Genomic DNA, 144,179 nt, shown 5'->3' on the forward strand with positions numbered 1-144,179 from the left:
TATAAACATGTATAGGACCCACAACCTAGGATCCACAATACGAAAAAAAAACACGAGATATTTGTTTTTCATTGGCATGTAACAGAAGTTCAAAAACATGTTATAAACATGTTACAAAATACCAAATACTAATATAAGTCAGCAATGTCATGTCCAAGATTTAAGATGATTATAAACCCAAGCTAAGATGAGGGAAAAAAAAGACAATGAAAAAACTATAGTGTAATCTGGAATGAGAAGACAAAACTTTACATATGTGAGTGCTTGCTCCCTTGTTATTACTAGTTTTTGTATAAAATCTTGAAAACTAGACCTGTGCTTTATAGTACCCAGAAAAAAATGAAATTTATGTTAATGAAAAGTCTCAGTGGTCCACAAATAGCCATTATATATGCTCTTTAAGTAAATTGTATAAATAAAGCAAGCATTTGTTGAAACCAAACTTTTAATACAGTAAAAGACCTGGACCAGGAAGATGGCTGAGCTGGTAAAGATGTCTGCTGTAAACCTTATACATCATGTGAAAAGGTCAAAAACAATACCTGTAAAGTTTTCTTTAAGCTCTACATGCATAACTTGGCTCATGCCTATTAATTTATAAGAAATGTCAAAGTCTTTAAAAGTATTTTAAAAGACAACACATTATCATCGTTTATGAAAGGATATTTGTCATATGCATTCCATTGCATATGTACCTGTGTGGGGGTACACACGGATATATCTGAAAGACAACCTTGACTATCACCTCTCAGCAGGTGTTCACCTTATCCTTTTAAACATAGATTTCATTGGCCTGGGGAATCATTAAGAAGTCCCTGCTGGCTGCTTAATGTGCTCTAGGGATTTCCTTGTCTCTGCTTCTGCAGTGCTGAGATTACTGGCACCTGCAGCCATGTCCGCATTCCTTTTAGGTGGCTTCTGAGATCCTGATGTTTTCAAAGCCAGCACTTTACTGATTGACTGAGCAGTTACTCCAGACTCCCAATCCCATTTTCTTTTTTGAGATAACCTATCCATAGACCAGGCTGGACCAAACACTACGTAGCTGAAGATAACCTTGAATTTCTTATCCTCCTCCCTCAACTTCTTGAGTGATGGGAGGACAGACATTTACCACCCGCGTTTGGTTTATTTCATGTTGAGGTATGAGCTCATGCTTGACAGGTAAGCACTTTACCAACTGAGTTTAAATCTTGAGCCCAACAGTTTGAGTTTGTCCTTTCATTCTTTTCTGCTTACTCACAGAGGTGAACTTTTAAATTTTGACAGTGTACAGCGCAACAGTTTTGTCTTCTGTGCTTCATGCTTTTGGTATTTTGCCAAACACTGCTCACCAATCCCAGGCTGCCTGGACCATTTTTTTTTCTTCTAGAGGATTTACAATTCGAAGTTTACATGCACCCCTGCAACTGCTTGTGATTCTAATTTTTGATGTTCTTACTATCAATAGTTTAAAAGTCCTATCCCCTTCTGATCATATATTTGAATAAGTCGGCTCACTGCCCTTTATTTTTACATAGGCAAGAAAAATAAAAAACATGAGTCTGCATCTACATGCAAAACCCCTCAGCCAAATGCCAGGCACTCCCTTTATAAAGAAATCCAAACTCTATCTCTTTTCATTTCTGATATCTTTCATGGCTACCCAGCTCTGGTAGCCTGCTGTGTTTTGACCCAAAAGCCTTCATTATGTAAGTAATAAAACTTTTCATACCTTCATGATATGTGTGTGTTGTCATCAATCCAGACATCCAAGTCAAATTTTGCTTGGCATCCATCCTCGTTTTTATAATAATTGCTGCTGTGAAAGAGATGTCTGGAAATGACCATCACCCTGGGTGCCTTTCTTCTATTGCTTTGGCTTGCTAATAGACCAGCTACCTGCTGGCCAGCCTGCGCCCTGAGCTCTGGTCTGCTGGCCAGCCTGCGCTTTGAGTGGATGCCTGCTGTATTGCTGGCTCATAGATCTGTGCTTCTTGGGATGCAGTTTCTTGTTCTACCAAGCCTCTGTGGTGGAGTTAGATGACCTCGGTCAGAATTTTGTTTAATTGGCCTTTCAGGACAGCAGCATAAGGATTACAGGGCCTTCTTGAAGTGACCCACAGTCATGGGTCTGAATTCACATTTGTGTATCTTAAATGAAACGACTTGTCTTGGTCCCAGTATCAGCTCAGGCCAAGTACCTCACCTTGTATATAGTAGTTATAGATCCTTGTCACATACTGGCCCTTGTTCAATACAGTTCTCAACAGAACAGTCCTATGTGGCCTCATTAACTGGTACTTGTTTTGAAATAAAACCAGCTACTCTTTGAAGACCAGTCATTATAGGAAGTCTTCAGTTATCAAGACCAGCATTCTGAAAAGCACACTGCTCCCTCACTGTGGTTCCAGATGCCTTGTCTTGCTGCTGCCTATGGTGTGGTTTGCAACAAAGGCTCTCATCATAAGGCATGGGAAAGAACTCCATGACACTGTTTCTATGGCAGAATTGATGGTTCATCCAAGTATGGTATACAACCAGGATTCTGAAGTCTATAAAGTAATCAGTTCTATGAAGAAAAATTTTCAGACTCTCCTGAGATATCAAAACCTAACCATACATGAAGGAGGGAGGAAGGGTCAGGGGAAGAAAAGTAAAGAAACAGAAGGGTAAAAAGAAGAGAAGAGGAAAGGAAAGGGGAAGCAAAATCAAAAGAGAATATCAAATTTAATTTTCTTACCAAGAAAGGTATGATACTGAATTATCTAGGTTTCCCAGGGTTATGCCTAGATAATAAACATTAGGGATCAATTTTGCTCAGGTTGGGGGAGGATAGTCACAGAGAAAAACACAGGTAAACTGATCATTTTTCATTTTATGTTTAGATTTGTCAAAAACTGAGCCTTAATAGGAGAATAAAATGAAATTTGCTGCTACAAATTATAAAGTGGGGGTCATACAGTTACCTAATGTTGACATTTGCTGATCTTGTCTGTAGGACCTGGGATCCGAGGAGCTGAAAGAATGGAGAATCCTGTAGTCTAAGGCTGTAGACAAGCTTACTCCAGTTTTAGTGTACTTTTATACTCAAATGTATAAAAGAAAGCAATAATCTAAGGAAGGGTGTTTGAGTTCAAAAACACATGATAAAAAACAAACATGTACATAAATGCCAGTAAGCACATACATAACATTAATAGAACAGACCCTCCCAAAACTTTCTCAGGGCAGAGCAAATTGAAACACAGTTGCCTGGAACCTAGATTTTATCTGGAAAAGCAAGAAAGCAAGGCAGCAGGCCATATCCAGATTCAGAGTACATACATCAGATTGGGCTCTATAGCTATGGTCTGACATCTACCAAGAATAAACTTGTCCTATAAATTGAATGTAAATGTTTGTTCCAGGAGACTTGAAATTAAATCCCATCCAAGAACAATCCAAGAAACAAAATGTACTTGAAGTAGAGGCCCTCTGCCTTCTATCCTGGAGCCTCCCTCATAAGGTCCACAAGGCATTGTTCACCATGTATCATTCTTTCTACCATGTTCCAACAGCTAAGAAACAGCATCATGGTAAAGCCAGACTCGTGTGGTTGCCTGTAAACTGATGTGTCAGGTCTTTTGACTTTAGACATTGAATTGTTATCTGAATTGTTATCTGTGTCTCTTGGCAATGGTGTTTTGACTTTGCCTTCTCCAAAGTGAACGACTACTCATTATGCTTAATGTCAGCTGCTTAAGGAGACGGTTGGGGGGCAGGGTGGAGGATGGCCAAGTTGTTGACATGCTAATGAGAACCCCATAACAAGAATCCTAACTGTTCCATATAATCTGCATTTTAGGACAGAATATTCCAAACATGACTTCCCAACAGTGTTAAAAATAATCTCCATTTTAAATCTGGTATGGTAGCAAACAAACATTGCAAAAAGAAAGTTTAAGGTTGAGGTTTTTGTTTTTTATGTTTTCTTTAAAATATTATTTTGCTGTTGGAATGAAATGGAGCTTGGACTATTTTGAAAGAAAGAAAAGAAAACTCACTCTAAAATCCTGTGAATGTAATAGAGGCTTTCTTCAGTTATCATGATGTAAGAAAAATAGATTACAATTGAAAAATAGCTTTCATCTCCTTAGAGCCCTCTGAGACTTTCATTATTTGTATTTCTCTTTTGGTAATGCAATTATGAGGTTTGACCTTCCACTTAGAGATGAGAAAATCCAATCACGAGTTTATATTCCTTCATATTTCTAGGAGTCTGAGTACTGCCCGAAGAAGGGAAAGATACAGTAGAGCTCAAACTTAGGGAATTTCATCCTTTTTTTTCTATTCTTTTTCTTTAATCGCAAAGCTTGAACATTGAGACCTTGTCTCCTACTCAAAATACTGCTTTTGGGACAAACAGATCAGCATGTTTTGTGCTCATAATCATCAATCAGAGTGGGCTTTTATCCTGAAGCAAAGACTCCAAAGTCTCCAGACATCAAGATAGTGGCATTAATCACTTATAGATGTTGGGTTTGCTGTGGGCTGACACCACATACCAGAAGCATTATTCTCTCCGTGTGGTGGCTCAAAGCAACTCCTTAGTGCCAGTACAGGCAGTGATGACAGCCACCATGGCAGGAGAGCAGTGTGAGTCTTATTCTAACCATGACACCCATCTGCCCCCAAATGACAGCCTTTTCACTCCTGTTTTTAAACAAATCTAGTACCCTACCCAGGTTATATAAAATGTCAAGGTCATGCTTATCATATCGTTTAAAATACACAAGGAAGGGGCAATACATGAATTTTGATTAAAATATGCTATGATAGACAGAGGTAACTTGCCCAAACCTACTATTTATCCTGAAAAGATAAAAGCATGTTTCCTTGGTTCCATGCTTGCACTCCATAGCAGTGAGGCATTTGATTTCTCTATGCACTTCTGTTAGCATATCTGACATATGGACAATAGGGGTTGGTATCATATCATGGGTAGAGGGCCTTCTAGCTGTTGATTCAAAAGGGAAATTGGGATACTGGACTGAGTTTTCATGCACATCTCAACAGTCTTCTCCTTAAAGGACTAATGAAAATCAAATCCTCGGCATGTTCCTGTCTTAGAGAAATAGAACAAAGCCCTTCTCAAAGTCTGAGCCTCTGTCTCCTGCTCCCGACACCATGATAACAGCTCTTTCCTCCTGTGCCTTGCTCTTCTGAATGGGACTGTCCTCTCTAACTGTGAGCCAACATAAGTCATCTCTTCCTTAAGTAGCTTGTACTACATACTGCTGTCAGTTCCAAAAATCATAGCAACAGAGCGGTTACCTTTTTTTTTTCACCACCAGTTAAGTGTTTTGTTTTAGGGACTAATAAAATATGCCCCCAAAGGGGTACCCAATGTAGAGTTAGAGATTTTAAAAAAAGAAAAAAAAGAAACAGTACCTGCTGTGATAATGATTTTAGCTCTGAGCTTACTCTGATAATCTACATGTATTTATCTGGCTTTATGTCCCCAACAGGATGACATGATTGTTTGCTTATATTGTAAAATTTGGGGTCAGAACAGGCCATACAGATATCTGAGTTTGGACTCTTACTATATTTCTGGGCACTAAAACTGTTCAGTTGAGTGAATTATAACTAGGTTTAAAATGTTTTTGTCAACATGACTGGTTGATCTAAAGATAACTGAAACATTTCAACTTTTCCTCTCATGATAGAATAGCCAATGGATTTTTAAAAAGGGTGTTATTTTATTTATGAGTACATGCCTGTCTTGGGCAGTAGAGAAGGTTCTGATTGTGTGAGCCTGAGTGAATTTGTGTCATTGATAAGGGTATGGCTATGATCATGCCAAGGAACACAGGCTCAGACCTAAGAGAAAATGGCAAAGGCTTCCTTACTCCTCCTAAAGTGAAGCTCAGAGAAATGGTAAAATCTTCCTCTTGGGTCCAAGGTTGAATTTTGATGATGTGTGCAGAAAATCTACATCATAGATTTTTTTTCCTTCCTTCCATCTTCCTAGACTACTTCTGAGCCTCCCTCTCTCTATCCTCCCTTTCATCACCAAATGTTTATTGCCTGAAGACTGCCCCCCTACAGAGTCCCTACAATATTAGCTATTCCTGCCTCGTTAAGAGGGCTGAATACCATGAATACCCTGCCTTGTTATTCAGCTATATGCAGCAACACATAATAACTGTCTGTTCAACTCTACATAATAACCATGTAGAGTTTCTGGGGTATTGTGACTCCTCCAAGAGAAACCAATAAATCCAATCCCAAATTTTTTCTATGTTAGTTATTTTTTATGTTCTCACCACTCTAGTCAGATCACATACTTGGGCACAGTACAAGGGCTCAGCTTCAGTATATGTCTTTGAGTGATATGTCACATGTGTGCAGATGCCCACACAGGGAAGAAGGCAGCATTGGATCCTTGGAGTTGAAGGTAAAGGAGAGGGTAAAGTGCTCACATAGATGCTACGACTAAAAGATGGGTCTCCTCACAGAGCACAACTCTCAACCAATGAACCATTTTGCTAGTCCCTCTCAAAGGATTTTTAAAATATGTTTAATACACTTTTAATGGATGTTTTTTAGAGAAAAGCTAACTATGGAATTTAAAATTTTTGTTTAGTTACAAATACTTACATTCATTTGTTCATTCATTGATACATGAATTATTAATTAATTCATTATTGTATGGTACTGGGGACTGAGCCCAGGTCCTTGTGCATGGTGGTAGCTAGAACAAGTACTTTACTATACAGCTATAAGCCCACTCACTTTATAATTGAAAAATAATTTCAAGGATGGTATTTGAAAAACGAGTGGAGCAGAGACTGAAGAAGAGCCCATCCAGAGACTGCCCCACCTAGGGATCCATTCTATCTGTAGACACCAAACCCAGACATTATTGCCAATGCCATGAAGTGCTTGCTGACACTAGTCTGGTATAGCTATCCCACGAGAGGTTGTGCCAGATCCTGACCAATACAGATGCAGCTGCTTGCAGTCAACCATCGGACTGAGCACAGGGACCCCAATGGAGGAGTTGGAGAAAGGAGTGGGAGACGATGGGTTTGCAACCCTGTAGGAAGAACAACATCAGCCAACCAGATACCCCAAAGCTCCCAGGGACTAAACCACCAACCAAAGAGTACACATGGAGGGACCCATGGCTCTAGCTGCACATGTAGCACAGGATTGCCTATCTGGCATTAATGGGAGATTAGGCCCTTGGTCCTGTGGAGGTCCTATGGCCCAGGGTAGAGGAAATGCAAGGGCACTGAGGTGGGAGTAGGTGGGTGGGTGGGGGAGCACCCTTATAGATGCAGTGGAGGGGGAAGGTATAGGGGGGTTGTGGAGGGAAAACTTGGAAGGGTGATAACATTTGAAATGTAAATAAAATAATCAATAAAAAATGAAAACAGGAAGAAAGAACGAAAGAAAGAGAGAGAGAGAGAGAAAGAAAGAAAGAAAGGAAGAAAGAAAGAAAGAGAGAGAGAGAGAGAGAAAGAAAGAAAGAAAGAAAGAAAGAAAGAAAGAAAGAAAGAAAGAAAGAAAGAAAGAAAATATGCAACCATGCACACAATTGTATCAATGGGAAGAATTAAAAGTCCCATTTGTTTTTCCACAAAATCTTTGCTTTTTTGATTATTTAGTATTGGAAAATAAAATGGACACTACCATTGCTATAATTAATACAGCCATGACTACAGTCATCTCAACCACACTAGCAGTGGAAAGTGCCTATTGCTGAGCTCTGAGGACACTTGGCACTCCAGGTGATAACATTTAAATGGTATTATTTTGTTTAAGCTGCATTCTCTTTATTATATAGAGCAATGTTCCTCAGCCTTCCTAATGGTGATGACACTTTAATATGGTTCCTTATGTTGACTCCCTACCATAAAATTATTTTTTGCTACTTCATAAGTGTAATTTTGTGACTGTTATGAATCACAATATAAATATCTGATATGCAGGACATATGATATGTGATCCCCAAAAAGGTGGACACCTACAGGTGGAGAACCATTGGTATAGAGGCACTGAATTAGAGAGATTGAGTTACCTGCCTTGTTCCACAGGAAATTACCAATGAATTTAGAATCACAGTCCTAAATTTGTATATTAGAAATTCAAAACCACTGTTTAGCAAACCTCAAACTGATGCCAGACACATGGGTTTTCTTCTCTGACTTTATTGCAATTATTTAAATAGTCACATGGGACTGAAAAAAAAATAATTGTTTGGTTGAAGTGACTGGTACAGTGGGACTTGTATAAATGAGTTAAAGGTATCGCCTTGCATTTGAGCAATTGGAAGGATAAGCAGACACCCTGTATCACTGCAGATGATCATTATTTAAAGGAAAGGGTAACATCAGACTCATTTGCAGGTTATTTCAGGATCTTTTATGGCTCATTAGCTTTTTCTCTTCCCTTTCATTTTGGTTTGACATCTCTGTGAGCATTTGTTCACAATTAATCAAGCCATCCAATGCAAGGTCACGGATCATGCCTGGGTTGACACAACCCTACCAGCCCTACCACTGAAACAGCCTAGTACTCTCGTCCTGCTGACAAATGGACATATCTCCCCGACAAAAGGAGAATGTTTTTGCTTCAGTATTCTGCACAGAGGCTTTCTCTGCTGGAGCATGACATGCCAGCAGAGGCATGGAACTTATTACCCATCCTCAGTCAGAGGACAGGTGGCTCAATTCCATTCTCTCAATTCCACAGTCTCTTGAACTTTCTATAACTGGCTGTTTAGCAGGGGTAGATGCCACTGCTGATCACCCACTACAGCAGCTATATGCACCTTGCTTCTATCACTCAGGCCCTACCATGATAGTAGACTGCATGATGGTGAATTTCAGCCTCTATACTGAGACTTTGTTTTCAGCAAAATGAGTTTGTCTACTTCTGTGCACTCTGGCCTGAAGTGGCTAGCTTGTAACACTCTGAGCAGGGCTATAGGTCACTGTGAGCTGTGCTATGGTAGATTCATTCAGCTTATGTTGTACAAACCAAGGGAGAAGAAGGTAGGAAATTTCTTCATACCTTTTCTTAATGCTTGCCTATAGGATTGCTATATATTGCCTGCTGTGGTCACTAACATAGTTGTCTACCCTTCACTGGCTGTCCACCTGTTTCTGTATTATTGCTCTATTCCTAGTGGAGCTCCATACATCCTTCATATTAAGTAACTTTTCTAGAATCTCTGTTTCAGGGACTGCACTGGGGAAACCTTGTAATTTAGAATAAATATCCCCATGATGCACCAACAAGGTAGGGGGCATTGAGACCCTAAACATGAAGCAACAATCGAAAGAAACTACCTAAAAAGACTGCTTAGGGCAAAGAGAGTTAAGGGTAAAGACAGGGCAAAAGTGAGAAGTGATTAGTTACTGTAGTGAGTCAGGCTTTCCACGAAGGGAGGTGGGGACTGAATAAAACACAGCCGTTTCTCAGAGCTTGCTGTCCCTGTGTCTCAGCTCCCAAGTCTAATTCAGTCCTCACACTGCTGAGGAGTCAATTATGTAATGTGATGACAAAGGGTCACAAGAGGAGACATCCTGGAAAAAGGAAGTTTGAAAGATGGCAGTGAATGTGATAGGCCATCCTCACTGACAACTTTACCTCTTTTATCATCATTCAAGAGAGTGATGAAATTCCTACATGGGTGTGCCTATGAAGGGGTTTCTGGAGAAACCAGAAAGAAGAAATATGAAAGAAGAAAAAGCCAGAGCGCTGCCATCATTCTTTGCTGTCTACTGGTTCATGAAAGCTTGAGTTTCTCTGCTCTACTGTGCCTTCCCCAAGAGGATGGGATGACCCCCCTGAAACCATGACTCAAAGGTCTCCTTCCACTCTCACATTGTCAAGGTGACACATTTTTGTTGCAGCAATGATGAAAGGTAACAAACAGAAACCTTAAAATGTTTTATTATCCTCGATAGTCACTAGAGTTACCTTATTTGGTAACCAAATTTACACATTTCAGTAGAGAAGCTGTTGTTCTTATCAACTACATGGAAACCATAAAATGTATCTTCCCAAGATGCTTTAAAATGAGATTAAACCCTAAGTTGTGCTGAGATGAGAGAACTGGGAGATGAGTTAGACCTTGCTCACTGGGAGACTGGTTGCTCTGGAGGTACCCAGACTGCAGCCTACCCATTTGGTGATGAAAATTGGCATTGCATACACATCTCACTCATTATAGGTCACGTATGTGGGGTGGATTCTGATGGTGTTCCACTTAGAATCTCACACACCATGAAAATTTAATGTCAGTTATAGACACCAATGACCATGTTCATTAATATCTGTATTGAGAGACTTCAAACAAGGTATTGCTATATGGTATCAGTCAACCAATACTAACAATCTCTACACTTTAATTAAGCCATGAGCTCACAATGCCATAAAAACTGACTCCTGAATATTTTATCCTAACATTCAATGCCATCCTGTCATTTTTCCAACCTCCTGTTTTGCCACTATAGGACTACTGGGGATTGAATTAGGGCCTCTTTCATGCTGAGCAAATACTCCATGCCCCTGGTATGTCTCTAGACCTCTTTTTAGGTATTATATGGGTAAGCCTCCTGTTTCAGCTGCTTTCACAGCTAGAATCACACACAGATTCCATTGTCCTTTACAGAACCACTGTTTTCTATAACTCAAGTGGATGTAGAACTCACAAGACAATTCAAAGATATCTGAAACTACAGAGAACTGGTTGAGCCTTGGCTCTGTATCACAATTGATATATCCAATGGTTTTCTCTCCCTTCAGCCTCTCCATCTCTTTGCAGCTTGGCTCTATGACCTCAGTATGTGTGGTATGTCTTATGAAACTCTCTCTCTCTCTCTCTCTCTCTCTCTCTCTCAAACACACACACACACACACACACACACACACACACACACACACACACACACACACACACACACACACACACACACACACACACACACATAAGCTCACACTGAGTCCCTCTTACTAGATAGAAGTGCCGGAGTTTAGACTCTGTTTAGCATTTCCATGTTTCCACATTTCTCAGAGCACTGTAATATAGTACTCTGCATATAGTTCTGTAAACATCAATATGAGGGAGATACAAGGTCTGATACTAGCTTAAACTGTTCCCTGGGATTCTAACTAGAGGACTCCTAGTTCTGTCTTCTGACAGCTTCTCAGATATGTAATTAAGTTTTCTGCATTGCAGTAGAAGGAAACTAATCTCAGATCCTCACAGGCTCACACATTCCAGCTCACAGTGTAGACAGTGCTGGCATTTTCTGCTTTGTAACCTATAATGAAGTCATCATCTAATGAATAGTGCAGCCCTGTGACTGCCTGGAAATATAGCCAGCACATGGAGCAGGTCTAATTATACGGACCCTTACTTTTATTTTCCCAGTGACTATGAACAATAATTGATATTTATGTGAAAAAATCAATGCCATCTATAATTCTTTCACTTTAAGCATATTGCAGAAGGTGTCAGGGGCTCCTAGACAAGATGTCAGGGAGCAAGGTTTATAGTTCTTTGAATATTTAAGATATCTATTTCTCTACTTCTCTCTTTCTCTATTTCTTTCTTTCTTTTTTTCTTTCTTTCTTTCTTTCTTTCTTTCTTTCTTTCTTTCTTTCTTTCTTCCTTTCTTGTTTTTATTTTTTTTTCACAAAAGTCCATCTTGACTTCTTATCTACAGTCCAACAGTAGGTGCTGTGTACTTCTTGCTAAAGGCAAACCAAACCATACCACACCAAAACAAAACAGCATTTTTAGCTTCTATGTATAAATGAGGCCAAGCAGTGTTTGACTTTCTACGACTAGATCATTCCATCTAACACTACACCCCCATCTTTATCTGGGATGCTGCAAATAGCATGATTTCCTTCCTTTGAAAGACAGTCTACAGTACATTATGTGTGTTTATCAAGTTTTATACCATTTTTTTCTTCTTCTGTGCATGGGCTATTAAAGTGAATATCATCCCTTGAATATTGTGGATAGTGATGCATTGAACAAAGATGGAAAGGAATCTCCTATACATAATAATTTAATATCCTGAGGTCTTCATCTGCTAAGGAATAGCTAAGTAGTTATATATTGAGTTTTTGCTGTGTATGTTTGCCTCTCATGACTGCACTAATTTACATTTTTACCTGTAGAAGTTTCCTTTCTTGTATGTCCTTGCTGACATTTTTATTTCAGTCTTTCAATACTACTCATTCTAAAAGCTGTGTGGTAATGTTATATCCTAGCTTTTAAAAATATTCTTCTCTCATACATTATATGCCAAACTTCTTCTCCTCTCCATCCTCTTTCTCCCCCCCCCCCCCAGATTCACTCTTCTGTTTCCCTTCAGAAAAGAGCAGGCCTTCTAGCAATATCAACCAAGTATGGCAGGCATAACATGGTGCAATAAGACTAGGCACATCCACTCATCTTAAGGCAGGATGAAACAAACCAGTAGGAGGAAAGGGTTGTAAAAGCAGGCAAAAGAGACTGAGATGGCACCTGCTCCCACTGTTAGGTATCATATAAGAATACAAAGCTATACAACCATAACATATGCATAGAGGACCTAGGTCAGACGCATACAGGCTCCCTTTTTATTCATTGGTTTAGTCTCAGTGAGCCCCTGTGAGTCCTGGTTAGTTGATATTGTGAGATGTTTTCCTGTTGAGTCCTTGACTCATCTTTTCTCTCCCTGTTCAACAGGAGTCCACAAGCTCTGGCTAACATTTGGCTGTGGGTCTCTTCATCACTTTTAATCAGTTGCTGCATGAGGCCTCTCTGAGGATGATTATGCTAGGCTCTGGTCTCTAAGTATAGTAGAATATCATTAGGAGTCATTTTATTGACTATTAAGTTTTATTTATTTGTTTTTATTTCATTTTATTTATTTATTTTTCTAGTTGTGTTTTGTTCTATTCTAGGTTTCTAAACTAGTCAGCATCCAGTCTCTGGCTATCCAGACTGTATCAGATGTGGGATCCCCTTTCATGGCATGGGTTTCAAGTTGGATCAGTCTTTGTTTGGTCACTCCCCCAAGTAGCGCTCTTATATACAAACAACAAAAGTGCTGAGAAAGAAATCATGGGAATGGGCTGTGGAGATAGTTCAGAGGTTAACTGCTTTTTCAGAGGTCCTGAGTTCAATTCCCAGCCACCACATGGTGGCTCACAACCATCTGTAATGGGATCCAATGCCCTCTTCTTCTGGTGTGTCTGACATCTACAGGGTACTTACATAAATAAAATAAATCTTTTTTTTTTTTTTTTTTTAAGAAAGAAATCCTGGGGAAAAGAGCCTTCATGAAAGCCACAAAATAATATAAAATATCTTGTGGTAACTCTAACAAAGCAAGTGTATGATAAAAAATCTTCAAGTCTTTGAATAAAGAAATGGGAGAAGATATCAGAAGATGGAAAGGTCTGCCATGATTATGAATAGGTAGGATTAACAAAGTGAAAATTAGGATTTTACCCAAAACTAGCTACATATGTAGTGTAATCCCCATCAAAATTCTTTACAGGCCTTGAAAGAAGAGTATTAACTTCATATGAAAAACAAAAACAAACAAACAAACAAACAAACAAACAAACAAAAAACCAAGCTAGGTAAAACAATCCTGAACAATGAAAGAACTTTTGGAGGTATCACCATCCCTGATTCCAAGCTGTACTATAGAGATGTAGTAATAAAAACCCAATTGCAGTTTTAATTTGTATTTCCCTGGGATTAGTAAAGCTGATCAATTTTCCTTTTTCTTTTGGTTATTTGTAAGTTGATTATTTACAAGACATTCCTACTAGAGTGTTGTGCCCATTGTTAACCAGTCTGCCAAATATGTTACTATAGTGTTGGGTCCGTTTTTTTTTACATATTTGTGCTATTAACCTCATTATATGTAGGACTGACCTATTTTTCTGCTAGCCCAGGGGGATGACTCTTGACTCTGCCCATTGCATCATTTTCTGTGCTGAGAATTTTCAGTACTATGACATGCTGTTTAGTCTATTATTATTTTGTTGTCTATACTTTTGCAGTCAGATCCAGATGCGGTGGCATTGATCAGTGTCATAGATATTTCCAGGTGCTTCCTTGCTTCAGTTTCACACACTGAGGCCATTTGTGTTTATTTTCATCCATTTCCTTAGGGTTTCTACTACTGGCTGACCTGGATCATTTGGCTCTCTCCTTTTTTTGGGATCTTGATCTTTACAGTTATTTGTTGTTCATGAATTTGAAGAAGGGACTTATTCAAGTTCTCCAAGTTGTCTTTGTCTAGACAACTTTTCATTCCAATATCTACTGAGGAGGAGATTTGGGGAAGGCTCTTGTGTATGCTGCACAAGTTGACTCGGTGTTGGAGATTTGGAGGTAGATAGTCTGGTTTCCTCTTAAGTAGATGATTGGGCTTGGGATGAGAGTCTGAAGAGTGGACCTATCTAATGAGAAGGGTCTAACGATTGGAAGGTAGTAGCAATAGGTCATAGGTCTAGAAGTTATTTCTAGAAGGATATTTACACAATCAGAGATGGCCTGCAGCCTGGATGCACAGGGCTGAACTGGCACCGAGATGATCATTGAGCCTGAGAATGAAGGGATTGGCCAGGCAGTGAGGAGGCATGATACAGGTTGCTTGCCTGACTCTGGTCTCCATAGCATGAAGGACAGCTGGTCCATACTGATTATTCTAAGGCATTTGCATCGAAACTTGATCTGTCATGCTGGTCAAATGTTATAGCAGGCCTGGGGCTTGAGCCAACTGGAGTTTGGGATTATGGGCACTGACTTCGAACCAGCTACTGGGGCATTTTCCCATCTACTAAAACGTAATGAACTATAAAAAGATATACAGGAAACTTAAATATGTGTCATTAAGTGAAGTATATCCATCTAAAAAAACCCTACATGCTACATGATTCAATCTCTTAGCATTTTGGAAACGAAATGGAAAGATTCAAGCTGTCAAAAGATTGGTGGTTTCCAGAGAGTAGGGCAGTGTGGAATAAGTAGAACATTGGAGAACTGGAAGACAGCAGGATTCTTCTACATGGTAAATACTTATAATTGTATACTTGTGGAAGTGCACAGAACACTAGCAGTGGTCCCTAATGGAACTCTGACCTTTGCATAGTAATGATGTGTCAGCATGTAGCTTTATTGCTTGTAACAATGTGCCTGCTAGTGTTACACAGCTGTAGAGAATTAGTCTATACAAGGTATGGGAGGAAACTCCATACTTCCTCTTAGTGTAAGAACCTAATTATTTTTGCCATTCATGATTCTTACTTCAATAAAAATAAGTTATTTGTAACAGTTTCTAATTGCAAATTTGTCTGATAAAGTTTATAAAAAATAAATTATTTGGGAAAATATCACTTTAAATTAAATTAACCTTAACACATAGCAGGTTGATTTCTTTTGTTATGACTATTCTGTGTTTAAACTGTCACTCAGCAGATTTGAAAGGCTGGGAACAGTAAGACATGAAGAAAGAAAGTTCAGCTTCTCTGAGTAATAAAAAAAAAGCATCCATATTTAAATCACTGCCATTATTAACATTTTGAAGGTTACTTAGCAAGTTTATAAAAAATGTCTTCTGCTTAAAATTTTAATTGTAAATTCTCAACTTGGTTTTCATTTATCTAAGAGCTTTTATGTGAGATGATAGACTATAAATGTTATGCTAAATCGACCCCTCCATGCACTAGATCTGGTAGCTCAGTGGGAGAACCTGTGCTTAGCATGCTGCAAGCATTGGATCCAATCTCCAATGTTCTAAGTAAAACACTGAATGAAGACTTTACGTATTCACATACTGCTTTATGCTCTAGTTTTTCCAGACAGTCCTATATAAGATATGTTTTTTATTAAAGAAAAGGAATTAAATAAAGTTATGAACAAATGATTTCCAGGAACCAATATTTCTATTTCTAGACACCTACAGGATTAAATAATGGAAAGCTTCGCAATAAAATTACAATACAAATTCTGTCTTAAAATTTCCATGTGAATGTTAACCTTTAGAGTTTATTATATACATACTGCACAGATTATATTTAGAGATATGTAGGAGGTACTTGGTATATGTGGGAGGGTTTAGAGAAAGTAAAGGAGAAAATGAAATTATATTAGAATCTCAAAAACCAAAAAGAGGTTATTCTAACAGCATTTCCCAGAGACAGTAGAGCTGATGTACATATGACCACACAGAGGCTGTTACAGCAGGCACAAGACCTGCACAAGCTCAAATCAGATAAAATCCCAGTATGGAAGATAGATAGAAACAAATTCCCGTTCATATCTAGCAAGCTATTTGCAATTGATACCTGCTGGGAAATAGAAAATCAATTTTCTCCATTGAAGCATCACTTGTCACGCCAATCACACTCTACAGCAGGTCTCAAACCCAGGAACAGTTGGCCCACACATAACAGACTCCATTTTGAGATGCTCTATCTGTTTTGTTTTGCTTGTTTGCTTTGAATATGTGCCTTTTGTTTTTGTTTTTTAGGTTGTCTGAGAGTAGGGGTTGGAGGAGTAAGAGACAGAACATGAAACTGGGTGGGTAGAGAGATGGGAACATCCAGGGCGTGTTAGGACAGAGGAAAGACTGATCACAATATACCGTATGTAAGAAGAGTATATTCAGTTTGTGGCAGATAGCTTTAAAGTATTTATAGCCACATGCTACTTAACTCATGATAATATATGCAATATATGTCTAAATAGCTATTGTTCAGTGGTCAGCCCTGAAAACACACATACCAGGAACATTATACAGACTGAGCAGTTCATATTTAGAAATATGTATGTTTACACATACATGCGCATAATAGCAACTAATGAGAAAAGAGACCATAAACTTGAAAGAGAAAATGCAGGGGTTTATAAGTGGGTATGGAGGGAGAAAAGGGAAGGGAGAAATTATATATTATAATGTCAAAAATAAAAGAAAAAATTGAAAATATTTAACAAAGAAAATCTTATGCAGGTGCTTCATTAATGTTTGTTTTCTTCTATTATCCAGGTTTTATGAGAAAATAACTCATAATCATGTATTTAAAAGACAGAAAAATGCATTCCAAGAAAAAAGATAACTTTTAGAAAGGAATACTTGAAAACTCACTGCTTGAGCAAACACGTGCTACTTTCATATGTCTACACTGAAAAGGGATACTCCCCATTATCTATCATCTGCTGAGAAGTTACCTGCACTGCTGATCATGGAGACAGATGTGTTTTACAATAATTTTCTATACCAAAATCTCCTTCTTGCTTTACTGTGCTGGCAGACACAAGCCAATGGCTGGAAAGGTAAAAGTGTTTACTCCGTTAGGAGAGAGGGGAAAGTTAGATATCAGTCTGAAGGTACTTGAAAGCCCAAGAGACAGCGTTTTGAAGGCTGAGTCCAAGTATGAAAAAAAGTCCCTGTGTAGAGGAGTCTAAAAGAAAGTGGAAATGCCAGAACTTGGCAGAAAGGTAAGAAAGCAAAACATAAAGTCTCAGATACTGCAGAGGAGTTGGCCCCAATTTCCTCTCAAATTGCTGAATTGTATCGTGTCTGTAGCTCTGGGTGACGCACTTACTGAGTGTTAAGGGAAGAGCTAATGAAGTTACGGGAACACTGGCAATTATTTTTGAAAAGTCTTCTAGGATTGGGAAGGCAATAAGTTGTAGAGGTGCAATTTTATTTTAAGGCTCCATATTTTTTTCTGATATTCAGAAAGCACTGGAGCATACCCCATGTACTCACTGACCAGGTAATCCAACTACAAACAAAATGTCTCCCTTCATATTGGCCTGAAGGTAAAAAAAATAATTCTGACAGTCAGCAATCAAAATCAGTAGAGAACTAGGGACTGGGGCATTTGTGTGCAAGCTAAGAATCAAGTAGTACTAGGACAGGCGAAAGGGAATGTGGGCTATTGTGAAGAGGGTATTGAACTCTTAGAATAAAGATAATCAACTGCTTTGAAATGATTGAGGGGTTTCCTATTCACATTTGCCTAGAGAGGAATATTGCTTCATGACTAAAAGACTGGTAAGATATTCAAGACAAATCAAACATAATAAGCTAGGCAGATGGCTCAGTCAGTAAACTGCTAACCATGTAAGCAGAGAAACCAGCACTTTTAGAACAACTAAAAAGGTAGCTATGGTGGCATAGTGTTAGACTGATAAAGTGACAGGAACAAGCTGGGAGCCACTAGTCTAGCAGAATCAGCTCTATATGTGCGTGCACGCGCACACACACACACACACACACACACACACACATACACACACACACATACACACACACACACACACACACATACACACACACACACACACACACACACACACACACACACACACACACCACATGATAAATGGAAGAAAAGGAACACATGATGAATAAGATGCTGTCACTTCATGTATGGAGAAAACCTCGGAGCGCCTGCAAAGATTTCAGCACGAGGTCTGTTTGGTTGTGCTATGTCCTATCTTCTTCAATGATCCAAGGATGAGTAGAAAATAACATCTGCAGATGCCACATGAAAGGGGCGCTGAAAACATCAATCAGGAGCTGGAAAAAATAATCATTACTGTCAGGGAACCAGGAATTAAAAGATGTGCAGGACATTACAAATGAGGTCTGAGTAGGAGACTATAAGCTGATAACACTAAAAGAGAATGCACTGAAGCACAGGAGGAAGCTACGGTTAGAAATGTAGAGAAGCGTTCGGAGGGTTAGTGTAAAGTGTCTGTGCCTCCAAGGATGCTCCACAGGAGCTGTCACTACATCTGTCACAAGTTCACATCTGGGGAGGTCATAGGCCTTAGCAGGGCACTCTTGGTAATATTTTAAAGTGCAATAGTCATGCTGTAAGCCTGCCCTCTTACCTCCTATGCTTATACTCATGAACTCGTGCTCTTCATAACCTTGGTCACAGGAGCTTCCTTTCCAGTGGATAGGGGTTGAATCTTAGCGCTAGTTGAGGAGCTATCCGAGGTTGGTGATTGTTAAGGGACAGGGAGTCACTTTTCTTTGGGGATGTGGTTGCTTGTCGGTTGTCCATGCCACAGTTAAAGACTCCACACAATCATATATGATCAGTGCTAATTTAGGGGGATATTAATAATATGGCTTGGTGGATCTCAAGGGCAGTTAGAGGGAGGGAGTAAAGAGTAATGAGACCATAATTCACTATTTTCACATATGAAAACTTAAAAAACATAAATATTAATGTAAAACAAGATTTAAAATATAAATTCCAGTTAGCTCAATGAGAAAAACACAAAGCAAGCAAGCAAACAAACAAAACAACAACAAAACCAACCAAAACCCAAAACAAAACAAAACAAAGAAATAACTTACTGTATCTCTAGTCCTAGGGTATCATACGCCTTCTTTTGGCCTCTGCTGACACTATATATATATAGTGTAATACATACACTCAAGCAAACACTTATACACAATAAAAATAAGTCTATCTTTATAAAAAGTTCAAGAAATAGAAAGATTAAGAGAAAACATCTTTGTGTACAGCCAAGCATACTGAAATTTAGTAATATTTAATTCTTCCCTACACTGGATGGATGGATTAATGTGTAAATAGCTGCCTCTGCAAGCAATAGAACCTGAGTTTGAATCAACAGTACTGAGGTGAAAGTCGGGGATGCCTACATGTGCCTATCACCATAGCACGGTGGGAATGAGATAGAAGGAGCTCACTGGCAAGCAAGTCTAGTAAAAATAGTGAACCAGGATTTCAGTGAGACCCTATCTCTAGAGAAATAGGCGTACAGTGTTAGATGGGGACACTCGGTGTTCTCTTTTGGCCTCCACATATCTGCCTCCCACCCACATATGCACACCCATACACACCATATACACACAAACAAAAACCAAACCAAACCTAAGAATTACTTATTCCAGAAAATATTTAAGGGTGAGCTTGGTACAGCAAAGATAAAAACTGTGTACAAAATTTGTTTCCGAAAATGATAACAACAAGTTCTTCTATGCTATTAAGATCAACACACAATGACTAAGTAGTGGATTCAGTAATTAAGATCACTTGCTGATCTTTCAGTGGAATCAGGTCTAATCCCCAGCCATATTGAGAACAACTGAATGTAACTCTAGTTTCAGGGTATCTGATGTTATCTTTTGGCCTCTGCTGGTGCCAGACATATATGTAGTACAATACATACATTCAGGCAAATTCTTGTACACAATAAAAATAAGCAAATCTTTATAAAATGATCAATTGATAATTATCAAATAACTAGAATAATCAGTCTAATAATTGATTAACTGAGGATGTCATTATGTGAAAAAGAATATTCTAGTTGTGTAGCCCAACCAAACATTATGACACATTTCCTAACCTCTTGAGGTTAAATATCTAATCTAGTCTTAGAAAAGAGAGCAGAGGTAGGAACAAATAGAAATTAATGCATCTTGTCTTAAAATGACTAGCGACTGAATCCACAGTTTATATAGATGGATATGAAAGATCAGTAACTCTATGGACTCATAAGTAAATATGCAATACATGTGTAAATTACCCAGAGTTAGGATTTAAAGAGAACGAGATAATTCCATGTGCTAATAAAATGTGTTTGGTGAATAAGTCAGAAATGTAATAAAAAATAAATGATCCATTATGCATAACTTTATTCCCAACTTAATAAACACACTGTCTTTTGAAGTGAAAGACCCTTTTGTATTAGCAGTTTCTAAATACGATCAAGAGTACCTTGCAAATAACCATTATATGAAATTTGTTTAAAGGGAATAAACAAAGAGAAGTAGCCAAACACCTGCTCCTTAATTATATTTCTGGGCGGGTAGGAGCACAGAGGTCCTGTCTTCCCCAAAAGAAACATGTATATCTCCATTCTACAAGGTCATCATTCTTCCTCAGCAAGTGTAGCTGGGAATTACAGAGACAAAAATCACTGGCTAAAATTCTGCCACATTGCAAACTATTGCTTCAAAAAGGACATTTTCTGTTTTATTAGTAAATTCTACTTCTATCTTGTGTTCCTGGAAACAGTTGTTTAGTTGGAGAGAGTCTGCTTTTATTGACTTTATCTCTGAGTATATGCAAGTCAGGGTGCTTTCAAGCATTCCCTAGTGGTCATGGGCAACATTCCATTTCTTCTGCCCATTCAGGCATGGAGTGAATTTTGTATGTGCCAGTGTTCCTGGATTTTATGTCATTATAGTGAAGCACTTTGGAGAAACAAGAGTGTAGAGAGCTAAATCCAGTACATTATGTAGTTTTAAAAGTCAGAATGGTTAAGCACTTGATTTTCTTAATGCAAGTACAGTTCCCATTTCCTTTTGACCATTTTCTTTTCACCTTCTTACATCATCCAAATTTTGTCATAGCTTATCTGATATTATTAACTATGCTTCTGAGGCACTGGTTTGAAGGCTCCTTGTATCCTGTCTCCGTTTGATACTGTCTTTCCAGATTAATAGGGAATCTGCATCCTCATCTGCAGCACATACATTTTCAGTACATTCTCCTTCATTTAGTTTGGGTCCCAAGTTCCAGATTATGGTCAACACCTCTCCCTTACTGGATGCTTTGATAAGAGACTTCTGGGTTTTCCTTCACCTTAAAGTTTGTTATCATTGCACAACAGTTCAATGTGCAGTCAACATCAGATTTACGCTTCAATAGCTTCTTTTGTCCACCTTTCTGTGATAGCCAAGGCTGAACTTATAAATGTGGTTATTTCTCTTATTACTCAGCAGAGACACAATGATTGTGTCTACCACCACCTCCTTCTCCTCCTCTTCCTCCTCCTCCTCCTCCTTCTTTCTTCTTCTTCTTCTTCTTCTTCTTCTTCTTCTTCTTCTTCTTCTTCTTCTTCTTCTTCTTCTTCTTCTCCTTCTCCTTCTCCTCCTCCTCCTCCTCCTCATTCTCTCTCTCTCTCTCTCTCTCTCTCTCTCTCTCACACACACACACACACACACACAAGTTTTAAAAAGCAGAACAATACATATTTTCTTCTTTGAAAAGACAATCTGCTTATCAAAGAAAGAATTGTTAAAACACACAGTTCTGATCACCAGGAATAAAATAAAGTAGCATATTATACTCTACTTAATGTTTTCCTTCTTTGTTAGAGGCAAAGAAAACACTACAAAAAAACTTGCTATATTTTGAAAAGAAAATATGAGAGCCCATCTAGAAATTTAGTACTTCTTTAGCAAGCATTCTGAGAGTGGATTCTGTATTTATGAATGTCTGTGCCAGGGACTTTGTGATTTTTTATTAAATCTAGAAAAATTCTGAAATAAGGAGAGGGCATTTTGAAGAATTATGGTTGTGTTTATACACTGGTGCTTTCTAGAAGTAAAATGAGACTTAATGGGAAATGTAAATTCTGTTTAAAGATGACAATACATGCTGAGATCTTCCCAAAGTTGTGTACCACATCCTAGATAGGAACTAATGCTAGTATGAGCATGGAGAACTTGTATTCTCTCATTGCCATGGATTCATCTCAACATCTACACGTTACACCCTGATAACTGACATGAGCACGTTGGTGTTCTGATTAACATCTCCCAGTAGTTGCTCATCCTCTGTAGCTCACATGGCTTAGGATGCCACACACTCTTCTGTCCTCAACACTTTTCATGATTAGTTTAACACAGTTACTACATACTGACATACCAAAGGGAGGCTAGGTTGGGCAGCCTTTATGTATGTTATTTCTTGATTAAGCTTTGTTTTCTAGCATGTTATTTTGTCTTCTTGGACATCTTTTAATTTTTATTTATCATCCTAGCTCATTTAAACATCAGTTCTACTCAAAACTGACCCTAGCCTCATTTGACCTAAGTTGTTCTCATAAATGGTCTTGGAAAATTATATTGTTATTGTATATTTAAATGTTTGGGTTCTTCATTTCTTAGGAAACTTCATAGGATTGGAAATATTTTTCAATGATTTTTTTTGTTTGTTTGTTTGGTTTTTTTACCTAGCATCATTCGATAGAAGAATCTATTGAAAAAATAAACTCAGACTTAATTGAGAACTTATTAATGGGTAAGATGGTAAAACAGGCCAAAAAACAAAACAAAACAACCCCTGAAAAACCAAATACCTCATAAAAATTCTTCTAATTCAGCTTTCCAATTTTCTAGAAGTAAAATGAGACTTAATGGGAAATTACGAGGGGATGATACTATTTAAATACCCAAGTTCACTCAACTGGGGATAAGAAGAACCCAAATTCAACCCTACGAGGGTATGATACTATTTAAATACCCAAGTTCACTCAACTGGGGATAAGAAGAACCCAAATTCAAACAGATTTATGTGTCCAAAATGTGGACCTTTTGTATACAGAATATAGTTGTTTTACATCCTGACTGAAGGGCTCTCATTATAGCTCTACAACATAACCAATCTAGCATGAAACATATGTCAAACTAATTCAGTTTAGGACCTTTAAAAGTGCCCTTCTCCTTTAAAGCAGTTATTTGCCTTGTCAGATAGTAAACGCCTCATCCTTGGAAGAGTTTAAACAATGAATGAGTATTCCCTCTCTACTTGTTCTTGGGATACTTAGGTGTTTGTCACAGAGACAGAGAGTTGACCTCAAAGGACTCTAAGAGTCCATGATAATAATTGTGGGACACTTAAAGGGCAATTGAATGGCTGTTCAACGCAGAGTTGAAGCAGACTTTGAGCTGACCTGCAATTTTAGTACTTATCAAGCAATCTTCAGTGGCTGTAAATCCTACATAGTAGCCTGGAATCATGGACCGCCTTTCCACTTAGCTTTACCGACATCCAAACTTAATTGGACCCTAAATGTTTTCCCTGTGGAGCTCTTATCTCCCAAACCAACTGCTTAATCTATTTTGGCAGATATGGGATTCATAGTTCTTTGGGGAACTATAAAATACATTTTTTTTCTCAAGTCAGCCTTCTCCAGTGGGACAGGCAAGTGAAAGACTTTATGTTTTATTCTAAAAATGTCCTCTTCAATAGTTATTATGTTATTATGAAATACATTCTAATGTGTCTTGGAGTATTAATATCATGATGTTTAAACACTGGAAATATTTTCATCAAGTTAACTAAATCAGCAACGAGATCATTCATGGCATTCATGGTTATTAAGAACTATATAACACAATCTTAAGCTATCAAAAACTTTAAATTTAATATTAAAAAGAAGGTAAGGCTGCAACCATGTGGACAAATTCTAAAAAAGAAATTCCCTTCTATTTTATTTCTCACCAACATTCATTAGCTGAAAAGAGATACTTGGATGGCTGAGTACTCCTGTTCATCATGACTAATTTCACTGTGCTTATCTTATCATATTTATGCTTTGACTGTGTGCATTTACAAAGGATACGTTACTTTTGTTCTTTTTGAGAAATATATTGTCCTTCAAAAATATCCTTTTCGAGGGCTGGTGAGATGGCTCAGTGGGTAAGAGCACCCGACTGCTCTTCCGAAGGTCCGAAGTTCAAATCCCAGCAACCAGACGGTGGCTCACAACCACCCGTAATGAGATCTGATGCCCTCTTCTGGTGTGTCTGAAGACAGCTACAGTGTACTTACATATAATAAATAAATAAATCTTTAAAAAAAATATCCTTTTCTCTAGGTATTTAAATGTGTATGAAGATTATCATTTATAGTTGAGTATATTTCTCTTTGGGGAAGAACACACACACGCATGTGCACACACACACACACACACACACACAAATATTAAAAAAGCACAAGTAGCAAGAATTGAAAGGAACAAAGATTTAACATTAAGCTAACTTAATATAATGTACAATTGGTAATAATTGTTGATAGATAGATTAAAGTTGCATCTGTTGGAGATCAATCCATACTTTCATAAGTTGCCCACATTTAGAATAAAGGCTGTCCTGTAAGAGTATAACATAAATTTATACCACTGAATAAAACATAGGAAACATTTGAAAAATTGAGTGGTCAACTGAGTTTCCAGAATAATATTTGTTCTTCTTAGTAGTGGCTTTTTTTTTGTTTGTTTGTTTGTTTTGTTTTTTGTATTTCATACTCAGGAGATACTTAACTAATGAAAACTAGCTAGAAATGTGGAGAGTAGAAAAAGTCAGCTGAAAGTTATATTGTAAGCATCCTCCTTTGGAAAGATCTGCTTTCAAAGAGAAGAGAAGAATTAAATGGGACCAAAGTGTGAGATTTTCTACAAGCTCCTCTTCAATTTGTGCTTTTATTTTCCCAGAAGTTGGTACATGAGGGGTTGTTGGTACATGAGGGGTTGTTGGTACATGAGGGGTTGTTGGTACATGAGGGGTTGTTGGTACATGAGGGGTTGTTGGTACATGAGGGGTTGTTGGTACATGAGGAATTGTTGGTACATGAGGGGTTGTTGGTACATGAGGGGTTGTTGGTACATGAGGGATTGTTGGTACATGAGGGATTGTTGGTACATGAGGGTACTGTGTTAAGTAGCAAACAAAGAATCTGATAAAATGAAAATATAGAGAAAAAAATCAGGAAGATGAGTGTTGAAAATTTAAGACAGAAAACAAACAACAAAAACAAAACAAAACTTAAAATGTGGAAACCACGGAGAGGTCATAATAAAATACAGTCAGGAAGCAGAAAGCAATGAATTCTGGTGCTCAGTGCCATCTCCCTTTTATCCACAACCAGACCCAGGCAACAGAAGAGTAGCATTCAGGTTCAGGATGGATATTCCCTCTTCAATTCATTCCCTCTGGATGGGCCATTCTTGGACATGCCTAGTCAAATGTTTGCTAGGTGATTCCATATCCAGTCAGGCTGATGCTCAACAATTAGGGATTATGGAACTACATTTTATTAAGTCTCTAACATGCAATTTAATTTTGGATAAGGAAAAGAAAAGATAATCTCAGTGAAACACCTTCATAGATAAATATGAACAAAGGAAACCAGGATATTTTGTTCATTTCATTTTTGAAATTGTATGTAATTATACAACTGTTTAAACAGTTCATTATTTAAATAATTTTGCACATGTATGCTTTGATCATTATGCCATGCACAGTTTCATTTTCTGGAATAATTTCTGCCATACTCAAAAGAGAAAAGTCGCATAATTTAAAGGTGATATATCTCCTTAATTGAGAACACTCCCATAAAGCTGAAAGTCATATCTTCCAGCACTATTTATTACTTCGGTATATTTGTTGCATGCCACACAGATGCCAAATGTTTGTTGAATCAGTACTAGTATCTTTAAAGTCACTTAAGTATGGCTATTAGTTTATTGCTCATAGAACAGCCGAGGATAGCTTTTAAATATTTAAGTAAAACAGTGGCCATGATTGTCAGACCTATGGTATGGTCACAAATGTCCATATATTCACTCTCACACTACAAAAGAATACAGTATAAAGAATTAGCAATTACAGAATCAAGCATATATAATATAGGTCATTTTTTATGAGTTTAGTATCTGATATTTTTCCAAATATTATTCTTTGTTTCTCCCAAGGCATTCATTTCTAAGATGTTTCTGTGTCTTGCCAAGACTTTTTAAAATTAGATTTACTTCATTAAGCCAGGATGTTATTCATGACCCAGGTCACTATTGCTCCTGTGCCCTTCCCAGAGATGATAAAGTTCAAATTTCATGAAATGGCTTCACATACAACCTGCAGTTGTATTTGTAACTCATGGTAGCCAACATTCTGCTTTTTTTTCCTGTTTCATGTATATGGGATATAATTTCCATTCACGTCTATAAAACACAACATCAACAGGAAGAATGAATATGGCTAGAGAGAATATCTAAGTAAGAACAGCCTTAATTATCTCTTATAAAATGAGATTTTCTTCCCCCCATTGTTACCAGCCATGGTGACACCAGAAAAGAACTGTGTGTCTATGTTCTCCTTTCTGGCATTTTCTAATAGCTTATAGATTTTTAAATGATCACAATATATTTAAATTAAAATTTGTTCTTAAATACTCACACACAAAAACCAAAGATTTTTTTTCTGTTGGCTGAAAGCCAGGATGTCACTAGCTTGTATTAAGGCTAACTTTCATTTTCAACATTAGCAGATTTTCCCTAGTTTATGAAACTTAGTCTGGGACACATCTGTAGGATTTTCATCAAAGAAATTTAACTAAGAAGAAACAAACAAAAAGAAGGCAAAACAACAAAAAACAAACAAAACCCTATGAATATGGATAATAGCATCCCATATACTGAGGTCTTTAGCTACACACAAAGGCGAAAGGATACTAAGCATCTCTTTCATCATCTTCTGACTATGGATACAATGTTACCAGCATTCCCATGCTCCCACCACTATACTTTCTGCAGAAGAATAAACTGGGCCCTCAAGCAGTGAACTAAATTAACTTTCTTCCTAGACTTGTTCTTGTCAAGTAGTTTGCTGTAATGATGTTGAAAGTATCTAAAATAGATGACATCTTAAAGAAAATATAAACACACAACATCCTGTAGAATAAAATGAAAAGAAAGCAGAAACATAGCATTATATAATTACTGGAATTTAATTCTATTATTACATTTCATGAATGTCTTTAATTCTTTAGCCAGTTTTCAAAGAAAGCTAAAGACAAACAGTGTCAAGGGCAAGTCCCATGAAATGTATTTTATAAAGCAACTTGGAATAGTTGTGAGAGGCTCTGGTAGAGTAAGAATACATTTTCATATTATATATATGTATATATGTATAATTTATATATACATAAAATCACATATTATATAATCATCTAACATATTAATAAATATGCATTTCTTTGTTATTTAATTTTCCATTGAATATTAAATAGTCATAAAATAATATAAATGTTAACAAAATATCAAATATTCAGTTAAAATGTGTTATGTATTATACATTAAAATGTAATATTTGATATATGTAATATATGAAAGTATATATGTATATGCATATAAAAACCCAAATCCCTCTACACAAGTCATATACAAGCTACACAATGTCTCAATTACTGCTGCTTACTTTACTTGCCTCTCAGCTATTCACAGTATTTAATCCAGCTAGGTCTTGGATTTTTAAAGATGTGGTTTGAGTTTTTCATAATGCAAACATAAATCAATCCTATTGTATCCCATATGTATGTGTAATTATTATTCATCTATCAAAAGAGGCAGGGATGTAAGTCTGGACACTGGTTGTTTACATGTCAACGTGTTTTGCTGCACAATAGTCAGTAAGTTACAATGTAAGGGGACAGAATGATGAATTGGCTCTCCAGTGAGTAGGATGACATTTCTGAGGTAGAGCTGATAGGAATGGCTGCTGAGTGTGTAGGAAGAAGGCAGACTTGTCAAAGTTGTAGGCATATCCTTGAGGTTAGGCACCAGGGTGAATGGTGATTTCACATAGGAAGGCTCTATCTTCCCTCAAAAGTAGAGCAAGAGCTCCAAGCCTTCCTGGGGCTAGGCAGTTTTTACCTGGTTCTCCTGTTACAAAAGTTAGCCACAGTTGAGTCACTTTAATAAGAGGAAACTTTGTAAAATGCTGAGAATCCCTGTCTGGATGGTTCTCATCCAAGAACTAGAAATCACTTTTCAGAGATGAACTAATTTTAATTCCCCAAGTCACTGTGTTTCCTGACTTTGCCCAGAATGTACATAGCGAAAATAAAGTTAAAACATAAAATTAGCTTAAAACCTCTAAACCAAAGCATTAACTAAAGTAAATCAGCCACCTGAAAACCTAGATTACATAATTACTAAATTATCTAAGATATTATACAGGTTGTAGTTTGATATGGTAGTACATACCTGCAATTCTAGTGCTTAAAGTAGGGTAGAGGCAAGAGGATCCGAAATTCAATGCCATCTCTGCTGCTACATTGTAAGTTCTAGGCCAGCAAGAGCTACACGATACCCTCTCTCTCTCTCTTTTTATGGCCATGGTGTTAGGATACAGACTAATTAAACTCTAGTTTGTGGACTAAATACTAAATTTCATTAACATTAGCCTGCTATTATGTCAGCTTATATTAGCCCTGAACTCTTTCTCACTGGTTACAACATCCTTAGTTCATGCATTAGGAAGATGGTGACATGATACCTGTGTCTACATTGAGAACTCAAATTGATAATTCTGAGTGATACGGGATTTTTTTGTAAGCCATAATATATCAATCTTTTTTTTATTTTTCCATGAGATAAAACCTTCAGCTAGAAATGGAAAATAACTGTACCTATCTTTCTATACATACATTTACAAAAAGGAATTTTCTTTTCATGTTGATTTGAGTTGTCTTGTGAAAATTAATACAAATTAATACACTGGGAGCCAATGGTTCTGCTTTGTTTTGTTTGTTTGTTTTTGTTTGTTTGTTTTGTTTTTACATCAGAAACTCTCTAGCTTAGTCTTATTTTAGAGTTTTTCCTTTACCATTGCTATGTTCTTAAAGACTAGATTGTTTAAAATCAGTGCTGTGGTTGGTATGTTCACCAGAACTCATCTGTTAGAAGCTTGATGTCAGTGTAGCAGTGTTGGCATGTGGAACCTACTGGGAGGTGTTAGATCAAAGTACTTGGGGTTTTTTTGAATTGGTTAATGTTAGTATGACAGAAACAGGTAAATCTCACAGTCGGTTGTTGTAAAATCAGTTTGTTCTTCATTGTCTCTTTCCTCTATGTCCATGTGACACTGCAATGTAGCAAGAAAGACCTTGTCAGACAGCACAGCGGTGTCCTTGGATTTCCTACCCTTCATTTCTGTAGGCTGAATAAACTTGCTTTTTTTAGACATCATTCATTCTGTGTCAGTCTGTTATAGTAACAGAAAATAGACAAAGACCATCAAGCAAGCAAGGAAGGAGTTTCCTGTCGAGGAAGACTGACATCTGACATAAATCAGAGTGCAAACTGTCAACTTCAGTGTTTTTTCCTATGTGGTACCTCTTAGAGAAAGTGTACTGCTGTAGAAGACAATAACCATATTATTATGGATTTGCAATGCCATAAAATCATATCTGGAAATGTCTTCATGCCAACATTGGTTAGTTCCTATCATGTGTGAAAATTTGAAGTACATTAAGCAAATAGACACACGAATGCAGCACTAGCCAATCAATCCACACGAGCTAAATGTCTCATACTACCCAAGAGCAACACAACTCAAAGGATAAGTATTATCTTGGATAGCTTCTTCTGAAATTCTCCAGTAATCTAATAAATTAGTTCATTTAATAATTACACCCCTTCAGCTCTTATACAAAGTCAGGCCACACCTGTTAACATGATAATATACTGTGTTGGCTTTTGATTCAATTTGAATCTCATATAAAATATATTTTTAGTAATTTCAGATTTATATTAAAATGGGTACTAATGTTGAGGTATTTCAATAATTCTAGACATTTCCTTAAGGAAATGAATAAAAATCTAGCATTTTTTTTATAATAGACTCATTTTTTGTTTTTTAACTTAACAGGGTCAGTCCCCTCCAAGGGGATCTATTCTCATTGAAATCCAAATAAAAGGCACAGCATGATGCCACTCACAAGCAATATAACCAAATGTTACAGGTCAGAAAAGAATCTCTGCTGTAGAGTAAGTGAAGACAGAAAATAACCTTTTTACCCCCCTGTTTTGAGCTGTTTGGAAGTACCAAGGAGTGGGCTCTGACATCATTGTTCTGATTATCCCTCAATTCAGGATGTATCCCAGGCTGGACTTCAATTCATGATCCACCTGCCTTGAGTGCTGAGATGACATTTCTTAAATATATTTATTCAAATGTTTTCACATATATATAAAAAATAGTATCTCTTTTATTACAATAAATCTAAAACACAACCCCATTTATTATAAAGTCTTATGCAATGATACTTTAGGAGTCTACTAAAATCAAATACTGACCAACTGTTATTATGGACACAGGGTTAGAGATGAGATGGATAAGCAAATTACTATCCATGTCCTTTCTACTTATGGAAGAAAAAATAAATTTAAATATGGAAATTAACTTTCTTTATAGTTATTTAAAATGACTACACATATAAAGAAGTCAAACAAACACCAAACATGCTATGGCCATTGCTGGCATTCTGGTATATAAATGACCAACACATGGCTCAGAAACATGCAATTTCCAGGTAATTCACACGTATTAGTGGTGTTCACAGGCAGAAGGCCTTATCTGATGATCACTACACTGTGTTATATGAGAACCATGCAGACAGTCTTATGTGAATTAGCATAGATAAACTTAGAATGACATATATGTCAATTTAGATTAATAAAATAATACAATATCAAAATCATGTATATAATACTTTCCCAAGTTCCTGATACATTGAATTTTGTCTCTGGGATGACGAGTGTTTGCATAGCTAGTATATAGTTGTGAATCATGGTTATGTGTGGACATGAACTCATGGAAAAATATTTCCTATTTTTTTCCTGGCCCCTACTTTTAAAGCTATTGTAATTATATAACAGGAAAAAACTATCAACTTTGTTCTAAAAAAAAAATGAGCAAATCCAAAAAAAATTCACATCTGTATCCTGGAAATTAATGAAACAGACAGTATGTATGTATGTATGTATGCATGTAGAAAGGTTTTATACATGGAAATGAGGACCAGAGAAAGGTAAGAAGAGAAAACTGTCAACTGTGCTTGAAACAAGCCATATCTGAAGGAAAGAAATGTTAGTGTAGATGACTACCTTTCAAAAATGAAAGCAGTGAGACTTTACAGTTCTATAATGCTTGACTCTTCTGACTCCGTAGTGCTGCAAATCACATGGTGGTTGACAGAGTCTCAGCACAATGGTAGGAAGTGAATGAGTGTTTTCTGTTCACTCTGACATTTCCTTCCCTTACTGCTAAAAAAAAATCTTCCTAAACTATGGAGCTATCCACGTAATGTACCTACTACTAGAAGACACTCAGCAATCCTTCTCATTCACCAGAAGAAACTAATTAACAGACAACAGGCTGATTTTATGGCAATCACAGGTTATTTTATTCTCTATGTAGTTATGTCCCCTTGCATCAGCCAATTCTGATTCCTTTCGTTTCCCTACAGGCACCCAGAGGTAATCAGACTCATTGAATTTGTTCAATCGCAATGTACCATCATGTACTCTTCCATTTGTGTTCCCCATTGGCATATATTGGCCATTTCCCATTACCCATTGAAAAACTCTTCATTTATAAGAGTCAACTAAAAATCTCCAACAAACTATCTTTCAATCTTAATAGCAATAATTGCAATGCATGCCTTGTATAAATACTTGTATGGTATTGTTCTTCTGAATTGCACATAAAATACATCATATAAGCTGATAATTTAGCTGTTCAGCTCTTTGTGGAAATAGATTTTCATATTCTCAAAATGTGAGGTGTTTACATTGAAGTGAATTATTTAAAAAAAAAAACATACTTTTATAAAGCGTGTAAGGTAACTAACTAAGTCCGTAAAGTTGAAATAGTAAGTTCCAATGGTCTGATGATAAAGGCATAGACTAAGATCCATGGGGTTATCCAATAAACAAATATGTTGTTAATAAATTGAAATTAACAAATAAAAGATGTTCTTTCTCTACAGCCCCTCCTTGATATCGGTTTTTGTTTTCCTGCTTCACCATCTCCACATATAAACAATCTTCTGGAAACTGAATTCAGATCCGGTGTCGTCAGAGAACTTTATATGGTATCCACTGCTCAATATCTTCAAAGGGACAAGCATGGAAGATTGAATATATACAACCCGAATTTGAGGATTTTGGGGAATCCTAAAGGAAAAATTCACAGTGCTCTAGAGATGTCCATCTGCTCAGCAGTGAGCTCACTTGACCTCTGTGACTTAGTTGTCACTACTCAGTGGGGCCCTCATGTCCCACAGTAAGTAGAGAGAACATAAGACTGCTTTCCTGCATAAAACAACAACAGCAGAAATACTTTGCCTTCATGAATCTTGTTAGTGTAGTCAGAGGAAGCAGGGGACCAAAGGACCCATTTGTTTCTTCTCCATGCTATGCTACATCCTCGTATTTTTTGTTTTTAGCTGTGTCTTGTATTGTTAAAATTAATGAGTTTCAGAGTATATGTCTAAGAACTACAAATATTTAAAAGACTTGGATAAAATTTCCTAGGGACCATGAAGTCCTTTGTTTTGTTTTTGTTTTTGTTTTTGTCTTGTTTTGTTTGCTTCTTTTTTTTTAAATGAGATGGAGTGTCTACATAAAAAATTTCTAAAAATTAAAATTGAAGGTTGAGAGGCCAAATCTACTTCATCTTCAAACTGACCTTCATGTTAAAAGAAATAGAGCCTGAAAACTTGACCTGCAGCTGAACCCACGCTGCACCAATTTCCAGGAAGAACCAAATAGTTTATCTCTGGTCCATACCTGAGTTACTCCCTAGCTACTCCCCAACAACAGCCAATCAAGATTAGTCTGGGAGTTCCAAATATGCTTTCAGATCAGTTGTGATTGTTAATGATTTTGCTTCAGAGCAACCACCTGTCAGTTTACAATAAGCATTCAGTTAAATGCTTGCAAGGCTGGAACCCACTTACTTGCTCGCCATTTCCTATAAGCCTTGTCCCGCTGAGGGCTTGGGTTTTCACCCTCCTGTCCTGCTATGTCAGTGTTGGTGGTGAGTCCAAGCTCATGCTCGATTAAAGTTACCCTAGTGTGACTGCATCACAATTGACTCCTTGATGGTCTTTGGGGTTCAGGAATGCTTCCTGAATGGGCACAACAAAGACAATATAGTCTACATGGTTTATAGAATACTTTCAAAACACTAAAATCCTTTTTAAAATTTTTTTCAAAATTCCCTCCCTAATGAAAAAAGGTGACAATATTATTCCACATAAAGTCAATACAAACATTCATTTTAAAGAGAATGTTAATATAGTGCTTAGAAAGATCATTAGTTTTGATTGGTTTTACATTATCCATGAGAGTTAGGCATCATCTTCTAGGAGGAGATGACAGTAATTGAGCAACACAGTCACGTGTGCTCTCTATAATACGATGAAATCACTGTACAATTTTAAAATTATCAGTACATGTAGCTTAGTGAAACCCTTCAGCACCTTACATACTGTGGGTGTCTAAGCACCAGGCCAAACAGCCTCCTTTTTCTAGCTTGGTTTGTTGCTGTAAAATTTAGTTGAAGGGTGTTCACTGAGCACACTAACATTCTTCATATAAAGTACACACTTATTGTTTACTCAGTATCTGGTAAAAAAGTACATCCTGAAAAACCATGATATGTAAATTGTTCTTTTCTTGAAATCAAGCCTTTTCAGTCACCTTGGAAATATGTGAAATGCAAAACCAAATTCCATATTCAGGAATGATTTTGTCGAAACAAATAATATTCCCTGAAGCTATGCTGGTTTGGGAGGGTGGGGGAATGACTTCTTCTAAAAGGGAAGATTGCAATGACTTTGCTCCTAAGGGGAAAAGAGAAAACAAAAAGCATACAGATAAGGTGTTCTTATTTATAATACGTAATGGGACATGTTGGTAGACACAGTATCTTTCTGATGACTTATCCTGCTGATCTTTGCATGAAAGAGTTTATTTTCATAATTACAACAGATGGAAAACAATAAAATTATACTTTAGGCTAATGCACTCTCACCCTTATTATACATTTTTTGTATGTGTCTCCCCTGAAGCTATTTTATAACAATATAAAAACTGCAGAAATATGGTACCACAAAAGCTCGACCAGATTTCCTAATTATCTGTCATGATTCAAGAGTGCAGTAAGAAGTCAGCTCTCCTGGGAGAGGGGTAGAAGAATATGAGAAAACTTTAAAAATAGTCTATGATGTCTCCCTGTGACGCTCAGTAAGAAACCTGTCTATTTTCGTGACTTTACCCTAATAAGCCTTCACATGTGTGTGCAAATGTCTGTATGTATATGTGTAGACTGTATGTGTATGTGTGTGTATCTGGCCTGATATATGTGTGTATATGTATGTGTGTATATGTATATATGTGTATGTGTGTATATGTATATATGTGTGTGTGTGTGTATATATATGGGGGAGGTTTGTGTATGTATTAATCTCAGCTACAGATTTGTTTACATAAGACTTTTTAGCATATGTTGTCATGAAAAATGTCCTCTTTTGTTTAGTTTATAATCTGTATTAATCTGTATTCTATTGTTACAGTCCCACTTATGGGCACCACTTATTGTATTGAGGGAAAAGTATGTGAGCAGTTGGGATACATATACAGACACGTACATATGTGTCCTCGTCACATTCATTCACTCTACATATTTCCAGGTTCATTTCTATATAATGGATAAAATGCTCACTAATGAAATGTGGACAACAGTGATGTCTGCCTGTTTGGATGCCTCTCATGTGTTATTTCGCTCTACTTATCTGTAGATATTAATGGTAACCACCAGGCATATTACAGAAGCAACTCTTCAAAAATTATAGTTTTCACCTGATAGTTTCTGAATGATTGTAGACCAGAGAATCCATTCATTCAACACCTATCAATGATTTACCATCACTTGAATAGGAAGAAATCGACCTGATTAATTCACTGTACTCCAAGTGCATCTGAGTTCTATCATCTCTTTGTTCATTTCACTGAAAGGATCCATCTCATGGGGTTTTCAGGGTCTTTGTGTTGCTAAGTCTGCCAATTGATTTTTGACTATTCGAAGTCAGATAAAACTCTCGGAAAGGCAAAGTTGCATGGAGAACAATAGAAAGTCAACTGACTGTTTTCTCTTAACTTTGCTTGTTAGGACCTTGTTGGAAGCTGGGTGTTTTGAGCATTGTAGATATTCTGTGCCTCAATCAACAATCAATTCCATAGTGAGAGTACTAAGCTTGCTTAGTATCTTCAAGTGACTACCTTGGTCAAAATAGTATTCATGTGACCTATGTGTCTTGAGTACCCGCGTGATAGTTGGTAAAATCATTTGGTAAATACTCATTTCAGCCAACAAAGTGGTGTCTTGCTGCTTGGAACAAAAAAGAAGCTAATCAGAAACAAAATTTGTTCTTTGAATAAAAACAAGTTTCTTTTACAGACTATGTTAATTGTGTTAAATTTTCTTACTGTAGACAAAAATCTTCAGTTTTATAAAAAACTTGGGGGTTCCTACAAATACTGGATATGGTGATATTGGATTTCTGAATGTATTGAAGCTGATAGTGTGTTTATTTTAAATATGTTGTATGTTTTACAGCAATATTATAGTCACAGAAAAAAATCCAGTAAATTGCAGATTTCTACATTTTCCTAAATTCTCGGGCCCCTTGTGTTACCTGTGACATCCTGTATACATTTGCATGGTACATGTTATAATTAATTAATTCATATTAATGCATTATTATTATGTAAAGTCCATAGTTGACATTGTTATAGTTTATTATTATATAATTTCATTTTTACAAGTTGTGTTAAGTGAGAAATGATCTGTACTACATATGACAAGGAACAGTTTCATAGCCCCAATAGCTTCTTTGCTCCATTATTCATCTACCCAATGGACCAGTGACCATAACACAGATGTTTCTTCACATATTCTAGAGAGTCCTACAGTTGGGAATGTATAACTTGTGTCATTTTCTGTTTGCCTGTTTTCAATAAGCACTATGCATTTATCATTCCCAGATATATATTTAGGGCAAAAAGACCATTTCTTATCACTGTAAAATTCCACTGTATTCCTTTACTCTAGTCGTTCATGTATTGAGAGATACATTGATTGCTTTCAAATTCTGCCCGTTGTCAAGGGAACTTGGACAAAGCTTCTTGTACAGAGTTGTCCCTGGTCTTACGTTTTCAATTCACTCCAAGACATACCTGGGAGAACAGCTGCTGAATCACACAGTTAGCCTTGAAACACCATGATAAATGGCCAGCTTGTCATACAGAGCAGCTCTTCCTTTTGGCTTTGCCACTAAGTGTGAATGAGCGTTCCCAACACTTCCCATTCTCACCTGCATTCAGAGTTGTCTGTGTTTGGAGTCTCTACTATTCTTATGAATGTGCATTGGTACTCTATGTTTTATTCACAGCCTCCCATGACTTATGCAATTGAATATGCACCCATATGTATCTTTCAAATGCATCTCCTCAATAAAATATTCTGCCCAGCTTAAAGTGCACTGTTCTCTGACTGTCCACTTTTAAGAGCACATTATATATTTTGAAACCTCTTTTACTAATGTTTTGTACTCTTCTGTGACTTAACTTTTATTCTTTTAAGGACATTTTTCATATAGTATATAGTCTTAATATTATGGAACTTCAACTCTTCCTTTTGTTCTCTTTCAAAGGATTTGCTTTTGGTATAGGATATAAAAACCCATTGTCAAATCTGAGGTCCTCTAGATTTTTCTCCTATAATTGGGACTTTATTAATAACATAAAAACCTTTGTCACCTTTGAAATGTTAAAAGGAAGTAGATCTAGGCACTCAGGGTTTGCATTCTAATGTCATGTAATTTTTTATTAGATATTTTCTTTATTTACATTTCAAATGCTATCCCTAAAGTTTCCTATACACCACTCCTGCCCTGCTCCCCTACTCACCCACTCCCACTTCTTGGTCCTGATATTTTCCTGTACTGGGAAATATAAAGTTGCAATACCAAGAGGCCTCTCTTCCCAATAATGGTCGACTAGGCTATCTTCTGCTACATATGCTTCTAGAGATACGAGCTCTGGAGATACTAGTTAGTTCATATTGTTGTTCCACCTATAGGGTTGCAGACCCCTTCAGCTCCTTGAACGCTTTCTCTAGCTTCTCCATTGGGGGCCCTGTGTTCCATCTTATAGACACTGTAAGCATCCACTTCTGTATCTGCCAGGCAGTGGCATAGCCTCACATGAGACAGCTATATCAGTGTCCTTTCAGCAAAATCGTGCTGGCATTTGCAATAGTGTCTGGGTCTGATTATGGAATGGATCCCTGGGTGGGGCAGTCTCTGCATGGTCCATCCTTTCATGTTAGCTCCAAGCTTTGTTTCTAACTCCTTTGATGGGTATTTTATCCCCAATTCTAAGGAGGACTGAAGTATCCACATGTTGGTCTTCCGTCTTCATGATTTTCTTGTGTTTTGCAAATTGTATCTTGGGTATTCTAAGTTTCTGGGCTAATATCCAGCTATCAGTGAGTGCATATCTAATGGCTTCTTTTGTGATTGGGTTACCTCACTAAGGATGATATCCTCCAGATACATCTATTTGCCTAGGAATTTCATAAACTCATTCTTTTTAATAGCTGAGTAATACTCCATTGTGTAAATGTACAACATTTTCTGTATCTATTCCTCTGTTGAGGGAGATCTGGGTTCTTTCCAGCTTCTGGCTATTATAAATAAGGATGCTATGAATATAGTAGAGCAGGTGTTCTTATTACCAGTTGGAACATCTTCTGGGTATAAGCCCAGGAGAGGTATTGCTGGATCTTCCAGTAGTACTATGGCCAATTTTTTGACGAACTGCCAGACTGACTTCAAGAGTGGTTGTACAAGCTTGTAATCACACCAGCAATAAAGCAGTGTTCCTCTTTCTCCACATCCTCGCCAGTGTCTGTTGTCACCTGAATTTTTGATCTTAGCCATTCTGACTGGTGTGAGGTGGAATCTCAAGGTTGTTTTGATTTGCATTTCCGTGATGATTAAGGATGTTGAACATTTTTTCAGGTACTTCTCAGCCATGTGGTATTCCTCAGTTGAGAATTCTGTTTAGCTCTGTACCCCATTTTTTAATGGAGTTATTTGAATTTCTGGAGTCCAGCTTCTTGAGCTCTTTGTATATATTTGAAATTAGTCCCCTATCAGATTTAGGATTAGTAAAAATCCTTTTCCAATCTGTTGGTTGCCTTTTTGTCTTATTGACAGTGTCTTTTGCCTTACAGAAGCTTTGCAATTTTATGAGGTCCCATTTGTCATTTCTCCATCTTACAGCACAAGCCATTTCTGTTCTGTTTAGGAGGTTTTCCCCTGTGCCTTTATCTTCAAGGCTTTTCCCCACTTTCTCCTCTATTAATTTCAGTGTCTCTGGTTCTATTTGGAGGTCTTTGATCCACTTAGACTTGAGCTTTGTACAAGGAGATAAGAATGGATCAATTCATTCTTCTTCTTTTTTTCTTTTTTCTTTTCTTTTCCTTCTTTTCTTTTTTCTTTTTTCTTATTTATTTATTTATTATTTTATTTTTATTAAATATTTTTCTTTATATACATTTCAAATGCTATCCCGAAAGAACTCCCAAGATACAATTTGCAAAACACAAGAAAATCAAGAAGAGGGAAGACCAATGGGTGGATACTTCATTCCTCCTTAGAATAGGGAACAAAATACCCATGAAAGGAGTTGCAGAGACAAATTTTGGAGATAAGATGAAAGGACTATCCAGAGACTGCCTCACTCAGTACTACATCCCATAATCAGCCACCAAACACAGACACTATTGCATATGCCAGAAAGATTTTGCTGTACGGATTTTGCTATCGCTGTCTTGTATGAGGCTATGCCAGTGCCTGGCAAATACAGAAGTGGATGCTCACAGTCATCTATAAGATGGAACACAGGGTCCCCAATAGAGAAGCTAGAGAAAGCGTTCAAGGAGTTGAAGTGTTCTGCAACCCTTTAGGTGGAACAACGATATGAACTAACCAGTACCCTCAGAGCTCTTGTCTCTAGCTGCATATGTAGCAGAAGATGGCTTAGTAGGCCATCACTGGGAAGAGAGGCCCCTTGGTATTGCAAACTTTATATTTCCCAGTACAGGAGAACATCAGGGCCAAGAAGTGGGAGTGGGTAGGTAGGGGAGCAGGATGTGGGAGGGTATAGGGAACTTTTGGGATAGCATTTGAAAATCACATTCTTCTACATGATATCTACCAGTTGTGCCAGCACCATTTTTTGAAAATGCTTCCTTTTTTCCACTGGATGGTTTTAGCTCTCTTATCAAAGATAAAGTGACCATAGGTGTGTGGATTCATTTCTGGGTCTTCAGTTCTATTCCATTGATCTTCCTGTTTGACATTGTACCAGTCAGTACCATGCAGTATTTATCACAATTGCTCTGTAGTACAGCTTAATGTCAGGCATGGTGATTCCACCAGAGGTTCTTTTATTGTTGAGAATAGTTTTTGCTATCCTAGGTTTTTTGTTATTCCTGATGAATTTGCAAATTGCCCTTTCTAATTTGTTGAAGAATTAAATTGGAATTTTGATGGGAATTGCATTGAATCTTTCTTCAGAGACCTGAAGTTCTTGTCATACAGATCTTTCACTTCGTTAGTTATAGTCACACCAAGGTATTTTATATTTTTTGTGACTATTGTGAAGGGTGTTGCTTCCCTAATTTCTTTCTCAGTCTGTTTATCCTTTATGTAGAGACAGGCCATTGGTTTGTTGAGTTATTTTTATATCCAGCTACTGCACTGAAGAAGTTTATCAGGTTTACGAGTTCTCTGGTTGAATATTTATGGTCACACACACACATATATATTTATATATATACATATACACACTATCATATCATCTGCAAATAGTGATATTTTGACTTCTTCCTTTCCTATTTGTATCCCCTTGATCTCCTTTTGTTGTCAAATTGCGCTGGCTAGGACTTCAAGTACTATATTGTATAGGTAGGGAGAAAGTGGGCAGCCTTTTCTAGTCCCTGATTTTAGTGGTATTGCTTCAAGTTTCTCTCCATTTAGTTTGATGTTGGCTACTGGTTTGCTTTTTATTGTTTTTAATATGTTTAGGTTTGGGCCTTGAATTCCTGATCTTTCTAAGACTTTTATCACAAAGGGGTGTTGGATTTTTGTCAAATGCTTTCTCAGCATCTAACAAGATGATCATATGGTTTTTGTGTTTGAGTTTATTTATATAGTGGATTGTGTTGACGGATTTCCTTATATTAAACCATCCCTACATCCTTGGGATGAAGCCTACTTGGTCATGATGGATGATTGTTTTGATATGTTTTTTGCTGGAAACTATACCTTGAGAAAGTAAACCTTTCACAGCTTCCCACCCTAATAAGCCAAATGGCCTTGTGCTAAGGAGCTGGTCATTACCTCCTCTTCCCTATCCCTTCCTGGCACCAGAGATCCTAAAAGCTGAATTATAGTCCCTTCTTCCTTATCTCTTCCTGACTCCCAAGACTTCTAAGGACACGAGTTATGTGCTGAGCCCAGCCTGACACCCAAGGCTGTTAAGGAGGAATCTACATTCTGGAGATAAGACTCAGAGTGCCTCCTACCTGCAGTCTGAATTCGGCCTTCATGTGCCCCAGATGCCCATTTCTTTGTTAATTCCCCCTCAGCCCCTTCCTATTTCCTCTTGCTGTGTGCTTTTAACTTGGCATTTCAGCCTAATAAACTGAGACCTTGACAACTCTTTGCTTGGTCTCCCTTCTCTTTCTCGTTCATTTCTCTTCAGGTTTGCAGTCCCCCTCGAACCCAAGAATAACTGGGTCCTGCTGGACGGGACAGTTATTGGGTTTGCTTTGAGAGGATTTTATTGAGTATTTTTGCATCAATTTTCAAAAGGGAAATTGGTCTGAAGTTCTCTTTCTTTGTTGGATCTTTGCGTGGTTTAGGTATCAGAGTAATATTGGCTTCATAGAATGAATTGGGTAGATCACCTTCTGTTTCTATTTTGTGGAATAGTTTGAAGAGAGTTGGAATTAGGTCTTCTTTGAAGGTCTGATAGAACTCTGCAGTAAACCCATCTGGTCCTGGGCTCCTTTTGGTTTGGGAGACTATTGGTGATTGCTTCTATTTCTTTAGGGGAAATGGGATTGTTTAGATCATTAATCTGATCCTTGTTTAAGTTTTGTACCTGGGATCTGTCTACGAAGTTGTCCATTTCATCCAGGTTTTCTAGTTTTGTTGAGTATATCCTTTTGTAGTAGGATCTGATGATGTTTTGGGTTTCCTCACGTTCTGTTGTTATGTCTCCTTTTTCATTTTTGATTTTGTTAATTAGGATACTGTTCTTGTGCCCTCTAGTTAGTCTGGCTAAGGGTTTATCTATCTTGTTGATTTTCTCAAAGAACCAACTCCTGGTTTGGTTGATTCTTTGAATAGTTGTTTTTGTTTCCACTTAGTTGTTTTCAGCCCCGAGTATAATTATTTCCTGCCTTCTACTCCTCTTTGGTGAATTTGCTTCCTTTAGTTCTAGAGCTTCTAGATGTGCTGTCAGGCTGCTAGTGTATGGTTTTTCTAGTTTGTTTTTTGGAGGCAATCAGGGCTATGAGTTTTCCTCTTAGGACTGCCTTCATTGTGTCCCATAAGTTTGGGTATGTTGTGGCTTCATTTTCATTAAATTGTAAAAAGTCTTTAATTTCTTTCTTTATTTCATCCTTGACCAAGGAATCACTGAGTAAAGTGTTGTTGTTTCCACCTGAATGTTGGCTTTCTATTATTTATGTTGTTTTTGAAAATCAGCGTTAGTCCATGGTGATCAGATAGGATGCATGGGATAATTTCAATATTTTTGTATCTGTGGAGGTCTGTTTTGTGACCACTTATATGGTCATTTTGGAGGAGATACCATGTGTTGCTGAGAAGAAGGTATATCCTTTTGTTTTAGGATAAAATGTTCTGTAGATATCTATTATATCCATTTGTTTCATAACTTCTGTTAGTGTCCATGTATCTCTGTGTAGTTTCTGTTTCAAGGATATGTCCATTGGTGAGAGTGGTGTGTTAAAGTCTCCCACCATTATTGTGTGAGGTGCAATGTGTGCTTTGAGCTTTACTAAATTTCTTTAATGATTGTGGCTGCCCTTGTATTTGGAGCACAGATATTCAGAATTGAGAGTCCATCTTAGTAGATTTTATCTCTGATGAGTATGAAGAGCCCCTGCTTGTCTTTTTTTTTTTTTTTTATAACTTTGGGTTGAAAGTCAATTTTATTCAATCTTAGAATGGCTACTCCAGCTTCTTTCTTTGGACCAAATGCTTGGAAAATTGTTTTCCAGCCTTTCACTCTGAGGTAGTGTCTGTCTTTTTCCCTGAGTTGGGTTTCCTTTGAGCAGCAAAATGTTGGATCCTATTTGTGTAGCCAGTCTATTAGTCTATATCTTTTTATTTGGGAATTGAGTCCTTGATGTTAAGAGAAATTAATGAGAAGTAATTGTTGCTTCCTGTTATTTTTCTTGTTAAAATTGGGATTCTATTCTTGCAGCTGTTTTCTTTTTGGTTAGTTGAAGGATTACTTTCTTGCTTTTTCTAGGGTACAGTTTCCGTCATTGTGTTGTTGTTTTCCCTTTATTATTCTTTGAAGGTTTGGATTAGTGGAAAGATATTGTGTGGATTTGGTTTTATCATGGAATTCATTATTTTCTCCTTCTATGGTAATTGAGAGTTTTGCTGGGTATAGTAGCCTGGGCTGACATTTGTGTTCACTTAGGGTCTGCATAACATCTGTCCAGGATTTCTGGCTTTCATAGTCTCTGGTGAGAAGTCTGGTGTAATTCTAATAGGCCTGCCTTTATATTTTACTTGACCTTTTCCCCTTACTGCTTTTAATATTCTGTCTTTATTTAGTGATTTGTTGTTCTGATTATTATGTGTCTGGAGGAATTTCTTTTCTGGTCCAGTCTATTTGGAGTTCTGTAGACTTCTTTTATGTTCATCTCTTTCTTTAGGATTGGGAAGTTTTCTCCTATAATTTTGTTGAAGATATTTGCTGGCCCTTTAAGTTGAAAATCTTCATTCTCATCTACTATTATCCATATGTTTCTTCTTCTCATGCTATCTTGGATTTCCTGGATTTTTTGAGTTAGGATCTTTTTGCATTTTGCATTTTCTTTGATTGTTATACCCATGTTCTCTATGGAATCTCCTGCACCTGAGATTTTCTCTTCCATCTCTTGTATTCTGTTGGTGATGCTTTCATATATGTTTCCTGATTTCTTTTCTAGGGTTTCTATCTCCAGAGTTGTCTCTCTTTGGGTTTTCTTTATTGTTTCTACTTCCCTTTTTAGGTCTTGGATGGTTTTGTTCAATTCCATCACCTGCTTGGTTGTGTTTTCCTGTAGCTCTTTAAGGGATTTTTGTGTTTCCTCTTTAAGGGCTTCTACTTCTTTAGAACTGTTCTCCTGTATTTCTTTAAATGAGTTAGTAATGCCTTTCTTGATGTCCTCTACCAGCATCATGATATATGATTTTAAATCCGAGTCTTGCATTCCGGGTGTGTTTTGGTATCCAGGACTGGCTGAAGTAGGAGTGCTAGGTTCTGATGATAGTGAGTGGTCTTGGTTTCTGTTAGTAAGATTCTTACATTTGCCTTTTGCCATCTGGTAATCTCTGGAGTTAGTTGTTATAGTCGTCTCTGGTTGGAGCTTGTTCCTCCTGCGATTCTGTTAGCCTCTGTCAGCAGTCCTGGGAATCCAGCTCTCTCCTGAGTCTCAGTGTTCAGAGTACTCTCTGTAGGCAAGTTCTCCTCTTGCAGGGAAGGTGCACACAGGTCTGGTGTCCAGTCCTGCCTCCTGGCTGAAGATGAAGGCCAAAACAGGACCTGTCCCAGAAGATATGTTGCCTCTGCAGTCTGCAAGCTCACCTGTACAGACTGGTCTCTGAGGGATGAGGGACACAAGATGGCTCTCTCACCTGCTCTGGTGGTCAGAGTACCCCCAGGCGGGAACCTCACCTCTGGCGGGGAATGTGCCCGGATGTCTGGAGCCTGAAATGGGGTCTATTCCAGAAGCTGTGTTGCTTCTGCAGTCCTTTAGCTCACCCTTCTCAGTCTGCGAGCTGACCTGCACAGAATGTTCTCTGAGGAACCCGGGACCCAAGATGGCTCCCTCACCTGCTCAGGCAGTCAGAGCCCTCTGGGCCGGCACCTCTCCTCTGGTGGGAAAGGTGCCTGGATGTCTGGAGTCCAAAACAGAGTCTGTCCCAGAAGCTGTGTCACTTCTGCAGTCTGCTAGCTCACCCTTCTCAGTCTGTGAGCTGCTGTCATGTCATTTTGATTGGTTCATTCCACTTCTGACTTTCACAGTATTTCCCTGTTTTGAGGCATCTTGATGTGTTTGTTGCATGTTGTGATAGTGAATTGAAAGTCCCATTGTTTACATTGTTTACATCTAGGAAGATGCATGAAGAGGAGTTATACATTCTCAAAAGAAGCTCTTCTGCCACAGAATTATAGCTACAGCCATTCTGACTCTACCAGGCCATAGCCATTATACTAGCTAGATATTGAAAGCTTCTCTTAAGAAGTTAGAATATATTCCCCCTGAACCAGTGATTGAAATCTGCAATTCTACAATGGATAAACCACTGACATCTTCCCCTAAGGAATAGTTTAAGAACCATTAGTGAAAGGCAATGATTGGCATGGTACATCTCCTCTCCAATGTGCCTAAAGAGATGAAGCAGATCCAAGTAGAGATGGAACCCCATTTCTAGCTTCAAAGTGGATCATTTAAAAGAAAGAGGCAGATACCAGGATGGGTCAAACTTCTATTCTTGGGTAGTTTAGACTTATCTTTTAAAATAATGACCTTATAATAAGCATGCGAGTTTAGGTTTTCAAAGTAACATTCTAAAATCCAACTTACATTATACTGAAGTGCTACTGTGGCCCATGGTCCTCTCAGTTGTGCTATCAGTATTTGTATGAAGTACAAGAAAATTAAATCAGCTTGATTTTAACCCATTTTAAAAATCTTTGGGGAAATTAATAAATAGCATTAAGTCTACTTCCAATTAACAACTGATGTTTTCAAAATAAAATCCTATGTACAGATACATAATACAATAAGCAGTTAGGAAAATTAAATTGTAAATATATAGGAAACTACTGTTAATATATTCCTTGATCATTTATGCCTCACCAATGAAGGAACACATTCCAGTTTTATTTTTGTTCATTTTTAAAAAAAATACAACTAATCTGACTTTGTTTTCTATGTTTCCAAATTCAATAATTTTTCATTCTATCAGTAGCTACTATATAGGGCAAAATTTCAGAAATGTATTTTTCTCCTAAATATTTGCAATTCATGAAGGGAGCTGACAAGATGGCTCAGCAAGTTAAGGCACTTGCCATCAAGCTGACAACCTGAGTCCAGTAGGAACTTACAAGGTAGAAGGAAGGAACTGCCTCCTGTAAGTTGTCCTCTGACCTGCAGATGTACCATGGCATAGGCATGCCCACATATGTATGTTCTTAAATAGATATATGTCAACCAAAGTAAATAGACACGTAGATAGATAGATAGATAGATAGATAGATAGATAGATAGATAGATAGATGGATGGATGGATGGATGGATGGATGGATAGATGGATGGATGGATAGATGAACAGACAGACAGATAGATGAGAGAAGAGACAGGAAAATTGCAGGTGTTTGCTGGCTGAGAGCTTTCCCAATGAATGCAAGCTCCAGATTCAGTGAGAGACCTTTCCTTCAGAGGAATAATAATAGTGATAGAAAAGGATGTCTAACACCCTCTTCTGAAATTTTTTTATTTACAGACAAGTATGTAAACATATGTGGATACACCACACACACACACACACACACACACACACACACACACACACACACACATTTATTATTCTACACGTTAATTTCTTGTCTGTCACTAAATCTGCTACCCCCCCCCCCTTTGAAACAGGGTTTCACTGTGCAGCCCTGACTGTCCTGGAATTCACTCTGTAGACCAAGCTGTCCTCGAACACAGAAATCCTCCTTCCTCTGCCTCCCAAGTGCTAAGATGAAAAACATGCGCCACCACTGACCAGCTAAACCACCACCTCCTCCTCCTCCTCCTCCTCCTCCTCCTCCTCCTCCTTCTTCTTCTTCTTCTTCCCACCCCACCCAATCTCCATGTGGATGTCCCTATCGCCCACCCCACCCGATCTCTAAACTCCCTGGGGACTCTAGTCTCTTGAGGGTTAGGTGCTTCATCTCTGATTGAACACAGACCCTGAAGTCCTCTACTGTATGTGTGTTGGGAGCCTCATATCAGCTGGTGTATGCTGTCTGTTCGGTGGTCCAGTGTTTAAGAGATCTCGGGGGTCCAGATTAATTGAGACTGCTGGTTCTCCTACAGAGTTGCCCTCCTCCTCACTTTCTTTCAGCCTTCCCTAATTCAACAACAGGGGTCAGCTGCTTCTGTCCATTGGTTGGGTGAAATAACTGCATCTGACTCTTTCAGCTGCTTGTTGGGTCTTTTAGAGGACAGTCATGATAGATCCCTGTTTGTGAGCATTCCATAGCCTCAGCAATAGTGTCAGGCCTTGGGACCTCCCAAGGTCTGGGCTGGATCCCACTTTGGGCCTGTCACTGGACCTTCTTTTTCTCAGGATCCTCTCTCCATTTCCATCTCTGTAATTCTTTCAGACAGAAACAATTATGGGTCAGGTGTGACTATGGGATGGCAACCCCATCCCTTACTTGATATCCTGTCTTCCTGCTGGAGGTGGGCTCTATAAGTTCCCTCTCCCTACTGTTGGGCATGTCATCAAAGGTCCCTCTCTGTGAGTCCTGGGAGTCTTTCACCTCCAGGTCTCTGGTGCATTCTGGAGGGTCTCCCCAACCTCCTATTTCCTGAGGTTTCCTGTTTATATTATTTTTGGTGGTCCTCAAGGCTTAAGTCCTTTTCCCTCATCCAAAACCAGATCAGGTTCCCCTCTACCTCCCACTATCCTCCCCCCAATTGTTCCACATTCCCTCCCTCCTCCCCTCCCTCCCTCCCTCCCTCTTTCCCTCTCCATTTGTGATTGCTTTCATCTCTCTGCCAAGTGGGACTGAGGAATCCTCACTTGGGCACTTCAGCTTGTTGAGCCTTTTGAATACTGTGGACTGTATCTTGTGTATTCTGTATGGGTTTTTTCTTTTTTCTTGTTTTCCATTTTCCTTTTTTCTTTTGGCTAATATCCACTTATTAGTGAGTACATACCATGCATGTCCTTTTGGGTCTGAGTTACCTCACCCAGGATGGTATTTTCTAGCTCCATCCATTTCCTTGAAAAAGTCAGGGTGTCCTTGTCCTTAATAGCTAAGAATATTCCATTGTATAAATGAACCACATTTTCTGTATCTATTCTTCTGTCCTGGGACATCTAGGTTGTTTCCAGCTTCTGACTATCACAAATAAGGCCTCTATGAACATAGTGGAACAGGTGCCCCTATGGCATGGTAGGACATCTTTTGGGTATATTCTCAAGAGTGGTATAATTGGGTCTTCAGGTAGATCTATTTCCAATTTTCTGAGGAACCTCCAGATTGATTTCCAGAGTGGTTGTACCAGTTTGCAATCTGACCAGAAATGGAGGAGTGTTTCTCTTTGTCTACATCTCCATTAACATGTGCTGTCATCTGAGTTTTTGATCTTAGCAATTCTGAGTGGTGTAATGTGGAATCTCAGGGTCATTTTGATTTGCATTTCTCTGATCACTAAGGACTTTGGACATTTCTTTAGGTGTTTCTCAGCCATTCCAGATTCCTCAGTTGGCGAATTCTCTGTTTAGTTCTATACCCCATTTTTGATTGGGTTGTCTTTTTTGTTGTTGTTGTTGTCTTTTTTTTGTGTGTGTGTGTGATTATCTTCTTCAGTTCTTTATATATTTTTTTTCTATTTTTATTAGGTATTTAGCTCATTTACATTTCCAATGCTACACCAAAAGTCCCCCATACCCACCCACCCCCACTCCCCTACCCACCCACTCCCCCTTTTTGGCCCTGGCGTTCCCCTGTACTGGGGCATATAAAGTTTGCGTGTCCAATGGGCCTCTCTTTCCAGTGATGGCCGACTAGGCCATCTTTTGATACATATGCATTAGTCCTCTATCGGATGTGGGGTTAGTGAAGATTTTTTTCCCAATCAGTAGGTTGCCGATTTGTCTTATTGACTATGTCCTTTGCCTTACAGAAGCGTTTCAGTTTTATGGGGTCCCATTTATCAATTCTTGATCTTAGAGCCTGAGCCACTGGAGTTCAATGAGTTCAAGGCTCTTTCCCAATTTCTCTTCTATTAGATTAAGTCTATCTGGTTTTATGTTGATGTCCTTTGACTTGAGCTTTATACAAGGTGACAAATATGGGTATATTTTCATTCTTCTACATACAGACCACCAGTTAGATCAGCACCACTTATTGAAGATGCTTTCTTTTTTTCTATTGTATATTTTCGGCATCCTTGTCAAAGATCAAGTGACAGTAAGTGTGTGGTTTTATTTCTGAGTCTTCAATTCTATTCCAATGATCAACATATCTGTCTCTGTACCAATACCGTGCAGTTTTTATCACTATTGCTCTGAGGTCAAGGATGGTGGTTCCCCCACCTGTTCATTTATTGTTAAGAACAGTTTTTTTGCTATTTTTTTTTGCCTTTCCAGATGAATTTGAGAATTGCTCTTTCCATGTCTTTGAAGAGTTGTGTTGGGATTTTGATGGGGATTGCATTGAATCTATAGATTGCCTTTGGTAGAATGGGTATTTTTTAAGTTTAATTTTTTTATTTTTAAATGGTTGTAATGTATTTTAATCAAATCCACCCTCACATCTCCCCCTCCTTCAGTTCTTTCTCTATCCCCCAATTATTTTTTTTTTTTTCAAATTTCATGTGCTCCATTTTAAACTCACAGAGTTGACTTTGTTCTGCCTATATGGGCCTGGGTGTAGGGTCACCTACTGGTGCATGTGGAACCTCTTCAGGATTATATCCCTGAAGAAAAGGATTTTAGTTCCCTAGTAACTTTTAAGTGCTAGTAGCTCCTCAGCTATATTGCTGGAGCTTCATGAACTACAGTCCCACAACCCCAAAAGAAATAGAACCAGTCATTAAAATAATGTTTGAATTTGGAATTGTCTTGAAATATCTTGTTTTCTCCCTCTTTGGTGAGGGTTTTGCTGGGTATAGTAGTCTAGGTTGACACCTGTGGGTTTTTTTTAGAAATTGCAGAATATCTGTCCAGACCCTTCCAGTTTTTAGAGTCTTTGTAGAGAAGTCAGGTGTGATTCTGTTAGGTCTGCCTTTGTATGTTACCTGGCCCCTTTCCCTTACTGCTTTTAATATTCTTTCTTTGTTCTGTAGTGAAGAGGTCAGCTCAGAAACTTTAGAAAATTCCACTGGACCCCTCCGCTTTTGGAAAAGAGAAGTCATAAAGAACATAGGCAGCCCTCCCCTCTGGAAGGGGGGGGGGTAATTACATTCCTCAGACCACAGGGAGGAGGGACAGACCACTGGACCACCAGCCCTGCACCTTCGGGTAGGGGAGACCCAGAGCTGGTAGACATATTTGGAGGCCTTTGGTCACCTACCTAGTTCCCTAAAGACCAATCAATTTAGAAGTCACCCTCTTTTGCCAATCACCTTGTGCCTAATGGCTGCTGCCTTGAAAACTGTATGAAGGGCTCACTGGATGGGCTTCACATGGTGATTTTCTCTCTCCATGTGCAGCTGTGTGCCCAATATATCACAACAATTAATTCCTCTTGCTTTTTACATTGATTCCCAACTCTGCATCATTCACTCAGGAAGTCCCCGGGAAGCTAAGGATCACCATAGTTTTACAGTAGATTTTGTGTTTTTATTATTATGTACCTGAATGATTTTTTTTTTCTGGTCCAGTCTAGTTGGCGTTCTATAAGCTTCTTTTATGTTTATAGGCATCTCTTTCTTTGGGTTGGGAAAGTTTTCTTCTATGATTTTGTTGAGAATATTTTCTGGCCTTACAGCTGAGACTCTTCACCTTCTTCTGTTCCTGTTGTTCTTAGGTTAGGTCTTTGCATGGTCCCAGATTCTCTGGATGTTTTGTGTCAGGAAATTTTTAGCTTTAACATTTTCTTTGATGTATCAATTTCTTCAATTCTATCCTCTACACCTGAGATTATCTCTTCTGTCTCCTGTATTCTTTTGGTGATGCTTGCATCTACTGTTTCTGTTTTCTTCCCTAGGTTTTCCATCTCCAAAGTTCCCCCACTTTGTGTTTTCTTTATTGCTTTTATTTCCACTTTCAGGTTTTGCAGAGTTTTATTCATTTCCTTTACCTGTTTAATTGTATTTTCCTGTTTGTCTTTATGGGATTTATTTGCTTCCTCTTTAAAGGCCTCTAACATCTTTATAAGATTGGATTTAAGGTCATTTTCTGTGTTTGGGATGTGTCAGGATGTGTGTGGCCTGCTGTAGTGAAGTAGCTGTGCTTTGGAGGAGTCATTTTCCATTGGCTTTTGTTGACTCTGTTCTTTTCCTTTCCTTTCCTTTCCTCTCCTCTCCTCTCCTCTCCTCTCCTCTCCTCTCCTCTCCTCTCCTCTCCTCTCCTCCCCTCCCCTCCCCTCCCCTCCCCTCCCCTCCCCTCCTCCGTTCCTTTCCTTTCCTTTCCTTTCCTTTCTTTTCCTTTCCTTTCCTTTCCTTTCCTTCCCTTCCCTTCCCTTCCCTTCCCTTCCCTTCCCTTCCCTTCCCTTCCCTTCCCTTCCCTTTCCTTTCCTTTCTTTTTTTCTTTTTTTAAAGTTTTCCATTTATTTATTAGATAATTTCTTCATTTACATTTCAAATGCTATCCCAAAAGGCCCCTATACCCTCCCCACACCCTGCTCCCCTACCCACCCACTCCCACTTCTTGGTCCTGGTGTTACCCTGTACTGGGGCATATAAAATTTGCAAGACCAAGGGGCCTTTCTTCCCAATGATGACCGACTCGGATATCTTCTGCTACATATGAAGCTAGAGACACAAGATCTGGGGGTACTGGTTAGTTTGTATTGTAGTTCTACCTATAGGTTTACACACCCCTTCAGCTCCTTGGGTACTTTCTCTAGCTCCTCCATTGGGGCCCCTGTGTTCCAACCAATAGCTGACTGTGAGCATCCACTTCTGTGTTTGCCAGGCACTGTCATATCCTCACATGAGGCAGCTATTTCAGTGTCCTTTCAACAAAATTTTGCTGGCATATGAAATAGTGTCTGCCTTTGATGGCTGATTATGGGATGGATCCCAGGGTGGGGCAGTCTCTGGATGGTCTGTACTTTCTCCTCAGCTCCTAAGTTTGTCTCTGTAATGACTTCCATGGGTATTTTGTCCAAATTCTAATAAGGGGCAAAGTATCCACACTTTGGTCTTCCTTCTTCTTGAGTTTCATATGCTTTGCAAATTGTATCTTGGGTATTCTAAGTTTCTGGGCTAATATCCAGTTATCAGTGACTGCATATCTAACAACTTCTTTTGTGATTGTTTTACCTCTCTAAGGATGATATCCTCCAGATACATCCATTTGCCCAAGAATTTCATAAATACATTGTTTTTTTAATAGCTGAGTAGTACACCATTATGTAAATGTACCACATTTTCTCTATCCATTCCTCTGTTGAGGAAAATCTGGGTTCTTTCCAGCTTCTGACTATTATAAATAAGGATGCTATGAACATAGTAGTATTCATATAACCAGTTGGAACTTCTTCTGGGTATAAGCCCAGGAGAGGTATTGATGGATCTTCAGGTAGTACTATGTTCAATTTTCTGAGGAACCACCAGACTGACTTCAAGAGTGGTTGTACAGTCTTGCAATCACACCAGCAATGAAGGAGTGTTCCTCTTTCTCCACATCCTCACCAGCATCTGCTGTCACCTGAATTTTTGATCTTAGCCATTCTGACTGGTGTGAGGTGGAATCTCAAGGTTGTTTTGATTTGCATTTCTGTGATGATTAAGAATGTTGAACATTTTTTCAGGTGCTTCTCAGCCATACGGTATTCCTCAGTTGAGAATTCTTTGTTTAGCTCTGAGCCCCAATATTTAATAGGGTTGTTTGAATTTCTGGAGTCCAGCTTCTTGAGCTCTTTGTATATATTGGATATTAGTCCCCTATCAGGTTTAGGATTGGTAAAAATCCTTTCCCAATCTGTTGGTTGCCTTTTTGTCTTACTGACAGTGTCTTTTGCCTTACAGAAGCTTTGCAATTTTATGAGGTACCATTTGTCAATTCTCCATCTTACAGCATAAGCCATTGTTGTTCTGTTTAGGAATTTTTCGCCTGTGCCCATATCTTCGAGGCTTTTCCCCACTTTCTCTTCTTTCAGTGTCTCTGGTTTTATGTGCAGTTTTTTGATCCACTTAGACTTGACTTTAGTAGAAGGAGATAAGGATGGATCAATTTGCATTCTTCTACATGATAACCACCAGTTGAGCCAGCACTATTTGTTGAAAATGCTGTCTTTTTCCACTGGATGGTTTTAGCTCCCTTTTCAAAGATCAAGTGACCATAGGTGTGTGGGTTCATTTCTAGGTCTTCAATTCTATTCCATTGGTCTACCTGTCTGTCACTGTACCAGTACCATGCATTTTTTTTTAAATCAAAATTGCTCTGTAGTACAGCTTTAGGTCAGGCAGGGTGATTCCCAGAGATTCCTTTATCATTGAGAAGAGTTCTTGATACCCTAGATTTTTTGTTATTCCTGGTGAATTTGCAAATTGCCCTTTCTAATTTGTTGAAGAATTGAGTTGGAATTTTGATGGGGATTGCATTGAATCTGTAGATTGCTTTTGGCAAGATAGCCAATTTTACTATATTGATCCTGCCAATCCATGAGCATGGGGGATCTTTCCATCTTCTAAGATCTTTGAATTCTTTCTTCAGAGACCTGAAGTTCTTATCATACAGATTTTTCACTTCCTTACTTAAAGTCACATCAAGGTATTTAATTTTATTTGTGACTATTGTAAAGGGTGTTGTTTCCCTAATTTCTTTCTCAGTCTGTTTATCCTTTGTGTAGAGAAAGGCCACTGATTTGTTTGAGTTAATTTTATATCCAGCTACTGCACTGAAGCTGTTTATCAGTTTTAGGAGTTCTCTGGTTGAACATTTAGGGTCAATTATATATACTATATCATCTACAAATAGTGATATTTTGACTTCTTACTTTCCAATTTGTATCCCTTTGGTTGATTCTTTGAATAGTTCTTCTTGTTTCCATTTGGTTGTTTTCAGCCCTGAGTTTGATTATTTCCTGCTGTCTACTACTCTTTGGTGAATTTGCTTCCTTTTGTTCTATAGCTTTTAGGTGTGCTGTCAAGGTGCTTGTGTATGCTCTCTTATTTCTTTTTGGAGGCACTCAGATCTATGAGTTTTCCTCTTAGGACTGCTTTCATTGTGTCCCATAAGTTTGGGTAAGGTGTGGCTTCACTTTCATTAAACTCTAAAAAGTCTTTATCCTCTTTCTTTCTTTCTTCCTTTCTTTCTTTCCTCCTTGACCAAGATATCATTGAGGAGATTATTGTTCAGCTCCCATGTGAATGTTGGCTTTGTATTATTTATGTTGTTATAAAAGATCAGCCTTAGTCCTTGGTGATCAGAGAGGATGCATGGCACAATTTAAATATTTTTGCATCTGTTGAGGCCTTTTTTGTGACCAATTATATAGTCAGTTTTGGGGAAGGTACCATGATGTGCTGAGAAGAAGGTATATCCTTTTGTTTTAGGATAAAATCTTCTGTAGGTATCTGTTAAATCCATTTGTTTCATAACTTCTGTCAGTTTCACTGTGTCCTTGTTTAGTTTCTGTTTCCAGGATCTGTTTATTGATGAGAGTGGTGTGTTGAAGTCTCCAACTATTATTGTGTAAGGTGCAATGTGTGCTTTGAGCTTTACTAAAGTTTCTTTAATGATTGTGGCTGCTCTTGAATTTTGAGCATAGATATTCAGAGTTGAGAGTTCATCTTGGAAGATTTTACCTTTGATGAGTATGAAGTGCCCCTCCTTGTCTCTTTTGATAACTTTGGGTTAGAAGTCAATTTTATTTAATATTAGAATGGCTATTTCAGCTTCTTTATTCAGACCGTTTGCTTGGAAAATTGTTTTCCAGCCCTTCACTCTGAGGTAGTGTCTGTCTTTTTCCCTGAGTTGGGTTTCCTTTTATCAGCAAAATGTTAGGTCCTGTTTGTGTAGCCAGTCTGTTAGTCTACGTGTTTTTACTGGGGAATTGAGTCCATTGATATTAAGAGATATTAAGGAAAAGTTATTGTTGCTTTCTGTTATTTTTGTTGTTAGAGTTTGCATTCTGTTCTTGTGGCTGTCTTCTTTTAGGTTTGTTGAAGGATGACTTTCTTGCTTTTTCTAGGGCATGGTTTCTGTCCTTGTATTGTTTTTTTTTTTTTTTTCTGTTATAATCCTTTGAAGGGCTGGATTCTTGGAAAGATATTGTGTGAATTTGGTTTTGTCATGGAATACTTTGGTTTCTCCATCTATGGTAATTGAGAGTTTAGCTGGGTATAGTAGCCTGGGTTGGCATTTGTGTTCTCTTAGGGTCTGTATAAAATCTGTCCAGGTTTGTCTGGCTTACATAGTCTCTGGTGAGAAGTCTGGGGTAATTCTAATAGGCCTGCCTTTATATGTTACTTGACCTTTTTCCCTTACTGTTTTTAATATTCTGTCTTTATTTAGTGCACTTGTTGTTCTGATTATTATGTGTCTGGATGAATTTCTTTTCTGGTCCTGTCTATTTGGAGTTCTGTAGGCTTCTTTTATGTTCATGGGCATCTCTTTCTTTAGGTTTGGGAAGTTTTCTCCTATAATTTTGCTGAAGATATTTTGGTCCTTTAACTTCAAAATCTTCATTCTCATCTATACGTATTAATCTTAGTCTTCTAGTTGTGTCTTGGATTTCCTGGATGTTTTGAGTTAGGATCTTTTCTTAGTCAGAGTTTGTATTACTGCATAAACATCATGACCAAGAAGCAAGTTGGGAATGAAAGGGTTTATTCAGCCCACAGTTCCATACTGCTGTTCATCACCAAAGGAAGTCAGGACTGGAACTCAATCAGGTGAGAAAGCAGAAGCTGATGCATAGGCCATGGAGGGATCTTCGTTGCTGGCTTGTTTCTCCTGGTTTACTCAGCCTGCTCTCTTATAGAACCCAAGACTACCAGCCCAGAGATGGTCCCACATACAAGGGCCCTTTCCCCGTTGATCACTAATTCAGGAAATGTCTTTCAGTTGGATCTCATGGAGGCATTTCCTCAACTGAAGCTCCTTTCTCTGTGATAACTAGAGCTGTGTCAAGTTGACACAAAACTAGCCAGTACAGATCTTTTTGCTTTTTGTATTTTCTTTTATTTTTGCGCCCATGTTTTCTATGAAGTCTTCTCTGCCTGTGATTCTCTCTTCTATCTCTTGTATTCTGTTGCTGATGCTCACATCTATGGTTCCTGATTTCTTTCCTAGGATTTCTATCTCCAGAGTTGTCTCCCTTTATGATTTCTTTATTGTTTCTACTTCCATTTTTAGAATGGATGGTTTTGTTCAATTCTATCACCTGTTTGGTAGTGTTTTCCTGTAACTCTCTAAGGGACTTTTGTGTTTCCTCTTTGAGGGCTTCTAGCTGTTTACCTGTGTTTTCCTGTATTTCCTTCTTAAAGTCCTCCATCATCATATGAAATGACTTTAGATCCATGTCTTGCATTTCTGGTGTGATGGTATGTCCAGGACTTGCTATAGTGGGAGAGTTTGGTTCTGATGATGACAAGTAACCTTGGTTTCTGTTACTTCTGTTCTTATGCTTGCCTCCTGCCATCTGATTATCTCAAATGCTTGCTGCCCTCAATATATCTGATTGGAGCCTGTCCTTCCTATAATCCCAGTTGATTCAGGATTCCTCAGAGTCCAGCTTTCTCTGTGATCCTTTGATTGTGGGCTCTTGTGAACCTGAGATTTTGGATGTGTCAGAGTTCTTGGTAGTTAAACTACTCTGATACCCTGAAATACTGGTGTGACCCAGCTCCTGTTATTCTGGGATTCTGTTATCCTAAGATCCTGAGCATGTTACAGAGCATTGAAATAGTGTGTCCTTTGAGGGCCATGGAGCTGTCTGGTCTGTTTGAAACCAAGGTAAATCAGTACTGATTAAAAGGAGCCCATGTCTCTGGCCAGGAAGGGGTCCACTGTCCTTGTTCTTGCTGTCACAGAACTGTCACAATTGGATTGGAACTGATGTTGTATTCCACTCACCAGTGATCCTAAGATCTCGTGGAGAGTCCTCTGGGGACTCTGGGGGTGTCCGCCGATTCCATGCCCAAGATGACCCTGACCCAGTGCTGGTGCTGACCGGAAGGGACATGTGCCCCTGGTCAAGCTGGTTTTCTGCTTCCTTACTGCTGTCTCAGGTCCCACATGATTGGATTGGAACCAATATTGTGTTCTGCTCACCAGTGATCCTAAAATCGTGTGGAGAGTCTTCTAGGGACCATTGTGGTGTCCGTCGACTCCGCCCCCTAGGTGACCAGGTGCTGGTGCCAACCTGAAGGGCAGAATGGCTATTTTTACTATGTTAATTCTGCCAATCCATGAGCATGGGTGATCTCCCAATTTTCTGAGATCTTCTTTGATTTCTTTATTTAGAGACTTGAAGTTATTGTCATACAGGTCTTTCACTTGTTTGGTTAGAGTTACCTCAAGATATTTTATACTATTTGTGACTATTGTGAAGGGAATTATTTCCCTAATTTCTTTCTCAGCCTCTTTATCCTTTATATAAAGGAAGGCTACTGATTTATTTGAGTTAATTTTATATCCAGCCACGTTGCTGAAGTTGTTTATCAAGTGAAGAAGTTCTGTGGTAGAATTTTTGGGGTCGCTTATGTATACTATCATATCATCTGCAAATAGTGATACCTTTATTTTTTCTTTACCAACTTGTATCTCCTTGATCTCTTTTTGTTGCCTTGTTGTTATAGCTAACACTTTGAATACTATATTGAATATATATGGGGAGAGTGGGCATCCTTGTCTTGTCCCTGATTCGAGTGGAATTGTTTCATGTCTCCTTTTGATATCGGCTATTGGTCTTCAGTAAATTGCTTTTATTATGTTTAGGTATGGACCTTGAATTTTTGATCTCTCCAATACTTTTAACATGAAGGGCTGTTCTATTTTGTCAAATGCCTTTTCAACATCTAAGGGGATGATCATGTGATTTTTTTCTTTAAGTTTGTTTATGTAGTAAATTATGTTAATTGATTTTCTTATATTAAGCTACCTTGCATCCCTGGGATGAAGCCTACTTGATCGTGATGAATGATGATTTGGATTCGGTTTGTGAGAATTTTATTGAGTATTTTTGCATCGATATTCATAAGGGAAAATGGTCTGAAGTTCTTTTTTTCTGTTGGGTCTTTATGTGGTTTAGGTATCAGATTAATTTTGGCTTCATAGAACAAGGTAGGTAGTATTTATTCTGTTTCTATTTTATGGAATATTTGAGGAAAATTGGTATCAGGTCTTCTTTGAAGGTCTGGTAGAATTCTGCAGTAAATTCACCTGGTCCTCGGATTTTTTTTTTTTTTTTTTTTGGTTGGGAGGTTTGTAATGACTTCTATTTCCTTGTCTGATATGGGCCTGTTTAAATATTTCACCTGTTGTTGATTTAACTTTGGTATGTGACATCTGTATAGAAATCCAGCCATTTCACCTAGATTTTCCAGTTTTGTTGAGTATAGACTTTTATAGTAGGTTCTGATGATTTTTTTTATTTCCTCTCTGTATGTTGTTATGTCTCCCTTTTCATTTCTGATTTTATTAATTTGGATACTGCCTCTTGGCCCTGTAGTTGGTTTGGCTAGGGGTTTATCTCTCTTGTTGATTCTTTCAAAGAACCAGCTTTTGGTTTTGCTGATTCCTTGTATGGTTTTCTGTTTCTATTTGGTTAATTTCCATCCTGAGTTTGACTATTTCCTGCCTTCTACTCCTCTTGGGTGAATTTGCTTCTTTTTGTTCTAGGGCTCTCAGGTGTGCTGTTAAGTTGTTAGCGTAAGATCTCTACCGTTTCATTACCAGGGCACGTAGTGCTATGAACTTTCCACTTAGCACTGCTTTCATTGTGTCCCATAGGTTTGGGTATGATGTGTCAACATTTTCATTAAATTCCAGGAAGTCTTTAATGTCATTCTTTATTTCTTCCCTGACCAAGTCATCACTGAGTAAAAAGTTGTTAAGTTTCTACATGTATGTGGGCTTTCTGTAGTTTTTGCTGTTATTGAAGACCAGCCTTAGGCCATTTGGTGGTCTGATAGGATGCATGGTGTTATTTCAATCTTCTTGTATCTTTTAAGGGTTGTTTAGTGACCAATTATATGGTTGATTTTGGAGAAGGTACCATGATGTGCTGAGAAGAAGGTGTAGTATTTTGTTTTAGGGTGAAATGTTCTGTAGATATCTGTTAAATCCATTTGGTTCATAACCTCTCTTAGTTTCACTCTGTCTCTGTTTAGTTTCTATTCCAATGACCTATGGATTGGTGAGAGTGGGGTGTTAAAATCTCCCACTATTATTATGTGAGGTTCAATGTGAGTTTTGAGTTTTAGTACAGTTTCTTTTAAGAATTTGGGTGTTCTTTCACTTGGGACATATATATTCAGAATTGAGACTTTCTCTTGGTGGATTTTCCCCTTGGTGGATATGAAGTGTCCTTCATCACGCTTGATAACTCTTTGGGTGAATGTCTATTTTATTGGATAATAGGATGGTAATTCCTGCTTGCTTCTTTCGACCATTTGCTTGGAAGACCTTTTCAGTCCTTTTACTCTGAGATAGTGCCTGTCTTTGTTGTTGAGGTGTGTTTATTGTATGTAGCAAAATGCTGGATCTTGTTTGCATATCCAGTCAGCTTATGTTTTCTTTTCAGTGAGTTGAATCAATTAATATTGAGATATATTAAAGAGAGATGACTGTTGGTTCCTGACATGTTTATTTTTGTAGATGGTTTTATGTGCTGCTTTTGATTTTGTTGTGAGATGCTTAATGTCTTGTCCTTTTTTTGGTGCAAGTATCTTCTTTGTGTTAGAGTTTTCCTTCCAGAATCCTTTGTAAGACTGGATTGGTAGGTAGATACTGTTTGAATATGGTTTTGTCCTAGAATATTTTGTTTTATCCATCTATGTTGATTGAGAATTTTGCTGGGTATAGTAGCCTGGGCTGGCGTTTGTGTTCTATTGGAGTCTATAAGACCTCTGACCAGGCTCTTCTGGCTTTCATAGTCTCTGTTCAGAAGTCTGGTGTATTTCAGATAGGTCTACCTTTGTATGTTACTTGGCCTTTTTCCCTTGTGGCTTCTAATATTCTTTCTTTGCTCTGTGCATTTAATGATTTGATAGTTATGTGATAAGAAGATTTTCTTTTCTGGTTCCATTTATTTGGTGTTCTATAGGCTTCTTGTATCTTTATGTCCATCTCTTTCTTTAGGTTGGGATAGTTTTCTTTTGTGATTTTGTTGAAGACATTTTTCAGGTCCTTTGAGCTGGGAATCTTCGTTCCCCTATATTCCAATTATTCTTAGATTTGGTCTTTTCATTGTGTCCTGAATTCCTGGATGCTTTGGGTTAGGAGTTTTTTATGTTTTAAATTTTCTTTGACAGTTTTGTCAATCTCTTCTACCATATCTTCTACACCTGAAATTCTTTCTTCCATCTCTTGTATTCTGTTGGTAATACTTACATCTGTGATCCCTGATCTCTTTTCTAGGTTTTCCATTTCCAGGTTTGCAGCCATTTGTGTTTTCTTTACTGTTTCTACTTCCACTTTTAGGTCTTAGCTTACTTTATTCAATTCCTTCACCTGTTTACCTGTGTTTTCCTGTATTTCTTTCAGTGAGTTATTGACATCCTCTTTAAAGGACTCCATTATCTTCATGAGATAGGATTTTAGGACAGATTCCTGATTTTCAGGTGTGTTGGTGTATTCAGGACTTGCTGTGATGGTAGAACTGGGTTCTTATGATGCCCACATATTTTGGCTTTTGTTGCTTATGGTCTTGCACTTGCCTTTCACCATCTGGATATCCCTAGTGTTTGTTGATCTGGATGACTGTATGGAGTTTGCCTCTTTTGTCCTTGGTTTGCTTCAGTTCTCCTGGTAGGCTTGCGGGTCCTGGCTGTATCAGCTATGGGGCCTTCCTACTGGGGGCTCTTCACAGGGGCAGAGAAGCTGCTGATCTGTTGCTCTGGCTGCAGTAGATCTCCTAGGAGACCTTCAGACTGTTGGGTCTTCTGTAGAGCAGATAAGCTGTTGACCAAGAATGCTGAGTACAGCTGATCCTCAACTTCTCTGAGAAAAGAGGGTCATCAATTTTTCAACTGCTCTGAGTGCAGTGGGTCCAACTACTTTGAGTGTAGTGAGTCCTCAACTGCTCTGAGTGCAGAGGGTCCTCAATTGCTCTGAATACAGCAGGCAACTGGGATGCATCAGGATATGGAGTCTTCAGGGGAACAGACCATTTATGGGTCTGTCCCAGAAGCAAGGACCAGGTGGAAGGGGTGGGAGGGATGGAGAAAGGGGAGTGTTATTCGGGAGGGTGGGGGTTTTGGTGGGAGATGGGTCCTGAGTCCACCAGGCTCCCAGCAGCAACTCTGGGACTCGGGGCAGGGGTAGGGTATTCTTACCAACTGCTCTGAGTGCAGTGGGTCCTCTGGGATGTATCAGGATTAAACCTGCTGCTTAAGTATTAAGTTTTCTTAGGTCTCATTTCCTTGAACCTATACCTCCTTTCATTCTTTTAAAAGTATTTTATGTGTATGGGTGTTTTGCCTCTGTGTATGTTTGTGGACTCTGTTTGTGCCTGGTACCCATAGATCCACAAGAGAGTGTTGGGTACCTTGGAACTAGAGTTACAGGTGGCTGTGAGCCACCATGTGGGTGCTAGGAATTGAACCCAGGTCCTCTGGAAGAGTAGCCACTGCTCTTAACCACAGATCCATCTCTCTTGATTGTGCAGCTCACTCCTTGCTAGCTCCTTAATGTGGACAATAAATTCAAGAGAAAGGACTGCATTATACCCCACATCAACCAGGTGTTCAATGAACATTATTAATTATTATTATTAAGATTCATAATGATGTCAGGTTTCACCTAATCAATTTTAATTCAGTTTAATCTAGTTCAATTAAATTTAATTTAGGAGGTGCTGCCCTGATATTTTTCTTTACTTGGAGTTTTAATTTAGTTCTGCCCTAGGCATTGCGCTTCTTCCTTCATATTTTTATCTCATAAATTTCTCCCAAAGGTGAGATGTTTTCTTTATGTCATTGCTAATGTTCACTTTATCAGGAAAAACTGCAATCAGAAACTAGTTCCCTTGCATGTAGTATGCATAGACTCACTTCCATTTAAAAAGTAATTTTTCTCCCTGTGAGTTGAAAGTTGCTATCCTATGTAAGTAGGTTGAACTTTGGGTCATCAGAGTCATGGTTAGAAAATGAAAGAAGAACTTTAGAAAAGCAGAGCATCACTCACCATCTATGGTGTCTTGACTAGGTATTCCTACAGCAGTGTAGAGAAGTGAGATACCTGAACAAGAGTGGAAATGGGACCTACTGGGATAGAATGAGCTCTAGCCATGCTAGTGATGACTAGTTTCAATGGTAAAGGCACAGAGTTAGGGTGGAGATATTGAAAAGGGTAGGAAGAGGGACCTATTGCTTATGGCCAAAAAATAAGTCTTATGGGTTTAAGTGTGACAAGTGGAATGCTTCTGTGGCAGGTGGGAGAAGATTTGTACTAGGAGTGATGGTGGGCACATTGTGGAAACTTCAGGGAAGATGCAAAAAGCTTCATGTCACATGTCATTTAGAAGAGGTAGCACCCATAGAAGATGTGTGAGGAGAATGCAGAATAAATAGTACTAAATGTGGAGTGTTTGGAAAGGCAAATGAAAGAATGTCAAGTTAAGTGTACTAACCATGGCCAGAAAGGGAAGTTTGTTCTTCCTGAGACAGAGGAAAACATCTGCCTATGGAAGCCATCTGTTAGGTTATCATCCCACGATATTGTAATAAAGAACCACACAGAATTTTGACCCTCTAGGACATGTTTTCTCTCGACATGGAGAATGAAGTTACAAGGTACTGTGAGGAAGTCTGCTGGGTTCCTGGGGGTGACACTGAACAAGGACACCCAGAACTCCCTGGGACTAAACCACCAAAGAATATACATGGAAGGATCTATTGCTCCAAGTACATATGTAGGAGAGATGGCACTATTTTTAACTATTTGGTTACAGACACTAAATAGCTGGCAATGAAGCTAGCATACTTCTAGATATAGGTGTGAGTGCCCCCCACATATGTCCTGCACTGCACTTGACTCCAGTTGATGCCTTGCACCTATTGTGGTCATCTAACTTGTCACCTTGTCTTTTAGAAGGCTGTTTACTTTCTCTCTGCACTTAAATAGGACCACATCTCTAAAGTTCATCGATGGTGGAGTGGTACAGCCATATGAAGAATTAAGACATCTTAGTTCTTCGCCAGCTAACTTTCTAAAACTAGGTGTAGTGGTGCTCTCATTCCCAGCTCTTTATATAAAAATTGAGGGCAAATCAACCACATTATAAGATTAAGTGAGACAGTACTATTTTTTTTACTCATTTTATTCATTTACATTTCATATTATATCCCCTTTCCAGTTTCCCCTCCACAACCCTACCCATCCAATCCTCTTCCCCTTTGCCTCTATGTGGTTGTTCCTCCAGTCACTCACCTGCTCCTGCCTCTCTACTCTAGCATTCCCCTACTCTGGGGCACCAAGGCTCCATAGGACGCAGTGCCTCCCTTTTTACTGATGCCAGATAAGGCCATCCAAAGGAAAGACATGGACAAAAAAATGGAGCAGAGATTAAAGGAAAGACCATCTAGAGACTGCACCACCTAGGGATCCATCCCATCTGCAGACACCAAATGCCTACGCTATTGCTGTTTCCAAGAAGTACTTCCTGACAGGAGCCTGGTATAGCTGTCACCTGAGAGGCTATGCCAGAATCTAACTAATACAGATGCAGATAGTCACAGCCAACCACCTAATTGAGCCAGGCCACCTCAATAGAAGAGCTAGGGGTAGGACAGAAGGAGCTGAAGGAGATTACAACCCCTTAGGAAGAACAATATCAACTAACCAGACCACCCAGAACTCCCTGGGACTAAACCACCAAAGAATATACATGGAAGGATCTATTGCTCCAAGTACATATGTAGGAGAGATGGCACTATTTTTAACTATTTGGTTACAGACACTAAATAGCTGCTCATTTCTTTGATGTTTTTTCTGCCACATCAGCCCTACTTCTTTTTAAAGGTATATACCCTAATATTCATGAAATCCTTACATTAGGGACTCATGACTCCAATCTCTGATAGGAGAAAGAAAATTAGGGCATCCTTTCTGTGTTAAGGTAGTCTTTGAGGGGGTTTCTCATCTGAGAGATATACAGAAGAAGCCTCTATATGAAAACGTCTGCACAGTTCATCATCATTCTTACTAATTCCTATAACCTTTTCTGGATTGTGTTATCTGAAGCAATCTGGGTACCACTGTCTTCTATTGTTCTCCTGCATATGCTCAGCTGTTATCCTTTTACTCTTTAGGCAAATGCACAGTGATATCTCAACTCATGAGGTGTGGACATGAGCATCTGCTCAGGCACATCCTTTTGCAGTGAAGCCTGTACCCTCGAGCATTTTCTAGCTGACAAGTTCTCTGTGCATATGCAACATTTTACACATACAGAGAAGATGCCTATGTGCTAAAAGCATGGAAAAATGTGATAGTAACAGATGAAGATTTTCCTGTGGCTTCCATAAGTCCATAATGGTTACAAACGATTTTAGTTTATTATGATTGGAGTGGTCGAAGTGAGGTCACTTTGACTTATTTGGAGGTAAACAAATAAGAACATCTGTGATTTCCAGAAGTCAAAATATTTTAGCTGGAAATGAAATGGATAAAATAACCTGTGAAATAAAGGTTTAAAGTAAGACCACTACCAAACTTGCCTGTGAGAGCAATGACCATCGAAAACATGCAATCATAGATCCAGAAGTTTGGTATCTGTAATATTGATACCAATTTTGGTTCAGGGATAAAAATAATGAATACATGCATTTGACTCCATCATCAATTCTTTGTAAGATATAGGGATTAGGTGTAAGTATGCTAAAGAGGAGTCATGCTACGTACACATAGAATCTAAAAGGCAGTGAAACTATTTCAGGCCTTACCTGTAGTACTTCTCATAGTGTGATGTGATCTGAGAGCTTTTGTTTACAGGAGAATTCAGTGTTTTAATTGACTGAATCAATGTACATGAAATAGAACTTTATAGAAATAAGACTATCAGCTCTTTCATTTAGATCCCTTAATGTCTTCCATATTAAAATTTTTAACTCAATAATTCAGCTAGAAAAAGAAGCACCTTATTACCCAAAGCTAGGTTGTGATATAGACATTTTTTTCTTTGACATTCTCGGAAATAACACTGCTAATCATCTAATAAACAGTTTTCATAAAGATGCAATGCCCAAACTCTTCAATTCCACTAAATATCTTAAAATATGAAGTAAATTTGTACAAAGCCATGCCTAGGAATGCATCTTCATTTTGTTATGAGAATGGCTAGTATTCTGAGTTTTCAGAAAATTGTACCATGAACATGGCCTTCATGGGCTTTGTGCAGAGTACAAACATCTCTTGGATTGAATTGATTGAAGTGAAATGAAATTATAGGCCAGAGTCTTAGCTGAACAGGCAATAGAAGGCTAGGGCTGATTAGCCTATTACAGCTTTAATGTTCAAGGAAGGATTATGGGTGGCTGAATCAGGTTTGATTGGAATAGAAGCCATCAAGGTAGTCAATAAAGAAAGAACTTAATAACAACTGAAAAGTAAAATCAAAGATAATAACGAGCCAAGCTCCCAGGGGCTGAGTGATTCAGAACTAATGCTTTGCACTTCATCCACAACACATGCTGTTTATCTAGGGTCCTGGAAATAGCATGTGACCTACAAAGCATCCTGTTAGCTGTTTCAGGAAAGCACATTTTCCACTGAAAAGAATCAGTTTAAGAATCAAGGAAACAAGAATGAACACAAAGCCAAACATGCAAGCGTCCACATTTGCCGCTCATTCAAAATGTCACGTCATTTTGAACACGTCTTCTGTTTTCATCAGTATGATACTGAGGTCTAATCACATTCCAGCCCTGCTGGGTTGCATGCCATTATGTACTTTTAGAAAATGTATAATCAGGACACAACAGAAATAAAAAGCTCACATAAGCCAGTGGTGAAAGAGAAACCTTTGAGAATTTGCTCCAACTGGTATAATTGGTTTACAAGGTTATCTGTGGCTTCCTGCACACTTGTGTCTCTGTACTCTCATGGTTAAAATAAGAGTGGTTATTAAAAGTGATTGAAGATCTACAGCTGTCATATTTATTTTCATTGAATTATGTTTTGTAGCCTGGTCTAGAAAATCAGACCAATAGTTCTGATAGTCTTTCTTCTTTTCCTATTACAACATGAAAGACACTGGGAAACATTGCCATATATGTACATATGCATATATTCAGTTTTATGTATATGTGTGTATATATATATGTATATATATACATATATATACACACACACATATGTGTATGTATATATGTGTGTGTGTATATAGATACACATACACACATACATATACACACAAACATTCCTTACATATATATCTAAATGTTTTATTTCTGTATTTTCCAATGCTGCTGCTGTTCTTAAAAAGTTTCAGATAAAGGAGTGGTAGAAAGCTTTTTTTTCCTCTCTCAAATATTTGAAATGGTTCTGATCATTTTAGCTTTGTAGAAGGTTACATTCAACTGCACGTGCACTTCAAACAACGTTATGGATCTTTAGGCGAGTACATAGGAATAACTGGTCCTTTGATTATTTTTCCCCTGAAGTTTGAACATTTGCTCATGAAGGCTTTCCTGTGTTTTTATTGTTGACATTCAAATGGAATTGAACCACAGTTCTCACTTGAGATTGTTTCTGACAATTTCCCAACGTAGTTGCTTCCCATCCTGGCTGTCAGAATGATGTAATCAGAAACAAAGTACATTTTATGATAAATGCCTTGGGGTGAATGTAGCTCACAAAAGATATTACAACTTCCCTTTCTTTTTACTTTCTCAAAAATAAATCTTGCCTTAATATTAGCTGCTTCTCAAAAGAGGAAAGGAAAACCCCACAGATGTGGGTACACATGAATTCTCCTCAAGGTGAGCTGATGCAGTAAATGGTGGCCACATTAAGCTTTATTTACCAAACCCTAGAACAGCTAACCATTAGCATGTTTTACCCTGAGTAACTGCATCTGACATGAGATAAGAAAGAAACTCTTATAGATGCAGATAGCTCTTCCCAAAGTCAATTTAAATGGCATGGGTTGTAAACACTCATGGAGGAGGCTGCCTTCCATCTATGGGAGTCAATCTGGGCAACTGACAAAATAATCAGACACAAAGAACAGAGGTGTGACCCATTAAGTGAGTTGGCTGGCTGGAGTTGGAAGGTGTTGGGATGACTATGTGGATGGGCTAATGAGATGGGGCTGGTTTGTAGGAAGTGCATAGACACAGCTGGATCCCAGGAGAACTACTAAAAGCACACACCAAGACAGAGTTTCAGTACATGAAAGGGCCTCTGTGACCATAACATTGTTGACAGATTGTGAGTGGGATTAGAGATGGGTAGCATTGGGTGCCCAAAATATAACACACTATATTTATATCATGAGTTGTAAAGAATGAAATCTAATATGTCAAACAGTACTCAACAATCACTCCAAAAACTTTGAGCACTGCTCTTTCCATGCCATTTAAAAGCAGGACTCAGAGGTTAAAAGAGTGGGCTTTTGTTTGTTTGTTTTTGTTTTTATATCCAGGGATAGGATAATTTAACTATTTGTCCAGGCCAAATTCTCTCTTTACTAGGTCAAGTGCACATTCAAGGTGTGGACCAAGGACCTGTTGCTTATAAATACTACATAAGCAGGTATATAGCACTTAGATATTATAGCATTCTGACATCTATCTGAGGATAAAGCCAGATATCAAACTGTCTTTCAAATATCCACATTTATATTCACGTATCAGTGTTATGACCAGTCTTCATCAGACAAGCTCTAGATTATAACAGACTATGATTTGTGCAGAAACTCACAGCTACCCAAAGTACTGAGAATAAGAGATGGCAGAGAGTTCCACCCTAAATAAAGCAGGTGTATCACTCCTTGCAAGGCACAAGGAACTTAGGGGAAGAAGGGCAGGAAAAAAAGGAAAGAAAACAGAGACTGTAGAGATATGTAGTATCAAGGATTCTTCTGGACTTGGCATGACCACAACAGCCGTGAGTTTGCTGTACAAGACTTTCACAAGATTAGGCTCCTCAACATCTCAGTGTGACTAAAGGAGGGCCACTGAAGCCTACCTCTAAGGAACTCTTTGCAATTGATGGTTTGGGAGGAGGGAGTACAGTTTTCTTCAGAGATGCAGCCACTGCTTAATTACCTTTGCTCCAGAAAGAACCCTCTGCTCATGCTTATGCAAGGGATTCCAATTTAATGTAGAGAGCCACATGCAGAAGGAAGACATAAAGGTAGGAGGGGACTTGTCGCTAAGGAGGATTCCAGGAGGTGGGGGGAGGGGATGACTCAGAGAAATGGGGAAGAGAGACTGAAATGAATACAATGCATTACATAAACTGTTAGAGAACTTTTCTGAGGAAGTGCTCAAACTATAGTTAAAAACCTAATAATTTGCTGCTATATTAACTTGATTTCCTCTCTGTGTATGTACACAAACATAAGTATGCACATATATGTATGTTTGTGTGTGCTTGTGTGTGTGTGCACATGAGCACATATGCATGTATATATAGGCACATTCACATGTAGTTATGTATGCACATGTGCATGAAGACAGGACATAATCATGATATCTTTCCTCAGGTGCTTTCCTCTTTCTCTTGAAAAGCATCCTGTTGGGGCCTGGAACATGCCAAGTAGGCTAGGCCAGCTGGCCAGCCAGATTCAGGGATCCATTTTGTCTGTCTTTCCAACACTGGGAATCATAAACCTGTTTCAACACCATGACCGTGTGTTTTTTTGAAACATGGCTTCTTTAGATGGAAATCAGTGCTTTTAAGAAAAATGCCTCACTGACATCCTTCTTCCCTGCCTCTATGTTCTTTAATGATTAGAACAATAAGAGCTTGCAGCAATGACACAGCCTACCACTAAAAGATCTCCCGCCCATCCTCTTGTCAAGGTTGATCATATCTGTCACACCGAGCTTTGCTTCCCAATCTGACATATACTAAGGTCAGCTGAATTAGAACCACTGTCAGCCACATGCAGTCTGAGGGCAAATGGATGCTTCCAGGTAGTTCTCAATTTGAATGGTCCTGAGTCTTCCTGGAGGGCTTGTTACACTCAGATTGTTCCTACCACCACAGACTTGTTGAGTCATGATCTGGGGGCACAGTTACAGAATGTTGAACAACTCCCTACTGAAGACCATAACCTTAGATGATAATGACCCTGCTTACAATTGCTGTGGCTGCTGCCCTCTTTGTTAAGTGAAGGGGAAATTCTAGAGGTGAGAAAACTGTGAAAGTGTATAAAGCAGATTGCTTCTCTTGGAGAAATGTGATTCTCTAAGGAAACAAATTTACCTACAAAGTTTATGGGGTCTGAAAAATATATTCCTACATGTTGTCAATGAACAATTTATTTAATTTATATTGCACATAAAATGTATACACAAATGTATACAAATATATGTACACACAGACATACTTCCATGCTAACCACAAAAGTAAGCATCCACATACCCAGGTTGATAAATATCAACTTCAGACTGTTTTTTTTGATTGTGTTCATATGTGCATGGCATGCATTGTGTGTGCATGTGTGGGCATGTGTGTTTTTGTGCATGTCTCTGTGTGTGTATAGACCAGAGGTTAGTGTTGAGTGTATTTTTCCATTGCTCTCCACTTTATATTTTAATACTAAAAATGATTGACCTGGAAATTCACTAATTCAACTAGCCCTACTAGCCAGCAAGCCCCAGGAATCTTCCTGTCCCTGGCTCCCCAGGTCTGGAATTAATGGTGTGCATGAACTCACATGGCTTTTTATGCAGGTACTGGAGTCTGAATATAGGTCCTTATATTTTCAGAAGAAGCACATTACTGATCATGCCATCTTTCCAGCCTGGGTTATCTATTTTTAAAGGTAAGTTTTTCACTTCCATATAAATCACCTAATTTGGGGATATTCAGTAGCAAACAAACCAGTTGAATTCTCCGAGTCTATTAGGTTTTAGTGTGTCAGTGTTATTTGCTGGTTGATTATTCTGGGTAGATACTATCTCAAGACTAAGGTTGACTTAAGTTCAAGCTACATCTCTAGTTGCTACTTCAGACAAAGTATAATTGCACTCATAAAGCAATGGAAAATGGATAACTCTCCAACATAAACTCACACCATAGACGAGGTTGTATGACTAGTTGTAACTGAGAGCTATTTTGTAGGTATAGATATAGGCCTGTGTGTCTTCTTCCAGACTCCCTAATTTTCATGAGGTGATTCTTGGCAAGAAATGTAGGGAAATCTTGAGAACTGCAATATTTTGTAGGGGTTTTTTTCTCATCATGGAACCCTCTAAAGTTGGATTGCATCTTTTATGGTGGTCTGCATCATAAAACATAGGAGATCATACCCAAGCACCTTGAGTCTCTAGGACCACATTGATACACAGAAGTTGTGATGGGGGCGTCAGGGATACTTCAAAAATGTTTCTTTTCCTGAAATAGTGGCAGGTGTTTTCTCTAGTTTCTTTAATGCTTCCTAAGGAGGTGTCAATTATTCTCAGTCCATCTAAACTGCTGGCATCCTATTCACCTGGCAGCTGTGAACAGTATTCCTTTGAGGTTATCCACAGTCACAGTTATTCAGATGCTAATTTCTGAAGCTACCTCTCCTCGGATATTTTTTAAAGCCATGAAGAATCCAAATGGCTTATTTTTTTATGGATCTTTACCTTTGGACTTTTGAGAGGCAGGGGCCTATGAATGCATTTCTTATTGATAGTGCAACCTCAGGGACTCTACAGGCAATTCAGTGTAAATCACCTTGAACACTGACGAGGACAGTGTATAGTCAATCGAATTTTACCCCTCACCTGTGGGAATGCAGCATTACCCTCATGGACCATTTTTATGGATGCCTTAGCCTACAGAAATAAAAAAGAATTTGGGACAAATGCTTCCTTTCACCCTAAATATTACAAATAGTAAGAGATTCTGAGTTTGTTCCCTAGTCACAGTTAACAAAAATAGATAAAGAGACCGTTTATTATGGCCCCAGCAAATTCTTCTAATTTCATAGGAATAGCCACTACTGATGTAAAGGCTAGGTGGTAGGAAATAGCTGTTAAAATTCAGATAAAATTACAACTATGTAAGACAGGAGGTAGGATTGTTTGAGGTCAATGACACCAGAATGGAGACATGACTGAGTAGAACAGAAAGTCCAGTTGAATATGATATAAACTGTTATGATCAAGGACTTTGGTGCTCTTGTGAGACTCCTAAGGGTGGGAACAGGTGTATATATGACTCTTTTACCTGTATTTGAGACTCTTTTCCTCCTATTCGGTTACCTTTTTCAGCCTGGATATGAGAGTTGTCATCTTGACTTAATGTATCTTGTTTTGTTGTCTGTCTCTCATCCTTGGAGACTTCCTCTTTTCTGAAGAATATACAGAGCAGGAGTGGATCTGGGAGAGGGGAGAGGTTTGGGAAGCTAGGAGGAGTGGAGGGAGGAAAAACTGTGGTTGGGATATTAAAAAATGAAAATAATATATATTATATATAAAGAATTTGTAATTTATTATTTATCACTTGCAATACATTCAAGCTTTAAACAGCAAGTATAACATCATTGTCATGCTTTAGGAGAATTAGGTACCAACAACCTCCCTGAACCTCTCTTATATCTTGAAATTGTTCCTTAAATCGTTGGGCCTCCCAGCTGTTCTCTGACCATTCGAAGCGCATTGAAATCATTGTCTATTTTGTATTAGTTGGAATCTTTAGATGAATATAATTGATAGAATAAGTCTATATCTATTAAAAGGGCAGTTTATTATAATGGCTTATGGACTATGATCTGGCTAATCCAATAATGGCTGTCTCCTAACCTAAAGGGCAAGAGTATTATAATTGGTTAATCTATGAGGCTGGATATCTCAGCTGGTCTTCAGTGTATATTGGAATCCCAGAGAAGTAGGTTCTTATACCAATGAACGAATGCTTCCACAGCAAGAAGAATTTGACAGAGAAAATAAAGGCAAGCAGGCCAAAAGCTTTCTTTCCCATGTCCTTTTATATGGGCTGCCACAAGACAGTGTGGCCCAGGCTTAGGACAGCTATCCCACCTCCAGTGATTTATGTTTCAGGTAGGTTTTTCACAACCTTAATGATTTAATAAAAAAAAAAATCCTACAATTATGTTTTCAGCCCCTGGACCTTCAGTAATTTTAGATGTAGTCAATAATCAAGATTAGCCATCACACCATCTTTCCTAGAAGTTTTATTCCCTAGCTGTTCACTAGACTTGACTTCTGTTTTGTCCTTATTTCAATTTATTGTGAAAATATCATATTATTGGTGAAACATTCTAAGATTCCTATAAGATTTTAGTCTTTCACATGAATTCATGTTTCCTATGCTACATGCCACTACTTAGTGTTTGCAATAATGCCAAGAAATTTGGGACTATCTCCTTTTATATCCATTGTTAATGAAGGGCAATAAATGTTTGTCAAATGATTAGAAAAAAGGCAGAAAAGAAATAAACCTTAGCCTGTCAAATGATTGGGAAAAAGACAGACAAAATATATCTTGAAAGAAAAATAGGTAAACAGACTAAGATATTTATATTAACTGGACAATTTAACATCAATTTGTTATCATACTATTTTTGAGACTAGAAATATTACACTTGGATTACCAAGCTTTCTTTCTGACTTAGTGGTTTTGCAATGTTTATAAACAGTGGGGTATTTCTTATCATTCTCCTTATCAGGATATTATTCCATTATAAAATATTTCCTATAAGGTGAGTAGAATCTGATTGATTTCCAAAGGTCCTAGTATCCAAATATCAATGCCAAGGACGAGCCCCATCTTGGAGAGGGGTTCTGAGAAAGGACCCCTCTCCTTTGAAAGTGGTGAAAAAAATAACTAGAAGACAAACCATGGGTACAAGCTGATGAACTGTGTTCTACTCTAGATGGCTCCCTAAACAGCTCTCTGTAGATAGCCCTTGGCTCTGTAGTTGGCTCTAGACAGTTCTCTCTTGAGACAACTCTATCTTAAGACAGCTCTCTCTTCTTGAGACAGATCTCTAATGGTAGAAAAAATTTTAAAAGCTCTCGAATAGATTATGGATTTCCCCACCAAACTAAACAAAGAGCTGCTATAAAAAAATTCTTGGATTTCTAAAAAAAAAAAAAATCTATATTCACTCTTCAAGCAGCTCTCTTTGATAACTGCTAGAAAAAAAATTCTAAAAGAACTGTGTTAGCTCTCCAAGCAATTCTTGGAATTTCCTACCAAGGTCAAAACTCCTGTTAGAAAAAATTCTAAAGGAGCTGTGTTCTATCTGCAAAGATCTTCAGACAGCTCAGCCCTATATAGAAAAAATTTGTTAAAAAAAACCCACTGCTTTTGCTCTCTGCTAGCTAATATCATACAAAGCAATAGCCTAGCCTTTTATTTACACGTCAATTTATTCATTTATTTCAAGTTCCCTCATCATCATCCCACTAATCAGCATTCAATGTCATAAGCCCTTGACTCTTAAAAAGAGACAACAAGCAATTTTTTTTGAATTGTGCAAAAGAATTCAGAAATCTGGCTGCCTATATTAAGCACAGACAATAAGCTAGCTGGGTAGGACCCTGCCCTGAAATTACCATCTCTACCATGACTGGGCCTGTACATGAAACACCCTCTGTCCCAGGCTGACCTTGAACTTCGGAATCTGCCTGACTTTGTATCTGCCTTCCTTTGTTTCTTTGAGACAAGTTGGCTCATAGTACAGTTGCCTCTGTTTTCTATGTCCTCAAAACCCCTCATATAATTCATATTGCATCTTTCTATTTTGTATAGTTGAGAAATTATATATTTTGAATCCATGTTTTCACTTTCTTTCTCAAAACCTTAAGGGCTGTCCTGAAGGTCACAACATTCTATCATTTTGCTGAGACATTAGATACACTCTTATTTCGTAGACCTTTGCAGTATCTGATTATCATGGAGTCAATAGAGAGGATATTCTTCAAAGGAGAAACATAAAAATAATGTACATTATTATACAAACAAGTCTTATGTCCACAGCAACCATCAACACTTGTGGAGGCCCATGGCCTACTGACTCTCTTCTGGGGGGTGGAAACCATGTCACAACATGCCTACCATGCATGGCCAGGCTGGACTTGGTATATCAGTACCTTATGAGTTTTCACACATCACTCTGAGGATGATAGAAATATTGGGTTCACTAAGGAGTAGATGTAGAGGAAAGAGGGACAATTGGCAAGTTCTGTTTTCTAACTTGAAGGGAGGACTTGCCTCAGGGTCACCAGAAACCATTTTCCAGTGTGACCCCAAAACTCTTTGCAACTAATATTCTCAGAGGAAAAGTGGTTAATCAGGCCGATTACAGCACATAAGAATTAAAATGATTTCTGTATGGATTACAGATGTAATGACAGAGGTATAAAGGAAGACTGATATAAGTAAAAGAGGTGTATCCCAAATCCTCAACTGTTTTAGTCTCCACTGTTGGAGGGAGAGAGGAGAGGCTGCAAGGCAGAAAATGTAATCTCTAGGGCAGAGCTACTACTGGGAGGCCTGAAGGAGCTTTGTAATCATCAGAAGATAGACCCAGAGTCTACCACAAGTGATCCCTGATCAAGCATCACTTATGGTAGAGAAGTATGGAGATTCTCAGTGGGGCTTCCTCAAGTAGCACATCGAAACGCTAAGCAGAATTCTTAGAATTATAAGTAAGAATTTTGCTTTGTTTTATTTTTTGTTTTTATTTTTTGTTTGTTGTTTGTTTATTTTGTTTTTTATTTGGGGGGCTTTTCTGGCTTAAAAGTTACCATATCATACAATTAAAAACAACTGTTTCAGCAATGTTTACCATAAGGAAGAAAAGGCATTGAAAACCATTACACCTACCAAAGGGTAGCTAAGTCCAAAAGAGTGTGTCAGCCCATGAAACAAACAAACCAAACAAACAAACAAACAAAAATGTATCCCTGAAAGAGCATCTTAGATGAGGAAGAAAGTACAAAGCAGTTCTAATTTGAGATGCAAACCAACATCAATGATAGGAATCAGGAATGGATAATGTAGACGACATATACATTGCAAACTCATCAAGAAATCCGAAGAAAAGACATGAAGAAAATGACAGCTACATGGGGGGAAAAAAGCAGCATCAAATCTACACATGATATTGTTTACAGAAATTAGGATATATATTCTCCTTAAAATAATAAAAAGAATAGGTATAATAATCCAAAAAATGCATGTCCTTTATACATATGAGATCATAGATGATATAAGGATCATGGCAGAATATCACACATTACCAAATATGCTGTCTTTAATGACCCACAAATATGATAACCTTGCTTTTTGAGCTCTTTCTTTTGTGTCCTCCCATCCATTCATTTCACAGATTCTGTGATTTTACACTTTGTTGAGAAATTTAACTGTGATTTTATGAGATGTTAATGTAATCATAGCATTAATACTGTAATTAGATAAGTATTTTATTATGTACATTTTCTTCTCAAAGATATAAGTTAAGAATTGTAAGTTCTATATATGCTTACTTAATTAAGTAATTGATTAAATAATTGTAGTGTTTTTCATTTATTGTTCTAAAAATAATTTTCATTTCATTATTTAATTGATTAGCTTTTTCAGGCTCTCAGTTGGTCTGCAGCTCAAGATACAGCCAAGGGATAACTTGAACTTTCTGATTCTCTTATCTCTAAAGTTCAAACTAAGTGTTGGGAGTTTAGGTATGTGCCACACTTTCTGCTTTATGGTTTTAGAGATAGAACCTGGGGCTTGGTGCATTCTTGCAAATACTCAAGAACTGAGCTATATCTGCAATTCCACAGTCTTTATGTTCAACAATGACAAGAACAACAACAACATCAACAACAACGAAACAACAAGAGCAAAGCCAAGCACAACAAAAAACTTTCAACTTTGATCTATCTAGTGAGAGACTTGAAAATTAACATGTTAATTTTTTTTTAACTTGTGTAACAGTGAGTCAAGAAACTTAACTACTTAACTACTTTGTTCAAACTATTTCTAGAATTGATTATTTTTGTTTTCTTCCCTCTTGGCTTTCAGATTTATGAACCTTGAGAAATGGTGGCATCTCTTTATTAGAAGACACAACAAAAACAAAAACAACTGGCAATTCTCACATTAACAAAAAAGGCAATATTTTGGGGCTGTACTGGACTTTGAGCACAGATGTCTGTTTGACTCTTGCAGCCAGAGATGGGTCCCTGCCCAGCTTTCTTGGAAGAAAAGCTTTAGACCCCAGCTGCTGCCTACCCCTATAATAGATGCCAACATTGTTCAGGGACACCAAAGCCACCTTATCATCTGTATTCCTGGTTTCTCAAATGACTTTCATGTCAGGCTCCCAGACAGTTTTTATCTGTGGATCTTGTGATATGTGGCAGTAATTCCCTAATAAAACTAAGCCATTATGGAAAAACAGAAAGGTTGCAAGTGTCTGGCTGAGACACATTGTTATTAAGAGGTTCGCACAGAAGCAAAGCACTTTTTTTTCAATTCTAGTGTTCAGCAGAGTTTTATGATATATTCTTTAATACTGGTTTCTGTTTTATTATTGATTAATTTGTCCTCTTCTTTCCTACTCTTCACACCCCAAGAGAGGCAAGGAATAGAAACACAGTATTTTCTTAAAATCCTCAAGCTGTGTCTGTCAAGTAAGAAAGTGCAGTGGCAGTGTTCATCTCGTGGGTGGCTCAGTTGAAGACACAATCTGTTAAATAACAAGTGTCTGTATGAAGCTGAGGGATGGAAGAAAGGAAAGGAACTGAAGAAATCAATCTGATCCAGTTTCTTCCAGGGTCACTTAGTGAGCTCATTGAAAATAAGCTCAAATTGGTTGATGTTTGCTTTTGTGCTAAGATTTCATTTTAGGAATATCATTGGTTCATAATAACCTCTGTATATCTTGGTAAAACTACAGTTAACTATGATCTTTAACCCTTCTATAATGCTATAAAACTACACTAATTTCTTACACTAATAAGATAGAATATTGTAAATTCTTTCGGCTAAACAAAATACAAAATAACTTAAGAAATGAAAAAGAAAAATGAGAATTAGAAGGATGAGGAGGAGAAGGAGAAGGGGAGGGAGAGATAAAGGAAGAGGGAGAGGAGGAAGAGGAGAAAGAGTAAGAGGAGAGAGAAGAGGAGGGGGAGGAGGAGGAGAAGAAGAAGAAGAAGAGGAAAAGGAAGAGCACAGAATAGGAAATAAGAGAAACCAAACATCACAGAACAGCCTTGTTCCAGTTTCCATTTTAGGTCCTGGATCTTTTGACTTCTAATTTTCTAGAAAATAGAGGTGAAATCAAACAGTGATCGTGAGTGAATTATGTTTACATTTTCTAAACTTTGTTCTGTAGAACAAAAAATGTGTCGTGAAACATTGTTGATACTTCATTAGAAAAACTAAAAAGAAGTTCCATGGGCCAGGCAATTTTGATGATGCTTTGTAAGTACCTTTTTATAGGGAGACATATAAAAATCTCAGAGAATCCCTTCAGATACCTGCTTGTTTCAGATTATCCATACTCACTTCATCAGGGAGCTCTCTGCACCTTTTGCAATGATTAACATGGGTATTTCTCTGGGTTGGGTGGTTACCTTAGTCTGTAAAGTACTTGCTTGGTATACAAGCTTTGTAGGCAATGAAGACATGAATTCAGATTCCAGCAGACACAGATATGGGTTAGGTCTGGTGGCACCTGCCTTTAAACTAAGCACTTGCAGGCAGAGGCAGAGATATATCTGTATGATTAAGGCCAGTCTGATCCACATGGCAAGTTCCAGACCAAAGAATAGAACATGATACGCCCATGTCTCTAAGAGCGTTGGGTTTGTGCGAAATCAAAAAAAGTGGATCTTAAATTCTAGCAGCTATAGGGGACTTTCGGGATAGCACTTGAAATGTAAATGAAGAAACTATCTAAAAAATTTTTTTTAAAAAGATAGAAAAACAGCCTTATTCAAGAGGGTATTTGTTCACCCATTTTTTTAAATAAAATATAATCTTAATACATACAGGTTATAAATTAAAATCATTTTCCTTTTTTTCATTAAAAAATATTGTAATGTCTAGTGACTACTTGAGTCAGTGATCTTCAGTTCTCACAAGAAATCTCATCTCAAACAGTAACAGGAAGACTAATCAAGATAGACATTCAATCTTGACCTCTTGTATCTTTATGCTGACTCTTACATGTACAGTCAGACACACAGACACACAGACACATGCACACACAGACACACACACACCCATCTACGAAAAGAAGCTTCTGTCTAAAGGAAATATGGAGACAAATAGTGGAATGGAGACTGAAGGAAAGACCATCCAGAGACTGCCCCACCTGGGGATCCATCCCATATACAGACACCAAACCCAGACACTGTTGCTGAAGCCAAGAATTGCTTGCTGGCAGGTGCCTGATACAGCTGTTTCCTGAGAGTCTTTGCCAGATCCTACCCAATACAGATGTGGATGCTCGCAGCCAACCATCAAACTGAGCACCAGGGACCCAATGGAGGATAGGAGAAAGACTGAAGAAGCTGAAGGAGCCTTATCTGGCATCAATGAGAGGAGAGGGCCTTGGTCCTGTGAAGGCTTGATGCTCCAGTGTAGAGGAATGCTAGGATGGAGAGGCAAAAGTGGGTGGATGGATGGGGGAGCAGCCTCATAGAAGCAGGGTAAGCAGGAATAGCATAGGGATTTGCAGAGGGGAAACCAGGAAAAGAGATAGCATTTGAAACGTAAACAAATAAAGTATCCAATTAAAAAATAAATTAAAAATTTTTTTAAAGTGCAGAATAAAAGACTTACTGAAACAGTTCTTTATTATTTGAAGAATAAAAATTGCCACTTGGATCAAACTGAGACAACCACACATAGCAAAATGTATTAACATAGAGTCCTGCTAGCCTGCTTTATCATGTGTAGCTGGTGCTAGAGTAATGGCTTCACAATAACAAACTGTAGCACTGTGCAAGCTGCTTTCTTACTGTGTGGCTAATGGTAGTTTTCTTTTCTTTTCCCTCTGTGCTTCCTTGCTTCTCAGAATATGACCTGTATCTATTTCTGTCTTTGATGATTATGGGCATGAAGAGCCTTAGATACGGAGGGGAAAAGATAATTGCCCTGGGCTACAGGCATAAGTAGTAACTGAGTGTTTGGAGAAGATTATACATCTTGAAATCTAGCTTCCTCAGACACCATCATTACCACTACCATGACCACCCCACGAGGTACCAGAACTTAGTTATAGCTGAAACTAGTTAAGAACAAAACAAATCTCATGGTTGGGAAGATGGGGGGAGATGCCCTGCTCTCTCCACCTTGTATTCTATTCCTGGCTAAATACACTTGACACTAGCAATTTGCATTCATTATATTTGATTTATATCCCTATGCCCAATCATGCAACTGTAGCCTATTTAGAAAATTTTGCCCACAGCATGACAGTTAGAATTCATGCCCACAGCATAACTATAGCCAGGGGTGACTTGGGTTCTGATAATGTCAACAAGCTTAAAAATGCATTGACTATATTATAGACAGGTTCAAAAATACCCCAGGTATGAAACACAGAAAGGCAGAAACACCCCGGAAAGGTTGATAATTTTTGATAAATTTTTTATTGGTTCATTTGTTTATTTGTGTTTTTGCTTGGTTGTTATTTTATGATAAGAATATATTGGTGCACATATCCAATTCTTGACATTAGCAGTTTAGGAGACTTAGTAACAGAGTATGCATGTTTTTGCCTTGCTTCTGGAGGCTAATTGGGTATTTCTAATCTCTTTTGCTTAATCAGTATTTATTTGGGACAAAATGTTTCATCTCAGTAGAAGCAAGCCTGCAAAGACTCCTTTGAAGTACTGCAGCCCAAGCCAAGGGCAGATGGATTTCATGCTAAACATTATGGACGGGAGAGACTGGAATCAAGTAATCAAACTGTCTCTCATTCCCTCTCATTTCAATGACCAAGCATCTGACAGACACACCCTAGAGGAAAAGCTATTTATTGTGGTTCACAGTGTCAGAGGGTTCAAGTCATGCCTGTTAGGCCTGTTATGAGGTAGAGCATCGGGGTTAGGTGAGGGTATGATAGAGATGAGCTGTTTTTTCTGTGGTCAATGGGACACAGACAGCATACGAGATAGCTAGTGGTTACATAACCTAGAACATCTTCTTCACAGTCTACTACTTCCTGCTAGGCCCCTCTTTCTAAAGTTTCCATAACCACCCAGGATAGCACTACCATGTGGGGACTAGGTATTCATAATTTTGAAGGTTTGTCATATAGGGAATTCAGACCACGTGGCAATATGAGGGGTACAGTGTCTTCATATTCTCTGACTCAAAGCAGCCTACATTTCAAAGGGCCAATATTTTAAATTAGCTAGTCTTATGGCTTTACCATTTATTCTTTTGCTTCTTCTAAGTGATGTTACTTTTTTTTAACATAGGAAAGTGGGTCTTTAAAGAAAAAAGTACTTCTCACAATTTTATCTTCTCTACCCCTTTCACTTAGCAGACAGTTTTATGAAGATCTGTTTGTTTATTAGGGTTCATGTCACTTAGCCAATGTCTCTCAAGAACCTTTATCTCGATTTGTTGGCTTTGCCACTTAAGGGGGCTGTATCTGCAGAAACTATGTCTCTGACATTGCTGTAGACACACACACACACACACACACACAAATACAGAGAGAAAGAGAGAGAGAGAGAGAGAGAGAGAGAGAGAGAGAGAGAGAGAGAGATCAAAGCTTTAAAACCATTTAAGAGATAGGTATAAGCACTTTGGCTCAGCCAGTATAGCAAGTAGAACTCCATAAATCAGCACTAATTTAATAATCTTGTACTAACTAGTCTATGAAAACTGTGACAATTAAACTGAAGATACTTGAATTTGTTGGCACGGCCTCTGTATTCAGTACTCATTTGTAAAAGAGGGGAAATACAGACTAATTTTAGAAGGTCTCTGAAACTTTCCTAATTATTTCCTCATAAAGATGACTGTGGCACACACAGATACATGCATACACAATTTGAGGAAATCTGACTGGGTAGCAGGTCAAAAGACCCTTCTAGGCTATTTCCAGGAAAACAAATCTGACATATTTTGATTATTATTTTGATAATTTTCCTCTCCTGAATTAATAACTATACTCAATTGAAAACAAGTAGCATTAATTAAGCCCCCCCCCCAGGTGAAAATCTCTTTCACTTATTTATAAATATCCCAAAGATGGATCTATATCTTAACTCAGTTTTCTTTCTGTGGGACTACCATTATTTTTACCATAGTCATACAATCCAGTGCATAATGTTTTTATGCCATGCTAAATTAATAGAGGGAATAAAAATACCTCAAAAATAAAATTCTAACTCTATGGTTTATTTATTTTTAGAAAGGAGAAAATAAAAAATAGTTTGAAAATAGGAGAAATTAAAGTGCTACTTAGTGAAATCTTGTCTTTGTGAGGTAGAGTTTTTACAAAGCAGCCAGGGGCATTTGGGAGGCAATTGATTAGCAGGAGAGAAGTAGAACCCAGGCTCCCGTATGGCTGGGGGCAGTGAGTGTGTAGAATCAACAAATTGAAGGGAGTGCTTATGACTTTTATTGTGAGTCAATTCTGAATCCCCAGAAGTCTACAACTTGCAAACCAAGAATAAAACAAACACGACCTTGGAGTTGCCATGAATCCTGGGCAGATAAGGCACCTCTCTCAAAAGAGCATTACTATTGAATGGAGTCTATTCAATTCTCCACAGCAGGGCAAAGAACACAATATTAGTGCCACACCATCTTTTCCATTGTCTATGAAATATTTGAAGTGGAAATGGCTTCTTTCAACACCAGGAGCCATGTGGGAAATGACCTATGGAGTGGATAAGTTGACAGGCACAGTGGGAAATTTCATCACACTTTAGAATCTGACTAGCATGGAAAGCTCACTCTAGGTTCTCCTTCACCCCTGGCAAGTGCTTGGAATTGAATCTGTAAATGTTAATCGATATTTCAAGCCTATTAAAGAAAGAAAGACATTGGGAAAATCAAAGTAGTAATAGCCAGTTTGGCTTTATGAAGGTGTGTACTTGTTAAGAGCATAGAATCAAGTGTGGGAAAATATATCTTTGCAAAATTCTTTAAAAAATTAAAATACTAGTTTATTTAGGAAAGTGATAAATGACTTCCACTGGCTTTTTGCTGTACCTATAGACCACAGCATAACATTTTCTTGCAGTAGATGGCAATTAACAGAGACCCTTCAGAGACTAAATGAACCCTGGCTGTTCATCCTCGAATTAGATATTCACAGACTGAGAAGACTCAGACGAAGAGACAGGAAGATTGTGAGAACCAGGTGTAGTTGATAATGTCAAGACAGCAGTAGTTTCCAGATATGTCAAGGAAGATTCACATATGGACTCTCCTCGATTATGTTAGAATGCACAAGACCTGCACAATCTCCCAACAGACAAAAGTCTCAGCTCAAAGGGTATGATGAAAGATTCGAAATTCTACCATCAGCTGGGGAGTTGTTAATATCTGGCAGCTCCTCTCAGAGAGAAAGCCTGTTTTGTGTGTGTGTGTTTATTTGTTTGTTTATATGATGATGGTGAAGGTGGTGATGGTCGTGGTGGTGGTGGTGGTGGTGGTGGTGGTGGTGATGTGATTCTTCATAGGCTGACCCCAAGGCAGGACCCATTCTTTAGCTGGGTAACACAAATTGGACTTGATGTAGAAAGAAGAATAAAGAAATTTCTGACTTAGGTGTTAAGGGCTGGCATGTTTGAGAAGATAACAAAAGGAGAAGTTAAGGTGAGTAAATATGTTCAAAATAAATTGTGCAAAATTCTCAAAGAATTAATAAATACTTTTTATGATGTAAAATATAATTGATTGTTATCTGAACAAGATAGTATTTCTTTCTAGAACACTTAGAAATAATGGCTTTAAGTATATTGTGAGATATTATTTTGAAATAATCTCTCAATTTTTGAAAAAAAAAAAGTAGCCAAGAATCCATATCATGACATTCACATATCCTTTATTCACAGAAAAAATGTTGAGAACTCAAGAATATGTAAGAGATATATTTGAAGCACAAGTGAGTAGAAGCTTTATAAGAAAAAAAATCCCCATTACTTCTTGGCCTTTTGGTTAAGATCAAGTGTAGAAAAACTACCTTTGAACCTGGAGTTTAATACAAAGTATTCAAGATCAAATCCATATGGAAAAGAACATCTGAGAAAGAAACAATAAAAAAAATGTCATCATTAAAAGGGAAACTCAGGTAAAGTTAAAGTCATCTATTTCACGGGAGAAAATATTCAAAATCTATAGAGCAATAAAAAGATTTACTGTAAAATATGTAAAGAGCTTTAAGAAATCAAGTAAACTACAATTCTCACTTTTGAAAAATTAGACAAACAAGTAATTAATGGAATATAAACAAACTGATAAATCAAAATGATTTTATGTTGGCTAAGTAGACAAATAACATAATGGTTGATGTTCATTGTTATTAGAGATGAGAAAAGCTGATACCCTGTTAGGGCTAGTAAATGAAATGCACATTATACTTGAAGATTATGAGGATGGAAAATATCCCATCTTCTCTATTCATCATGTACACATGTGAATATTTCAAGGAAATGTTTGTAGAATGAAAAATGTGTGCTAATTTGCTTCTAAGAAAAGCATTGATCAGGAACATATAGCAGCAAAGAATAAGAGGCATTTGCTGTGAATTCTTTTCTTGATTTTGGCCATTTTGTCTAGAGTAAGATAAAATCCCAAACTAGTTTTAATTTGAATTTCCTTTACAATTAAGAATGTCTACCACTTAAAAGGAAAACTTCCTAGTGATTTCTATTTCCTTTTTTTAAAATTCACTGATCTTGTATTTTCTCACTGAGTTGTGTTAGTTTGTTTTGTTTTCATTTTCTGTGTGTTGTTTGCTTTTTGTTTTTGTTTTTGTTTTTTTTTTTATATTCTAGACAGTAATCTTCAGCCAGATGTATAGCCAGTGAAGATTTTTCCCCGTTCTTTAATTTGCCTCTTCAGTCAATTGGTTGTGTCCTTGACTGTATAGAAATTTTGGTTTCATGATGTCCCATTTGCAAACTGTTGGTCTGAATTCCTGTACTACCAAAGGCCTAACCAGAAAGTTCTTGCCTCTACAGATAGGTGTATAGCTGACATTTTCTGGAAATAGATTCAGGGCCTTATACTGAGGTTCTCGCTTCATCTGGAATCAAGTTTCGTGCCCAGTGAGGCCTAGTTTCATTCTACATGTGCTTATCTAGTTTGGCTAGTATCATTTGATGAAGATGACTTTTTTCTCCAGTGTGTATTTTAGATGTTTTAGTTCCAAGAGTGTAGGCTTATGTAAATAAGAAGCAATGGGCACAGAGCTTGGTATCTTCCTAGGCAAAAGGAGAGAATCCAGTATGTGTAACTTGTACACAGCACACAAACAGAGAAGTATTCACCAGCCAAGTAGATGATGTTGGAGTTCAGGATATGATCGTTTGGAACATGATGGAGAGGTAAAAACTATGGATGGCATTTTACAAATCCTTTGAGAAGTAAAAGAAGAACTCATGATGACTTGAGAGGCAAGTATTCCAGACAAAATGTCCTAAGATACTTAGGCAGAGCAATACCTGCTGTGTTGGGTGAATATCAAGACCATCATGTAGCTGAGCAAGGCAGTTAGGAAAGTACCATTAGTTCCATACAGCTAGCTCACAGCTGCCAGACACCACATGGCTCTGTTTTGAATGCAATAAGTCCAGGCCCTGATGCAGTCTGTGTGTCTACTGTATTAAGGAAGACTTGATTGTGTTGCAGGAGCAAGCACAATGAGACAAGTAGCTTTGAGTATTTGTTGCAATATTATGATAGGAAAGAAAACTGGAATACTCCAAGCTTGTTGGTATATTTTACAGATACAAGGGAATTACAATACATATAGAATCCAAAGAGGGAAGGGCAAATAACAAGTTCTCACATCCTGCTTCCTACAGATGAATGCTTCTCTGACATATAAGCATCTACTTACTGCTATGCAAATTTAAATGTAGTATCTTTAAAGTGAAGAAATTATGAATACATCATGCCTTTGTAAATATAACTACTCCATTGATTTTTAGGTTCCATGGCCCTTTGAAATTGAAAAAATGACTTTATTTGTGCACAGTAAGAAAAATAGTAAGGTCTTGTGTGTTGACTCATGTCTAACAATCCCAGCATTTTGGATTAGAGGCAAGAGGAATCTGAGTTTGAAGGGATCCTATATATTGAGTTCCATGCCAGCCTAGACTACATGGCGCAAAACTAACAAACACAAACCAAATTAATTATGAATGAAAAAGCAACAGGAAAATCTAATGTTTGATAAAGTAATCAATAGAGAAATTAAAAATAAAAGCCTTTGGAAAAAGAGGTATGTAGATGTTGATGCTTGCTCCAAGAAGAAACAGGTTAATGAATGAAAATCTTGTTGCTATGGTCAAATAGGGCTACCTTTCTGTGAGTTTTTAACCATTGACACTCCTGAGAACTCCAAAAACATATATGGCAGTTTCAATTGCTCAAAACTGTACATCATAAATAGATGGCAAGATTTTAATACTGAGGAGACAGCATGGCTTAGTCACAGGATATGAGGGATATAGCTGGAACTGGGAGCTAGAAGCTGGACCCTCCCTTTGCTGGCTATCCCTCACAGTGCCAGAAGGAGCTATTCCTACTACTGTAGAATTGTTGACAGTCTTACTCAGCAGTGGATCCTATGTGGAACAGTACCAACCACCTAGGAAAGATGAGCCTCATTGGTAGAATAATCACAAATATGTTATAGGAGTAACCAACCTGACTGTATTTGTTAAACACTTCACTGGAGGGCATTCACATTTGGTACTGTAAAACTGCTTAAAAGTCTATACCTGGGAAAATCACAGGCCCTATGAGGAGAATTTTGCTTTTGTTTTGATAAATAGACATGATGTGCCTACAAGTTACCTTTTTTTTTTTTTTTCCATTTTTTTTTATTAGGTATTTAGCTCATTTACATTTCCAATGCTATACCAAAAGTCCCCCTTACCCACCCACCCCCACTCCCCTACCCACCCACTCCCCCCCTTTGGCCCTGGCGTTCCCCTGTACCAGGGCACACAAAGTCTGCGTGTCCAATGGGCCTCTCTTTCCAGTGATGGCCGACTAGGCCATCTTTTGATACATATGCAGCTAGAGTCAAGAGCTCAGGGGTACTGGTTAGTTCATAATGTTGTTCCACCTATAGGGTTGAAGATCCCTTTAGCTCCTTGGGTACTTTCTCTAGCTCCTCCATTGGGAGCCCTGTGATCCATCCATTAGCTGACTGTGAGCATCCACTTCTGTGTTTGCTAGGCCCCGGCATAGTCTCACAAGAGACAGCTACATCTGGGTCCTTTCAGTAAAATCTTGCTAGTGTATGCAATGGTGTCAGCATTTGGAAGCTGATTATGGGGTGGATCCCTGGATATGGCAGTCTCTACATGGTCCATCCTTTCATCTCAGCTCCATACTTTGTTTCTGTAACTCCTTCCATGGGTGTTTTGTTCCCACTTCTAAGGAGGGGCATAGTGTCCACACTTCAGTCTTCATTTTTCTTGAGTTTCATGTGTTTAGGAAATTGTATCTTATATCGTGGGTATCCTAGGTTTTGGGCTAGTATCCACTTATCAGTGAGTACATATTGTGTGAGTTCCTTTGTGATTGTGTTACCTCACTCAGGATGATGCTCTCCAGGTCCATCCATTTGGCTAGGAATTTCATAAATTCATTCTTTTTAATAGCTGAGTAGTACTCCATTGTGTAGATGTACCACATTTTCTGTATCCATTCCTCTGTTGAGGGGCATCTGGGTTCTTTCCAGTTTCTGGCTATTATAAATAAGGCTGCTATGAACATAGTGGAGCATGTGTCCTTCTTACCAGTTGGGGCTTCTTCTGGATATATGCCCAGGAGAGGTATTGCTGGATCCTCCGGTAGTACTATGTCCAATTTTCTGAGGAACCGCCAGACTGATTTCCAGAGTGGTTGTACAAGCCTGCAATCCCACCAACAATGGAGGAGTGTTCCTCTTTCTCCACATCCTCGCCAGCATCTGCTGTCACCTGAATTTTTGATCTTAGCCATTCTCACTGGTGTGAGGTGGAATCTCAGGGTTGTTTTGATTTGCATTTCCCTGATGATTAAGGATGTTGAACATTTTTTCAGGTGCTTCTCTGCCATTCGGTATTCCTCAGGTGAGAATTCTTTGTTCAGTTCTGAGCCCCATTTTTTAAGGGGGTTATTTGATTTTCGGAGGTCCACCTTCTTGAGTTCTTTATATATGTTGGATATTAGTCCCCTATCTGATTTAGGATAGGTAAAGATCCTTTCCCAGTCTGTTGGTGGTCTTTTTGTCTTATAGACAGTGTCTTTTGCCTTGCAGAAACTTTGGAGTTTCATTAGGTCCCATTTGTCAATTCTCGATCTTACAGCACAAGCCATTGCTGTTCTGTTCAGGAATTTTTCCCCTGTGCCCATATCTTCAAGGCTTTTCCCCACTTTCTCCTCTATAAGTTTCAGTGTCTCTGGTTTTATGTGAAGTTCCTTGATCCACTTAGATTTGACCTTAGTACAAGGAGATAAGTATGGATCGATTCGCATTCTTCTACATGATAACAACCAGTTGTGCCAGCACCAATTGTTGAAAATGCTGTCTTTCTTCCACTGGATGGTTTTGGCTCCCTTGTCGAAGATCAAGTGACCATAGGTGTGTGGGTTCATTTCTGGGTCTTCAATTCTATTCCATTGGTCCACTTGTCTGTCTCTATACCAGTACCATGCAGTTTTTATCACAATTGCTCTGTAGTAAAGCTTTAGGTCAGGCATGGTGATTCCACCAGAGGTTCTTTTATCCTTGAGAAGAGTTTTTGCTATCCTCGGTTTTTTGTTATTCCAGATGAATTTGCAAATTGCTCCTTCTAATTCGTTGAAGAATTGAGTTGGAATTTTAATGGGGATTGCATTGAATCTGTAGATTTCTTTTGGCAAGATAGCCATTTTTACAATGTTGGTCCTGCCAATCCATGAGCATGGGAGATCTTTCCATCTTCTGAGATCTTCTTTAATTTCTTTCTTCAGGGACTTGAAGTTTTTATCATACAGATCTTTCACTTCCTTCGTTAGAGTCACGCCGAGATATTTTATATTATTTGTGGCTATTGAGAAGGGTGTTGTTTCCCTAATTTCTTTCTCAGCCTGTTTATTCTTTGTGTAGAGAAAGGCCATTGACTTGTTTGAGTTAATTTTATATCCAGCTACTTCACCGAAGCTGTTTATCAGGTTTAGGAGTTCTCTGTTGGAATTTTTAGGGTCACTTATATATACTATCATATCATCTGCAAAAAGTGATATTTTGACTTCCTCTTTTCCAATTTGTATCCCCTTGATCTCCTTTTGTTGTCGAATTGCTCTGGCTAATACTTCAAGTACTATGTTGAAAAGGTAGGGAGAAAGTGGGCAGCCTTGTCTAGTCCCTGATTTTAGTGGGATTGCTTCCAGCTTCTCTCCATTTACTTTGATGTTGGCTACTGGTTTGCTGTAGATTGCTTTTATCATGTTTAGGTATTGGCCTTGAATTCCTGATCTTTCCAGAACTTTTATCATGAATGGGTGTTGGATCTTGTCAAATGCTTTTTCTGCATCTAACGAGATGATCATGTGGTTTTTGTCTTTGAGTTTGTTTATATAATGGATTACATTGATGGATTTTCGTATATTAAACCATCCCTGCATCCCTGGAATAAAACCTACTTGGTCAGGATGGATGATTGCTTTAATGTGTTCTTGGATTCGGTTAGCGAGAATTTTATTAAGAATTTTTGCATCGATGTTCATAAGAGAAATTGGTCTGAAGTTCTCTATCTTTGTTGGATCTTTCTGTGGTTTAGGTATCAGAGTAATAGTGGCTTCATAAAATGAGTTGGGTAGAATACCTTCTACTTCTATCTTGTGAAAAAGTTTGTGCAGAACTGGAGTTAGATCTTCTTTGAAGGTCTGATAGAACTCTGCACTAAACCCGTCTGGTCCTGGGCTTTTTTTGGCTGGGAGACTATTAATAACTGCTTCTATTTCTTTAGGGGATATGGGACTGTTTAGAAGGTCAACTTGATCCTGATTCAACTTTGGTACCTGGTATCTGTCCAGAAATTTGTCCATTTCGTCCAGGTTTTCCAGTTTTGTTGAGTATAGCCTTTTGTAGAAGGATCTGATTGTGTTTTGGATTTCTTCAGGATCTGTTGTTATGTCTCCCTTTTCATTTCTGATTTTGTTAATTAGGATTTTGTCCCTGTGCCCTTTAGTGAGTCTAGCTAAGGGTTTATCTATCTTGTTGATTTTCTCAAAGAACCAACTCCTCGTTTGGTTAATTCTTTGAATAGTTCTTCTTGTTTCCACTTGGTTGATTTCACCCCTGAGTTTGATTATTTCCTGCCGTCTACTCCTCTTGGGTGAATTTGCTTCCTTTTTTTCTAGAGCTTTTAGATGTGTTGTCAAGCTGCTAGTATGTGCTCTCTCCCGTTTTTTCTTGAAGGCACTCATAGCTATGAGTTTCCCTCTTAGAAATGCTTTCATTGTGTCCCAAAGGTTTGGGTACGTTGTGGCTTCATTTTCATTAAACTCTAAAAAGTCTTTAATTTCTTTCTTTATTCCTTCCTTGACCAAGGTATCATTGAGAAGAGTGTTGTTCAGTTTCCATGTGAATGTTGGCTTTCTGTTATTTATTTTGTTATTGAAGATCAGCCTTAGTGCATGGTGATCTGATAGGATACATGGGACAATTTCAATATTTTTGAATCTGTTGAGGCCTGATTTGTGACCTATTATGTGGTCAATTTTGGAGAAGGTACCATGAGGTGCTGAGAAGAAGGTATATCCTTTTGTTTTAGGATAAAATGTTCTGTAGATATCTGTCAGATCCATTTGTTTCATCACTTCTGTTAGTTTCAGTGTGTCCCTGTTTAGTTTCTGTTTCCATGTTCTGTCCATTGGTGAAAGTGGTGTGTTGAAGTCTCCCACTATTATTGTGTGAGGCGCAATGTGTGCTTTGAGCTTTACTAAAGTTTCTTTAGTGAATGTGGCTGCTCTTGTATTTGGAGCATAGATATTCAGAATTGAGAGTTCCTCTTGGAGGATTTTACCTTTGATGAGAATGAAGTGTCCCTCCTTGTCTTTTTTGATGACTTTGGGTTGGAAGTCAATCTTATCAGATATTAGGATGGCTACTCCTGCTTGTTTCTTCATACCATTTGCTTGGAAAATTGTTTTCCAGCCTTTCATTCTGAGGTAGTGTCTATCTTTTTCTCTGAGATGAGTTTCCTGTAAGCAGCAAAATGTTGGGTCTTGTTTGTGTAGCCAGTTTGTTAGTCTATGTCTTTTTATTGGCGAGTTGAGACCATTGATGTTAAGAGATATTAAGGAAAAGTAATTGTTGCTTCCTGTTATTTTAGTTGTTAAAGGTGGCATTCTGTTCTTGTGGCTGTCTTCTTTTAGGTTTGTTGAGGGATTACCTTCTTGTTTTTTCTAGGGCGTTGTTCCCGTTCTTGTATTGGTTTTTTTCTGTTATTATCCTTTGAAGGGCTGGATTCGTGGAGAGATAATGCGTGAATTTGGTTTTGTCGTGGAATACTTTGGTTTCTCCCTCTATGATAATTGAGAGTTTGGCTGGGTATAGTAGCCTGGGCTGCAGTTTGTGTTCTCTTAGTGTCTGTATAACATCTGTCCAGGCTCTTCTGGCTTTCATAGTCTCTGGTGAAAAATCTGGTGTAATTCTGATAGGCTTGCCTTTATATGTTACTTGACCTTTTTCCCTTACTGCTTTTAGTATTCTATCTTTATTTAGTGCATTTGATGTTCTGATTATTATGTGTCGGGAGGAATTTCTTTTCTGGTCCAGTCTATTTGGAGTTCTGTAGGCTTCTTGTATGTTCATATGCATCTCATTCTTTAGATTTGGGAAGTTTTCTTCAATAATTTTGTTGAAGATGTTTGCTGGACCTTTGAGTTGAAAATCTTCATTCTCATCCACTCCTATTATCCGTACGTTTGGTCTTCTTATTGTGTCCTGGATTTCCTGGATATTTTGAGTTAGGATCTTTTTGCATTTTCCATTTTCTTTGATTGTTGTGTCGATGTTCTCTATGGAATCTTCTGCACCTGAGATTCTCTCTTCCATCTCTTGTATTCTGTTGCTGATGCTCAAATCTATGGTTCCAGATTTCTTTCCTAGGGTTTCTATCTCTAGTGTTGCCTCGCTTTGAGTTTTCTTTATTGTGTCTACTTCCCTTTTTAGGTCTAGTATGGTTTTGTTCATTTCCATCACCTGTTTGTATGTTTTTTCCTCTTTTTCTGTAAGGACTTCTACCTGTTTGATTGTGTTTTCCTGTTTTTCTTTAAGGACTTGTAACTCTTTAGCAGTGTTCTCCTGTATTTCTTTAAGTGATTTATTAAAGTCCTTCTTGATGTCCTCTACCATCATCATGAGATATGCTTTTAAATCTAGGTCTAGGTTCTCAGGTGTGTTGGGGTTCCCTGGACTGGGCGAAGTGGGTGTGCTGGGTTCTGGTGATGGTGAGTGGTCTTGGTTCCTGTTAGTAAGATTCCTCCGTTTACCTTTCGCCATCTGGTAATCTCTGGAGTTAGTAGTTATAGTTGACTCTGTTTAGAGATTGTTCTTCTGGTGATTCTGTTACCGTCTATCAGCAGACCTGGGAGACAGATTCTCTCCTCTGAGTTTCAGTGCTCAGAGCACTCTCTGCTGGCAAGCTCTCTTACAGGGAAGGTGCGCAGATATCTTGTATTTGGACCTCCTCCTGGCCGAAGAAGAAGGCCCAAAACAGGACCTTTCTCAGACAGTGTGTTGCTTTGGCAGTTCCCAGGTGGTACAGACTCTCACCTAAGCAGACTAAATTCCTAAGTTCCTTGGAGTCCCGGGACCAAGATGGCGACCACTGCTGCTGTGGCTTAGGCCGCCTCCCCAGCCGGGTGGGCACCTGTCCTCCGGTCCGGAAGGTGGCCGGCTGTCCCCGGCCCACACAGGGTGCTGCCTCAGCGCCTCTGTGCTTCTGCCTGTTCCAGAAGCTGTCAGGTTCTCTGGCGCACCCTCTCACCTGTTCAGACTAATTTCCTAAGTTCGGCGGGTCCCGGACCAAGATGGCGACCGCTGCTGCTGTGGCTTAGGCCGCCTCCCCCGCCGGGTGGGCACCTGTCCTCCGGTCCGGAAGGTGGCCGGCTGTCCCCGGCCCACACAGGGTGCTGCCTCAGCCCCTCTGTGCTTCTGCCTGTTTCAGAGGCTGTCAGGTTCTCTGGCGCACCCTCTCACCTGTTCAGACTAATTTCCTAAGTTCAGCGGGTCCCGGACCAAGATGGCGACCCACAAGTTACCTTTTAAATAATAAGTTTGTGCTATAGAATAGTGCTGGAATCAACTTAGAACAGAGAATCTTCTATGCATAAGTAACTGCGAAACTGTATAACCAGGCAAAGGACAGAGATTAAATAACTGGTGAATGCCCAGTCATGAATGGGACATCTATAATTCTACTAAAAAGGCTCAAGGAACATTTCTGAGGATGAGACAGAGGGAATGTAAGAGTCTGAGGGAGGTAGGAGAGCAGTATGGAGTGTTAACTTCACAGCATTGAAATGACTTGTCCTGAACTAACAGCAGTTGTGATTGCTAGACAAGATCTGCAGGATTGTACCTGTCACTGCTCTGCCGTAACCAGGGTGGTTCTCAGGGGGAACCCATTATCTAAGGATTTATCCACAGTTGATGTTTGGTCGAGGAGGGGAGGAGGGGCACTGTCACCTTTTTATAGTGGTGTATACTCAGGGAAGGTGCACATGCTCACAGAATTTAAAGTAGCTGGGCAAAGAACAGGGTTTAATGGAAGGAAGAGGAGGATAACAGGGCAGAAGTGATAAATATAACTGAAAAACATTAAAAATTCTAAATAAAATATATAAGTTTATGCAAATAACTTGAGAGCAATTGTTAAATGTAATTATACATGAATATTAAAATTGAAAAGTGTATCATTTTTAAAGTCAATACATGGTTACTCCAAAGAACTCCTAAGGGGAAAAAAGAAACCCTAAGTATGCCAAGATTCAAATGTACTGACTGTATTTGAACACTCCATTAATTACTACTAGATAACTAGAAGAGAGATAGTATTCCATGCTACTTATTTTGAACAGACAAGGAACCTACAATCTAGGACAACTTTCTATGTGGCTTTACTTACTCAATTTTAGAATTCAGTGAAAGGGGAAAGAGTGAAGGGCATACTTAGAGTGAACTAACAACATTTCTTGTGTGGGATTTTCTGAAAGCATGATAAAGTCCACTTGACATAAACATCCAAAGTAGCAGTCAGTTTATAATCTGACGTCACATGGAGATATTTTAAATAGAAGTTAAGATGTACTGTATTTAAGAACTGGTTAAGATTTTAAGTAAAAAATAAATATGTAAAATTTTTAAATCACATTTGGAAGAATAAATACCAGATGGATTCAAAATTCAAAAGATAAATATAAAGTACTGGAGTTATTGTAATATGAGAAAGTTGTATATTCATGTAATGTTTGTATCAGAAAAATGTATTTTAAACTAGCCCCAAAGTCAGAATCTAAAAATGAAAAGAGACAGATTTTTGCTACATATCATTTTAGGACTTGTACAATAGAAGCAAATAGATGGCAGATTAAAGACTAAAGACACTCATTGACATATAAGTCAGCATATACAAGTACCCTTAAAGATGTATCATGAGCTGTCACAGAACAATAATTTTAAAAATTATGATATTCTAATGAACATGCTAAGGACCTCAGCAAATGACTCACATCTCCATGCAAAGGATATAATAACAAGATAATAACATTATTAGTAACCCAATGCAGGTTCAAATAACAAAATACCATTTTACATTAAGAGCAGTAGAATGTTTATGTGTATGTGAGAGAGATAAGAAAAGAGAGGGGGAGAGAGAAGAGATAGGGAACAGAGGAGGGAAGAAAGGAGAAAAAGCCATCACATACGGGATTAAAAGTAAACTCATGTCCTCTGCAAAAGCAGTCAGTGTTTGTAACCACTGAGCCAACTCTCGAGCTCCTAATGTTTGATCTTTCAATATAATCAACTTCAAGATGAAGCATCTCATTTTCTTTACAAGAGCCAGAAATACTGGTATAGCTTCTCCCTCTTTTCTTACCAACAAGGCTGGACTTAGAATGACCATGAAAACACGTCTCTGGATATGTGTATAAATGAGTTTCCAGAAGGTTTGGCTGAGCACAAAAGCCACACCTTGAGTATGAGCGGCCCCCTGTCAAGGGTTGGAATTCTGAACTGAATTGAAGAAAGCAGGCTGAACAGCATCATGCCCACACCCCTTTTCTTCTCTGACTGCTGATACAACACAATTTGACTAGTAGCTTCATACTCTTGCTATCATTACTTCCTCACTCTGATGGACTAACACATCAAATTATGCCAACATGGACGTTTTATAATCCTTTCTTTCTTTAAGTTGTTTTACCAAGCATCTGGTTCCCAGGAGCAGCCCCAAGTTACTAATGTAACCATTCATCCCCAAGCCATCACTGTGTTCAGTCTTAAACTCATGTTAGTCAATACATTTCCCTCTTTGCACCTGTGTGAGGTCTGTATCACCAATATCCCTACCTTTGGTTGCTAATCTTGGCTTGCTAACAGTCCAGAGATTTCATCCATGAGATAAGGCAGAGGAATGATGCTTCTGAGACAGCAAGTAACAAACCAGCTAAAATGCTTCACTGTGTTTTGTTGATCTTCATAATGTGGGTCCAGTTGCTAAAGTATCTCTTAAAGCTTTCAGCCATCTGCCCTTGTGCATGATGTCTCCATACTACTGGGTTTCCAGACCAGCAGAGCCTCTTCCTGTCACCCACATACTACCTTTAAGTACAATTTCTCCAGTGCCTTCTAAAGCTTTCAATTTGGATGTTCTGAGTTGAAGCACTTCATGTTTTAACTAACTGTCCTACACCAATGCATAGTAAAGTGGAATGACTATATTTCTAGATCTCTGTCTTCAGACAATGGTGGCATTTCCTTCTATAGCTTTTCTCCTTCTAAGCTTATGGTTTTTCTAGGCCCTTCTTTTCTGCCTGGTATGCTTTCTTTTCTGCACTTTGAAATAGTTATCTCCCATTCGTCTTTAAGATCATAGTACATTTACCCTCCAGTCAAGTGAGGTCTTTCTTCCCTTTGTCCTCTTTCAGAGCGTGACCCTACTTGGTCCTCACACTAATCACAAGTTTCTCTTAGGGCACTTTAATGTGCTTCTGCAGTTGGTTTGTTTGTTTGTTTTGTTTTGTTTTCTTTTCCCTCCTTCAACAGAATGTCATCTAGTGATATCAGTCCTTTTCCATGTCATACCACTTGACTCAAAGCCTTTAATGTGTGACATGGTTGAAACCACGTATGCAGCAAGAACATAGATTAGCATGCTGCATGTTCAAAATCCCCTAAGGTTGTTCTGCTGCTTCATGTTTTTGTCAAAATTTCTTTTGTTCATTTTTTGGCCACTCCCAGAAGGAGTAGAAGCATAATTTTAATGAACATGTCTTTGATGAGACAAAACACCAAATGTCTTTCCACATTTAATGGAATTTACTTTCAAGGATATAATTTTGCAAATATAGGCAAAGGAATCAATACAGGTAATGTTTGTTAGTTCACTACCATCAATTTTATAAATATATCTTTAGTGGATACCTGCTGTTTAATACTTAGTATCTTTTGAAAATGTCTTAAGATAGTCATTTTATTTTTAACTGAATAACTGATTAATTATATTAATTGCTTTTATTCCCGTGTCTTATGGAGCCCAAGCTGGTCTTGAACTTGCTATGGGGCTGATGGTTCTTCGACACTTCTTCCTCCTGCTTCCATCTTCCATTGTTGATATTATAGGCATGCATAAGGTAATCCTTTTTAAACAATTTTTTAACTTACTATTCACGGTTTACAGTAGTTTCAGAGTTGTATATAATTATTTCTAACACTGAATCCCTTAACAGTGTTATCATTGACAAGATAGAAAAAGACAATATATACACATTTTTAAATTATCCATTGAAATAGAAAATCATTGCTGTCTCCACCCTCCCAATTCTAGGGAGTTGGAGGCAATAGTCTCTCTCATTTTGCTTTTCCTTAGACACCACGAGCTTTATGACCCCTAGGCAGTCTTCAAGAATTCATTCTCACTGGGCTACTGGAATTTTGATGAGAGTTGTGAATTGGGATCACTTTGAAAATTATAGTGGACACTGGTTTTAAAAGGAGTTCCTCTCATTGATAGAAAAGTTAGAGTTCACATATGTGGGTAGATGCTAGGATCAGCAGGTCCATTTGCAGAGATGCGTTTTTTATTAAAACACACACTTAGGAGATTACTATGTACTGCTTTTCCATGAGGAAGTCAAAGCTTTCACTATTATATTTACTAATAGTGAGTTTTAAGCATGCCTACCTTTTTGTCAGATCTACATTAAATGAACACAGCATCCTGTACTACAGCTCCCGATAAAGCCTTACTCCTAACTGGCAGAAATCAATGGCTTTCTAATGGGGCTCCACATATCTACTTGCAGACAAGTGGTTTTTTGTCTCAGATATGTTTCCTGATAAACTTCCAGTATAAAATCCCATTTCATCTTTCATAAGAACATTCAGTGTCTCTGGATCTCCTCCCATAGGTATTGTGTTCCCCCTTCTAAGAAGGACCAAAGTATCCACACTTTGGTCTTCCTTATTCTTGAGCTTCATGTATTCTGTGACTTGTATCTTGGATATTTCAAGCTTCTGGGCTAATATCCACTGATCAGTGAGTGCATACCATGTGTGTTCTTTTGTGATTGGGTTACCTCAGTCAAAATGATATGTTTTAGTTCCAGTTTAGTACTCCATTGTGTAAATGTACATTTTCTGTATCCATTTCTCCATTGAGGGACATCTGGGTTCTTTCCAGCATCTGGCTATTATAAATAAGGCTTCTATGAACATAGTGGAGCATGTGTCCTTATTACAAGTTGAAACATCTTCTGGGTATATGCCCAGGAGTGGCATTGCTGGGTCCTCCCGTAGTACTATGTTCAATTTTCTGAGGAACCACCAAACTGATTTCCAGAGTAGTTGTACCAGCTTGCAATCCCACCAGCAATGGAGGAGTGTTTCTCTTTCTCCACATCTTTGTCAGCATCTGCTCTCACCTGAGTTTTTTATTTCAGCCATTCTAACTGGTGTGAGGTGGAATCTCAGGGTTGTTTGATTTGCATTTCCCTGATGACTAAGGATGTTGAACATTTCTTTAGGTGTTTCTTGGCCATTTGATATTCTTCAGTTGAAAATTCTTTGTTTAGCTCTGTACCCCATTTTAAATAGGATTATTTGGTTCTCTGGAGTCTAACTTCTTGAGTTCTTTGTATATATTGGAAATTAGCCCTCTATGAGATATAGGATTGGTAACAGAGACAAAGTGTGGAGCAGAGACTGAAGAAAAGGCCATCCATAGACTACCCCACCTGGGGATCCACCCCATACACAGTTACCAAACCCAGACACTATTGTGATGGCAAGAAGTACTTACTAACAGGAGCCCAATATAGCTGTCTCCTGAGAGGCTATGCCAGTGCCTGACAAATACAGAAGTGGTTGCTCTCAGCCAACCATTAGACTGAGCACAGGGAGCAATGGAGGAGCTAGAGAAAGGACCCAAGGATGTGAAGAGGTTTGCAGCCCTATAGGAGGAACAGCAACATGAATGAACTAGTACTCTCAGAGTTCCCAGGGACTAAACCACCAACCAAAGAGTACAAATAGAGGGACCCATGACTCCAGCTGCATATGTAGCAAAGGATGGCTTTGTCAGACATCAATGGGAGGACCGCGCTTGGTTCTGTGAAGGCTTGGTTTCCCAATGCAGGGGAATGCCGGGACAGGGAAACGGGAGTGGGCGGGTTGGTGAGCAGGGGAGCGGGAGGGGATAAGGTGTTTTCGGAGTGGAAACCAAGAAAGGGGATAACATTTGAAATGTAATAAAGAAAATATATAATTTTTAAAAAAAGAACTTTCAATGTAATAAAAAAATAAAGGTGTATTCTGTTTCACTTGCCTATGTTCCCACTGTTAGTCCATTGTGTTTATTTCTCCTTTTTTGTGTGTGTGTGTGTGTGTGTGTGTGTGTCTATTGAGGTATGCTCTTTATTCTTCCTCTACAATTACATTGGCTATCTATGCTCAAACTTGAATTTCATCCTTTCCAACTCATTATACTATCATGCAATTTAAATTTGACTTGTGATTTTATATAAATGTGTGCATGTATGTACACCATGAGGGTTATTACTTTTTCAACTTTATGTTCATTTTCTTGTATCTTCAGGTTACTTTAATTTTCTTGTAGTTAAATTGCTTAAATATTAGTTCATTGCCTTCTACTACTCTACCCTCTTCTCATGAGTCTAAAACGTCTGAGGACTTATTGTTCTCAATGTAAATATTGTCTCATATGAACATGAATGATCATGTTCTTTTTTTTCTAATTGTGGAAATCATGGCTTCTGTTAATGAGAACATTCAAGTATTTGAGGCCTGATATGCATACATGAGCATAACTTGGGAAGAAATGTTCACACACACACACACACACAACTGGAATTGCTGAGTTATGTGGTATTGGGTATTCAAATTCAGGATAAAACCAAATTGTTTTCATAAGGTGCTCTATAAGTTTTTAAATAAGTTGTTCTGCATACATCTACACAAATCCAAATTCTATAAAACATAAAGTTCATAAGTGTGGCATGCAATGGTCCATCTCTCTGGCTGTGTCTTAGGGTTTCTATTCCTGCACAAACATCATGACCAAGAAGCTAGTTGGTGAGGAAAGGGTTTATTCAGCTTACACTTCCATATTGCTGTTCATCACCAAGGAATTCAGGACTGGAACTCAAGCCGGTCAGAAGCAGGAGCTGATGCAGAGGCCATGGAGGGATGTTCCTTACTGGCTGGCTTCCTCTGGCTTGCTCAGCTTGCTCTCTTATAGAACCAAGACTGCCAGCCCAGAGATGGTCCCACCCACAAGTGGCCTTTCCCCCTTGATCACTAACTGAGAAAATGCCTTACAGCTGGATCTCATGGAGGCATTTCCTCAACTGAAGCTCCTTTTTCTGTGACAACTCCAGCTGTGTCAAGTTGACACAAAACTAGCCAGTACAGGCTGATACTTGCTTTCATCAGCTTACTACAAATACTGCTGTCGGTTTCTCTACTCATCTCCAACCATCTCCTTCATGAAAGTATCTCTTCTCTTAGCCCTGGGAGATGGTGTTGTCCTGCACTGCTTAGAGCCCTGAACTTTATATCTTTTTTTTCTTTTTATTTATTTATTTGTCTATGTGTTTGTTTTAAACTCCAGATTTTATTATTCCCCTCCTGGTCCACCCTTCAACTGTTCCACATCCCATACCTCCACCGCACCTCACTGTATTCAAGAGGATGTCTCTACTCCCCATCCCTACCCTACCAGACCTCTAAACTCCAGGGCCTCCAGTCTTTTGAGGGTTAGGTGCATCTTCTCTGACTAAACATGGCAGTCCTCTTCTGTATATGTGTTGCAGGCCTCATAACAGCTGGTGTATGCTATCTGGTTGGTGTTCCAATATCTGAGAGATTTCCAGGGGCCAGTTTAATCTTCCTCATTTTCTTCCAGCTTTCCCCTAATTCAACCTAAAGGGTCAGCAGTTTCTGTCCATTGGTTAGGTGCAAATATCTGCATCTGACTCTTCCAGCTGCTTGTTGGGTCTTTTGGAGGGCAGTCATGACAGGTTCCTTTTTGTGAGTGCTCCATAGCCTCAGTAATAGTGTCAGGTCTTAGGGCCTCCCCTTGAGCTGGATCCCACTTTGGGCTTGTCACCACTGGACCTTCTTTTCCTCAGGCTCCTCTTCATTTCCATCAGTGCAGTTCTTTCAGACAGGAACAATTATGGGTCAGAGTTTTGATATTGGGATAGCAGCCCCATCCCTCACTTGATGCCCTGTCTTTCTGCTGGAGGTGGGCTCTATAAGTTCCTTCTTCCCACTGTAGGGCATTTCATCTAAGGTCCCTCTCTTTGAGTCCTGAGAGTCTCTCACTTCCCACGTCTCCGGTATATTCTGGAGGGTCCCCCCAACCTCCTACCTCCCAAAGTCGCATTTTTCCATTCTTTCTGCTGGTCCTCAGAGATTTCAGTCTTTTCCCCTCACTCAATACCCGATCATGTTCCCCTCTTCACCCCCCTCATCCTCTTTTCCTCCCAGGTCTCTCCCTCCCCACTTATGGTTGCTCTCTTCTCCCTCCCAAGTGAGAATGAGGCATCCTCACTTGAGCCCTTTAGCTTGTTGACAATTGTGATTTCCATGGGCTGTATCTTGGGTATTCAGCACTTTTTGTTTTGTTTTGTTTTGGTTTGGTTTAGTTTGGTTTTTTTTGGCTAATATCTGCTTATTAGTGAATACATACCATGTATGTCCTTTGTGGTCTGAGTTACCTCACTTAGGATGATATTTTCTAGTTTCTCAGTCCTTCTTTGTGGTTGCATAGACTGGGAAGAATACCTAAGGTTGGAACTGTTGATCTGTGTCTTACTCCTCATTAACACCTTACCAAAGCATACTCGTTTTATTTATTTATTTATTTATTTATTTACATATTTTCCTCAATTACATTTCCAATGCTATCCCAAAAGTCCCCCATACCCTCACCCACACTTCCCTACCCACTCATTCCCATTTTTTTTTTTTTTTTTGGCCCTGGCGTTCCCCTGTACTGGGGCATATACAGTTTGTGTGTCCAATGGGCCTCTCTTTCCAGTGATGGCCGACTAGGCCATCTTTTGATATACATGCAGCTAGAGTCTAGAGCTCTGGGGTACTGGTTAGTTCATAATGTTGTTCCACCTATAGGGTTGCAGATCCCTTTAGCTCCTTGGGTATTGTCTCTAGCTCCTCCATTGGGAGCCCTGTGATCCATCCAATAGTTGACTGTGAGCATCCACTTCTGTGTTTGCTAGGCCCTGGCATAGTCTCACAAGAGACAGCTACATCTGGCTCCTTTCGATAAAATCTTGCTAGTGTATGCAATGGTGTCAGCTTTTGGATGCTGATTATGGGGTGGATCCCTGGATATGGCAGTCTCTACATGGTCCATCCTTTCATCTCAGCTCCAAACTTTGTCTCTGTAACTACTTCCATGGGTGTTTTGTTCCCAATTCTAAGGAGGGGCATAGTGTCCACACTTCAGTCTTCATTCTTCTTGAGTTTCATGTGTTTAGCAAATTGTATCTTATATCTTGGGTATCCTAGGTTTTGGGCTAATATCCACTTATCAGTGAGTACATATTGTGAGAGTTCCTTTGTGAATGTGTTACCTCACTCAGGATGATGCCCTCCAGGTCCATCCATTTGGCTAGGAATTTCATAAATTCATTCTTTTTAATAGCTGAGTAGTACTCCATTGTGCAAATGTACCACATTTTCTGTATCCATTCCTCTGTTGAGGGGCATCTGGGTTCTTTCCAGCTCCTGGCTATTATAAATAAGGCTGCTATGAACATAGTGGAGCATGTGCCCTTCTTACCGGTTGGGACATCTTCTGGATATATGCCCAGGAGAGGTATTGCTGGATCCTCCGGTAGTACTATGTCCAATTTTCTACTCTTAGTCTTCAAATTAGGTCAGTTTCAAGTGGAACTCTCAAGCTGCCTCAAGACTTTTACATATGGTGCTGTGGTGTGTTGCTATGATACCTACTTCTAGAAAAACAAGCTTTTAAATGAATTGCTTCTTCTGATGACTGCAATATCTCTCATGGAATCATATCCTATTTTGAGCAATCAGAATGGTGTACAAATTGTGTGACTCCCACTAACCTATTTAAAGTTCAGTTTTCTGAGTCCAAAGCCTACTTATGAGAATCAGAGCATCAGGGGTCACTCACTTATTTGCCTCCCCAAGTAAGCTCTGCTTTGCCTTTCATATCCCTTCAGATTCTGTCATTGTTATCACTTGAGTAATTGTGGCTACATTCTCTCATCTTAGTTTCCAGATCTGGCACTATTTCTTTGTGATTAAGTTATTGTCAAAGCCTTTTTAAGTATAAATTATATTCTGCTGGGCATTGTGGCATACTCCTTTCTACAAAACTCTGAAGGTAGAGATAGGTGGACCTCTGTAAGGTCAAGCCAGCCTGGTCTACACAGTAAGACCTAAGTTAGTCTGGGCTACACAGTGAAACCCTGTCTCCAATATATATCTGTCTATCTATCTATCATCTATGTATCTATGTTTCTATGTATCTATGTATCTATCTAACTATCTATCTATCTATCTATCTATCTATCTATAACTCATTAAAACTACACATATCCCTATATTGAGTCTTTCTGAGCTTTTAAGTTGTTTTTTTCCCCTCTCACTAAACTCCCAAGTGCAGTAGTCATGTCTTGATCTGTTTCTCTTCCTTCTAGGACATGGTTAATCTTGTTCACTTTTTAATATAGTTATTTTATTTTCCTGGATAGAATTCACTTGAAATACACTTTCTAGATTGCATCTTCAGGAAGAATTGGTAGATATCAGTAGATTTCTGGCAGACACCAGTCTTGCCAATTTTGGGGGACTTACGGTGGGATGTTCTTGAATTTGGGTCACAATCACTTTGGAGATCCCTTTTCTATTGAGAGCTTTTGGTGCCACTTCTAGAAAGTTGGCATTTGTCACTGGGCTCCAACAAGGAATTAGCTCAGACAAGAATATTAGAAACAGTGACTGTGGGGCTGAGCTAACTACTTTGCTGAACTAGGTGCTGAACTGCCTTAGGTGATCTCTTTGCTCACTATTTTGCTTAATTATTACCTCCTGTGGTCCTTTGGCTTCCCCCTTTGCCTGATTACTATCGTTTGTGATCTCTTTGTTTACTACTTTGCTTGATGACTTTGTCTTTGTTCTAAGAACTGACCATGTGTTCTGAATGCACCTAGAATGATATAAAAGCAGGCTGGAGTAAAATAAAGCTGTTTTAGCGTCAGTGCGGTCTCCAGTTATGTTACAGTTTTGTCTAATTTTCTTAGTCTTTTCAATCTTCATCCCTCCCTTGAGGCCCCGATGACTGACTGAGCTGGCTTGGTCACTTTCCCCTCTAGCTTGCCTTTCTCTGGAACAGCTTTCAAGGTCCTAACACAAAAATGCAATCTAGTTTATGATCACTAGAGGCCAGCTTCATATGTTTGATTTCCTAACATGAATGTGTCAAACCCCAAAGGATACTCAGAGGCTCCCTGTCTATTTTTAGGCTTCTAACCATTAAGGAGGAAGACCATTCTCAAAAGTGATAGTCATTTGTCTGCATTTCAACCTCCGTTATACAGCGCTGAGCTTAGAAAACATTCTACAGTTTGCTCAATAGGAAAACTAACCAAATGAAACCACTAACACACCACTTCGTAAAGTTTCAGATCTGGGCATGATTATTTTCTGTGCAACCCAAATCTGAGATTCATACCTTTTAAGAACTTTGAACTCATGGGATCTTTATGAAACAAAACTCAGAATTCTAGAAAATTCAAAGAGGAACAATCATTCACAAATTCTGTCTCTTAGGAGAAAACTTGTCAAAGAAGGAATGTGACAGTTTTAAGGAGGGGAAGCACAAAAACTCACTTGGAAAATACATCTGGAGTTGATAGTAAATGTGTACACACACACACACACACACACACACACACACACACACAAACACACACAAATCAGGTCGTTTAAACCTGGATTCTTCTAGGTTTAAATTGAGTTGTGCTCTTCATATTTCTTGGCAATGACATTGAGAGTGGGTGGTGTGGATCCCACGTAGAATGCCAATGACGCACAACTCTGCAGAAAGCACGTAGCTTTTCAAATCTGTATCTTTCATCTCATCCTTTACACGCTTTCTTTTCCCCTGATTCTTTGTTGAATAGTTTATCAGAAAACCCGAAATCTCATGCAAACCATTTCTCTCTAGTAACCTTCAGAATGAAGGGGCTGTTGCAGAATATGAATGCATTTGGTTTAAAATTGTTTAAACACTCTAAGTATTTTGCATCTATGTAGGAAGTGTTTTTTTCTTTCCATTTTTTTTTTCTTTTTTTGGACTTCAAAAAAGCTGTCAGTGAAACTCTGATAATGACACTTACTGTCAAACTTATCATCCCTCAATTATGTTAACACCTCCTTTTGAAGTTTTCTTTTTAACATGAAAACACAGTTTATTATAAAAGGTCTCCACAGAAGCTGGAAGTGTTCAAAGGCCCCCAACAGGCTACTCTTAAGAGAACTGTAGTCAAGGAAAACTTAATATTCACATCATGAACAAGTTCATTTTCACTGTGTTATGAGAAAAAAATCAGAAGAAAGCACACAGTCTGTAAAAATATGCAGCCACCATAATTTTAGTGTCTGAACCAATCCCTTAGGGCCTTCCTGAAAATCCCTTCAACATCTCCAAGCAGAAGATCTTTTAGCTTCAAGGCATGGATGCCTATGTTTTACTAATTCAATTATAATCAGCTCCCCTGTATCTGTCTATGAGACATACAATTCATGGTCTTTATTTTTCTAGCTATAAGCGATTTCACACTCTTCTATCTATTTAAATAGTCAAGTTATCTTCCAAACATTGGTTATAGGAGGACATTGACATCATGGCTATGCCTTTAAATATGCTCTTGCAAGTCTTAAGAGCCATGAATTGAGATGGTTAGTTATGTCTCTACCCATGTCTTTTTTTTTTCTTTTTCTTTTTTTTTGACTTTTTCTTGTCACTATCTGTGCTAGCTGATGTTGAGCATTCCCAGTTGCCTCCTTCATGGGCTTACTCATGATTGAGGACTTGAATGTATTGGTTCCTATCTGCTCTTACTCTTCTCCTTGAAACTACATTGCACAGGGAAGACTTTCTTGCATCCCCTTCATGCCACTCTTTTGTCTTTGGACTACACTGTCATGAGCACTTTTAAATTCTTGAATCATGTATACCATTTACCCGAAAATGTTGTATTTTCTACCTTGTTATCTGATGAAGGCAAACAAAGAGGTATTTCTTAAGCAAAGACTGATGTTCTGATATGCTTTGTGTATAGGTAGCAAATGTTAACACATTCTATAGACCCATCACTAGCTATCTTCTATCTATCTATCTATCTATCTATCATCTATCTATCTATCTATCTATCTATCATCTATCTATCATCATCTTCATTATTATCTCTTACACACACGCGCGCGCACACACACACACACACACACACACACACATACACACATTGTGACCACTGTAAATGAAAGTTTCTGAAAAGGACCACACCATACATTGAACCTTCTGCAAAGGTAGTAAATGGATTAGAACTTCAATGACTGTGGAGAGGCTGGGATATCACAGTTCCAGAGTCTAGTTAGAATATATCTTCTGATATATTTGGGTCAGTTAAAGGCCATTGCTGCCCACCTCTGTCTGACTTAGCATTCTTGTGAACAAAATCTTTTGGAAAGGACTCATTTAACACACCACTAGCTTTTACAAACCAAAAGGCTTAGAGTATCAAAGGGGGCCTGTAACAGATTTGAAACAGATTTAGTTTTGTTTTAACCATCTTATCTAGTGTGCCTGCCAAGTTATTTGAAAAATTACTTGATTTATGACTTTTTTTCTGTCACTATTATAAAATTTTATCAAAACTGTTACCATGTTGGAATGTGGGCTTTGGAGGTAAACCTGCCTGTGTTCCTTAGTCACTCATGTTTGGCTCTAGAATAAACTCTAGTTATTTCCTTTGAGATGAGAGCTGTGGTTTTGAATTGGCAAAATATATTTTGAACTTCTTGTTTCACATTTTGAGCATGTGAGAATTTATAATACTCTTCTCATTCAACTAGATTCTATCATTTCCTAGTTTTTCCCTTGAGTAGAGCTATGTCATTCTTCACTTAATAAAATTTCTGTGCATTTTTTCAAGAGGGTACAGCATCCTGACACTCCAATAAGCTAACATTAAGTGCATTTTTCCTGATTAAAAATCAACTTTTCTTGTTGATTGGTTTGATTAGCTTCTTGTCATTGAACTTTTGGTTTCTACATGCTTCATTCACATGTTGATCTCACAGATTAGAAATGGGAGGGTCATGGTACAGGCATATGCTCTGCACCGATCACAGACAGCATTACTTATTATACCCTGTGATACCAGTAAAAGTAAGTCTGCCTCATGACCTTGGGGAAGGATCCCTTTAGCCTAGAGGCATATTCCTTAAAATTTCCTCTTTGCCAGGACACCGCACTTTCCAAAATGGTATCTTCTAAACTGTGTATGTAGTTAACATAAAAGTTTTCCTAAAATGTAAGCATAACTTAAAATATTTACCAAACTAAGAAATTTATTTTGTAGCACCTATTTTTAGAAATATATTTTCTATTTTAAGTAGGTGAATAAGTATAGATTAGGGGATATATATTGTCTTACCTTTTCCTACCTTTTAAGTCTATCTTAGACTTTACACCACACTCTAGAGTTTTAGTTAGGGTTTCTGCTAATGTGTTTAAACACCAAGAAGAAAAACAAGTTGGGAGGAAAGGGTTTGCCTTGCTTAAACTTATCTATCTTATCAGAGTTCATCATGAAAGACAATCATAGAAGAAACTCCAGCAGAGCAGGAAGCTGTAGGCAAGAGTTGATGCAGAGGCCATGGAGGGGTGCTGCTTACTGGCTTGCTCCCCATAGGTTTTTACTACTCTCTTTATATAACCAGTCCTAGGATGGCACCATCCACAAGGGGCTAAGTCCTTCCCAATCATTTGTCTAGAAAAATGCCCTACAGACTTGCCTTCAGCCTGATCTTTTGGAGGCAATTTCTCAGTTGAGATTTTTTTTTTCTCTCAATTGACTTCACCTTGTGTCGAGTTGACATAAATAAAACTAGCCAGTACATCCAGTCCTAGAGCATGCCTAATTTTCAGTCTTTTAAGGACATTTCAAACAGCAATTAGACCAGTAAATACATCATAATCGGTTCTCTCTCTTTCTCTCTCTCTCTCTCTTTCTTAACACAATCCTGTCACATTATTTTTGATCTTTGGATCATACTAACACGATTGTTCTTTATTGATAAGTCCTATATGCTATTTACCTGACAATTGTGTACTCTCTAATTTTGTTTTCTGACTTAGGACCTACGTTCATAAATAAAGAGATATTCTGTAAGGGGGAAAAAAAGCTGCTCTGATGACTCTTATTTGTTTATTTATTTATTTTTTATTTCAAATAGGCAAAGCATAAAATGAAATTTTTGGAACTTTCTTCCCGAGTGCATTTGATTTTCTCTTCTGGTGTATAAATACAAAACAAAACAACAAAGACAACAACAAAACCTTAAAAAAAAAAAAAGAAAAATCCATTCAACCATCAAAAATGAGTTCTTGATAACATGTGCTAAAGCAGAATCAATTACTTTCTCCACTGAGGAGGCAGGAAGGGGTAGTGCTATAGGTTACATAGATAAAACACTGCAAATGCCAGGACATCTGACAGGGAAGGGTTGCCACCATGCCATCTAGGACATGCTTTTATTTCAGCTCTCAGGTCACATTCTAAGTTAAAAGAGACTGATGATCCCTCTGGAACTCACTAAGACATACCCCCAGTGGCTCCTCCCTCGCAGTGGCTCCTCCCTCGCAGTGGCTCCTCCCCCGCAGTGGCTCACCTATGCTAGCCAAGATCTACAAAAACAGGGTAGTATTACTAAACAGCATCATGTTTCCTTCTCAAAGCATACCAAGCGGGTCAAAGAGCTTATCAGAGAATGAGGTGGACTCATTCCAATGTGTGTTTTCAATGCCTGCAGGATGCTACCAGGTTTGCAGTGTGCCTAGAATATTGCTCTTCATGCTTCAGCACGGAGTGGAGAGGGTTTTTTTTTTTCCACCTAAGAACTATATGATGTGACTTATGAACATCATAAAATTATTTTGAAAGTCAAATTATTTTATAAGCTCTTTTAAAATTAACAAATTTTGTGAACGAATGATAAAAAGAAAAGAGGAAACAGGAAATGAATTCATTTAGGGAAAATGTCTCAAATAATCTACTTACTTTCTTCCTGTTTAATTTGCAAAAATTGAAATGAGAATTGGGTCCCATGGTCTAATCCTTGGTCTAATGACTGGCAGAAATTGTTTTAGAAATTAAATAATGGGACCAGTAAAATTGCTCCTTGGAAAAAGGAACGTGTGGACAAGCCTGGCAGCCTCACTTCCCTGGAGGGAGAGAAACATTTTACAAGTTGTTGTTCAGCCTCCACATACTACCAGAGCACACACGTGCCCCATCACCATTCACAGAGGAGGGGAGACATAGTCAGACTGACATACACACACAAAGAAAGAGACAGACAGACGGCTGAGAGACAGAGAGACTGAGAGACAGAGATGGAAAGAAAGACAGAGACAGAAAGAATGTCAGAGAGACAGACAGAGAGAGACAGTCAGACAGAGAAAGAGACAGGAATAAATTAATAAATGTTTCAGTTAGCTTTTCTACTGCTGCAACAAAACACCGCACAGAAAAACATCCTGAGCAGTACAGCAAAATCAACATGAAGTACAACAAAAGCCTCTTGGGGAGGACAGATTTGTTTCATCTTATAGCTTAGAGTGCATTACTCCAGAAAGTCAGGGCAAGAATTCAAGGCACTTGCCCAGAAGTGGCAACACCCACAATGCAATGGACCCTCTCTTACATCAATCACTAATTTAAAAAAATACCAGGACCTAATCTGGTGGAGGGATATTTTCAAACGAGGTTCCCCCTTCCCAAAGGACTCTTTCTTCTGTCAAGTTGATACAAATTGGCACGCATAATAAGAAAATAAGTAAATGTAATAACAATGAAGACATTAAAATTGTCGGGGTGCTTCCAGACTAGTCTGAATTATCAGAGATATACACATAGCTGATTGATCTCACCTCTTACTGTATTCTGCTGGATTGAGCTTCCTAATCGATTCAAATTGTAGCCTACTCACTCCGCTCCTTTTTAAAACCTGTTAGAACTTGGTTGTATCTGTGATATAGAATGTAAGCATAGATCTTTCAATCTGACTCTGAAAGACAAATCCTGGAGACCAGTGTCCTGAAAACAGCCTTCTAGTTTCTGTTTGTTGTTGTTCCTTGTAATCTACCTGCTTCTATGTAACAAAGCACCCCAGAGGACTGTGATTCTAAGTAATGATTCCTGTCTCTGGGGATTAGGAACTCTTTCAGTCTCCCTTGGCCACTGTGGGCTCCAACTAATGTTAGCTGTGATCACTTGGGCACACACTTTTGACCAGAACAAGACTGAGAGCTCCAGTAAACCAAGCTGGGCTGTTTAGATTGTTTTCAGATTTCTCTGGCCAAATGGTCTATCTACTAGGTAGTTTCTGTACGTTTTCATTTCAGTGATTTAACCTTTCTAGTGTCATCAGACAATGATTGTATTTTTTTGTAGTCCTCCATAGTAATTTCCTTGCTGTGCTCCAATTTCCCACTAATAGTTTCTTATTTCTCCTCACACATCCACCTTACTTGCTACAAAGACATTAACATGTATTTTATGTTTTTATTATGGTGGAAATCAATTAAATTATTGTTCTCTATCAATAAAGTGATTTTTTTGAGAAATAAGGATACCCAATATAGCACATCTTCTAACATCTAAGTGTTTTCTTAAGTTTGGGTTTCCAGACCCAATTAGTGTACACACACACACACACACACACACACACACACAAACCTGCCCTCTAAACCCATGTGCATACAGCGTACACAACATGCACATAAACTCACATACATACGTACATGCATGCACATTCACACACATGTGCATATGCACACACACATACATACACCATTAATGAAACTAAATATTCAGTAAATAGCAACTATTGTTTCTTCTGTTCTCCTCTCTCCACTATTATACTATACACATTCCTATGAATTCAAGAACTCTGTGGACCTCAAAGCCAGCTTTGTATTAGACATGAATATCATGAACAATTTGACTTACCCTAGAAACAGAAGCTTCACTTAATAGTACAAATAGTTATATAGTGAACTTCATTTACAGAGTATGAGGGAAAATGATTTATTTGCACATATTTGCACATATACACAAAATTTATAGGTGTTCACAGAGTTTTTAATTTGAATGAAAACCCAGCTCATTTTATGATTTAGCTATAAACATCTGGACACTGAGAATGTGGTAGCTCTTTTCTCTGATTTGTGATTTAAGACTCATGTCTGAAGACCTGTGGAAAACATATTTAACGGTCAGATGTTGAAAGCATTCCTTTTAGGTTAAGAAACAAGACAGGAATCTTATCACTTCTATTTACAATATGCTACAGGGGCACATTAGTGCAACAGGTAAGGAGAAACACAGAGGCCATGAACACTAGAAAGCAAAAGGAAGAAACTTGCATTGAATTGGAATAGTAATAAGACTCTGAGTAAAGCCCAAAGACAATCTCAAATGAAAGTATACAGATAATAATGGAATAGTAGGTTTTAGAAGGAATAAATCCAGATAAAATGTTGTTACAAAAGGGAGATGAAAACCTTTGTCACTTAGGACAGCAGGAATGAACCTTTGAGATGTCATAGAAAGTGAAAGAATCACAAACAAGCACACACACACACACACACACATATGCAATCACACACATATGAACACACATAAGCACACATGCACAAGCACAAACATATATGCACACATGCACATACACTCATGTGTATACACAAAGACTCAAAAGGTGCATTCAGATCATGCTCCCAAACAAAACAAAACAAAACAAAACAAAACAAAACAAAACAAAACAAAACAAAAACCACCAAAATCCCTTGTCCACTAAGATTCACTTTCAGGTCTCCCTTTAAACTCCTCCCCACAAATTAGACTAACACATCTCTCCCGATTTCTCTCTGGGTAAATAGACTCGACCATACCAGAAGTTTAATCTGAATGAAGTCAAATATGTCATCTTTCCCTTGGCACTTTTTCAAGCTCCTTCATTTTGTGTAGCCCTTGATCTCTTTTTAGTATTAATAGTATTTTCTTTGTCTGCATCTCATGGTTGTTTTTCCTTTAGGCTACTGAATTTGAAAGAGAACAAGAAGGCAGGATTTATAGGGAGGAAGGGTAGGGGAAAAGGATGGGATTATATTGTAATCTCAAAATAAAAGAAAGGAAATAATGTACAGGCGCTGTATGCATCCTTAAGAATGGGGCACCCCCCAACACACACACATACACACACACACACACACACACACACACACACACACACACACACACGTTTCACCAAATGTCCTCAATGGTACCACTGCGTATATAGCTTACTCACTGAAACTACCACCTGGTCTTTGGATGGTGATACAATGTGTCTGTCTTGTGATCATTTTTCGTCTTGAGACTGGACTTTGGTATTCACATGACATATTTCTATTTTTACTGTCTTTTGATTTCAAAGATTCTTAAAAAATACACTATTGTAATGAAATTTAATGTCCTTTGGAATTACAATATAATCCACTGAACACATTTGAAAGTCCTCTTTGACATGTTTGTTTTTCAAAAACTTTAGTTTGACATTTAATCTAATATTAGAGTGGAAAGCAAGGTTATGATACCACATCTAAAGTTTATAAGGTCATTTCACCTTGAATTGCTATTTGCAATACAGATTGTAACCTGCTGTTGCTCATAAAGATATTTACTGAGCATTTAAACTTGTATTATAGGGTTGTTAAGTATTAAAATCTGCTTTGATTTGTGGTCTTCCATTCTGTAAATCTTTTATATCTAAAGTTTATATCATATTACTGTAGGTATTATAGTTGCTAGGAACCTATGAAGTAACTTTTAAAAATCCATTTTTATGCAAGTATTTGCATTTAAATGTTAATTATTAATGGGGCTTATACAAGTCCGGGGATGTGTATGAAGGTCAGAGGACAGCTCTGTAGAGTTGGTTGGTTCTCCTAACTTTTTGTTGGTTCCTTGGATTGAACTTTAGTTGTTGCATAACTTTACCACTGTGTTATGTTGCCATTTTTCCAATCTTCAGATTTAAGTTCTTTAAGCTTAAGAAGTAATTTTGTGTATAGACAACCAAACTCCCATATTTAGCACTTATACGTCACAGGTGGACTTCACAAGGTTTTATTTTGTTTCTTCAGGATTTAGATTAGATCTATATTTCTCTGAGGTTGTCCAGAACTTAGCAACACAACAGTTTTAAATTACTTTTTAAAATTTCTACTTTTAAAAATATTTCTACTTTTAAAAATATTTCTACTTTTTAATTGATACTTTTTTTCCCTTTCTTTCTCTCCTTTCTTCCTTCCACCTAATATATTTGTTACAATGTGCTGACTTTCCCTTTCTACTGTATCTTCTAAATTCTGGGTTCTCACATACTTAAGATGGCAAAAGGAAAACTCAGATGTTGATAAATATGTAGAAATGTCATATGATCAAATACCCCAAATGTAAATAGAGCCAAATAACAATTTGATTGTGAAATATACATGGCTTAGTCTATGACACAGAACACAGCTTTAAACAAGTAGATGTCCTACTGGGAAGTTCATAAAACATGAATCATTAAGAATTCTGTGATATTTTATGATACCATAGGAATCATTTACTCTATGATCGATGCCATAGGTTTTGTCAAACAACCTCATACTTGTTTCATATTTCATCTCTCTAGGTACAGGAATTATAAGTGGCTTACTCTTGTTTTTATTTCTTGTTGTTTGTCAAGATGCTCTTTATATTTTTTTTTCTACTAAAATATCTGGACATACTTTATTAAGAATAAGACACCAATAAAATCTAATTAAGAATTCATTGAAGCAGTCAAGGCTTAGTGATAAGTTGTTTTGTGATTACTGAACTGTGAATGCATGGCAGGTTAGCTCCTGTAGTACTTTAGAACTTAAGAATATATCACTATTGTGGATGCCAACAAGAGCTTGCTGACAGGAGCCTGATATAGCTCTCTCCTGAGAGGCTATGCCAGTACCTGACAAATACAGAAGTGAATGCTCACAGCCATCCATTGACTGAGCATAGGGTCCACAATGAAGAAGCCAGAGAATGGACCTAAGGAGCTGAAGGGGTTTGCAGCCCCATAGGAAGAACAACAATATGAACTAACCAGTACCCCCAGAACTCCCAGGGACTAAACCACCAACCAAAGATTACGCATGGTAGGACTCATCGCTCCAGCCTCATATGTGGCAGAGGATGGCCTAATTGGACATCAATGGGAGGAGAGGCCCTTGGTCCTGTGAAGGTTCTATGCCCCTGTGTCGGGGAATGCCAGGGCCAGGAAATGGGAGTGGGTGAGTTGGTGAGCAGAGGGAGGGGGCATGGGATGGGGGAAGGGGTTTTCAGAGGAGAAACCAGGAAAGGGGATAACATTTGAAGTGTAAATAAAGAAAATATCCAATAAAAACAAAAGAAAAAAGAATATATCACAATTGCTAAAAGACAAAAGGTTCTTGCTGATGTGGATTAATTTCTTTGGTAATCAGGTACTCTGCCTTTGTCAAGACGAGCTGTTCTCCTTGTGAGCTTTATAGCTCTCTGGTCTAATCATGCTCTCTCTCTTTTTCAACCTTCCACTTCATTCTCTGGCTTACTGTTGCAGTATAAAGCCAATCTTAAATTTCCAAGTATTTAGGGAGCTCTATTGAAAATGGATTCACCTCTTGTTATCCACTTCTGTAACTGTCCAGGTTACGGTGTCTCCACCAAAGCTATCAACATTTTCCCACCGTGTTTACTAATTACAAATCACTACATTCAGATCCCTGCTTTAATTTCTTCTTCTTTGACTTTGTATTTTTATGTCCTAATTACTACCTTACTTTTGTTTTAATGAACTTTAGCAACACAGAAGAAATAACAGTTGTGGCCAAGATACTGTGCAAAAGATGGACACCGTTTGTACCTCTACACTGCATTTACAATATGTTTGTGGGCTTCCACTTAGTACCTATTCAGCTGACACCGTATGGCAAGGAAGGTTGATTAGCTGTGATCCTCCTAATATATCTGAACACTTCAGTTTAAAATAGACTGAGTGCTAAGAAAAATCTTAACATTCCATGTGTGAGCCCATTATACTTTAATTATAAATTAAGCCATGCCAAGCCTCATGAATAACCTAATCACTGATAAATAATTGCATTTTGCCTTCAAAGGACCAAGTGAACTTCAAACAGGCAGTGATAAGGCCATGAGTCCATTTTAGAATAAATTTATTAAATGAGGAAAGACATAAAACCATGACTTACTAATCAATTTTGATATTTTTTTTCTTTTTCACGGGAACAAGGTATAGTGGAATGAATAAAGTTTTTTTCTGGGATTTATTTATTTTATTTTTTATTTTTTGGAAACAGTTCTAACTTCTGTGAATTTATATGTGTAGCATCTACAGCACAAAAAATACTTATTTTAAATTGGAGTTTGCTGATTTGCATATTACACTGTATTTTTCTAGTTCTTACTAAACTGTGGTTTCAAATTAAAACAGGCTTTTCTTTTTTCTAAAAAGCTTCTAGGTTAAGATGGGTTTTCGTTGTTAGTGGTGGTAGTGTTGGTGCTAGTGTGATTGTGTGTGTGTGTGCGTGCGCGCGCGCGCCTGCCAATGGGTACAAGACCCACGAAAGACAATAAAGCATCTTTTTCCTGGAGTTACAGGCGGTTATGAACCACTTCTGTAGGTCCTAGAAGCTGTACTCAGATCTTCTGTAACTGCAAGGCAGTGAAGTATCTCTCCAGCCCCTTATGTGAGTTATTGTTAAGTAAAAGCCTAGAGTTTGTCTTTCCATCTCCCTGTAGTTACTTATGTAACTTCCCGTCTCTTCAAGAATTTCTCTCCTGCGCCCTAGAAAGCCCAGTCATTCATGTTCCACAATCAGTGCAGATAACTTCTGTTCCTTTCCTCCCATTGCCTCTACCCTGCATTATCCCTGCAGCTGATCAAAGCTTGCTTTGGGACCAGAGCCCAGCCTGAGAGACCAGCAGCCACTCTTATTTTGAAGTGTCAAAGAAACTTGCTTCCAGCTCCCTCTACCTCCTGGTTACTGTCAGTGCTTCCATATCCTTGACTCACTGTTGATGATGCCTGCCCAGGCAATGGCACCAGGCCCTATCCTGAGCCACCTGACAGTTCTGTAACCTGACAACCCAGCGATGTGTACCTTAGCTGAGCGCAGCACTCACCACAGCTGCTGGTTCCCAATCAGTCTGTGTGAAATGAAAAGAGAAATGAATTCCTTGAATATGCACTGAGAATTTGTAAGCTTTCAAGGAAAGTTTCTTTGGGTTCAAGTTATTGCAAGTTCTTGTTCTAGGCAGAGCTGCTTCTCTCTGTGGCCTTTATATCCCCTCTCCTGCCACCAGGCAGTAGTATCAGAATGGAATTGGGACCCAGAGTCATCAAGCCTCCTCTTCACACAGTGGTATTATTGGCTGTAGGTGGGTTTCCTTCCAGGATATTTTTCTCGGCATTTGCAGTTGCAGTTCCATGGCAGGAAGTAAGGCGTTCCAGGTGTCTAGTGAGTAGAGGACAGAGAAGATGTTAAACAGCCTTCAGTACAAAGGGCATGTCTTAGTCAGGGTTTCTACTCCTGCACAAACATCATGACCAAGAAGCTAGTTGGGGAGGAAAGGGTGTATTCGGCTTACATTTCCATACTGCTGTTGATCATCAAAGGATGCAGGACTGGAACTCAAGCAGATCAGGAAGCAGGAGCTGATGCAGAGGCCATGGAGGGATGTTCTTTACTGGCTTGCCTCCCCTGGCTTGCTCAGCCTGCTCTCTTATAGAACCAAGATTACCAGCCCAGAGATGGTCCCACCCACAAGGGGCCTTTCCCCCTTGATCACTAATTGAGAAAATGCCTTACAGCTGGATCTCATGGAGGCATTTCCTCAACTGAAGCTCCTTTCTCTGTGATAACTCCAGCTGTGTCAAGTTGACACAAAATCTAGCCAGTACAGGGCAGTTATGCATAACAGGGAATTATCCATCTCTCTCAAAATGCCACTTGTGAAAAGGTTGAGAGTCTGTCACAGAGGGATGGGATGAGAAGGGCAGTCACAATGCACTTATAACAAAGAAATCCTACAACCCCAATCTATTTCTGGGTGATGCACACCAAATAAAAGCTATTGGTAGTGGTCTGAAGTGAACTCTCTGTAGAGCTAATTCTAGTTGAAGAAGGAGGATGTGGCATTCAGTTCTCAATGCAATAGTAGGACAGAGTGTGTGGAATGGTGAGGAGGAATGCAGGTATTGGAGTCATTCTTACCCTACCCCATCTACATGGAGTGAGATCTTGATCATGCCACCCTTGGAAATGTCTTGTGCTCCAGTCCCTCCACGTGCTTGGCTCTTCTCTCATTTAATTTCCATTCGTAAGTTTCAGAGTGCAGGACCAGACAAAGACAGCAGTGATGGCACTTGTCAGGCTGAAAAGTATTCAGTCAGAAAAACTCCCAAGCTAGAGTCATAAGTTCAGACTAAGTCATAGAAGCAGTGAATACATGTTGGTTTATTGATCACCCTTGAACAACAAAAGTACATGTCATGTGACTGCCTTTTTTGTCAAGGAACTTGGAAGCATGGACCTTAGCAGATTTTAGTTCAGATTAAAAGATTACATCGGATGGATATCTGATTGCCATTGTAAATTGCATTTAACTGAAGAACAATGTCCTTCTGTGCCAATCAGATGTTAGAAGAAGAATCACAGTCTATGAGTGAAGAATGAAGAAAGCTGGGGTGTTATGATCAGCATCATGGACTATTGGGAGAGGCTGCTCATATCAGCCTATAACTGCTTTTATTTCATTTTGCTTTTGTTTGGGTTTTTAAGATCCCCCTTTTTAAGTGTCACTTTCATGCAATAAATTGTACAAAGCAATGAATTTTGACAACTACATTACATGCATACACCTAGTATACCAAAGAAGATATGAGAGCAGTTTCTCTTTAGCCTGTTCTCAGCTTCTGTTCCCATCCTTTTACAGAAGAGAATGTTTGTTTATATCTGTTTATCTATGGAACTTGCTTTTTGTTCACATAGTGCTTTCTAGAATTGTCCATGTTGGTGTGGACATTACACCATAGCTGCACTTTAATGCCTGGCTCTTTCCATGGTGTGGGGAGAACAGGAACGTGATGTTGTTACTCAGAGAACAGGAAACCCTTCTTTGGAAAGAGCATAAGTTCCTTTTACAGAATAATGGGGTTCATTTGGTGAAAATTAAGGTATTAGAGCTGTGTTCTTTCTAGAATTTCTAGAGAGTAATCTATTACCTTGTCTAGGGACCCCTTCCTCCATTTTCAAACCTGAGAGTAGCTAGCCTCTTGATTACTCCTGCCCTCTTGGCTTTAGCTATCTGTTCCTGCCCAGTTTCCTCTCAAAAAGAATCTTAAATTTACACTGAGCACATCTGGCAATCCCAAATAATGTTTCCATATCAAAGTCTTAAGTATACCCCCATATCCTTTGCCATGTGAAATCACCCAGTCAGAAGTACCAGATATTATGACTTGAGCATCTCTGATGGAAATGGTGCATTATTATTCTGATTCATTAAGATTCCTACATAAACTGAAACCACATTTGTAGCATCTAAATTACCTCTTACAGAAGAGCGTCATCCACGAAAGAGAGCTGTGAATGCCTCCCCACCTCTCCTTGTTCTGGTAAATGTGAACCACTTTCTCCAGTCATCTTATGCTGTTGTTTTGCTCTACACAGGAGTACCAGGCCACTGAGCACTTAAAGACAGATGCTATAAGATGCTATAAGATGCCTGTGGACTGAGAACATCACCAGAGAGTTGTGCCTCAGGGTGTAACAAAGTGACCCAGAGGCTTCACCTCACCCATATTCTTGCTATCTTCCCCTTTTATTTGCCTTGACTTCGGATTCGTTGACAATCACATTTGCCTTGCCAGCTTATGTCTTCAGTTAGTTTTCTAGCTCCCTAGTTGGTGATAAGCTCTACCTTGTACCAGCTATTACTTCAGAGACATCGTAAGTATTACCTGATTTAAACATCTCAAGAATCCTATGCAGTTGTCATAATGATTAGACCAGGCATAACCCACCCTTCCCCTGACACTACTCAGCAGGGATAGCAGACACCTGAGTTTGTGCCTGACATAAAAGGAGGGGATCAAGCACCAGGCAGATCTTCAATACCCTTTAAATAACTAAAGAAAACACTAAGCTTTTATTTTCTCTTGATAAGATAAGGATGGTGAACCAGAGCCGTCCTATATCAGTTAAATTTCCTATCAGTAGATACCATTAATCGGGACTGAAAAAGATTGTGATATCCTGAAGCACCCCTTTACAGCAGGTGTCTTTATCTGTCACTTTAATTGGCATTTTTCAGTATCCACCTAGACATAGGAGAATTTAGAAGCCTGTGGGAGATGACAGCGTGTTCCAGAGAAAAGATACTTCTAGACAAATAAGTCACAGCATTGGAGTCTATTGTTCATTTTCCCTGTTACCATATAGACACAGTTCTATTTCTTTTATCATTAACTTATATAGTCAAACTTTAAATTCTGCTTAGCTATTTCATTCTATGGCACACATCTGAGCAAACACGGAATAAAATCCACTGCTGTAGAGACAGACTTAGGTCAAGTCTTGTCATTGCCTCCCACTGAATACCTTGATGCTGATGCCTCTTCCAGGAATTTGGTTCCCCACTTGCTAAAGAGAGCGAAATGCCGTGTCTCAAGTACTTCTTGAGGCCATGCTCCTTGGTTCTACAATATCATTCTCATGTTGTTTCTGTGATTGTAATCAATCACTTTACTTTGTCTGAGGATTCTGTAAGGAAATGTGACAGAATATTTTTTAGACTTGTGCTCCTTCAAAAATTGTCATTTCAGAAAGGTGAATGTTCTTAACACTAATTATAAGTTTATCAAATTTTACTTCATTATCATATCTTTGTTTCACATTTGTTGCCTGATTTCTAAACCAAAGTTCCTCCTTTTTTCTCTAAGTAAAATATCCAGCTTTAAATTCAGTCCTCTGCCTTTGTGTCCCTGGCTTGCTTCTCCTGATATTATTTAAAACCCTTGACCCTGATCAATTCCATCTAAGCCCATAATAGGGAAAACCATCCTCCAAGTTAGAAAGCTTTCTGGAATTAGCTTGGCCTTTCTGACTTTCTGTTGTTTCGTGGCAATGAATACCCCAGTGTGATAATACCCTAGGACCTATGAATATTATGAAATCATGCAGCCGGCATCTTGCTTGATCAGCTGTCACTGACTGAACTGCAACATTTCTCTATATCCAATTTTGAATCCTGATGATACAAAGCAATATATATATATATATATATATATATATATATATATATATATATTTCTTTTTCTTGTAAAGAGCCAGGTAGTAAATTGTACAGGCTTTGTGGTCCAGAGAGTCTCTCTGTCAATTACTCTGCAGATATAACACACAAGCAACCATAAACTATGTGTAAGTGATTGAACATAGATATATACAAATAAAACTATATACAAAAGTAAGTGGCAGGCCAAATTTGACCCATGGGACCTACTACTTCACCTACTCTCCTCTTAAATCCTATTTAACGATATGTTTTTCAGTAGATATGAAAATTTCCACAAGAGAATATAAACTGGATCTTGGGAATGAAAGTGTAAAAAATATTTTTAAGAACAGAGGGGAGAGAGACAGAGCAAACATGCATGTGTGTGCATGTGACAATGCCAGATTGTATCTTTTTTAATAATGTCTTTCTACAAAACTTAGACATGTAACCAATTTTGAAACAGTGTTTTTGCAGATGAAAATGGTGAGCCCTACACCAATGACTGGCAACCTAATAAAAAGGAGATTTGGCAAAAGAGACAAAGATCAAAGGAACAATGTTGTCGATATAATAGGGGATTATACTAATAAGGGATGGCCTGGAATGGCACCTTTGAACGTTAAGGAATGTCAAGGTTGCTGATAGTAATCAAAATGAAGGGTAAGGGGAGAAAGAACCTCATCAGTCATCGTCATACCATGTCTGCTGAAGAAAAATGGGGACAAGAGGTGGAAAGATGTGGCTCAAAAGTGATGTTTGAGGGCCTCGAAATGACAGGAAGAGGAGTTGCTTAATGTTGTTGTTGGTGATGGTTTATCTTCATTGTTCATTTGATAGGACTTGGTATCATTATGAAAATAAATCTCTAGGGTAGTTTATGGGATCTTATCTAGACTAGTTAACTGAAATGGGATACTCACATTAAATGTAATACTACTCTATTGGATAAGATCCAAAGCCGAATGAAGGAGGAGAAAGTGAGCTGACCACAGACATTTCTGACTCTGCTGCCTATAGGTGTAGAGCTGCTGCTAACTCTTGGTGACACAGCTCTCTCACATGATTGAAGACACTCAGGAGCTATGCGCTAAAATAAACTTTTGCTTCTTTAACTTGGTTCTCATACATATGTGTGTGTGTGTGTGTGTGTGTGTGTGTGTGTGTGTGTGTGTGTATTTGTGTGTGTGTGTGTATGTGTGAGTGTTTGTGTGTAGAAATGATAAAAGTAACTAACAAAGGCAATTAGTTTCAAGGAATCATACAACTAATAAATATTATAGAGGGGTATTTTTCTTAGTGTAAAAATATTTAAGTTAATTGGTTACTAGCCTTGACTACGCATCTGAATAACACTATCAGAGCCAGAAGATTTGACCCCTGCAAAGTGGCTTTAGTCTCCATTGTTTGAATAAGAAAAAGAAGAAAGGCATATTTATAGTCCTCTGTCCTCTGCTAGATAGCAAGAGGATGTCTAAAAGTCTTGCATTGTATTGGACAAAAGAGGGTCACTTCAGAGGAACACCAAAGCATTCTATATAGCATAGTCGATCATTTTAGAACATTATTGTGTTAATTGCCTAATTATATGCACATGAGAACTTCCTACATGATCTTATTTCTCTGACTTTTGTTTCTAAGTAAGTATGCTTCTGAATAAGTGGGTATGTTCACATTGTCCTTTAGTAAGATGCCTTATTATGTAAAACTTTGCATAAAAACTATACAGGGGTTTATTTAGAATGTTGATGTCTAATTCTAGAGAATCATTGAATCCATGTAATGTATTCAAAAGTCATACAATTAAATTTGTTTTATAACCTTTTTTCAATAAAAATAAGAAAATATCTTATTCTGTCATTGTAAGAATGTAGTCAAAATATGGATTCTTAATTTAATTTACTATTTTATTTACTAAATATTAGTCATGTGATAGACAATGTAAGACGATGTCTTGGAGTGTAAGTGAGGTAGTATATTGTCCCAGTTTTCAAGAATCTTAAATTCTTGAAGCCTGAATGATTTTATATGATTGCTTTGAATCTTCAGTGTTTGGAACATGGGCCACAGTCTGACCTACCAGTAGCATTAACTTGAAAAGTCACTTTTTAAATTATGATTTTGTGTGTTAATAACTCTTGGTTTATATGTTTAACACAAACAACATGTATAAACATTAGTGTTTTCCAGTGTAGAAAAAGTGGCTAAAATCTGTTGACTTGTTATTTGACAGGCTATATTTACAAATTTACATACTCCTTGGGTATAAGAAAGGGCTGGAGTCGACTGTGATGGTACACAGCTATAATCCCAGTAGATGTAAGAGTTTTTCATCTGTGAGTTCAAAGACAGCCTACCCTGAAACAACACACTGGATTGTGGCTCTCAGAAGCATTGGAAATGCAAATGAAGAAAATACCTAATTAAAATAAAATTAAAAAAAAAAAGAAAATTCCTCTACACATCAGAGGAAGAAGAAGAAGAAGAAGAAGAAGAAGAAGAAGAAGAAGAAGAAGAAGAAGAAGAAGAAGAAGAAGAAGAAGAAGAAGAGAGAACTAGGGCTAGTCCTGAGGCAACCATCATGTTGCTAGGCTGGATGCAAACCTGAGACAACCCTTTCCAGGTGCCACGTAAGCTTGCTTGAGAAGACCATATCCACAATGACCCCTGACTGGTGTTACATGGCATAGGTGGGACATAGCACTGTTGAAACCACTCTTAAGATGATTCTAGCTGCATATGTATCAAAAGATGGCCTAGTCGGCCATCATTACAAAGAGAGGCCCATTGGACTTGCAAACTGTATTTGCCCCAGTACAGGGGAACGCCAGGGCCAAAAAGGGGAAGTGGGTGGGTAGGGGATTGGGGGGGTGGGTATGGGGGACCTTTGGGATAGCATTGAAAATGTAAATGAGGAAAATACCTAATTAAAAAAAAAGATGATTCCAGAAACCTCCAGTGCCACTAAGATGAACAATTAAGTGGTGGAGGGATAGAAAGATGCAGAAGCAGAAGGATGTGTATACAATGTAGAGAGGCAGAACTGTAGACACAAGGGCAGTGAAAAACAGCCTGATATGAGTAGCCAAATATTTGGCCTAAGGTCATTATGTGTTCCTGGCTCATGCTCACTGAAAGTCATGTCTGGGCCCAGGGACCTGAAGCAGCAACTGTCTGCTACCCCCAAAGGCCAGGTGCACTTCAATGATCTGGTCTGCTGTTTGGGGCCATGTGAATGAGGGATGTGTAGAACTGGCCCCACCCCTCATCTTGGCATAACAGGAGAGATGTCCCTGCCCCATGCCATCTACAGTATTCTGTAGAGCAGGGCCCCACGTTGCCCAGGAAGCACAGTAGAGCTGTCTCTGACAGTGGGAGTTGTGGATGAGCAGGCCCTGAAGGTATGAGAGTGGGCGATCCCTGACACTTATCTGTCATGTGGTGGTAAGGTGAGAGATATTCTGCTCTCCCCTACCCCCTTGCCATCTGTGGCAAGTGGGAGAGCTGCTCCTGTCCCTTACTGGCTGCAGCACTCAGGAGAGTGGGCCCTGTACCTTGCCTGGGCATCACAGTAGAGCTGGCTCTGCTGGCAAGGATACAAGTGATCAGAGCATTAGAGCTGGCTCTGATCACTGGGCTCTGACTATTTGGCAGTGGGCAAGCAAGCTGGAGCAGTGCTAGAGAGCCTGCCCTGGTGATGTGATACTGGAGAGATGGCAGCTAACCAGCTCAGATTCTACCTAGGCCCAGATCTGGAGCTCTGAGTCGCCTCAATCCAACATCTATGCCATCTATGAACTGCTGGAGTGGGTGAAGGGGACAGTCCTGCACATCAAGAAATTCAGGATCTCTAGGACACAGGGCAACAACAGGATATCCAAGAGCAGTCCTAGTAAAGATCCTCAAACTAGGCCAAGACTTAATAACAGTGAACATTAGCAAGCCAAGAAGTTTGAACAGGATTTACTATGGGACACACTGTGGCATACTACAGCTTCCACAATGAGATTTTTTTCATTTAGGGTGTCTTCCATTCAGTATCCTGTCAGCCCTCCAGCTTGCCTCTCTGCTCTGGTTTCAATAAGACTAGTGATGAATGAGAGAATTTGTAGGAGGCACAGGACACCCTGTCTTTTCTCGGAACCTTAAAGAAAACATTCATACATGGACAAACAGAAAAATATACGAACTTAGTGTTCATGACAGAAATGTATTATGTAGTAACAATCTATTCATGGCTTTCTGCAATAACCTGTTAGCTCATTGCCTTTATGTACGGTAAATTCAAATAGAGATTATGCAGAAACTTACCATACAAAGATGGCAGCAAAGTTCACTGGAATTCCTCAAAGCAAAGCAGTACAAGAAGACAAGGCTTTCAATTCAATTGCATTGAAATCATTCACATTAAGCAAAATAAAATGATGATAAAATCATATTTTCTTAAAACATTTTTGGAGCAGGGAGCAAAACTCATATTAAGGAAACAACTTGCCACTTAAAGAATGTCAGCTTAAAATATTTCTCATATAGTGACTATAAAAATCTCCAGGTTTTGTAAAATGATTAACTAATATAGGGGGGAGACAGAATTATGATCTCTACTAGTTGGCAGATGATGCCCTCTTATAACTACTGTCACTCTGGCAGAAGCAATATGCTTATTTAAAAAGTATAACAGAGAATTAACCCATGTATATGTGCTCCCTTTACTTTTCTGAGTATGATAATTTTTTTTGTTCATTATAGTTGTTGGGGAAATGTTTAATGGACATCCATGTTTTGCACAGGTGGACCTGAACACCAAATATTTTTATGCTCACAAAGTTTGCAGTTTGCCAGACTGCAGCAAAACCACATTTTCATCTTAACTTTTGATGGTCTCTTTCTGTTACTGAGAATAAAGACATTCTTCTTAAGTTTTTACCAAAGCAGCTGTCTCTGATGGTACAGGGCCATCAAGAAATCTCACAAGCAAATGCCAAGAACGTCACAAGATGAGAGTCATCTTTTCCCTTAACATTTTTGGAAGACTTTCTTCATATCTATAAAATACCATCTCATAGAGAATGCAAATGCAGTGCCTCTAGAAGTGGCTTTTTACTCTCAAAATACGAAAAACAAGCAAGGGAATGTCACAATGGATTACTTTTGAAACTTGGTAATGTAATCCTATTTCACACACACACACACACACACACACACACACACATATACACACGATGAAGTTTCAGGACATAGAAATATGAAATAAATGGATAGGCATATTGCCTAGTAGGGAGAATGTTTGCCTAGTGCACAGGAAGCCACTATTTTGGTATCCAGCATTGGGTGTGGTAGATGTGCCTATAATGCCAGCACCTGGGAGGTGAAGACCGAGGGAGCAGACCTTTAAAATCAAGTTTAACTATATAGTAGACTTGAAGAAAACCTGGGATACATGGGACTCTGTCTCAAAGAAAATCAATAAAGTACAAATTAAGGTTCACTTATCAACTAAAACATATCCCATGAAAAGAGTTTCTTTTTGTAAAAATTATGTTAGACATTCAAATTTAATCTCTCTCTCTCTTTCTGTCTCTCTCTCTTTCTCTGTCTCTCTCTCTCTCTGTGTCTCTCTCTGTCTCTGTCTCTCTGTCTCTCTCTCTGTCTCTGTCTCTGTCTCTCTCTCTCTCTCTCTCAATGCTAGCAAAGATGACTATTATGCTGCTTTATAAGAAACATGATTTGGCCTCTGAAGTGTGTGACAACAGTGATTGTTGCATCGCTCCAACATGTACTGACTTGTTCAGCATAGAGTTAAAAAAAGAAACTTTTGCATACACTATGTCTTTGGCTTCAAAATCCATTTTCTAACCTTTGAAATTTCAGTAAAAATGTTCTCTCTCCTGTGTGCTGTCAGGGAAACCTCTCAGCAGTCACATTTCTAGCTTCTGGTTCTGCTTCTGTGACAGGGTCTCCTTGATTGAAGCTCTTTAACCAGATCAGAAGGCAGACCCCTGAGCCTCTGTGATCGTTTGCTTAGTGACCCCCTCAGAGAAGGGCAATGAATTGCTTGTTACTTTTCAAGTTTCTCAGAGATGGAGAGAATTTTATAAGCTCTCAGGAGATTGTTTTAAATGGGGTTGTTTTTAATTCACTGAAAATGGTCTGTGGAAGATGACTTCTACATAATTGTACCCATGGTGGCTAACTAGTATGTGTCTTTTTATGAAGTAAAGAGTTCATGTGCACACAGCTAGGAAGCACCTATGCATTATAGATGTGGTTACCAATGTTTGAAAGTGTTACCGAAAATAGGGACAAATTACATGGAAATGATGTCGTGTCAAGTGTAATCCTATCATTTATTTTAAGAAGGGTGGACCATGTTCATTATACTGAATCACTGCTGGAATGAACATTCCAGAAAAATAATGAAAGTTATCAGAAAACAAGTGTTGGTTTTGTTTTCCAGGAGAAAAGGAGGTAAGGATAGGTAGAAGATGGGTCAGGAGGGATAGGTTCATTTTCTATGGCCTCTTCGGCTATAACTGGATGCTTAACATCTCCCTCAAGAGCTGAGGCTTTAAAATCATTTAGGAGATGGGCTGCTTCTTGCTTCTGACTGATAATGGTTATTTTCAAAGTCCCTGTCTTGACTAGATTATTTATTCATCTATTTATGTATCTATTTATGTATCTATGAATCTATCTATGTGTTTACCTATGTATCTATGTATCTATCTATATGAATATATGTATGTATGTATGTATCTATCATCTATATATCTATGCATCTATCTACCTATTATCTATCTATCTATCTATCTATCTATCTATCTATCTATCTATCTATCTATCATCTATCTACCTATCCTCTGAGCTCTGTCAATCCTCCACTTCAAGGCCTTGAACACACTCATCTTTTATCTTTTCCCTGTCTCCAAATTTTGTTTCATTGAGAACATCAGTTGAGATTATGCAGTATGTATACCTCTTATAGCTGTCATACAGGCCTTGGATATTCTGTTTTTTTTATTTGAGAATTAATTATTTATATAAAAAAGTGATCTTCAGCATGAAACATATTACACTTGGATTTAGCAAACCTATATATTTACTATTATAATATGCTTGTCATTGTGCTACAAGAAATCCTTCCTACTCATCGTTTTGTTTTGTTTAGTTTTGGTTTGGTTTTGGTCAAACCAGTTTATATCCTTTGTTCATACCCTTGAACTCTTGAACTTACAGCAGTTTGTGCTTGTCTACACAGCGTCTGCAAAAGAGTAAGCATTGAGTATTGAATCACAGATAGATAGGTGCTTGTAGCTAATAGCATTCAGAGCACCGAGGCAGAGGAAGTTAGTCTTTAGAGACATAACCATTGGTGAGTTACTCTTATATTAGTCAACAGGTGCCACTCACATCCTTTAACATGTTACTAGTTAAACCCAGGAGAATGTAATAAAAAGCATTGTAACAAAGTGTTAAAAGTGAACTGGTGGGCAGAGTGAACCAGTTGGTATGGAGGAATAGAAGAAAGAACGAGAAGATTTGAGGAATTAATGTGACCAGGACGTGTCATGTGTGAATATGAAATCTCAAAGAATAAGTGCCTTGCAAAGAATGAAGTCAGATTAAACATCCCATCTTAGATTAAAACATGATTATTCTCATGGATAAAAATAATGTAGAAGTGGGTAGACTGTGAGGCACTCTAGTTTTATAATTTGAAATTAAGCACCCAAGACATTTTAGAGAAGACACTTGAGGTATTTAAGGAAAATCTAACATTAGTTATGTATATATCCAGGTTTTGCATACTGTGGAAAGCATGCATGGGATCATGAAGAGAAAGCATTCAGGGTAAGTTCTCAGAAAGCAATGGATATTGTGATGACTAAAACAGAATGAAATATGAAAGAGTAACTCTTAGGGAGCTAAGGGAGAAAATGAGGCAAAGATTCTAGGTTTAGATGCCCCTGGAGACACTGGCTATCCTACCACCATCCAGGCTTGCCTCTGGAGGCACTTACTACCCCACAACCATGCAGGCTTGCTACAGGAGGCTTTGAAGCAGACGAATGATGATCTGCAATAATCTGAGAAGGACACTTCTGGTTCTGACATGAAAATAAACCATGTGCTAGGGAACAAAGATGGACAACTGGGAGAGTAAATGAGAGACAACCAACGTACGGTACAGGGCTTTGATGGTTTGGGTCTGAAAGACAACCCTAGAGGTTGATGGAAGGCAGCTTTTGTGAGTGTAATTAATTAAGAGAAAGAACAGAATTCAAAGAGTGAAAGCCCACAAGGTTTCACACATGCTCATAGAACTATAGGTAACTAAGGAACGACAAAGAGGGAGAATGAGTTTTCCCCAGGGAAGAGAATGCCAACTGGTTATCTAATATGAGTGACTAGCCTTGAAAACATACATACAGAAAACATTATACAGATTGAACACTTTGTATGCATGCATTAAAGTATATATATATGTATAATAACAAAGAGAACCCAAATTTGGAAGAGAGTTAGAAGGTGTATCTGAAAGGGTTTCAAGGAAAGAAGAAGAGAGAAAGGGCCATGAATTTTAGCCTGCATATTGGAAGGTTATTTTCAAATAAGAAACTAGTAGCTGTAACATGATGGGAAAAAAATCACATCTGTAACATTACTTTATTTTAATTAAATATTTCAAATAATTTGAAAAAATATTCTTATTTGTCAGAACTATACAGAATGTAATCTCATTGAAGAAGCATGCTTATTTTATTTCATTTTCAACTATTTTTCTCAAGTACCTATTCTAATTTTTTTCTAAATTCTCAATATTTTTTATTTGTTTGATATATTTTATTTATTTATTTATTTATTTATTTATTTCATTAGGTATTTTCTTCATTTACATTTCAAATGCTATCCCAAAAGTCTCCTAGATCCTCCCCCCGCACTCCTTTACCCACCCACTCCCACTTCGTGGCCCTGGCGCTCCCCCGTACTGAGGCATATAATGTTTGCAAGACCAAGGGGCCTCTCTTCCCAATGATGGCCAACTAGGCCATCTTCTGATACATATACAGCTAGAGACACGAGCTCTGGGGATACTGGTTAGTTCATATTGTTGTTCCATCTATAGGGTTGCAGACGCTTTTAGCTCCTTGGGTACTTTCTCTACCTCCTCCATTGGGGGCTCTGTGTTCCATCCAATAGCTGCCTCTCAGCATCCACTTCTATGTTTGCCAGGCCCTGGCATAGCCTCACAAGAGACAGCTATATCAGGGTCCTTTCAGCAAAATCTTGCTGGTGTATACAATGGTGTCAGCTTTTGGAGGCTGATTATGAGAGGTAACCCAATCACAAAAGAACTCACATGATATGTACTCACTGATAAGTGGATATTAGCCCAGAAACTTAGAATACCCAAGATACAAGATACAATTTGCAAAACACACGAAACTCAAGAAGAACGGGACCAATGTGTGGACACTTTGCCCCTTCTTAGAATTGGGAACAAAACACTCATGGAAGGAGTGACAGAGACAAAGTTTGGAGCTGAGACGAAAGGATCGACCATCTAGAGACTGCCATACCCAGGGATCCATCCCATAATCAGCCTCCAAACAATGTTTGATAGATTTTTATAAACAATGAGCAAATATATTATTTTAAGGTTTCTTGACTTTCCTGTGAGACACTTTACGTATGTATATGATTTATGTTATCATTTAGTTATCTATTAGTGCAAATATTTTTACTTCTCCCATGCTTTTTCTGTCTCTGCATTTCATTGCTAGTCCAAAACATAGCTTATTCAGCTGCTGATTTATTTATGATACCTTGGCTGTATAAATAAAATTGTCTATTTTGCTTCCTGCTATGAAGTTGTAGTTTCATGATGATGTTTTGAGGGTAAAAGGGTAAATGTAAAAGTTCTTTTCTCAAATTCAATATCAAATTCAAAATCAATATATTGGTCCTTTGTATTATTGTATTTGCATCATCATATTAATTAATATGTAAGCATACTATGATGGACATAGGGAGTTATAAAATTTATTATACAGCTTATTGAAAGAGCAAGTAAATTAAAACCAGAATATCATTGAAAAACAGCGATATTATGAGACATTGATAGGTAGTAAAAACATATTCTGTACAATTTAAGATTTGTTTTGAGATGTGTATAGTCAGACAGATCACCAATAAAATGATTCTTTAAAATGCACAAGCATGTACCCCAATCAAAATAACTCTATTTCCTAAAACCATACTATGGAAAATTATTTTACATTTGTATAAGAAATTATGTGTAATGTGCATAAGTGTATTATTTAAAATAGTTTAATGAGCTGGGCGTGCTAGTGCATGCCTTTAATCCCAACACTTGTGAGACAGAGGCAGGCGGATTTCTGAGTTCTAGGCCAGCCTGGTCTACAAAGTGAGTTCCAGGACAGCCAGAGCTATACAGAGAAACCCTGTCTTGAAAAAAACCAAAAATAAAAAATAAAATAGTTTAAATCTATGGGAATATGCATTGTAATGGAAATATGCAAAATTGATGTATATTAAATTTTAATGTTGTTATTTTATTATATTTTTGCTATTGTTGTTTTCAACACATCCTACTGCAGGTTCCTTTCCTTACACTCCTTCTAATTCCGAATCCTTCTCCTTTCTCACCCAGATCTACTCCTCTATTTTACTTCAGAAAAGAGAAGGTGTCCCAGGGACATTACTTGAACACAGCATAACAATATTCATTAAGACCAGACACAACTCTTATAGCAAAACTGAGGAGGGTAACCCAGTAAGAGGGAAAGGGTCCCAAGAGCAGTTGAAGAGTCAGAGATAACCCCACTCCCACTCTTAGGAGTCCCACAAAAACACAAAGCTAAGGACCATAACATACATGCAGAAGACCTAGTACAACCTTGATTGCCCCTTCAGTTTCTGATTAGTTGATCGTACAGGCTGTGTTTTCAGGGTGTATTTCATGCCCTCTGGCTATTACTATCCTACCTTCTACTCTTCTGCAGGGGTCCCTGGAGCTCTGCTTAATGTTTGACTATGGATCTCTGCACCTGCTCCCATCAGCCACCAGAGGAAGTCTCTCTGATGATGGTTGGACACCAATCTATGAGTATAGCAGAATATCATTGGGAATTATTTTATTGAATTTTTTTTCTATTCTAGGTCTCTGAGATATCAACTCTCAGGTTCCTGGTCATCTAAGCAGAGTCAGGTATAGCCTCCCTCTCATGGAGTGGGTCTTAAATTAGAACAAGCATTGGTTGGCTTCTAGCTCAAGTTCAATCCTTCCATTGCATCAGGATATCTTGCAGGAAGGATAGCTTGTAGATTGAGCATTTTGTGGTTGGGTTCCTGTCCCAGTAAAATGAATGGAAGTCTTTCTTGGTTACAGAGGATGGGAGGTTCATTCTCTGTATATTCCATTGCTAGGTGTTCTTGCTGATTACTGAGAGTTTCTACTTCACTTGGTTTCCAACTGCCATTTTCATTCCCAAATACCCTCTCATTTCAGTTGTCTCTCCCCACATCCTTTTTCTCTACCCAGTCCACTGATCCTTCCAGTTCTCATTCCCACCTATTCCCAGAACACTTGCAAATTATATTCTATTTTTCCTTCTGAGGGAGAGCTATGTGTCCCTCTTAGAGTCCTTCTTGTTACATAGCCTTTCTGGCTTTGTGTTTTGTAGCATGATTATCATTTTCTTAAAAGCTAATATCTACTTATAAGTAAGGACATACAATGTTTGCCTTTCCTAGGTCTGTGTCTCATCATTTGGGATGACTTTCTTTTCTAAATTTATCTATTTTTCTACAAATTTTATAATGTCATTTTTATTTAATTTATCATTATTTTTTACATATTCAGTTTACATCCTACTTGCTGTCCCCCTCCAGGTTAGTCCCTCCTGTTGGGAACTAAAAAGGGGGACCTGGGGAAGAGGGAGAAAGGGAAGAACCACACCCCACCAGAGTTTCACTTATTCTCTGGTCAGTCAGGCATGGGAGAGCTGCCATACACTTTTCACTCATCCCCAGGTGGGCATCTAAGCCTCTGACCCACTCTTCAGGGGGTGGCAAAGGGGCAGCCCTACCTGGGAGCACCAGTGCTACTTTGCTAAAGCCACTGGGGTTATAGAAGAGAGAGATGAGGAAAGAGGTTTCCAACACCGGTGGTGAGGGTGAGTGCAGCCTTGATGAGCAGAGACTGTTTACGGTTTTAGAGCTTTAATAATAGAAAGGCAGGGATAAAGAGAGAAGGGAGAGAGGAGAGAGAGAGAGTAAGAGGGAGAGAAGAGAGGAGAAGACAAAGAAAGAGGAGAGGAGAAGACAAAGAGAGAGGAGAGCGGTGAGAGTGAGGGATAAGATGTAAGAGAGTGAGAAGTAAGAAAGTAAGAGAGTGAGGTGGGGGCCTAACAGCCCCTTTTATGGTCTTTACTGTTGCTAGATAACTGGGGAGGATTTTTACCTGAAGGTCAGGAGCTTGGTCCATTACCTATGTGACTTCTAGCCAGGCTTCTCTTGTGGGGGTTGGGGGGGGGGTAAGTTAGGCAAGAGCCAGAGTTTCAGGAGACATGAGAGAACTCTGTCCATCTTATGAAGATGAATTATCACCACAGGGTCCCAGGGTTCAGCATCTCAGTGCAACTGGAGGCCAGCCTGTCTGTGCACAGCCCAATGCCTCATACCCTCCCACAATCCTCCTCCCATCCTTCTCTTCGTTTATCCTTTGAGCAGGTGGGGGATCTCTGGGTATTCCCCGATCCTGGCCCTTCACATCTCTGCAGGTCTATGTACTTCCTCATTCCTAAGGCCCAATAAGTGAGTCCAGCTAGAAGAACATATCCCACGTATAGACAACAGCTTTTAGGATAGCCCCCATTCCAGTTGTTCGGGGCCTTCATGAAGGCCAAACTGCATACCTGCTTCATATGTGGGAAAGACCTAAGTCCAGTCCATGTATGTTCTTTGGTCGGTGATTGGCTCCATCCACTGTATGGGTGTGGATATATGTCCCGAGCTATCATTCTCGCCGGCAAGAACACACTCGGACAACCGGATTCTTCTGCGGCAAGCTTTATTGTTTCTTGAGGAGGGAAGACCCAGACCCTGGAAAATGGTGCTGCTTATATAGCCCTCAGTGTGGCGTTTCAGCACCTGATGTGGCATGTCAGCTCCTGATTTGTTGCTCGCCCACCACCTCATTACTACGCCCCGAGATGGGCAGTGACTAGGCGTGAGTTCACTCTTGCACTTGTGAAAAAGGCTTGTTTACTAGTTAGGCACAGTGGAAGCCAGCGCCATCTTATAGTGGCGATTGCTCACGGCACGGCTCTCCACAGATATATGTATCTGAGTCAGAGGCTGGATGGAGCCTCTCAGAGGACAACATGCTCCTGTCAGCAAGCATAATAAAGCATCATTAATAGTGTTAGAGATTGGTGCTTGCCCATGGGATGGGTCTCAAGTTAGGCCGGTTATTGTTTGACCATTGTCTCAGTCTCTGCTCTATCTTTCGTGCCTGATTTTCTTGTAGACAGGATAAATTTTTGGTTGAAAGTGTTGTGGGTAGGTTGATGTCTCTATTGTTCTTCCTGACTACTGGAGGTGGCCTTTTCAGGTTCCATATCTCCAATATGAAAGTCCCAGTTAAGGTAACTCCCATTGATTCTTGGGTGACTCCCTTATCCCAGGTTTCTGTATTGTCTTGGAGATGCCACCCCTACCACAATCTCCTTACTCCTGTCAGTTGCAGATTTCTATTCATTTTTATGTCCATCTACAGATTTACTGCTTTTCAAACCCTACTTTTAATATGGGGTTCTTAAATGCTTCAACCTTCCAGCTAGCTACCACATACAAGAGATACTAGAAAAGAAATATTATTAGGGTACAGGGGAAATAGACCTGTTTAGAAATTGTTCTTTGGGGCAAATCCAATATGCATGGTCAGGAAATCAGTGGCTCAGTTTACAGGAATCAGTTTCTGCAGCTCCATCCACTCTCAAACACTTCAAGAATATGCCAGCAGTTCAGTTTGGTGGTGTTGGGATAGCAGCAACAGTGGCATGACCCAGCAGAAACAGCCAGGCCTCCCCTGAATAGTCACAAGTCAGTAGGAGGAATGTGAGACAATAGGGGCACCAGGAGACATTCTCTGCTGTGCCTCTCTCAGCAAAGAATCTAGGCCAACAAAGCTTTGCAAAGCTAGCTATGCAAGTAAGCCTCCTTTCACTGTCAGTTCAGTCCTATTTATAATTCCTCCAAACATCACATGCCCTTCACATGGCTTGCCTCACCATGTGTCTTGCCTCAGCACAAGAGTCTGCCTTAGCAAAACTCCATGAAAATCTGTATTAGGTGATATCACTCTACCAATCAGATTGAGTCCATGGAAGCTATGAGAAGCCACCACAACACCACCAGATTTTTAGTGCATATCTCTCTATGAAGTCGCAATAAACAGATTTCAACAACAAAATAAGGCAAACTAATACCTGCGTGTCATTGGCAAAGATTCCTTCCTCACATGTCTAAACAGTTCTGCTTCAGGAAAGCACTCCTCTATGTGTCTGCTCCAACAAAACACCATCCAATACAACTGAGTTTGCTAAGAAATCATATGTTTCCACTTCAACCATATAGATATCTCTCCTGCCCTTCTCCATACCTAATCCTGAATCCCCATTCCCCTCTCCATCCCTCTTCCTCCCACATCCCTCCCTCCATCTGCATCTTATGACTACTTTATTTCCCCTTCTAAGTGACATACAAGCTTCCTCAATTGGGCCTTTCTTATTGCTTAGCTTTTTTGTGTCTGCAGAGTGTAACATTGTTATCCAGTATTTAATGGCTAATATCTACTTATAAGTAAGTACATACCATGCATGTCCTGCTGCCTCTACCCCCCTGACCTGCCTGTGATCCCAAGGGGACTCATATTTTCCTGCTACCTCTCCTTCTACCTCCATGAGACCTGAGGCTCCTGAACCACACAAGTTATGCCACTCTTTTTAATAGCTGAATAATACTCTGTTGTGTATATGTACCACATTTTCTTTATCCTTTCTTCAGTTGATGGACATCTAGATCATTTCAAATTTCTGTTTATTAGGAATAAAACTGCCTAGAGCATAGCTGAGCAAGTGTCTTTGTGGTATGAAAGAGCTTCCTTTGGTTATATGCCCAAGGGTGATATAGCTGGGTCTTGACAAGGTAGACTGATTTTTCAATATTCTGAAGAACCGCCATATTGATTTCCACAGTGAATATACAAGTTTGCACTCTCACTAGCAATGGAGGAGTGTTCCCCTTGCTCTACATTCTTGTCAGCATGAGATGTCACTTGTGTTATTGATTTTAACCATTCTAACAGTGTAAGATGGAATCTCAAATTAGTTTTTATTTGTACTTCCCTGATGGCTAGGGATGTTGAACATTTCTTTAAGTGCTTCCCAGCCATTTGGTGTTCTCCTATTGAGAATTTTCTGATTAGATCTGAACCCCATTTTTAAATGGGATTATTTGCTTTCTTTATATCTACTTTCTGTTGTATATTTTGAAAATTAGCTCTGTGTCAGATGTGGAGTTGGTCAAAACCTTTCCCCATTTTGTTTTATTTTATTGACTGCCCCTTGACTTATGGAAGCTTTCCAGTTTCATAAGATCCTGTTGGTTAATTGTTGATCTTAGTGCCTATACCCATGGTTCATGAATCTGTCTCCTATGCCAATAAATCCACCTAGTGATATTCCCTGCTTTCTCTTCTACCTACCAGTTTCAGCATAACTGGTTTGATGCTGGCATTTGACTCATTAAACCTTTTTGTATATATGGAAGACTGTGAAGTTGAATAAAAGAATTCAAACTAAAACATACCTAATCTAGGTAATAAGGAAGATACAAGATGCTTTCAAGAGATAAATGGCTAAAGGCCAGTAAAGTTCAAATACAAGAATAAAAATAAATTAGGTGGAAATACTAATCTAGTAAAAGTTGATAATGCTGTCCTAAATCCAAACATCTAAGACTTTTAGATAGGCTAGCCAGGCAGAGATGAGAGGAACCACTGACTGACATAGAAGACCTAGTTCAGTAAAATAGAGCAATTGCAAGCTTCCCATAGCTTCAGTGTGTTTTTCCATGTATGGTCTAACAGTATATAAATGCTGTCAAGGACTGAAATGTATCCACCTTCAAGCATATGTTCAAGCCCTAACTCCCAATGCAACTATATTTGGAGCTAAAACCTCTAAAAAGGTAATTAAGTAAAATGAGGCCATTAAGATGGCAGTAATCCAGTATGACTGATGTCTTTACAGGAAGAGAAAGAGACATTAGGGATGGGACACGAATAGAAAGGGCCAACTGAAGACACAGTAAAAAGGCAGACTACAAATCAAGGAGAGAGAGATGCCTCATTAGAAACAGACCTGATAATTGGACTTGGAGCTCAACTTCCAGAAGTGTAGAAGGACTACTTATCTTGTAAAGACACCAAGCTGGTTTTGTTTTTGACAGAGGCGGGTCAGTATACTAATGGCAGTCTACATAATAAAAAGGTAACAGAATTGAATAGAGTACTTCAGTAATGTCTACTACCCCTCTTCTGGTAAGCCATGAGTTCTATTTACTTGACAAAGCAAAACATAGCTGCAAAGAAATATTTATCAACAGGAAGACAAAAGAAAGAGGACAAGGGGATAAGAATAAAGGGTATGCAAATGAGTAATAAATACATACCTAGGAGAAAAATAAAGAGACACTGCGTAATACTAGTGTCATGGTGGAGAGAAGGCATATTAACTAGAACTGGGGAACTGTCCAGCAGTACTTGAAACAGGTGAGGACAAACTTACCATAGAGCTAAGCTAGTAATGAGTGTATCTAGTGAGGAAAATTCTATACTGAGAGAGCTTTAGGTTCATGTGAGATTATGATCACACATGATCATGTTCAGGATCATGAGAGATTGCATGGCAGGTTGACTAGGAGGTGAATGGGCACAAACAAAGTCACCAGGGTTTGTGCCTCTGTCATCTCTCACTGGGTAGGAATGACTAATAGAGATGGTGAGTCTTTCCTGTTTACTGCTATTTTTTTTGAGTCATTTGTAGGCCTACCTGACATCAGTATAAAAGCTCAGGTAGTATCCTTGGGATGGATGCATAAAAATGATATATTCACTCTTGTTTTTTATTATCATAACTTTGTTCTTTGAGAATTCCATCATATATATATACACACACATACATACATATATTCCATACATTATATATATATATATATATATATATATATATATATATATATATATATGTATGTATATATGTATATGTATGTGTGTATGCATATATTTATGTGTATGTATAAACTAAATATTGATCATATACACCCTTCACTTCTGCCAACTTCTCCCAGATCCTTTAATCCTCTTCCCTGATTCATATCATTGTTATGTTTTTCTTTATAACCCACTGAGTCCAGCTACTGCTACTCATGTACACATGGGCATAAAGTCACACAGTCAGTCATGGGCAAACAATGTGAGAGGGCTACATCCCTGGAGAAAATTCTCTCCTCAGAAGCAACCAATTCAGCATCTATTAGCCAGGATTAGGGACTTGTGTGCCTCTCCCTGTCCAGTGTTGGGATGATGACTGTCTTGGTCCCTGACTGCTATGACTCCTAAGTGTGACAGTCATGCTATATTCAGAAAACAGGTTTTGCAGTAGTGAGTCAGGATATGTAATTACACAATTTTGTTGTTGTTTAAATATTTAGGAAGTAACAGATTCCAATTTGCAATCATATTTTATTTTTTATTCATCCTAAATTATGCATGATAAGTAGTGTGTTTGTTTGTGTGTGTGTGTGTGTGTTTGTATTTGCATGTGAGGAGGTCAGAATACGGTATAGATTTTATAGAGCTGCAGTTTATAAGCCACCTGATGTGGATGCTAGATACAAAACTGTGATTCTCTGGAAGAACAATACTTGAACTGCTGAGACTTCCCCCAAGTTGCAGGCTCATATTCTACTTTAATAATAATCTTATTTTTTTTAAAGATAAAATAACTTCGTTGTCTCTCCTCTCCCTCTTCTGCCTCCAGGTTTCCCTTGAGATCATATTCTTAAAGTACTTTAAGTGGAGCTTATGTTTTACAGATACATGTGCAAGACTAAAGTATTAAATTAGTCCTACACATGGAAAATTTACTTGCCAAGTGTCTCACCCTCGCATATAAATATATAAAAGCCACTGAGATGCTTTATGATTTACCTACTCTGTTTAGCATTTCAAGTCCATCTAAAATTGATTTGCATTGAAACTGTTTTCATTTGGAACCCATGGACTACATAAGAAACCATGCTTGGGAGATGCATCAAGGGTAGGCTGAGCTTACTATCCCAGGTCAAGGCAGAATGATGATAAAAGGCTCAGCTAATAGAGGAAATACAAAATGCAGAAGAGTCCACAGAAATCCTTTGCTTGTCATTTTCCTGTGAAAAGATGATATCTCAGAGCTTCATGATATCAAAAGAGGCTTTGAGAGAAGAAGGAAAGAAGGAAGGAAGGAAGGAAGGAAGGAAGGAAGGAAGGAAGGAAGGAAGGAAGGAAGGAAACTGATAGGATTGACATGGAACTGGCAGCAAAAGTTCTCTTATTTTCAGTTACCATAAAAGACAAAACAAACAAACAAACAAACAAACAAAGCATATATGCAGAAGAAAATTTCCCCCTGGTCTTGAAAGGGCATGTTGCCCTTAGCATCATCCCTGGTAGTTCTTACTTAAAACAGAAAGGACAGATGTTTTTATAGCCATAATAAAACAAAATTGAGAGCAGTTGGAGAATAATACTGGCTTTTCCCATCTCTGAGTATTTGGTGTGTGGCTGGAAAAGCATTTGCTACTCTGATAAATTACTCCTCTTTTCTCTCTTTCTCCATAATATGACTTTGAAATTGGTCCCAGAATTCCTGATGTTTTCCCAAGCTCAATATTGCCTTCTCTGAAATGTGACTCCAGCTGTAGCCAGGAGCCATGCCTCTCTGTGAGATGAATCACTCTTAATAACAAATTTCCCAACTGAAAAAAAATCTTCACTCACCAAGCATTACACAAACAAGTCATATCTAATTCTCTGTAGTGAAAGCACCATTAAGATATATGCACATACATCCTTTCAGCTAAGGTGGTGCCATAAAGCTGTGTTATCAATGTGTTGAATGTTCTTGCAGTGATGTTTAGGGCTACAGTAATACAATTTAGAGACATTTTGCTTCTCTCTACATTTGCAGGATGCAACACTAAAAGAAATCATTACAATATATTACTGAAGATAAAACTGTTAGACTGTAGCAATTTTAATATGGTGAACCTAGGCCAAATATCGAAGCTGGCATTTACTTTATTGCGTTCGATGTCTCTTGTTTGAAGGTTCTCAGTAATGAAAATTCCAATGAAAGTCATACTGATCTTTATTGATATAATCTCAATAAAGTGAAACCTAAATAAAAAATTTAGGTTACCTTATTTAATGAGAAGGTAGGAAATGAAATCATTCTGGAAGACATTTTTAAATGGCCAATCAGGTGTAGTATAACAATTGCCTGGATATTTTTATGCTTTTGGAGATGCAATGTGCATTTTGAGGAGTGTTTTGAGACTGATTTACTATACAGAGTACTTCATTATTGTGATTATAACATGCTACTATACAGTTATTATGCTCAAATAATTCTAGAATGTTCTGTAGGATTTCTAAAGAATACACTGGTCTTACTCTTATCCCCATATGGCCCAATGTTTCCCTCCAAATCTCTGTATGATGGCAAAAATATTTGGTAAGAATATTGGTGGTATATTAAAACTTCTTTTAATTTTGTTTTACCTCAATAAATATTGCATTTGTACGATATTTAATTGTATCAAAAGCTGTTTTAGGATATAAGCAATTAATTCTTGCTTTAGATGCCCCCTGGTTCTGGGGAACTGTGTTTATGAATTTAGAAACAAAACCTCATAGACTCTCATTAATAATAAAAGCTATTTACCATTTGTATATATTTGTATATGTACCATATCACAAAATTGTATTCAGAACTTTTCATAAATAATTTGGAAAATACATATATGTATGTATTCTATATACTAACTATATTAAAATATATTATACATTTTATGAAAAATCATCTGAGATATAACTGTATTCTATGTTCTAAGTGTATTTATTATTGTACTTAATATATTGATTGTATATTCTATTTTCTAAGCTTGGTAATACTATTAATATTAGAGAAAATATTCAACTACCAGCTAGACTTTTGTGCATTTGTTTATCAAATTGATGATTTGACTTTCACTAATTATTAGCTGCCATTGTCCTGTGATGGCATCCTCAGTAATATTGATGTTCTAAAGGAATTCTGTTTATACCTATGGATATTCTTTCTATGAAGTCATGTCCACAAATGGGGCGGGAGCAGTCTCTGGTATTTTAAAACTAGACCTTTATGCAAACACTTTTCCCCTAACTTCACTGGACAGCACCCCTTGGATGTCTTATCAACATGAAGGGCTTAATCATGTGAAGCCAAAGTTATTATTGTAATTAGTGCTTAAAATAGATGCCACAGTTAATTTCTTTATCTGACAACTGATATACAAGGGCAGGTCATCTTGCCCAGTCTTCTTAGAAGAAAGGTGGACTTTTTGTACCTCCATCTATACCACTAGATTATCATCATAGTAGCAGTTTCACCACTATAGCCTGATTACCAGATTTACCTAATAAAACACAAGATTCATGATTAACTTTGTATACAGATTGATCATCCATTCACATAACTGCCTGTTGATTTGTCGATTATTTGACTTGTCAAATCAATTGTTGATACACATCATAGGATATTTATGATATGATATTTGAAAAATAAACTAAATTCATTACTACCTGAAATATTTAACCTGACATTCTTATTTTATATGGGGAATCATAACCCCATTGTCAATTTTTGCACAGGCTATAAAATTTGTGGACAACTGATGGAGGATATTTGTTTGAGGTATTAGGTTTTGTGGCCTGTACCTCAAGTCAGGTTACTTGGACTAAATAATTCTCAAGTTTTACTGATTTATCTTGATGATAATTTTCTTGATAGCTTTGCAAAGTGCGATTAAGATTTTATTCAATTATTCAGGAGGAAATTCACTTTCTTTTCCTCATATATAGCAGTGGTTTTCTTGTTGTTCCAGGAATGGAGAAGCTAAACTTCTCTGCCTGATTATTACCCAATTAAACTCCATAACAATGAACATTACTATGGCACGTATAGAAACTAAAAAGATGTAAGGAAGATCTCATTCTTGGCACTTAACTGCTGTCCACATAGCAATGATGATTCCATTGTGAATTGGATAGGAGACAGCTGTTTTTAAGCTGGAATATATGAGTTAACAAGAGCTGTTAGCCTAAGGGTCTTTCATGCCTTGTTGAGACTTGTTTACTATTTCATTTCCTTAATAAAGGGCCACTTGTAAGTGCATCAACATTAGTTTTTCTAGTTTTCTACTGAAGGTTTGTGGTTGGTTGCACATTGGTGTTTATTCATGAGTCTATGGTAGTGGAGTCACTGTCTTGGTGCATGATTGATGAACTGCATGATAAAGACAAGAAACTATGGTTTGAATCCATACACTTAACTGCCAGGGTTGCACCTCTGCTCTTTGCCACAAGAAGAAAGGAAGTTTAGCTTCCGACCATAAGCAACCAAATGATTGCCAAATGCTCTAGACAAACAATTTTGTAGGACCACTTCCCTCCTGTGTGAATGTCAGTGCTTTAATACCCATGGCACTGTTTGTGAGTTCACTGGATTTCTTCCTATGTCTTTATCTTATTTGGGGAGGTAGCCAGGTCCTTTGTAATAGTTCCCATTTTAAGATGGAAACGTTTGAACAGTGGATTGATATTTAGAGTTGATTTTTATTATATATATATTTACAGATGTTACATGTTCATCTTGTTTTGCAGAAATTTCTTTCTATTTTGCATCTTGTAGGTTCACTTACTTTATCATCTTTGGTAAGGTTTTAATTTTAATAAAGCACTGCATTTTGGTTGCTTCCAATAATCATGCTTTTATCAGTATGTGAAAAACATCATAAGACTCATTATCTACTGGACTTCTCACCAAACATCTGCAGTTTTTTACATTTTATATTTGGTCTATGTTCCACTGTGTGTAGATATGTGTGTCTATGTGTGTGTGTTTGTGTACAGTATGTGTGTGTGTGTGTGTGTGTGTGTATATATATATATATATATATATATATATATAGTGAGGGCATGTATGTGTGTTTGTGTGCATGTATGTGGTATGTGTCTATGTATAATGCAAACATTACTCATCTCAATTAATTCTCCCACAGTATGTCTCATCATCTCAGTACTCTCTTTGAAAAGCTATTTTTTTTATTGGTTTGTTTTGGTCTTTGTTAAAAACCAGTCACAATAATTAGGAAATAGAGGCTATGCATTTAAGAGAGAGCAGGGGATCTGTAAAGGAGGGGATGGAGTGAAGAAAGGGGAAATGGTGTAATTGCATTATAATTTCATAAAATAAGAATCAACATGCACAAACATATATTTGTAAAAATTCTGTTGACTGTTTGACAGTTTATTTCCTATTTCCAAAAGCAGTGAGATCAATGGAACAGATGCTCCATTGTTCTAGGTGTCTTGTCTTTCAATATCATATTTTTCCACTCTGTCTCATGTGTCTGTACAAAATGGTAAAGGTGAATAGTAACAACTCTCTTATTTAAGCTATGGCACAGGCTTCTACCCAATACCTCCAAATATAGTTAATTATGAGTATCCTCAAGGTTCAGAAAAGCTATTAGAATAATGATGATAGCTCATGACAGCAAAACAATACAGTATAAAATTAGTAAAGGAAAAGAAGCACATATGGTGTGATCCTTGGAGGACCTAGTACCATCTTCCATATGTGTTCTCTTAATGGAATCTCACAGACGCACTTAATTTTCTGAGCAGCACCGTGTGATGTGTGGCCATATTTGCAATATTAGAATGACATCAGATCCATGGTATTCAGTGACTTTGATATGAGCAATACAGGCATGCAGCTCCTACAGGACAAGCTTTAGCAAAATGTCTATTCCCTGACGGGAAATGTGCTCATTGTAAATCATACTTGTATGCACAAATTATGTAATCAATTTGGCATTAAGGAAGGAGTTCAAGGCCTCAAGAATATAAATATTGATATATACTATGAACATATTTTAGCACAAACTATCTAATGAACGTGTATAGCATAGCTCCAGGGCCCTAGTACTGAAAATTACCTTATCAAGGACAATATTCCAATAGTTCAGCACTTGTTTTTCAAGAAGCAGTCAATTGCCAGTTCCTAATGAGAATGCTTTACTCTGGAAAACAAGACCCAGCACCCCAGGTCCTTTGAATTAACTTGTCCTGTATCAGTCTTTTGTATATTATACTGTATCCTGTAACTTTGCAATTATTATTAGCTCCAAGAGTGTTTCGTTCCTTATCGGTGTTTTGTTTAGACATCTGTGAAAAGGTGTTTATTAATTCCTTTCGAATTTGCATCCCTCTGTTTCCCATTGTTGCCTTGCACGTCTGAAATTTCTGGCATAGTAAATGGGAGTGGTATTGGTACATTTTAACTTGTTCCTATTTAAGAGGAAAAACCAAATATTTGTCTTTTTCATTTTCAATTTTGATTTTCTTTTTGCAGGATTTTTCAAGTGATGTTTAACAAGTTGGAGAAGTTGCTATTTCTATTTTTTAAAAAAAGTTACTGTTTTTCTTTCTGATGTGTGGAATATGAATCCGGTGATTTTCAGCCTGCTGGATTAGGGCAGCACTCCCACCCCGAATTACAGTTTTTAACAAGAAAGCATGTTAATTTTATTAAGTACATTATCTAAATGTGTTGATACGATCAAGTGTTATTTTTAAATTTAGCTTGTTTATGTCATGAGTTTACCAATCAATCATAAAGAATTGTTGATGTAAGCCGGGCATGGTGGCGCACGCCTTTAATCCCAGCACTCGGGAGGCAGAGGCAGGCGGATTTCTGAGTTCGAGGCCAGCCTGGTCTACAAAATGAGTTCCAGGACAGCCAGGACTACACAGAGAAACCCTGTCTCAAAAAACACCAAAAAAAAAAAAAAAAAAACAAAAAAAAACAAAAAACAAA

This window comes from Mus musculus, chromosome 2, assembly GCF_000001635.26.
Source record: "Mus musculus strain C57BL/6J chromosome 2, GRCm38.p6 C57BL/6J".
NCBI classification, from domain to species: Eukaryota; Metazoa; Chordata; class Mammalia; order Rodentia; family Muridae; genus Mus; species Mus musculus.